A 113,485-nucleotide genomic window follows, 5' to 3' on the forward strand; every position below is an offset into this window, starting at 1 on the left:
TATAATCCCCCGACAATCCTGTTGCCTATGAGTTATAGCACCAGGAGTACAACACAGGAAAAAAGATACATTGTGGATAAACAGCTTCTTCTAAGGTAAGACTGAATGGCCAAAATAGATGAATAAGGACACACAATGGAGGGGGAGAAAAAGAAATGAGTCAGTGGCCATCGAAGAAAAAGGAAAAAGGGAACAGAGGAGAGAAAGGCAGGAGAGAAAAAAAATGTAAATGAGTGAGACAAAACAGCCCAAAGATGGAAAAGAAAAAGAACAAGAGGGGGAAAGAAGTAATATTTTCCTTGATAAAAATGCACAAAAGGGAAGATGAACTTTGTTCTTTTTCTCTTTCTACTCTCCTCTCTTTTTCTGCTTTTCGCCTCGCAGCACGCCAGCCTAGCTGAGAGCTGTAATGTCATTAAATTGCAAATGCTTTTTCATTTCCGACACACACTGTTTACTTATCTGGCAAAAACATATGTTGGAAGGAATCCGTTAAATTCTGCCCATTGCCTTGGGTAAAAGTGCAATGGAAACGGACCCACCGAGCGTCCTCTTTCTTCTTCTTTAGCACTCTCCTTATCTACAAGACGGCTTCGCAGAAAACTGGCTAGTTCAATGAAAAATGAAGATACAGCGGGAGATTAGGGAAGAACACTGAGCACAAAATTCCTGGAGAGAGGGTCACTCCATTGCAAATGATTTCACTCCTCTAGATCTGCATAAATTACTATTTTTAAGGCATCTCCAAAGTCTGTATATTTTTCTCACTCTGTCAAACATTTAATTTCACGCCCCGTGTTCTGAATATGCTAAAATGCATATCTCTGATGCACCTTTAAGCCAGAAAAACGAATGCAAAATTGAAGATAAAATGATGTGATTTGCACTACAAGCCTATTACTTGAGGTATTTACATATAGTTTACCTCTGCAGTTCTGAGGATGATTTATTAAAAAAAATCTGGATTAAGCTCATATAAATATGTATAAATCTTTGTTTAGAAAATAGATTTTGCAGCTGTTGTGTCAAAAAAGTTCTTTAAGATTCTGTGAAGAATTTTCCTTTTAGCATGCTTTTAGAGGGAAAAAAAAGGGGGACAGAATTTGACATTCTGCTTGGTGGGGGGGTGGGAGGTGGCGGCGGGAGGGGAAGCTGATTCCACCAGCCAGCAGTTATAAAGATTCCTTTTATTGCTCTTCTTTGCCCAAAGCAGCTTGGCCCCGCCTTGCTCTTTTATTAGACTTATTTAATTTTCTTCCCCCTACCCTTTTTGCTTGAGCCCAAATAATAGTGCCCTGGATTACAAAGCTCAAATTAAATATCGGTGTTTAATGACTGAAACAATTGGAAGGCTTTTGGATTCATCTTCAGACCCTTTTTCCTCTCTCCTTTTCCAAACATGCTGGCTTCCAAAGCCTCCTCCAAGAGTCTCATCGCTGATACCCCGCCCTGGACCAGGCGGCAGGGACTTCTTGTTACTATTTTGAAAATGATTATTAATACGCTGCAAGCGAGATACCTTATCTGCTGCAAAAGCAATTCTAAAAACACTGGTGTTTCATTTAAACAAACCCCACATATACATTTTAAATTCTCTCTCTCATCGAGTTTTGCCTCTTTGTCTGAAAAATGCTTCATTTAGCTTGCCTCTCGCATGCCCCTCTGATCCCCATCCCTCTGCAATCATTGTGGGGGAATTACTCTTTGCTATTTCTTGTTAGGCTTTGGGTTTAGGAGAATTTAGATAACAACGCTGACTAATTCAGAGCTGAACACACATTGGACTCTGCAAATATACGGCCTGCTACGTGATAAGGGCAGCGCCCAGCTTCTGGGCTGCACCTGCCGGAGAAGCTGTGGGAACAGCTGTTTCTGGAAGCAGGTAGTGGGAACAGCCATTTCTTCAAAGCCTACATTAATCCTTTAGCAATTAAAACAAGAAAGGGATGTTTACAGGCATTTGATCGCTTTTGGTGGAGACTCGAGTTTGCTTACAGAGATTGGATTCCGGTTCTGTTGCTTGCGCTGCTTTAAGTTGACTAATGACAATGTACTAGAATGAAGCTTCAGTCATTTTCAAAAGTTAAGAGTCATTCTTTTTACACAAAATGGCTTAACAATCCCCCCTAGTGGTCTGTTCCCCGTTTCTGTGAGTTATGGATACACTCCTTTTCCAGAACTGTCTGCTGCTTTATAGGTTCATAACAGAGAAACTAACAAAAAAAAAATTGAGATGAGTTTTCACTGAATGCCTCCTTCCCTGGTCCTGGAGAGGCCTAATTTCTCATATACTGATCCGTCTAAACCTAGATAAAGCCAACTTTGATACCTCGAGGGTTTTCTCAACAGTGGTGAATAACCTCTGATTTCTAGTGCACACGTTCATGGCTGAAATCAGTGAATAGATAGATGCAGGGTGTCATGCACTTGATCTTGTCAGTATTTCCAATGGTGGACTTGGGCTTCTGATGGGAAAAAGAATAAATTGTAAATATGGGTTATGCCTCTCTTTCAGGAAATTTTGGCCCAAATTGCATCGTTGCAGATCTTTAGGAGAGAATTAATTTTAATTCTTAATTAATTTTAAGTCTTTAAAAATAAACAAATCCTATGTGTTTTTCAAGTGTAACCATTAAGAAAATGCTTGGTCATTGTTGCCATCTGGTGTTTAATGCTCTTCTTCACTCTGCACACAAAGGGTGGGGAGCCCTGTTTCCCTCCGTGTTTCCAGGTAAGATGACTGACAGTGTCCTTTGCCTCCTCCCGAGCCCCTGTCTGCACTCCATGTTGACTGGGATGGAGCTGGGGCCACCTAAACATCTTGAGCTCTTGACATTGACATGAGGGGCTCTCCCATCCACCTAGAAGCTGGCTTCCTTCACCTGCTGTTGTCATGTTCCTTTTCTGGAATATGTAGTATGGAATCTAGTGCATCCACTTCTCATAGAAGAGCCCGGGGCTGCCCCTGGGTAGCTCAGTGTCAAAATTTCTTGTATTGTTGGATGTCTTGGTTGCTTCTGGCTGCTGTCACAGGATGTCACAGACTGGTGACTTATAAACAGCAGGAACTATTTTTTTTTAAGATTTATTTATCTGTGTGTACAAGAACTGGGGTGTAAGCCAGAGGTGTGTGTGGGGTGAGAGGATTTACCAGAGAGAGTGGGCAGCACTGAAATACACTAACAGCAGAAATTATTGCTTCCTGTTCTGAGGCCGAAAGTCCAAGATCAGCCAGCCAGCATGGTCAGGTTCTGGTGAAACTTCTCTTCAGAACGCCGCTTCCTGACTTCTCCTTGTGTGCTCATGCGGAGGAAGAGGCAAGGGAGCTCTCTGGCGTCTCTTTTCTAAAGGCACCGATCCCATTCATGAGGGCTCCATCCTCATGACCTAATCACCTCCCAAAGTTCCACCTCCAAACACCATGACATTGGCGCTTAGATTTCAACTCATGAATTGGGGCTTAGGGGGACACAAACATGAATTTTGCAGAGACACAGAACATAACCCTGGAATAGGTATTTACAACATGTGCATCTACAAAATAAACAAGGCAAAGTAATGCTAAAACCCTGAATCCTGAACTGCAAGAAAGCTTATGACATTAGGGGGAAAGTGACATGAAAAAGGAATACATGGCCAACCTCCTTGCACTGCCGTCTCGACAGCTGGCACTTTCAAGTCCTGTTTCCTCCATCTGTTCAGACTCCTTCCTTCAAGCATGCTTGGATCTTACTTCATTTCTGGCCATTAAGTTTCAGCAGTCTCCACAATGACCCATGAAATTTTCATTTCTTGCTTAAAATGTCTCTAGGACTCCCAGAGAGCCTCTTTCACTCATTCATTCATTCATTTATTTTAACATGAGTGGCAAGAACTATCCCCTGAGTTATTTTCTAGCCCCCAACTACTGCATTATGAAACTTCACCTCGTTAACTTTGAGCCTGGGACTAGACCAGAGCATTTCTGGGCCGTAGAGAGGAGACTAACTCCCACCACAACTGTGTGGACTGAGAAAACACTCAAAAGTGGTTTCCTAGCAGAAAACTGAGGTGCTGTTACCAGAAGAATGGAAAAAAGAGATGCTGGAAAAAAGAGCATGTCCAAAAATGGACATACTACTTCTGGGCTTTGAGAAGCACTGTAGAAAATGGTTAGGGAGCATCTGGTGAACCTGACCTCATACATTATCTGTGCCTCAGTGGTTCCACTTTGCAGTCTGTCCCAGAGGCATGTCCATGGAAGCACAATTCACATTATCCCCCATGCAACCCAGCAACAACCAATGGTCATTGACAGGAGGTTGGTTAAACGCTGATGTGTTCATACAGTGAAATAATATATAGTGGTGAAAAATGAAAAAACTTTGGAGATTGCAACATCATAAATCTTAACAACCTGAATGAAAAGGGCAAGTCATATCCAAAATAATGGCTGTTTATACAAAACTTAAAACTATGAAAAACTAGACAATGTGATGTGCAGATATTCTTTTGTGTATATAAAATATTGCATGATAAAAGTTTTAAGCATTTCCTGTTATCACTTCAGGAGTCAAAAAAGATAAAAAAGAAATAATACATAAATTCTTATATTTGTGCCTCCCAAAACTGTTTATGAATTATTTTTCTTTGAAAGAAAAGTTTCTTTCAAATATATTTACAATATATTTAAAAATATTTTTTAAAAATGGGAATTTTGAAGAATCTAGAGTAGACAGAATAGTAAAGTCTTCCATCACCCTACTCTAAAAACCATCAATCATGGGCAACCCTCCATCCATGCTCCGTGTGTGTATAAAATCAAAACAAATATCCAGACAACATTATCATTTCACAATTTTATTCACTATGATATTTATAAGACTGATATTATAAAGACACTCATCTATAAATAGTTCACTATGTGTCTCTAGAAATGAATCTTAAGGAACCCATGAGACCATGATTTGAAAGCCACAGCAATTCTTTAATACCATGAAATATCTGGAATTCAAATTTCCCAGTGTGTCTTTCATGGCAAAATTTGCTTTGATAGCTTTTTTAAAAATTAATTAATTTATTTATACATGCACTGGGTACAGTCAGAACACAGGAGGAGGGTGAGAGAAATCACCAGAGCCAGAGTGGGGAACAGAACAAGCAGATGGACGAAGTACACTGCTGAGGGGAGCAGCGGGCTCGGCAGGAGAGGTCTGTCATGCCATGTGGGACCCTCGCCGGTGGCTGGGGATTGAACCAGTGCTGCAGAGGCTCGAACCAGCGCTGTAGAGGCTGTGGGCAGCTTCGCACCCCAGCGCTTAATTGCTGCACCACCAGGAGAGGCCCTGCTTTGATAACTTTTTAAAAGCTGGTCACATATTATTTGTCTGGTTGATTTGTCTATTCATTCTGTTGTTCGTTTTTTCTATAGTCTTCTCCATCTCTTTTGTTTTCTTGGCACTTTTTTGTTGTTGAAGAAACTAGGTTAGCTTTTCCTGTAGAGTTCCCCACACTCTGGCTTTTGCTGAGTGTCTCCTGTGATAAATGGTCCCATCCCTTTGTCCTCTGTTTTTCTAGTAAATTGATCTAGAGGCTTCATCAAATCCAGGTTGTGTTCTTTGGCAGAGCCACTTCGAAGACAGTTGCTTCCTCCCACAAAAGCTTTCAAACGCCTGCTACCGTCCCCAATGTTAGCAGGCATTGGTGCTGGCTGCCTCGGACCATTATCTGTTTGGATATTGAAGACTGTCATCGTCTTTCATTCCAGCCCTTCTTATTTTTGAGCTGTTATCCTTGTATAAAGTGTCCCCTCGTCTACCAGCACAGCTTATATAGGGAAGACACAGCACACATTTTATCCTTTTTTCTTTATCAATTTTCAAAATCATGATTTTGTCCCTTCAATGGCAACCCATTTTTGAGGTATCCTTTTGAACTCACTGACCCATGTCTTCTGTGTTTCAATCCATAGCAGTTTTTGAGTGATGCTCAAAATGTTCCGTTTGCTATTGGGAAACTTTTCAAGTTTGTTCCTAAGTGCATTAGACAAAACCCTAATAATCTCTGATAGTTTCCTTCCTGTCTGGTATGACAAGATACTCTGGCATTTTCTTATACACTCCCTCCCCCAAATGAGGGGCCGAGATTCTTCCAAAGAGCACAAGTTGCTTTTAAGATAAAATAGTGCCTTTTGGGACAAAATGGATAGACATGGAGATGATTACACCATGTGAAATGTTAGAAAATGAAGAGCGCTAATGGTCTCACTCATTTGCAGAATATAAAAAACTAAGACAGCAAGAAGTGTTCGTAGATTCTATGAAAAATATACTGGTTACCTGAGGGAGTGGGTGAGGAGGGAGGAGAGACTCGGGGAGGGAAGTTGACAAGGTTGTGGCACTGGAGTCTTGGTGGTGGGTGAGGGAGGGTGCAAGGATGCACCCCCCAAATTACAGAATTATATACTCTAGTGGCAAATCAATAAAACTAAAAAAATCCTTGCTTTTATAAGGTCATCATTCTTACTCACTGATCAATTTAATTGTCGATAATGTTTCAGTGTTCTCACTGTTCTAATTAAACACTCTCAAAGGAAGTTCTCTTGAAGATATAATTCTTTCCCTAAAGAAAAATTTAAAGTGCTATATTTTACCTTTAACTAACTGAAAACATTCCTGGGCTATTGGACTTATCTTCCAGCAATGTTAGGTGGGTAATATCAGTAATGTTAGTGTTTTATAAATTGGGGCCGGAAGTCAAAAAACTTGACTTTTGACTTTTAGATCGTCAAATGCAGTCATGTAAGTTCACACATGCCAATGTTTCGTCCCTGTAAAACTCATGATACTAAATTGAAGAAGTGATCGTTTAGTCTTGTAGGAAAGACTGTCTCGTGAGAGACAAAGGTGATGGCTTACAATGGCACCAAACATAAAACATTTCATTTTCTCATCAGTAGGATAAAGAGTTTATCAACTCTACCTTACAGGTTCGTGGGGAGGTAAGATTCAGTCCTAATCTGGGATTAAATGCCTGAAAGGTGCCCTCTTAAGCAGACCCTTTGCCCTTCAGAACAGCATAGGAATTTAAATAACTTGCCCAAAGTTCTATTGTTGAATGATAGCACTGGAGTGATTCTTGAACTAGAAGAGGGCAACGTGCTGACATGTTCATTAAGAGGAAGTGCTGTGATTTTAAGATATGTTAACTTTATACATGCCTAGGTATCCATATAGCCAATCTTTGTATTAGGTATACATGTGTGCCCTTGTGTACATGGACATAAACTCATATATACACACATCTATATGTGGGTACACACACATGCACACATGACAATACAATAAAGGGTAAGTGTATTGAGATCTGTCAGGTACATAACTGACAGATCACCCCATGCATAGATATGACTGGCAGAGCTTCTTCAGGTGGCAGCTTCACATATATGGCACACATTGTAGCAACTCGTCTTTGGAGAATATGCCTGATTTACTTCATACATCCAAGGGGCAAGTTCACCAAAGAGTCTTAAATTATGTTTAAGACTCAGCTTGTGTTCAAGAAATATTAAATTGGGACCATAATGTTAAAGAACATAAGGGAACAATTCCAAATCAAAGTCACATTGCGGGGAAGTTAAACTGGTCATTTATGGAAAACAGGAGCAGTTGTTATTCTGGTCTCAACTCTTTTTTAAAATTATTATTATTTTTGCATAGAAGAACAGGGGTGTAGGCCAGAGATGCTGGGGGTGAGAGGATTCACCAGAGACAGAGTGGGGAGCAGACAGGCAGATTTTCTGAAATACATTGCTGAGGGGAGCAGCGGGCGAGACCGGAGAGGTCTGCTGCACCATGTGGGTCAGCTCCTTGGCCGGGATCGAACTCGTGCTGCAGTGGCTGAGGATAGTTTCATAATGCTGCAAATTAATGCCTTGCACCACCAGGGAGATCCTGATCTCAACTCTTCTCATAAAGACAGACTGTAAGAAAAACAGCAGGCACATAACGTGCTGCTGGAGGGCACTGATTTCCCAATCCTTACTGCCATAGATGGCTAGTAGGGTGAAATCTGGTCCCCAGAGTGTACATGGCTGAGGCAGAGCAGGGCAACTTATTTTAGCTTTTCCACCGTACCTTTAAATTTCTTACAATTCAAGTAAGAATGGTAGGACACACTTTAAGGCAAACCCACTTGCCTTGGTAATAACTTAGTTCTCACACCTAGTAAGTGTAAGTACTCATGTGTAGCAATTGGTCAAAAGAAAAGGTGCTAAATTTTTTGTGTCTTGGTAGATGCAGGAGAGTGAACTAAATTGTAATCTCCTAACACACCATTCCTCAAATGTGGGATTCAATGGGAAAACATGAAACAAAATGAAAGGAGGCACATCTGAAAAAGTAACTGCTGTAGTCTTGTGCTAATCACACCTCAAAGCATAACATTATTGTTGTTTTTGTTTTAAATAACAGAAGCAATAAAATCCTAGTATGGTTTAATCTTGTGCCAAATTTTGTTTTTTAATCAAATCTATTTGGCGCTAAAGAAAATACAAAAATGCAAATGAAGGGCCTGCTCCTCCAGATCTTGTGAACATGTAAGGGCTGATACACTTCAAAGATTTGTTTTAACTCATAAATTAAAGTCATCATACAACACTGCAACACTACAAAATATACTTATTTGTAGACCTTTTCATTTTATATTCCTTGTAGAGTTTCAGCCTAATAAAACTCTTTAGGAGGGTGGATCTTAAAATTCCTAACACAAGTTGTTTATTAAATAAATACTGATCTAATATAATTGCTCACGTAGGTACCGTACTCTTAGATGACAAGTGAGAATTCAGTTCCACACGACGAACCAAACCAGACAACAGGGACTGTGTTTAAAGAGTCAGTGTTCTCAAATCCATAGCTCCCTCCTCTCCAGAGAGACACCGCACTTGAACACAAAGGGTGGGTGAGTTCTCGGGAGGGTAGTTTATGCAGCATTCCACCCCAACCCCAGTGCTTTCCCCATCTGGGATGAAATATTCATTAGTAGACCTAAACAAACTCTTCAGAACATTTTTATCTCAAAGTGCGGAAATGCTATTCAAACAAGCTGCTAATGAATCCATCTACCATCTTGTTTGATGTTGTTCTTGCAGTAAAGAGTACTCAAAAAGGCTTCAGGCAATGCCTACTCTCAGTTGGCAAGTGTCTTAACCTTTGTGGGGCAATGGTGTAACCCAGACCCTCCCTACAAAGCACCAACCCACGCACTATAAATATAACATATAACAATATTCATGGACATCAACTATATAATATCAGGTAGCACATAAAGTACATTTTACTGCATGAGATCACACTCTATACGAGGACATAATAGCATCTCATTACAAGGATGCTTCTTAGAATTCAAAGCATAAGAAAGGATGCATTGTAGTTTTCTAGCCTGAAGCCAAAGAACCCAGAAAATATTGGGAAATAAATACATACTGTTGAGGGAATATGCAAAACCAGGAGCTTGTGCACATGTTCTTCATAGGAACATCTCACACTACTTAGGAGAAAATCTATCAAGAGGAAGAATTTATTTCCAAATGTCCAGATGTGTGAGTGCACACACACATACACAAAACCACATGTAAAATGAAAGCATAGATAATGGAAATGTTACATGAAAATTGTAATGATGCAGTGGAAGAAATTTTAAGATGCTCTTGTCACTCATGCAATTACTAGCTTTGTTCATTTGGAGAAGTAGTTGTGCAAAACATGACGTTGCAGTGTTTGTGCTTAAGTTGACGGTGTGACAATGCCCACTGGTGCTGAGCTGAGAACCAACAGTATTGTATTCTACACCCAGGTGATGTACACATTTAAAAAATTTAATATGGTGATGGGGCCTCCTTGGTGGCACAAGGGGTTAAATCTCAGCACTATGAAGCTATCCGCAGCCACTGCAGCACCAGTTCCATCCCTGGCCAGGGAGGTAACCCACATGGCATGGCAGACCTCTTCTGTCTCACCTGCTGCTCTCCTCAGCAGTGTGTTTCAGTAGATCCACCTGTTCTGCTCCCCACTCTGTCTCTGGTGAATCCGCTCATCCCCTGCACCTCTGGCCTACATCCCAGTTCTTGTATGCATAAATAAATAAAATAAATCTAAAAAATTAATATAGTAAACTGAATTCAGTATGTAACCCCAATGAAATGGTCCCTCTTTGAGTATTTCTATTCAGTTCATGACACACTCCCTGTGGTAGGCTGAATGCTAGGGTCCCCAAATGACCCACCCCCTGGAGAGTGTGCTGGGCTAGCGCTCCATGGTCATGGCACAGTAGGTGGCAGAGGTGAAGGGATATCACATGGCAGATGTAATTAATGTCCCTAGCAGTTGACTTTGAGTTTATCGGAGATGGACCAGACCTACTCTGGTGAGCCTTGAAAAAAGAGTCTCAACAGAGAGGTTCTGCCGCAGGCTGTGAAGGGGAAGCTGCGATGCAGGGAGAGGCCCGGGTGGCAAGGAGGTGTGGGCGGCCTCCAGGGACTAAAGGCTGTCACCGGTAAGGGACTGGAAGCCTCACTCTTTCAAGCGCAAGGACTGGATTCTGCCCACAACCACATGAGCTGGGAATATGACCTTGGGCTCCAAAAAGGAACAAGGCCAGCAGACACCTTGGTTTCAGCCTTGTAAGACCCCAGTCAGTGGACTTGGCTAGACCCATAGAAACGATGTAACAAATGTGTGTTGTTTGAAGGCACAAAATTTGTGGCTATTTGTTAAACTGGAATACAAATTAATTTATCTTCTACCCAGTTTGCCCAGGCAAAAATGACCTTGGGCGCCATTCTTACCTGGTCTTTGACCACGACTGTCTATTCATAATCTATCTTACTTCCCAATATATATATTTTATTTCTCTTTCTATTGTGTCTTGTCAGGCCAGCTATATTTCTCACCTGGATTGCTGTAGTAGGTGTTCTCTGATTATAGATTCAAACCTCAACCATCAATACGGAATCTGAGACCGCATTCTCTTATCACTAAACTGATCATGTTCTCCTCTTCCTGAAGAACTTCAGGGTAAAGCTTGTATTCCTCAGCCTGATGCTCAAAATGTTTTCTGATCTGATTCCTACTCATCTTGCTAGCCTCATCTTCTGGCACTTTCTAGCTTCCACCCTGCCTTCTTCCTTATCCAATGACTCTTATTTAAATTGATGTTTTGCTGCTTTCTCGGGCCTTCTGCAAACTTGCTCACTCATTATTCAAGATTCCAATAGCTACACCTCACCCTTGTTCCTACCTACCATTTCTAAACTTGCGGTTGCTTTCTCGTATCCTGTCTATTGAATTTTAGTGGAGATGCATTTCTGTGTTCTACCTTTTCCTTTGATGAAAATGACTGCTCGCCTTCAGAAATCTTTAAGGAAAAATCAAGCATTGTCTATAACGATGAAAAATGAGAGACAATCCAAATGTCTAAACCAATTATCTAGGAATTGGTTAAATAAGTTGCATATACAATGGAAGAATATTCAGATATTTTAATGAATGCTGAAAGTTAATATATCCTGGAGGTGATAATATCTGTTAGTATCCCATTTAGTGTTGTGTGATATATAGATATATTATATTTAACTAGGGGGGATATGTAAGCATATATACAAATAATCACAAAGGCTCTGTCTAGGAGCTTTTAGCCAGTGCTATCTTTCTGGTGGACCTAGAAATTTGCTTATTTGTTTATAATATTATCTTGATTATAGTTTTAATTTTTATTCCATTAATTTCCTCTAATTTTCTTGTGCATTGTTTTGCAATAGAGTATATGAAAAAAGATTTTTTTTAATTAAAAAAATAAATGCTTTTCTCCATAACAGCCAGTCGATCGTTGTTCTGTAGACAAATTTATACAGATGAATGGTCATCATTCAACAAATACTAAGCACTTGTTATGTGTTAGCCCTAATTCTCAATGTTGAGACTATAAAATATAGTTCCTCCCAAACAAATCCTAGAATTCTGACTCCAGAACTCAGGCTGCCAGAGTCCTGGCAGGCTGCCTGGGGTCCAATGGAACTTGATGCAAGATTCTGGGTGCTTGGTGGTGGTCGTAATATAGTAACACACTGAAGAGGTGCCAATTTGTGTCCCTAAATCCTACACACTGTTGTAAACCATCGTTACCTCAATTTAAAAAGTAAAGCCCACAGTGCAGATAGGAGGAAGAAGCTTGGAAAATACAATGCAGCGTAGCAAGGCAAGAAGCCTTAAGAGGAAGCATAAAGGAGGAACAAGTAACCCAGCCCAGAGGATGCTTAATTGGATGCCTGAAGATCAAAAGTCAGGGAATCCTTATTAATAATAATTTTTAGAACACAGTAACAAATTGCATCCTTCCATAGTTCATAAGAGTCAAGATGAGGGCCTCCCTGGTGGCGCAAGGGGTTAAGCCACAACCTATGAAGCTTGCCACAGCTGATGCAGCACGAGTTCTAGTTCTAGCCCCAGCCAGGGAGCTACCCACATGGCGTAGCAGACCTCTCCTGACTCACCTGCTGCTCCCCTCAGCAGTGTACTTTGGTCCATCTGCCTGTTCTGTTCCTCACTCTGTCTCTGGTGAATCTTCTTCCCCCTCCCACCACACCTCTGGCCTGTACCCCAGCTCTTGTATGAATAAATAATATTTAAAAAAAGAGTCAAGATGAGCAGAATCAGCTCTGACTTAGTGCTGTCCTGAGCTGACCCCGCTCACCTGCACTGGCAGGGAGGGCGCTCAGTTCCCCCATTCATGGTGGCAAGTGTCTCTCAGGCAGCCAGCAGTACTTTCTGTGCTTCCAGGCAGCCCCATCACTACATTTTCAGCTGTCCTTCACCTGACCTTTGACAGGTGTCAGCATGCTCAACACTAAGTTTTAAAAGTTGAACCCAAAAAGCTCTTGCTGTAGTTTTGAATTCTTGCATTGAATCCTGTTATCTGTGAAATATAAAAGTTATTCCTTTCACTCACCCTTTTTTCTAACCATGTTATTTTATAATGGTGGTGTTTTTTTAAGACGTCCTCTCTTGGCACCTTTTCTTGAATCCTTATAATATCACTCCTTTCACATTTGCTTATAGGACCTACTCCATATTGTTTTAACTAAGTTTCGTTTTCCCTCTTCAGTATATCCATGGTCCTTTAAAAACTAAATTACAATCAAACCTAACATTTTAAGATGGGGGTTAGCCTGCCTGAACTAAATAAAACAAAATAATGCACTTACCACTCTTCCATGGAATGTGCCTACTAATATATATGCGAGTCTCGTAGAGTGAAGCATGCTCCGTGGCTGAGATATGGCCAATTGCAGGGTCTTGCCTTTATGCTGGTACCTATGTAATTAAGCCCCCAATCTAATGTGACATGCTATCTTCACAGTGCTATCTTCACAGTGCTGCTATCTTCACAGTGAGGAATACAACAGCACCTCTAGAAAATATTTTTAGGTAAAATTTTCAGAGAGTAAAATGTATGGATCTTAAGTGTACAATTTGATGAATTTTGATAAATGTGTACTTCCAAGGGACCAATGTCCTTATCAAGATAAGAATATTTCTAGCACCCCAGAAAGTGTTCTTGTGTCCCCTTCTAAGCAATTCTCACTGTTTGTGTTTCTATAACCATAGAATAGTTTTCCCTGCTCCAAAATTTCCTGTGAATATGGACATACTTTTTCATGCATGGATTCTTTCGCTTAACATAGTATATTTGGGATTCCCCCTTGTGGTTGTTTATATCAATAGTTCTTTCCTTTCTGAGTAAAATTCCATAATATGAATACAGTCATGTGATGCTTAAGGACATTTCTGTCAATGATGGACCACGTGTGTTTTTTTGTTTTGTTTTTTTAAAGATTTATCCATTTATTATACAAGCACTGAGTACAGTCAGAAGCACGGGAGGGTGAGAGAATTCACCAGAGACAGAGTGGGGAGCAGAACAGGCAGACTGACCAAAGACACTGCTGAGGGGAGCAGTGGGCACAGCAGGAGAGGTCTGCACACCACGTGGGACTCTCCCCGGAGGCCGGGGATTGAACCAGTGCTGCAGAGGCTGCGGGCAGCTTCACAGCCCAGCGCTCAACCACTGCTCCACCAGGGGAGGCCCCTGGACCACGTGTTTTAAGGCGATTCCTATATGTAGCCTGAGTATATGGTGGGCTCCCCACCCAGGTTAATGTCAGTCTACTCTGTGATGTCCCCAGAGTGATGAAATTGCACAAGGACACATTTCTCAGAACCTGTCCCCATTGTTAGGGATTGACTGTGTACCATGATTTGTTTATTCATTCCCCCTATGAATGGGTATTTGGATTGTTCCCGGGTTTTGGCTTTTGTGAATAAAGCTGCTGAGCACATTCTTAGTATCATTATGATTTTTCCCTCTAAGACAAAGACCTGGAAGTGGAATTATTTCTAGAATCAATGGATGTTTAACTACATAAGAATCTGCCAGTAAGTTTTCGAACGTGGTTGTCTCAGTTTTTATGTGAATTTCAGCTACTCCAGGTTCTCCCCATTTGGAAATTGTAGATATTATTAATTTAAGCCATTCTGGGGGGTGTGCTATGGCTTTTTGCTTTGATTTGTAATTTCCTGATGCTCAGTGTACCCCATGTACCTATTGGCCCTCCATCTATCTTTTTTGTGTGTAAAGTTCAAGATTTATGCCCACTTTTATAAATTAGGTCTTATTTCTTCTCATTTATTTATAGGAGTTCTTTATTCCCAAGTACTTTCTGGGACCTATGTATTTTGGGAAACAAATGTCTGGGATACAGCAAGTTTGTGGCTTCCTATTCGCTTTCTTCAAGGCGCCTTTTGAAAAGCAAAGTTACAGTGAAACCCACTTTATCAACTTTCTCTGCTGCTTAGTATTATTTGTCTTAAGAAGTTCTTTGCCTACACAAAGCTCACAAGGTTTTCTTCTAGAAGTTTTGTAGGTTTAACTTTTATTGTAAGTCCGTTATGCCTCTCAAATTAATTTTTTGGGTGTGGTAAGAGGTCTGGGGTCAAAGTTCACTATTTCATTATTTTTACACAATTCTATCCAGTCATTTCAGTTTGATTTGTTGCAAAGAGTCCCCTTCCCTCATGTAATTGTCTTGGAATTTTCATTGTAAAGCAAATTGACTACTTAAGTGTGGGTCCATTTCTGGGCTCTATATTTTCTTCCATTAATCTTTTTGTCTATTTTTATACCAAAACCATATTTTTTTTTTTTTTTTATTTATCTATACAAGAGCTGGGGTACAGGCCAGAGGCACAAGAGGGTGAGAGGATTCACCAGAGACAGAGTGGGGAGCAGAACAGGCAGAAGGACTGAAAGAACTACTGAGGGGAGCAGCAGGCAATACAGGAGAGGTCTGCCATGCCATGTGGGTATCTCCCTGGCTGACCGGGAATTGAACCTGCACTGCAGAGGCTGCAGACAGCTTCACAGCACTGCACTCAACCCATTGTGCAACCAGAGAGGCCCGACCATATTTCTTAATAGCAGAAGCATTTGAGCAAGTCTTAAATCCAGTCATGAGAGACCAATTTTGCTCTTCTTTTTTCAAGATTATTTTGGATGTATCATTAAAGTCATAACACTGTTCAATACTAATAAATACAGTATTTGAAAAGGGTTGATTTTGGTAAATGAACAATTTCAAGATGATTCTTTTGACTAAAAAATAATAACCAACAGAATCCCTCTTGGTCCCCAGGGTTTTGCCTCGTCTGTTTAAATACATTATCAGCCTCGTAGCCAATGTTGAGTTTGTACATAAAATCATTCTGAGATTGCGTGAACAGAATACATTTGTTTCAAATTTTACAATTTCATTTTTAAAAATATTAAAGAAAAAGCTGACAAGAGAGCTACATGTTAATGCTACATACTCATCCTGATGAGAGCACTTTTCAGCTGTTAACAATGGCACACCCATTTCAGGGGCCATAGTTAACACACTTTTATGAAATACAAGATTACATATTTGCAAAGTGATAAAAATGATTCAAAATTAAACTTTTTGGTAATGACATGAATAAGCACACAATTTTAAAACATAATAAAATGAAAAACAAGAGATCTTACTTTAATATACCTCAAGAAAAGTATAATATTTAATGAAAATGAGGACAATGTGGTTGATGAGATAGAGGTTAAACTAGCTGTAAACATCAGTCATTTGGTGCCATAGGGGCCTCTTTTTTTCCCAGAGCCCAACGTTATATTCCCAGCTCATGTGGTTGTGGGCAGAATCCAGTTCCTTGCACTTGAGTGAGGCTTCCAGTCCCCTACTGGTGACTGCCTTTAGTCCCTGAAGGCCGCCCACAGCTCCTTGCCACATAGCATTAATGAAAAATTTCTCCCAACAAGGGTTTTCCTTCCTACTCCTCTGCCAATGTAGTTAGAATGTTCTGGTGAGCCTGATAAAGTGTCTTTTTCACACATGAAAGGCCCAGGGTGTCTGTTTTCTCTGTAGTACAAAATACTTCCCTTGAAGTTTGTTATAATCAAAAGAAGGGGGTGGAGTGTAGCAACTAATAAGCTTTAGACTCACTTTTAATTCTGTCACTTAGTTGAGTAACAGTGAGTAAATTACTAAATTTATTTGAATTCATTTCTTTGCAAGGTTGTTGAGAGTATTACATTAAATGATGTATACTTGATCACTGCCTCGGACTCTATAAATGGTGGGTAAGTTATCACTGCTAGTTTCTTTTTCCGATTTTTCTCAAAGGAGTGAAGCAAACACTTACAAAACAAATTTGCCCAAATATCTACAGACTTGACTAGTTCAAAATTACTAAATAGTCATCATCTTCATGATATCCCTGAAGACCAGAGTCTCAAGAAATGCAATGGGCAGTAGGCTGGGACCCAGACACTGGGTTTTTGTCCTGGCTTTGTCTTTATGTCACCATCAGTGTTATTTACCCCCGAACCTGTAGATTTCTTATTCATCAAATGAGGATGGTGTTTTAAGGAATTCTCTAAGACTTCAATTCTATGATTTTAAGATCTCATGATGTAATAAATGTCTACTCTGCTCAGATCTAACCAAATATTTAGGATAGAATGTTGCACATTGCCATTCTCCACTCCAACAAGTGGGGAAGGTGCCTGGGACATTTAACCAATCAAAAATGCTTGCAACAGAACCCCTACTAGCTCTCAGATGCTAGGAGTAATAGGCAGAAACAAATGTCTGCAAACATGCAAACTGAGTGTCACTTGGTTATGGAAGAGGTGGCCTCTGAGAGTGCTCAGCTTGATCATGTCTTTATCATGATGATGAGAAATCAATTTTTTAAATTAAAGTTCTTTTGCAACTAACTTTTTCTCATCATAAAGGGTTATATATACTCTATGCAGAGAATTTGGAAAATGCAAAACGGAATAAATAAGAGAATTTAAATCCCACTACCTTGAAATAGTCAGCATTAAGATTGAATGTAATTTTTTTTGTCTTTCATGTAGATCATATGTAAATTATAGATTATATTTTGTAATTAGGATAAAATACATTATGTTCTATAATTGTATCAATTATGAAGAGATATATCTCAGAGTAAAATTGGAATCAGAGTACTGACATACACATGTATAAATTTATATCAATATTTTTTCAGTTACAGTCATTTTTTCAGGATCATTTCCTTACCAGTAAATGTTCTTTAAAAACATCTTTGGGAAGTGATTTGGAACAATTGGCAAAAATGAAACGCTAGATCCACACACACCTGACTCTTTACACGGTGTTTCTTATCTCTGTTTGCACATTACAAATCACTCACAGAAATTCTGAAACATTACAACGGCCAGACCCGACCTTTAGAGATTCAAAATGATTTAGTCTGGGATGGGATCCTAGCCATGATTTTTTTTCTCATTAATTTTAACTCATAGGCCTGAAGAGAATTATTCTTTTACATCAAGACAAATTCCAAATAGATGTTAAAAACTGTCAAAAAGAAGAATCTTTCAATTTGTGAATAAAAACGTAACTATATCTGTAATCTTAGGTACTCAAGAATGCACAAGGCAGAGACAAAGAAAAGAAGGAAAATCTTCATATATTTAATAACATTCAGAAATATAAATTTCTGAATGTCAAACATCACCACCCAAAAGAAACCAAAAAGTAAATCACTAACTGGTAAAAATATTCCGACATACATTACAGGCCGTGCTCTTAGCATATACAAAGCAAAAGATGAAGAAGTAAATAGCCTCGCTATAGGTAAAGCACCCAGAAAAAAAGTCGCTGTGCAAATGGCAAGAAAAAACACTTCCTTTTTTAAATGATGATGTTTACTTTAGAATATAGACCTAAAGTAAGCTTTAGGTCTATATAAACCTAAAGACTTTAGACCTATATAGACTTTAGACCTAAAGTAAGTAAAAGAGCTTTCCTGGCTCCTCCCCTGCTTCTTATAACTCAGGGGCTATACAGTAATGTTTACATTTATGCCCCAAAGCTTTGCCTCATTAAAAAGAAAACCTAAGCAAATTCATTAAAACTAAAATATGAATGCATAAAGAGCAAAGTCACACGAACACATAAAGGTTCGTGAAATCAGATGCAAAGCCTCGTAGCCCCTCTTCATTACTGTGAGTTCAGCTCTGCACAGTTTCTACTCGTCATAAAAGCAAGTCTTTCCAATCTGCGGCAGTGACTTTCCCTTTATTAGAATGCATACTCGTTATTTTCTGATTACTCCTCTACATAAAACATACCATCTTGCACTGAGGCGTCCACACCCCTTTTACGGTCTTCATATTTTATCTCTACAGATTGTAGTAAGTCACTTCAAGCACAATCACCCATTAAAGAATGGATTTTATAGGCAAAAAAAATAGCATTTTATACACCTTGAGTGATGTGATGGCAATCATCAGATGCTCCAGTTCTCTTCCAGCACATACTATGCAGGCGTGCGCTAGTGATGCAGCCGGACAGGAGAGGTTATTACAGGCAGAATGAGTCAACTCAGCCCAATGTGTACTTCCTGGTTTCAGGATGTATCCATAGGAACCCTTTGAAATGTTTTGTTTTATTAATTTGGCTCCTTTCTATTTTTTCACTAGTGCCAACTCTTCAAGATAATGCAGTTTAGACATGTCACAGCTGTTGAAACTCATAGCATAAACCTGAGCTGACAGTGGCGTATCATCAAGAACCAACAACACCCAAACATTATGATAAAGAGCAGATGCAAGAAAAATAAAAAGACAAAGGGCAGGAAATATTGCCTTCCCAAGTCAAAGCAGAGCCCTGGGGTGAAACAGCTGGTTCAGAGCAAACAGTGATTCTTTCAAAATAGTGGAAGGGGTCTTACAGGAAAGGGCGAGGGAGTAGCCAGACCCAAGAGATTGGTTCCTGGAAGTTGAAGAGCAGGCAGTATGATGTTGCTGTCTGTCGGGGAATTTGTATTTAAGGGGAATTTGTATTTAAAATGATAAGATGACCTTGAATGCTAGCTCGGGACCAAAATTGGCCACTTTTTCTATTGTATTTGAAACCTGACTTTACTATGTCAGAAATGTTTTGCATCTCGAATTCTTGCGTTCATTTTATGAACCACTTTCTATGCTTAGGAGGACAATCGAAGAAAATTTCTAGAGGGTTAAAGGGTTATTCATTTGGAAATATTAAACTTTAACAACTCATGGTCATCATTTATTCTACAAAAACTTTACAAAAGGAAATAGAGTACATTATATTTTACTGATTTGATAAAGACCTTCATAGCAATTGGTACATTTGAGAAGGACTCACTTTCCAATGCCCCTCCCTCCCCAAAAGACCTTTTACAAGCACTCAAACTTTTGGGTAAATCTTAAAAACTAATCTTCTGAAAGATCTGTAAGATGTACAGGCTAGGCAAGAGATTTAAAAGTTTATTTCGTGTGGGCGTAAGTTGGAATGCAGTCGTGAGTGAATTAGATAGAATCTTGAACATATTCCAATCACACCTACTTTCTGTTCTAACCACATATGTATGATTATTTAAAACAAACACTTTCATCTCAGGGACATTTAAATATTATCTCCATGAATGGACTAAGATGAACCTCAGGTTCACTCAAAGTTTTGCACACCACTTCAGGTCTATAAAGAAAATGGCACGGAGTAGGCACAGGTACCATATATAATATATATCATCTTTACAACAGTCCCGTGAGTTAGTATTATTAGAAACTGTCTCTCACATTTGGCCACTCCTCACTCCATTCAGTAATGTATGCTAGAGAATCACTGTCTGCTCCAAAACCAGATTACATATAAAATGATTGAAAAATAGCAGAGCCTGGATTTGAATTTGGTCTGTTGAGCCAAAAGGTCCAGGTTCTTTCCAGTGGAGCATAAGAGCTATATTTGAATTTTATACCCAAATAATTATACTTTAAATTATCTAGTGGCAATCATTCTGCATTCCCACCAGCAATGGAGGAGCTCTCCACTATCTCCACTACCTCAACATCCTTGGCAGGCGATGGTGTGGTGTGTTTTTTTTTTTTTTTTAACCATTCTAATAGGTACACACTGGTATCAGATCATGATTTCAGTTTCTATTTCCCTAATACCCCATTATGCTGAACATTTTTGATGTACTAATTTGTCACCTATAAAGTGTCTTTGGTGAAATGCCTGTTCAAGACTTTGACCCATTTTTATTTTTTTTTAAAGATTTATTTATTTATGCATACAAGAATTGGGGTACAGGCCAGAGGTGTGTGTGTGTGGGGGGGGGTGAGAGGATTCACCAGAGACAGCGTGGGGAGCAGAACAGGCAGACTGACTGAAATACACTGCTGAGGGGAGCAGTGGGCGAGTCAGGAGAGGTCTGCTGCGCCATGTATGTAGGTCCTTGGCCCGGGACTGGCACTCCCAAACTTGTGCTGCAGTGGCTGCGGCAAGCTTCATAGGTTGCGTCTTAACCCCTTGTGCCACCAGGGAGGCCCTGGCCCATTTTTTTTTTTTATTTATTTATGTATTTATACAAGCACTGGGTACAGTCAGAAGCGCGGGAGGGTAAGAGAATTCACCAGAGCCAGAGCGGGGAGCAGAGCAGAAGGACCGAAGTACACTGCTGAGGGGAGCAGCGGGCGGCAGGAGAGGTCTGCGCGCCATGTGGGACCCTCCTCCGGTGGCCGGGGAGCAGCCAGGGATCGAACCGGCGCTGCAGAGGCTGCGGGCAGCTTCGCAACCCAGCGCTCAACCGCTGCGCCACCGGGGAGGCCCCCCTGACCCATTTTTAAATTGAGATCTTTTCACTGTAAGGCTTTCTTGTTCTTTATATAGAGTCCTTTATTGTATATGGGATTTGCAAATAATTTCTCCCTACTATAGCTTTTCTCTTCATTTTCTTTTTTTTTTTTTTTTTTTTTTTAGAGGCATGCTTTATTTATTTGTTTGCTGGTTTGTTTGTTTGTTTTGTTTATACATGCACTGGGTACAGTCAGAAGCGCGGGAGGGTGAGAGAATTCACCAGAGCCAGAGCGGGGAGCAGAGCAGGCAGAAGGACCGAAGTACACTGCTGAGGGGAGCAGCGGGCGGCAGGAGAGGTCTGCACGCCATGTGGGACCCTCCTCTGGTGGCCGGGGAGCAGCCGGGGATCGAACCGGCGCCGCAGAGGCCGCGGGCAGCTTCGCAACCCAGCGCTCAACCACTGCGCCACCGGGGAGGCCCCTCTCTTCATTTTCTTAACAGTGTCTTTGCAAAGTTTAAAACTTAAGCAAAGTCAAATTTATCAATATGTTGTGGGCTGTGATTTTAGTGTCTAAAAATCTCTTTGCCTAATCTTAAGCCATGAAGATTTCATCCTATGCATTCTAAAAGTTTTATAGTTTTGTGTTTTTTACATTTAAATATCTGATTCACGAGTTACTTTTGTCAAAGACTTGAGGTTTCAATTGAGGTTCATTTATTTTATACATAGGCAGCTGATAGTTTAACACTTTGTTGAAAAGACGTTTATTTCTCCACTGAATTTCTTCTGTACTTTGTCTTCCCTTCGATTTTTCTCAGAGATTGTGCAGAATTGATGTGATTTCTTCTTTAGGTATTTGGTAGCATTCACAGTGAAATATCTTGGCCTGGAAATTTGTATTTCAGAAGGTTTTTAAACAATAATTCTTTGATAGGGGCTTTCTTCCACACATTTTAATAAGCTGTATTTTCACTTTCAATCAATTCAAAATATATTTTGGTGAGAAAGCTGGGCGGGGGCTATTGTGGCTTCCGTCGACCAGACCACTTGGGGTATCCAAAGTTCCCTGATGTAGGTCACGGTACCACGAGGCTCCAGCTGTGGCCCTGTTCACTGGCAGGTGCAGCAGGCTGAGTGGGAGGCACTCCCTGGCATAGCTGGGGACAGCTGGAGGAATCCTCTTGTAGCCAGTGATATTTAGACATGAGACTTTGTAACAACTACTTGACTACTCAAGACACACACTTTCAATTCCATCTAATTGAGTAACAAACAGGCAAGGCATGACTGAATCACTGTGGACCGTTCCATTATTTAGGCAGTGCTATCTTGCTAAATACATGTCTGCAACTCCTACTAAATTGTTTTTATGCATTCAAAATTTTTGAGCACCTAATGTGCATGAGGGTATGTTCTAGGTGCTAGGGGTACAGCAATGAATAAAACAGGTAATAGTCAAACTCCCTTAGAATTTGCATTCTAATTTGGGAGTGAGGCAACAGCAGTGTTATAGAGAGCAAAGCAGTACTACAAGGAGAAAAGGAGGTGATGCATTATTGATTAGTATGGGGGAGCAGACTAGACAAACTGGGGTATAAGTCAGGGTCTGATAAGAAAATTACCACTAATATAACACACACACACACACCTTTAATATGTAAAAAGGATGTATTCTAGGGATTGTAGAGGCTGTTCATTTGTGCCTTGAAGTCAAAAAGCAAAGAAGGATGTGAGAAGTAAGGATACAGTGGAATCTGCCAGTATGGAAAGAACTTAAGGGTAACTGAGTAGAACTCATGGGGTTGAACTGGCCCAAGAGTCAGAGAAGCAGAACGAGGGCATTCCTGTGGGTCTGGCTGTTGGCCCATAGGCCAAGAAGATGAGCAGGTAGACAAGCCGCGACGTGGGTGAGCAACAGTACATGTGATCCTTGGGCCTTTCAATGTTAAAAAAAAATCCGGCTATTTTACTTCTACACTTACTGCAAAGATCTCTTGGGACCCACACTATCCTGAAACTATGCAAAGGGAATTGTGAGGAACACATCTCCAGCTTAGCTACATTGGCACTATATCAATCTGCCACAGATGACCCAAGGTCTCAGAGATATTTGCTCTGAGAACCTGAAGGATGATGATTCAGCCATGCAACCAGGCAAAGACTGGAAGAAAATAGTCCAGGCAGAAGTAGCTAGTGCAAAGGTCCTGCAGCAGCAATACATTTTTTGAGGATGAGGCTGGGGTATAGTGAGAGGGTGATATGAATAGAGACAGAGGCAGGACCAGACCAAGGGGGCCTGGAGAACATGGTCACAGCAGGGGGTCACTTGTTTTCTAAGTGTGAGGAGAAAGAAATGGAGAAAATAAAGATTTTTAACAGGGCAGTAGTAGTTTGACCTGATTCACGTTTCTTTCACTCTAAGTATTTTTAAATTTTAAGGAAGGCATGAGGTTAAGCACAATGCAGTCCTTCCTTCCGGTGATTTCCTCTTTGCTTTGTGGAGGCAGCACTCCTGCAGCTGGCTATGTGATGCCCTGGAGTTGAGCAGAGGAGGTGGTGTGGGCAGGCAGCACTATCGCTGCGGGAGCTACTCAGGTGGCTCAGGCGAGCAAATCTTCCAAGCGGATGTTCAGGCCTCATAGGAAGATCAATTTCCATTCGTGAATTCATGTTGGCACCCCAAACTGTTAACCTCTTCAGATCTGGTCACAAAATTGATTGGCTAGCCTATCAATTGTCAATAACAGACAAAAAAACCTCAAAGATTTGGCACCACTGACGCTGTTTAGAGAACGTTTCACCAATTATTCCAGATTTGCAAAGAATTTGCAGGGAACATGCACCTTCCTGAGGGAAACGCGTTGAAGGGACCAAGATTTGTGTTCAAGCGCAGGTTCAGGTCTCAAGCTGTTACAGTTGGTCTTAGACTTACATCCTCTGATTTCAACAGACTCGGCTTGCTTTTTTGAGATCACGAGAAATGTTCCTACTGCAAGCTCTTCTGCTCAGTATGTTTCCCCTTCCTCACAGTAGACTAGCTGGAAGTCAAGGTTCCAACACTGTTGCATGCTGAGGTGCACAGATGTTCAAGCTCAGTCTGATTTCAGAATCTGGACTTAAGGTTCAAGTCAAGAGCCAGAGTTAACTAAGGAGAGCTGGCCATTGGCCCGGGAAGCACACGCACCCCACAAGGGCTCAGCCCATCGGCAGGTGAAGCAGAGAAACGAGAGAGCAGCCAGGTGGCTTCAGCCAGGTGGCTTCTGTGCTGCGCTTGGTTATAGGGGGCCGGTTGTGCGGGAGGGCTCAGTGATGACTTCAAAGGGCCTGAGTCCCAGCAGGCCCTCTGCTAAGTGGGAATTAGCATGATCCTACACATCAATGCAGGTGACCACCTTCCTCTATTGTCCTACAGGGAGAAAATAAATGCTTCTGGTCGAGGGAGGTGGGGAGCTCTGGAGAGACCACTCATCTTCTTGGGGAAGAAAGTATAAAGTTAGATAAGAAGCTTTATCTGACAGAGAAAGAAAAGGAAAAAGCATTGATCTTTAATTAGAGTTGAGAGAGTATACTTTCTTCGATAATGTGGTGACAGATCTGCATGTAAACATTCAGAAAGAGAAAAGGAGAGATGCTGTGTCAGGACTAATGCACTGTGAGTTTTGAACTCTAATTACTAAAACTTATCGACAACTGTTTCATATATTTATTAACAACTGCTTTCCTTCATTTAACATTATTTACTGAATAACAAAATAAATTATCAGTAAAGCAACCATAAATTAAAAAAATAATGAAAGCAAAAAAAACCTGTTAAAGTTTCACAGATGCAAGCACAGTAATATATTTTATAACTGTTGATAACAGTTTCTATGTTAGATTATTTGCTTCCCATTGTTTCAAGTTCACAAAATTTAGGAAAAGGCTTCACCTTTTTCCCCAGCTTAATCAGCTGTACCTCAGTTGAACACAACAGTCACAGGGGTTATTAGAGATGTGGTAAAAGAAAAAGGTCACGACCACACAGCAAATCATGTAAACTTAAAATATACCTCTGGCTTTCCAGTCTCAACCTGTAGCTGCAGTTTATTAAATAATTTACAAAGAACTGTTAGATGCCTTAATAAGCAGGCTGAACTTTGTCACTGTGCCATTTTGCTAGTCACAAACACATATATTTTGCCTTTAAATATTCATTTCCAGTGTGGCTAGGTGTAAGGAAAAACAAAGATGAAAGCCAGATATTTTTAAGTTGTGCCACATTTTTTTTTTAGCTATTTAATTAAAATGTTAACCAGATCAGCACACCATTTCTTGCTTAAAATTGTAATACCCTTGAAAGTAGATAAAAATATTTTTTTTAAGCCAGAGGTAGAAATGAAAAGGCCAGGACAAGCTGACAGACCACAGCAGAATAATAGCTAATCAGTGACCATTAATGGGAATACTCTCTTCACACTGCAGGTCTCCACAACCGTTTAACAACCCTTTAAACAGGCACTTGGTAGAGTATGTTTTAGCTAGAATACACAATCCTGGGGCATCACACAGAGGAAATACGGCTTTATTACAAAGGATTCAAGATGGCAACCACTTAGAATCTAGTGCCAACACGGATTATAACAAATCCAGTGAGTATTTTGTTTTTTCAATTATTCATAGAAAATTTAATCCTGATTAAGTATCCTTGGGCAGGAATTCATGGGTAGTTGATGACTGAAACTAACATTTATGTGAAATGCTTCTGTTAATTTAATCTGTGTATACGGCTTAATTATGATTGGGGATTCAATGTAAGAGAAATGAATTATATCGGGATTAAAATTTTAGTACCCTATCACATGTTACTTTCCTTCTTTCTTTTAAAACATGTAAACCTGCTTGTCCCTTCTCCTAAGTGCTCAGATTTCAAAACCCTTTGTCCTTGCAATGCATGTAATGCATCTACGTTTTATTTTTCATAAATAAATATGTCAGAACTCTTTGCTAATTAAGCTAAAAACCTAAAGTAGAGTCTAAACTGATAGGAAAAAGATGGAGACTCCCTTGGCCACAAATAAAAAGCTTATTCATTTAACTGTGAACATGTTTCATATTCATTTTCTGAAGTAATTTCACTTTCAGTTCCTTTTAAACTTCATTACGAAATGCATTTTCCTTAAAGCATAAAACGAAGCAGCTTTTAATCAGTGTACTACACTGATTTTGTAATTGAACTTGGTTTAGATATGGATAAGCAAGTAATCATTTAACTGATTACTTTGTGTGAGAGTATCAAACCTGAGTTAACTATAGATGATGAGGCTATTATAAGTATTGAATCTCCTACCAAAATATCATATAATACTTTCATCTTTATTTCCAATTGGAAATTGCATAAATCAGCTTATAACAATGTTCTTTCTTAAAAGTTTATTAAGTATATTTCAAACATACCATTTGTTACCTGTTTTCAGTTTTGGTACTGCTTAAATGCAGTTATATAAAATAACATGCTCTGCTTTCTCGGTTCAATTTTTCATACCAAAAGTATGAAAACAAAGTCACTGCACATGGATCCTTATTGCACTCTGTTAAACCAATTCACTCTTCTTTTAGACAAAATCGAGCGTCAGAAGTGAGACCGACTTTTGTGTCCAGACGAGATGGTCAGTGGTAGAGTTACCGAGGAAAGTGAGGAAACCTCCCAGTATAGACTTTGGGATAGAAAGAGTCTGTAGAGAATAACCATGGAAACAGACTGGCAGAGGATAACACCTATTGTGACAATCTGAAAAGAAAAGAAAAGAAAGGAATGCCTTAATACATGTAAGAACAGGGAAATCATCTTCAATTTATCATGAACATACATATGCTTTTTACATATACATGCTACTCCATCCCCCATCTGCACATGGGGACATTCATCAAAAAAACTTTCAATAGGGAAATACATCTAATGTTCAGAACTGTGATTGCTCAAAGGTAAAATTCCTGGGTTGCTGGCCAGGGAGCAACCCACATGGCGAGGCAGATCTCTCCTATCTCATCTGCTGCTCCCCTCAGCAGTGTTATTTCAGTCAGTCTGCCTATTCTGTTTCCCGCTGTCTCTGGTGAATCCTCTCACCCCCCACATCTCTGGCCTGTACCCCAGCTCTTGTATGCATAAATCAATCTTTAAAAAAAAAAAGAAAAATCAGTTCTTGGCTAATTTAGTAACAGGGATAAAGATGAATCTTGAAGATTACTCTAAAAGCCCTTTCAAAAATTCTCAAGTCTCTTCTCTATTCCTGTAGACAAACTTCCTATCCATTTACCCTCTGTAAGTATCTCAGGCTCAGTAAATACCTGTGCGTTTGAGCACGCACCGCACAGCTTGTGAGGGCTCCTGGCAAAATCCACTTGGAAATGATCACCTGAGGGGGTTGCAACACAATGGGTATGGGACCTACTTGAGCAGGCTGCTCCACTCTGCAGTCTATTAAAACAACCAGACTGAGTTTATAAATCTATCTCGTTTTTCATTTGTATATTTATGTAGCAAGAGTTTAACCATTTTTTCTTAAAGACACGTTGTATTTTCTAATTTAATTTATAAAACAATATTATGAAGTAATAGTCTAAAACAGTATTATGAAATAAGCTAAAATGAAAAATAACAAAATCTATTTGCCATCTTTGGCTTATAAGCTAAATTTTCAAATTTTTCTTTTAGATTTTAAATTTCTAATTTATATACTCATCGGTTCAATATTTTGTTTCACAGTTTTACTTTAAGGAACTCAAGAAACCTCTGAAAGGATAAATACACCGTTCTGACTTTAGAAACTTCTCAAACACTAGAAAAAACTGTTATGATGAGGTATGTTACTTACCTTATCTCTTTGGTAGTCACTAAAAACAATAGAAATGCAAGCAAGACCTGGATGGCATAGAAACCACAAGATACAGCCCTGAAATAAATGAAAAACAAGTCAAGTAAGTACATCCGTATTTTTATTTCAGAACATAACTCTATAAAACACATTACTGGCATATTTAGGAGATCCTGACTGATCTCATTGAGCATTTAGAGCACAACTTGCAAGAAAATGTGGACATAAATTCGCTGTGCTGTGACATAATACTTTGCTTCTAGTTAAATGGGTATTTTTGGAGTATTCAAAATCTTAATATTGGTATCACTCTCATACATTCATTTCTGATATACTACAAATACATTAGTGTGAATAATGAATTGATAATTGAGACGAGCACATTAGGATGTATATAATATTGCTGTAAAAACAAGATAAATTAAGACTCCACATTCATATTTGCAGGTAGGGAGCATACACAAAAAATTAATTACCAGTGGTTGCCTATTGAAGGGTTAGTATGGGGAGAGGAGGCTTGGGCAAGTAAACATGATACTTTTCAAGTATTTCTTTTCCATTTTTCTTAGAACCTTGGTAATATTCTCTTTTCCGAAATTCAACTTGCAATAAAAAATAAGTTTAATAAGTAGTACTGATGGAGATGCTTAGTACATTGAAGATGAAAATAAATCATTATGTAGAAAAATGTGCTTTGTATATTATACTTTCTATAAAAATGGAAGAAAACGTACAATGACATGCCAAAAACTCCCTGGCAGGGTCCATTAGGGTTAACAGCTACTAAATGAGGAGGTGGTAACTGGGTCAATGGGAGAGAGGCAAGACACACACTTGGCTACTCTTTTAAATACTTCTCGCTCTTTGAATCTATTGAAAAAGTTGGAACAGAAAAATATTTTTAAGTTTGATTTTGTTTAAAACATAAAACAAAAAAATTTAGTTTCTAATCACTTTAAACATGTACAAATTTTTCAAACAACAGTCACTCGCTACTGTCCCCATGAAAAATTCAAAAGCGAATGGCATTTTCTTGCTGTTTGGTCTCAGAAGCCTGAAGTGGGTTCCTCTGGCTGGAGCAGCGGCTTGAAGATGCTCCACAGCAGGAAGAGAGGAGGCATCTGGACCAGCCCAGGCTGACTAAATGGCTTATCACGGTTGTTAGCTTGTGCTCTGAATTGCCAAGATGAGGGCAAACCGACAGAAAACATCGCCTTCCAGGGAGGTAGGTGCCTGCTCTGTTCCTTTATTAAATGGCAACGAAAAAAAATCAAATTTGCTTTTGGATGCACCTGCACAAGCAGGGTACAGAGAGGGGGACCACGGTGAGTATGGCCTCACAAGGTCGGAGAGAAATGGCTGAAACAGAACTGGCACTGGCCTCATGCTTCATGCGCTGAAGTGGGAGGATAGGTCCTCGCCGTGCGCTACAAAACAGGGCATTATGCCGAGACCAACAGTTCAGAGTCAGTAACTTCATTTTTCAGAAGTGCAAAGCATGTCTAATTTTTTTTAGTCTTACAAATTCTGATACTACGAAAAAAACATGCAATCCCTATTGATAAAGAAATTATGATGCAGTCAAAATGGACCTGTTAAAGATTACATGGAAACTATTATTCTGCAGGTCCTGGAGATTGTGGATAAGAATATCTACATCTCACAGGCTGGGAAGATGAAATGAGTTGAAGCACATAAAGGGCTCAGAGTTGAGCCTGGCACAGAGCAAGTTTAATGAGTGTCAGCATGTCAGCTCTCAATAACTCCGCCGAGAAAGCAGAATGGAGATTACAGTAAAGAGCCACCTTCTGCCCATACTTTGGCGAATGTGGTGTAGAACTCCCTCTTCAGTGTACTCCTCTCCACGGTGATGATCTGGTACAGCCCACAGCCTAATGACAATGCCAGGCAAACTCTTAAAATGATCAGAAGGATCCCCGCCAGGTTGTGGTGTGCATGGTAGCTGTGAGGACTGGTATCTTCAAACTGTTCCCAAAGTAGCAAAATACTCTGCAAAAAACCAGTATTATGTTTAAAGGGAAAAAAAAACCAACATACTCACCTGCAATAAAGAACTTTTTCATCTCTTTTTTTAAAATCCCCTTATATAGCATCTAAACACCCCTAAGAGGTGGTAAATGTTATCACTTTAAGCACAAGCATAGACTTTTCCCGGCTGATACCCTAAACTAGAGAAAAAGGATTTTTATCAAATAAGATCGCATACAAAAGAAAAAAACATGCTATTACTACCAAGCAAGACACTGCTAAGGATAAAAATCAGATGAAGAGACTGAGAATAAGTATAAAGGTTCTTCTATCACGCTCTCTCACTTCAGCTGCATATTAGGAAGGAAACTGTTCTCCACTCAAGCCCACTGTCTTATGATAATATTCAATTATGTCAGGATCTTTATTTTAATGAGTCAGAATTGTTGACTTCAGATTTCACTCTTTTCCCACAGTGACCTCCCTGGGTAAAGGAGACTGGATTTTTAATATTCACTGTAATTTAACCAGGGTGCTGTTATTCACCCTTATTTGTTTGTTGACTTCCCTGCCCCCATTATTGTTACTGTAACAATAAACAGTAAAAAGCTCAACAAGGTCCTCATTAAACTCTTCTGTTTATTGCTATTCAGTAAAGAATCAGTGTCCATGTTCCCTCCGTCTTACCAAACATCAATCACTTAGCTTCTGTAATGATTTTACCATCATATGTCAGTAGCCCCTGTGCTGCCTTCATTTACTAAACTGGCCCTCAGAACTGAGTCCCCAGTGACTTCCAAAGAATTTAGATCAAAACTCAGTTATTAAATCTAATTCTTAGGCTAGGGGGTTTGCAGCAACCTCTCCCTTTCTTCTTCTCAAATCTACCCTAATCTTACTCGTGATACCTGGACGCTGCTGTCATCCTGCCATGTGAGTTTCCCTCCTGGGATGGATACTTGCTATTACAGAAAGTGTTACTCCTACACTCTGCCCAACTACACCTTCCTGATTCCTCAACCTACGCTGATTTCTAAACCTAACTTTATAAAAAAAGAAATGATTATGAAAGGATTATTTCTGGCATGCATGTGAGGAGACGGATATGTTAACTCAATGATTAAGCGATCATTTCAGAATGTAGATGGGTATTGAAACATCAAATTGTACACCTTAAATATATACAATTTTCTATTTGTCAAGTATACCCTAACAAAGTTGGAAAAAGCCCTATTATTCCCTCCTAGTTACATGTTTAGTTGTTCAAACTGCCATGATTTCATGCATGTATGCTAATATGTGACCTGCAGAACGCACACATGTATTTACGCGGCCTCACTGTCTGTCTCATCTGCCTTCTGTTGAAGACTGAGGCCCTGTCTAATGTAGTCTTTATAATGCTCGCATAGGGTGCTGTCACACTCAATTTCTATTTGCCTATGATGTGAGTTAAAGTTACCATGATAAAATTCAATTTTTAAAAAGGCTATTAATTGAAAAATGAGAACTTAACCTGATATTAACCCTATTCTCCATATATCCTGGATCAAAAACATTGTTAGTAGAATCTTGCCCTTATTTGAAACACGTCAATTTCAGTTCTTTCTCATTAGCTCTTCCTTCCTGACATCCTGTCCTTTCTAAATCTGTGTTATGGTCTCTTTCTAATTCAGTCACATAAATCCAGTACACCTACTTCATTCAGCATCTACTGCACTGAAAAAAAACTAGTGAGGTAACAATAAATAAAGCACAGATCTCACCCTTCATTTATGAATTTTTCAACTTATAAATACATTAAAAGTTGGACTGCAGTGTCCTTTACAGAGCCAATGTATATTTTATCTTCATTAACAGCTAATGATGGTTACAAACTCAATATACCTAATTTTATGCTTTTGGTTTTAAATTTTTATAACTCCACTGCACATGGGCACATGGAGATCCTAGAATAATGTCTACAGTATTGTTATAGAAGAAAACAAAAATACAGAGAGGCCCTTTTAAAAAGGGCAAATTTGGTTTTGTATTTATTATCAAAAACAAGATCCTGTTCTTTTTTATCCTACGTTTTCCTTTTTCCATTCAAAAGGCCTAAAGATCCCTGTTAGGAAACGAACTGCAAATCCAGAGTCACTTAATGTTGAGTACTTACTAAGTGTTAGAAAACATAAATGATAACTATTAAGCAGGAAATGAGCATCTAAAATAACATTAAATATACTGTGCTTACATAAGTTACTAAGAAGCTCAAATTCAGTTAAATTACAATTAAATTCTACAATTTACATATGCTAGCACTCAGAAGATTTAACTGGTTGTTTGGACACTCGACACATAGTCTTTAGGATCCCAGGTTTCAGTTTTGAAATGAGGTTATGTTCAGGCCTGCATTTCTGAACACCAGCAGACTGATACGCATCAACACTCACCTGTGTTATGACAATGAACACAGCAATGCCAGTGGATGCAGGAGTAGAATCCCACTGAAGAGGTCTGCTCTGAGACTTCTTCATTCTGACTATTGTCCAACCCATGCACAGACTCAGAAGTAGATATAACATCTGAATTTGAGATGCGATGTCAAAAACTAATGGAAAATGAGAACCAAGTGAAGCAAGTTTTCACGATAAAATGAATCTGATCCTTTTTCCATCAAAAAAATACCATTTTTAACCACAAATAGATAAACATTGTCAAAGAGAAGCACATGAAATTCAGTAAGAAATATTCAGTGAAAAGAATATATGCAAGTCATTAAAAATGGCAATACTTCCATTTAAAATCATTTACAAAGATACAGGGAGATTTATTGTTTGCCTTAATAAAGACATATGCCTGTATGTCTTTATTAAGGCAAACAATAAATCTCCCTGTTTCTTAGTTTTTCCAACTACGTATTTCTACTTATAATTCACTACTCATTTAAGAAAAACACTGTAATTCTGAAATGGGGATAGCACCTTCACTTCACTTCTGGGATTTTTGATGGCTGAACTAAAATGTGAAGGGTATGTTTTGAAACTATTCATAGAAGCAGCAGGACAATGAAAGCACAGCAGCAGGCACAGGCTGAGAGGTGGCTGCAGTGTCAGAGCCCTAAGCTGGCACCTGAGTGCAATGTGCCCCCAGGTGGTCGTCACTCACACTGCAGGGCAGCGGCTACTGCAGAGAGGGAGCAACAAACCTGCCTGCGTCAACCCTGATTCTATAGCTAAGTCAAGTTTGATGAGTATCTTAGAAGTCAATATTTATTGATTTCAAGAAAAGATGATCACATTCTCACTAGTGTCCTTAATGTGAATTTCGGAATGAACTTCTGATCACAATTTAACAAAACAGAACTTTCCTCAAGTTGCTATTCATAACTTTGAAGTCTATAACTTTTGCATTCTTGGAGAAACAGATAAAACTAATTATAGTATAATTGTTATACTATGAATTTAAAAATTTTAAATTGCAAGTCAAAAACCCATTAGTAATATACCCTTTCAGTTATAGTTTGACATGTCTTACCCTTGTTCTGAATTCTGATAATGACCTATCACTACATTTGATGATATGTCATATTCTTTCAGTTCAAGCACAATTTTCTTTCATCACAGATTTTAAATGACTGTGATGTCAATTATTTTTATTAAATATTTATTAAATATTCAGTTACTCAAAGAAGTTGGCCAAAGAATTATTACCATGCATGTGCCATTTAGCAACATTTACCTGGGGGGAAAAAACCGATTTCCTGGCACTTCTTTACATACTAAGCAATGCACGTATTGCCATGATATCATAATTGTGAAGACAGAGGACACCAATAACTGTTGTTGAGAAATAACTAATTCCAGATAAAATTTACAGGTCACACAAAAGTCCCTATCTGTGGGAGATGATTAAAAATCTTAAAATTGCAATCATTTAACTAAGCAAACCTTTTGTCAGAACTACTGAAATTTTGCACATTGATTTATTATAGTTTTATAATCAAAAATCTCTGCTTTTTAACCTTCAGTGAAGATGTTAGGAAGCCTAAAACTGTTTTATTTTTGTATGCAGACAAGCACAAAAATCCAAAAGTCCTTGATTTACTAATACCTTTGCCACTAATGGGTTCCCATGTGCTTTGCCTCTTTGGAGTTCAATCTCTTCATCTAAAGTGCATAAGATAAATTATTTCAAAGGTTCTGTCCAGCTTTAAGATTCTATAATCCTATTAGACATCCAGAATTATCTAAGAGAGAACAGTGGGCAATACCAGGGCTCTATATAACGTTGACGGAAAAGGAAGTCTTGTTCCTCACAGTGTACATCACTTTCACAAGGAAGACGAAAGGTTCTAGAAGTTTCAGAATCTTTTTTTTTTAAAGATTTATTTATTTATACAAGCACTGGATACAGTCAGAAGCGTGGAGGGTGAAAGAATTCACCAGAGCCAGAGCGGAGAGCAGAACAGGCAGACTGATGAAGTACACTGCTGAGGGGAGCAGTGGGCGGCAGGAGAGGTCTGTGTGCCATGTGGGACCCTCGCCCAGCGGCCGGGGATCGAACCGGCGCTGCAGAGGCTGAGGGCAGCCTCGCAACCCAGCGCTCAACTGCTGCGCCACCGGGGAGGCCCGAAGTTTCAGAATCTTAAAGGAGGCAGCAAGATCAGGATAAGCAGATCTGAGATGATTACAGAGTAATCTGTAAGATACTCTTTATAGAGAGTGAGGATACCACAGGAAAAATATGGAGGTAGAAGGGTGTGTAAATTCTAGAATAGTTTTATACTCAGAATCTCCTTTTTTAGAGTAAATCTTAAACAGTTTTTCAGGACTGAGAATGACATGTGATCTGATGTCCCTCTGAAGTTCTCTTGAAAAAGTCACAGCTATGAGAACTTGGAAGTATTTTTCCCATCATACTTTATCAGAAAATTACTTCATACGAGTTCCTCTTATAAATGAAAGAACAGGTTGTGAGGTCAGCTTAACTGTAGGTCTCCTCTATGGACTTCAAAAGATAGAACCTTTGCAATAAATTACTTAGATGAGGATAAAATAGAATAAAACACTTTAGATAAAATAGAATAAACTTTAGATAAAATAGATAAAATTTTAGATAAATTTTAGATATAATAGAATAAAACACTTTAGATAAAATAGAATAAAACACTTTAGATGAGGAAACTGAGCTCTGAAAAGGTAAAGGGCACAGAAATAGAGAAAAAGGGTCAGAAGAAAGGATGACAACAGGGGAAAAAAAAAAACACCATTGCGTCAGAAACCTTGGGTCTCTGTCTTGGCTCCCACTCACTGAGTGACACTGGGAATGTGTCCACATCATCAAGCCCAGAGTCTTTGTCAGCAAAGTGTGGATGAGCTTGTCTACTTCTCTGTGCTTTTACTAAGGATAAAATGAGAACACAAGTCAATGTGTTCTGAAAATAATGACAAGCGACACATAAGAAGGAACTAAGCAGGACATCTAAGAACTAAATCTGTAGCCTGTTTTCAGAGGAGCTGAAATCTAAATAATCCTTGATTTAAAAAAAAAAATTATTATGACAAAAAGCAACTTAAAAGAAAGGCAAACAAAGAAGAAGCAGACAAAGCAAGTTTATGTTTGGAAAAAATGCTCAGAAAGATACTCACATTCTGCCAAACTTCCCATAAAAGGTACCCCTATTCCGTCTTTGGAGTAACTGAGGAATTGAAGAGGAGAGTATTAGTGTAAATTACAAATGTGAAAAAAAAAGTTCATAATCAAAGCAAGCATAATTTTGGTGGACTAATTAGGATTAATTAGACGTAATGATGAACACAGTTTGAGTGGTTTTGAGTTACCTGGAGAAATGAATGTAATTAGCTAAAGCTGAACCAGCTTGTAACAGCAATGCAGTTGTCAGAACCTTTAAAATCATGCGCATGGGTCCTCCTTTCTTAATAGCCTGCCACAATGACTGAGCATAAATGCAAGCAATCACAAAGTACACTAGGACTAGTAGGAAAAAGAACTCATGTAATCCTGTAAGAGAAGAAAGGAGTTTGCTTCAGTAAAACAAGCCAGTTATAGTGTTGGGTTGCTTTCAAATCTTCCTGTCAATATATTTCCAGAACTTGCTTTTTAATTGGAGTAATAGCATTCACTTTTGTAAGAAAAATATGGGGGGGGGGGATAATTCTTGAAATTTCCTACTATGGGATAAAGTTTTAACTCTATGTAGGTAGATTCTGTTAAAGCCAATCTATAAAAAAGCATAGTGGTCAGGGAGTACGCCAGAAGACTACCCATAAGATCACTGTTATGTGCAAGACAGTATGTCAATCAATTACTTCCAGCATTCAATTAGATATACATTGTATTTCCTAAATGAATTTTTTTTACAAGATTAGAAACGGATTTCTTCAATAAACAAGTATAATATACCCTGACAATGGTTCTCAAAGTGTGGTCCCTGGGCCAGGAGCAGCAACATCACCAGGGAACTTGTTAGAAATGAAAATTCTGAGACTTCATTCCAGATCTATTAAATCAAACTATGGGGGTTAAGGCCTGGCAATCTTTATTTTATGAGTCCTTGGGTGATTCTAATGCAGCAAAGTATGAGAAAACACAGCTCTGGAATGTACCATTACCTTAAATTTCTATGTGGACAAAACTTGAAAATACTTGTGAGGACGGAAGCCGCCTACCACAGTCAACTGCCTGCAGCACTTGTCACAGAGGAAGCCCTCAGGGGACCTGGGCTCCCCTCCACAGTTACCTGAACTACTATACGGGCCAAATGGCCACCAATCCCAAGACCAGCCCCTCTACAGCATAACATGGTTCTCAAAAGACAAATTAGGCTAATCGTAGTGTTCTGGGAAATCAACCACAAAACATGGAAAGGATGATGCAATTGATACCGAAGTTGATGCTGGGACAGAGCAGAGGAGTCAAATTAGGCCACGATGAAATCAAAGTTTCAGGTAAGCAGAAATTTCAGATGAACAAAGTAAGCTGGCTGGTAAAGATAAGAACAAAGTAAAAGTGCAGAGTTTATATTAAAAGTGGTGCCTGTCAGTCAGTCATTAAGTACACTCTAGCTCCTCCTAGCAGCTCTGTGTGTCCTTACACAAACACCCCCTTTTCTGTGTTACCTGAACTGTCTTGACTGTGTCTTCATCTTTCAGAAGTTTCAGAAAATTTTCATGTAGTGCAGAAGGCTAGCTCTCAGTTTAATGGCTTAGATTTACTTGGTTACAGCTAAAGTCAGAGCCTCATGTTGGGGCTTTTATATTCTACTGCGAGCCCTGGAGGGTAGTAAGAGTGGCGATGGACAGAGCTGTTGCTCCTGAGTCTGTGGGTGAACAGTCTGAAATGCAATCATTCCACTCCGACTGAGAACACTGAACCAGCTTCAGTTTCCAATTGGGTAAAAATGCCAACTGACAGGCGGAGACGCGAATATTTCCATTACACAGAAAATAATTTTGGAGAAGCAATTTAGAAAATGCAAGGAGTAGGAAAAATAATAAATAGTTCAATCTTAATCATATTTTTGGCATGGTTAGGAGAAAAGAAAGAAGAGGCGAGGAGTGTTTCAGCCACTGGGTGTCTCTCTTGCTCTGTGCACATAAATGTCCACAGTCCGCACTCACGTGCAGGTGAAAAAGCAGCTTTCAACTTCCTAGAAGGAATTATGCTCAGTGAAATCAGCCAGAAGGAGAAAGAAAAATATCAGATGGTTTCACTTATAACAGGAATATAGGGGAACCAAATAAGACATCAGTGTAAAAAAAATGATGACAGTACAAAACACAACAAAGCAAAAACAATTATAAACCAGAGACATCCTGCAAGGAGGAGGCGGGAGAGGGATCAGAGGGAGGGAGGGAGGAGCACAGGGGACTGTGGTGATGGTGCACGGGTGCCTTGGGGCAGGAGATTCTATGGGGACTCAATCTGCGGGGGTGGGGGGGAAGCAATTATTGTCTAAAAAATGTAAAAAATGATAAATGTTAAAATAAAAAAATAATTAAAAAATAAATAAATTAAAAAAAAAACAAACTTTCTGAACAGGAGTGCAAATAACAGAAGTGATATATTTCCTTTTCAAACTCCTTATATAGGAAGTATTTCAGTTTTAGAAAAAATGAGGGCAGAAGAAAAAAACAGCAAGTCTGGAGACATTCTAAATATGTAACTGTGGTCAGTAAAATTCTTTATGTCCTTCGAATCTTAGAATCTTAGTTTTTAATCTGTCCTTCTTGGTACAAAGAATTAATACACGGTATTCTATTTAAAGTTTTGTCTATTTTTAACACTTTACAGACTATACATTACAAGAGAACGTTTCATTCTCTGTTAGATTGTACACATCCACCATTATTTAAAAAAGTCCTCAGGTTATGTACTGGATAATCAGAATGATACTGAAAATAAGACATGTCACCAGGAGAAAAGTGTTTAAATTTAGATTATTCAAAATTAAATGTATCTTCCAGGAAAAAACTAACATTATAACCAACAAATTATTTTGCTGAGATAAGTAACTTCAACAAGGATATTTGTCCAGCACTTTGTTGACTGAATTTGCACAAATAATTATTACCTTGACCCTGTCCACAAGATACTTTAAAGGTAAAGGCTGGTTCTGTGTTCAGTATTCTTTGAAATCAACCACTTCTAGAAACCAGTGTCTCTTTTTCTCTTCCTCTATCAACTTTACTTCTGTTCTGCGACATCAGTCACAGGAGCGCAATCTCTGTTCACTTTGAAATTAAAACCTAATTTTAAACAGATGGGTACTAGGTATAAAACCTTACCTATGCACAAAGAAGAAAAATACTCTTAAATGAGCAAGCAAAAGGTAACAAACATAAATTAACAGGGAAATGCATAGATTTTAAGACAAACTTAATGGAAAGAAAAGTTGGCAAAATTCTGCAGAAGGAAACTTACAGTACAGGTCCAATAATTCAGATGCAGCTAAATGATGGATGATGCAAGTAGAAAGGGTAAGAAAAGGGAAGCAGGTCTTGGGCCCCTGAGCAGCGAGCAGCACCTGGCACGGACACTCTCACCTGCCCACTGTACTTGCATTTCAGAGCCCCAAGGTCAACCCCACTCTCAAGTCTTCAAAATATATGATTAATCTAACTCAGAGAAATTCCAACACATTTGCCATTATGAGGTAAACGTAATCCCTTACTCTGGCACAGCTGTCTACCTTATCTTTCTGACATCTTAACTTACATTTCTCATATGATACTATCTTGCAAGGGTATGTGACCCAGTTCTGGCCAACAACATAGAGCTTCTGGGAAAGGTTTCTCTGCTCTTAAAAAGAGATATTGAATTCTGCCATCATTTAAATAGGAGTCTCAAAACTACAGAAGACCCACCAACATGAGGGACCTGGGCTAAGGACAAAGCCGGCAGCAGAGAGCAGGGGGGAGATATGCAAGATACATCACCCTGAAGAAGCCTCAGAAGTTCTTGCTAAGAAGCATTATCAATTTCCTTATTGTCTGTATCGCTTGCATTAGTTTTCTGTTACTTTAAGGCAAAACATTACAAAATTTGCCAGAGCTACACGGGAGACCCAAGGGAACAAGGGGTAAAAGAATGAATATATCTGGAATCTTCAAAAGTGAGATGTGCTAGGGCCTGTACTATTATTCCAGTGAAAACCAGTCTAGATGATGGTGCTTTAGCTCTCCTGATTCTGGGTGCTTCTCTTTTGATCCCTAACAAGAACATAGATACAGTGAACAGGATCTGATTATTTTTTTAAGCAGCAGTTTTATTTTATTCTACCTTAAAGTATGATATTCCTATGTAGCATACCAAAATTCCTATTTTGTCAAGTGTCATCAAACTTGCCTTAGTTTGTTGTCTGTTTTGTTTTGTTTTTTCAATCTAGACCAAACCTATATAAGATAAACCAAAACCTGGTAGATATAAAACACATCATTGATTTCAAAGAAAACTAACTCATTACACTAACTAGCTATCTGCACCAGATGTATCCTAACTCAAACCTCTCAGATAAATGGTTTAACAATCAAATCTTGGTAAAAAAACATAGTAAATCATTTTTCCTTTCTCAGGGCAAAAGATTAGACAGGAAAGCAAAAGTTTCTAAAGAATAGTTAGGGGTTATCCCCTGGAATTGAATTCTATGCCTGAGACAGAGTAGGAGGGTACCCTGCTAATGTCCTACTTTAAGACTAACACTCTCCAAACCCAGTGGGGTACGGAGCAAGAAGTTTCATACACCAGAATCCACGTAGGCACTTTCACCAGCCAAAGCTTGGTTTCTACTTCAAAACCAAATCTGAGTCTCTAGAGGTGGAAGCTGGATGTTTTTTTAAGGTCTCCAGATGCACAGACAGTGGTGGGTTGAGAACCACTTACACCTCATGATACAATAAATCACATTTTATGACAATGTAATTAGTATGAATCATATCTTAAGGGTTTTTCATTTTAGTCGATACAATGATGTGATTCTTAGGAATTAAGCCATTTATGTAACAAATCTGAATACTTTTGGCATTTTTTAACAATCAGTCTCCACAGATTAGCCTTGCACAAAACCCCATGCTTAAAGAAAATGCACCCTAGGGCCACCCCTGGTGGCTCAGTAATTGAGTGCTGGACTGCAAAGCTGCCTGCAGCCTCTGCAGTGCCGGTTTGATCCCTGACCGCTGGCGAGGGTCCCACATGGAGCTCAGACCTCTCCTGCCACGCCCGCTGCTCCCCGTAGCAGTGTGTTTCGTCAGTCTGCCTGTTCTGTTCCCCACTCTGGCTCTGGTGAATTCTCTCACCCTCCCATGCTTCTGACTGTACCCAGTGCTTGTATAAATAAATAAATAAATCTTAAAAAAAATGCACCCTATATAGTGAAGTTTTCATCCCGTATTTAAATACTGTTGATGGCATGACCAATGTAACTTTCCTATCCCAGTATAAGAAAGACAGGTTAGTTAGATGTAAGTATAAGCATCTAACCAAAATCAATCATAGGAGATGGTGTTTCAAGAATCGGGACAAAATACTATATCAAAATATTTAGTGTGAAGGCTGAAGAAAACACTAACCATAATTCAAGCTGTTGTAAAAGGACTAGAAGACATGGGCAAGGCTCCAGATGAGCTGGTGTGACCATGATTGAGATGCAGTGGCCCAAGCACAGCACAGGGCACAAATTTCATCACTTTATGGCCTTGGTCAATGTTCAAATGTCAAACTGGGAATGAGGAAATATATCTGAGAAATGTAGAAATGGGAGCCTAGAAAAGGAGGCAAGAAGCAACATACCGAGAACCAGCCGAGTCTCACGGGCGCACACAATAAATAAAAGGACCTCTTGAGCTAAAGACCTACTGCCAGGCAGGCAGGAACAGGAGGGCTTTGAGGTCTGGCTCCAAGAGGGCAGGAGGATGTACTACTCAGCGACTGCTGCACAGCGTGCTTCCTACTAAGCCTGGGCCAAATCTAAAAATAATTGTCACATGACAGAATGAAGCCTTACAGTTACAAAGGACCTTAGAAGCGACCATCCATCCCGCCCATCCCATATTATCAACAGTCTTGGGTTTCATCAATGCCTTTACAGGAATGGGAAATAAATATCAACATCTCCTGTAAAGATAAAAGAAAACAGCAGGCTGACTTAATTTCTAATAATGCTCTACACTGATCCAAAGTACCATTTGGGGAAATGTCACCTTTAAGTTCATTTGCACTCCAAAACAACAAGTAGTTTACACTTGCACACTTCCTCCATAAAAAGAACTTTTAGAATTAACGGTTTAGCACTCCATTGTCACAATGTACATATTTTTTCAGACCAAAGGAAATAAGAAGAAAATGTTTATTCCTTCAGATATTAAGTTCCTTGTCACCTACAATCCCTAACATCTGTTCCTCCATTTGCTTTGCTGGCTGTGTCAACTTGCCCTTGGCACTAAATAATCAGATTAGTGGAAAGGAGCCTCAACTCCAGCCCTACCTCCACTTATGCACCTAGACGGCCAGCGAAATGTAATAGAATTTTATTTTTCTCTAATCTGACTGACTCTTCCAACTGGGCAATGAACTCATGAAGCGGTAAACGCCTATTACTTTTCTTTGGCCCACAGATCTCTCTCTTCATTCTGACATGTTAATTTACAAATCTGCTGCGATACTTTAGAGCACATCTATCATGAAATCACAAGAAGTCAATCACTTCTGGTTGGGCTAGGAATCTTCAGTGAGGCAGGACCTAGTCAACCTAAAATTTTGAGGAAATGTTTTATAAGAATAAATCTAATTTCAAAAAGCATTATAAACTCTGATCATTCCTAACTCTGGTAACTTCCTAAACGTTGATCCAATCACCCATGAAAGGAATCCCCAAATTTGTCCAAACAACCACGTGAAAGGGTGGCCATACAAACCAGTGCAGCTTCTAATCTCACTTAACCACTGAGTTTCCAGTTTAGATGGCTCAATTTATTAACACTTTTCTGTTTGTAAAAATAATGCTGGGGTAGCACAGAAACAAGATTCAAGATGTACAGAGAAAACTAAAAACCATCACAACCCTATCACCTACAATATGGAAACAATCACTTAATATTTTTGTACATCTTTCTGTTTTACTCTCTACATTTTTTAACATACTTGAACTCATACAATCTTCAGCATTCTGCTTTATTACCTTAATAGTACAACTGTTATATGTTATATGTGGATTCATTTAACTAGTTCCCTACTCTTGGACATGTTAGCTATATTTAAAAAACACAACATAACATTAATGCATAACTTTGTTTTCTGTATCTAGGACATATATTTAAATACACATATTCTTACCAGATTCTCCAGCACTAAAATGATCAAATGGATTCCCTTCTGCATCTGGATTTAGTAACATCATTTCAAATGGGATATCTTCCACCTGGGAATTCTCACTGTCATCTTTGCAGGTATACTTGTCTGCATAAAACACCTGCCACGTTTGTGGGTACGGGATCTGGGACACTGTCAGATTATGTTCGGTCTGGTTCATGATCACTTTAAAAAGAAAGAAAATAGCACTTCAAAGCTGAATTCTCATGTGTAGTCATTGTTTGAGTCACATAATCCATTTGAAGTTAGAAGTTTTTGTTTAGTTCTGGTGTAGTACTGGAATAAAGTCAGTAAAAGTTAAATCAGATAAAAATACGAGTTAACCAAATCAGATTAAAAAATGTGTCTTAACCAAAGGAATCATCATAAAAGTATTATGACACACCACAAATTAGTAGAATAATTATCACCAAAACTTTGCATTTTAATTTCAAGAATGTTCAAAGTTTTCAAGTGAGTTAGTGACATTTAAACATTTTTTTATGGGCCTCCCTGGTCACGCAGGGTTAAAGACAGCACGATGAAGCTATCACCGTCCACTGAAGCACGAGTTCGATCCCCAGCCAGGGAGAGACCCACATGGCGAAGAAGACCTCTCCTGACTCGCACGCTGCTCCCCTCAGCAGTGTATTTCAGCAGATTTGCCTGTTCTGTTCCCCACTCTGTCTCTGGTAAATCATCTCGGCCCCTACAACTCTGGCCTGTACACCCCAGTTCTTGGATGCATAAATAAATAAATGTTTAAAAAGAAACATTTTTTTTTATTATGGTAAAATGGACCCAACACGCAAGTTACCACTCTAATCATTTTTAAGTGTAAGTCATGTAGCATTAGGTACACTCATAATGCTGTATAACCATCACAAGGGCATTTTTGAAAATTATTCTGAGTTAAATTTAAAATGGAACTTTCAAATTAGGAAATCATTATATCTAAAAATGATGACTGACAAAAATCATCAAAAGAGTTTCCAAAATCTTTTCTGACTGGTTATCCTTTAAAAAGATACTAGAATTAGGAAAAAAAAAAAAAAAACAAACACCAGAAATTACCAAAATGAGAGCTATTTTACTAGGTCTGCAGTATAGTGAGATAGAGAAACTCTTGAATGTCAGCATCAGACAGATCAGAGTTTCCATCACTCACCTTGTATGTGACCTTGGGCAAGATATATAAGCAATGACACTCAGTTTCTTCATCTATAAAATGAAGACGGTACTTCACAGCTGAGGTGAGAGTGAGTTACATGAGTAACTCAGCATGGTATATGTCCTCTAGCAAATGTTGAATAATGGTTAATTGTTTCCTTTCATTAAAATAAGGTGGTTACACAAGTAAGTAGTTGTCAATCCAGGGCAATCCTAGTCCCCTCCAGAGCATCCGAAAGTATGGAGGGTCGTCACAATAGTTGAGAAAATACATGGAAGGCAGCTGTGCTGAGTCTCAAGGTGAAGACTCACACGAGAAAGAACTGCCCCATTCAAAATGTCAGTAGCACCCCCTTTGAGAAACACTGAACCTCTAAGATGCCTTCCAGATCTAAACTGTGATTCTGACCTAAGAGGTACTCACTCACACTATCACAGAGTGGTAGGAGGAAAAAATTCTTAAACAATTCAAATAATAAGAGTAGAAAAGGTAGAAGAGCCACATCTTGGCCCTACTATGTACTAACCTCATGATTCAGCAAAAAAATTGCTTAACCTCTCTAAACGTGTTTCTTCAGTAGCAAACCTATGATACATGCCCTATTAAGCTCAAAGTTCTTGTGAGGAGTAAATGAGAGAGTGCATGAAAAGTCTATGTGGTATGATTCGCTATAGAGTATTCCTAAACTGTAAATTGTGAAGGGTCCAGCTCCCCATCTAGATTGCCCAGCAGGCCTGTTAGTCTTGTTTTCTCACTCTAAGCTGAGGATGTACAGATGTTGGCTTGTATTACACTTCAAACTTTTCTGTGTGATTGAAAATTTTCCTAATAAAACTTTGGAAAATGTTATTTATAGGCTGTCTTTTATAAAGGAGTATGGATATATCTCAGGATAAATTTTGAGGAGTTGGGTTTTTATAGTTGGGAATTTTCATTAATTGGTAGTTAAACAGGACAGGGTGATTTTATTAATAATGTCTAAGCATTGTTTTTTTTTTTTTTTTTTTAAAGATCTATTTATTTATTTATACAAGCACTGGGCACAGTCAGAAGCACGGGAGGGTGAGAGGACTCACCAGAGCCAGAGCGGGGAGCAGAACAGGCAGACTGAGGAAGTACACTGCTGAGGGGAGCAGCGGGCAGCAGGAGAGGCCTGCACGCCATGTGGGACCCTCGCTGATGGCCGGGGATCAAACCGGCGCCGCAGAGGCTGCTAAGCATTGTTTTTTGACTATCTTAAGTTGGCTGACATTGTTTTTTAAACTGTATAGCTTTGGAAAAATATAGCAATATTTGCATCTGTTAAATACTTGAAGTCCTTTAAAAATAACTCAATATATGATAAATAAGTGGCTCAAAAATAAAGCTTTTGAAATGTGCAGCTTACAATTACATAATCTGGACTTCATTATGTAAAGGCTCTGTGCTGTTGCCATTTTATCATTTGTACTTTTCCTCTTAGATAAAACAATATAAAAATTAACCATCTTCACCAATACACTTTTTGATGTTTCCTTTTAAATTAATGTAGATTTACAACAAATAAAAACAAAAGTGTGCTTCATGAAGTGATACTGGTTTTTAGTTTTGTCTCAGTGCTCTTTTCCCTCAGCCTGGAAAACAAGCCTCTTGAAAAAACTGTTATATTCATTATTTTTGAGACAAAAGACTATAGCACAGCCTACATACTCTATGCTGCTGTAATTAGTACCCCAAATATTAGGAAATTTGAATTGCAGAGAATGGTGTCAAATGGATAATTGTTCCATTATATAAAAAGAAATGACTACTGTTAGCCAAAACACACAGAATAAAATATACCTTTAAATTGTTTATGAAATATGCCATAAGTTGTATATAGACTGAAAATTTTTATATACCAAATTATATCTGATAGCAAGTTACTCTAACTTTCCTTGTTAAACTTTTTGACGCAGAAAATTCATTTTCAGCACTTTTAAATGCCTTATTTGCTTATTTTAAAAACCTACAAAAATTTTTATCATAAAACAACTAATGTTTTATGATGGTGCTGAAAGAGAACAAAGGATACTGGAAAACAAGGAAGAATTAAACATTAACTTGAGAGAACAAGTTAAGCAACATTTGACATTGTATTTTTTCAAATCTGTTAGTCTTTGCATAGTTCATAGCAGCAGTAAGGTTTTACACAGTAGTTAGGCATAGTTAATTAACCCATTACTATATATAGATATATATCAATATTTATAAATATATCTATAATATAAATATCCATAGTAGTTCATTTATTTCTATTCTGAAATTTAACAAAACTCAAAAATTCCTATTTCCTGAGATCATTCCATCCCACTAACTCTCCCCCAAAAAATACCCCTACGTTTGAAAGAATAAGGAAGAAGGGAATACAGAAAAAGAACAAAAAAAGGTTTTATAAGTGTTAGCCCTCTATAGAAACAACTCATCCTAAAGAACTAAAATTAGAATTACAGCATTTTAGAACTCTCAGGAACTTTAAAGAAGACAATTTCCAGTTAAGTAGTGTGGCTAAGCGGGAACACCTTATTACAGGTCACTAGCTGTGATTCTCAGTTTTTTGTCTTTCTAATGCAATGGGCTCTCTCCCTGTATATTTAAGTCCTGTGACTTAAGACATTACTTAAAAAATTATGGTTTCACAAGTGTCTACAGTTTATGGTAAAAACTGATCATGTGATGTAAGAAGACAGATTGATTCCTATTGCTCAAAGCTTTACACTGCCTGATCAGTTTTTATTAGAAAAAGATTTTGAGGTGCCAAATACAATGCAAACTTACCAACCAAAAAAGTCCTTCAAGCACTAAGCACTATGTCAATTAATCCTACAAACACTTAGTAAATCTATTTATTTATTTATTTATTTATTTTATACAAGAGCTGGGGTACAGGCCAGAGGCACGGGAGGGTGAGAGGATTCACCAGAGACAGAGTGGAGAACAGAACAGGCAGACAGACCGAATGCACTGATGAGGGGAGCAGCCGGCGAGGCAGGAGAGGTCTGCCCCACCATGTGGGAATCTCCCTGGCCAGCCGGGAATTGAACCGGCGCTGCAGAGGCTGCGGACAGCTTCACAGCGCTGTGCTCAACCCGCTCCGCCACCAGGGAGGCCCACTTACTAAATTCTTAACTCAGTACCTACGGTATTTTAAGTGCTTGTTCTCATGGTACCATGTAATTAGCATTCATAGTACTGATCATGAAAGCAATTTCACATTTATTCCCATTGATCTAATTCATTCCTGTCACTAGCCTTAAGGGCTGAGAAAGTATATTTTTAAATATTTTTTATATCTATATATTTTAATACATTTATATTTTTATAAATTTATTTATTTTCTTACATCGTTGTTCATTCTTGTACAATATTTGATTTCTACCCTCAGGTGTAATCCCCATAATTTTCTCACCACCATGGCACCCATGAACCATCACCTACAGTCCCTTGTGGTCTTCCCTGCCCCGTTTTGATCCCTCCTCCTCCCCTTCCTGCTCTGTGCCTCAGATCTATGGTTTGCCTGCAAGTTTTATCTTTTTCCTGATCCTTTGTTCGGTTTCCCTATATTCCCCCTATAAGTGAGACCATCCAATAATTTTCTCTTTCCTAGAAAGTGTCAGTATTTTATCTCTTGATTTATCACTGTGCCTAGCACAGCACCGGAAACCATATAAGTGCTGAATGAATGAGTGAGTGAAGAGACCGAAAGGGCTCTACTGTTCTATTGATTTTATAATAAACAAATACAGTGGAAAGCAGGGACTATGTTAAGTGCCCTGGAGGAAACAAGTCATAAAAACACATGTAGACTCGGTGAAGGGAGGAGCCAATAAGGGGGAGGAGGAAGCAGCAGAGGAAAAGCCTAGCACAGTGCTGAATAAAATCAAATGAGATGGGATGGGACGGTACTGTGAGGTGAAGCTGGAGGGCAAGGATGGTCAGACTAGGTTGGCTTTGTTGATCTGGGTAAGGAAGTCTTCGTGTCCTAGAAGCAGTAGGAAACCACTTAAATACTAGAGGGCATGGAGAGGAAGCGAAGGGGACAATGCTCAAAGCTACTGTTCAGAGAGGTCTCTGGCTGCAGAGGTGGTTGAGCATGGCTGCAGAATGGCCAGGGAGGGGGCTGTTGCAAAAGAACAAGCAGGAGACATGGTGGCTTCATAACACGGTGGAGACAGAGATGTCAAATGGGGCTATTGAGAGACTCTTTGATCTCTAGTTCATTAGACGGAAGTTCCCGAAATAGGGAGCACTGCAAGAGCACTGGGTTGGGTGGGCAAGATGGCAAGCTCAGTTTAGGATACTGTAAGAACTGGGAAAAGAAGGCTGGAATTTTTTATGCATATGTGGAGCAGTTAAGCTGAGCAAAGTATTGTCGATAGGAAAAAATAAGCAAAAATGGGCATCAATACAAAGCTCCCACTTAAAATGTGAAATGCAGGATAAGGTGACTAGTTACATTTGACTGTCTTTTTGATATCGGAATCCAGTCGTTCAGACTTCCTCAGCCTAGTATCACTGTCTCCTCCCAAATCTAGATGAATGACCCCTCAGTGAGTGGCAAGGATTGGGGACTTTGACTCTTACCCCCTTACTTCTGGGTAGTTGCCTTATGAGGGAAACAGATAACTGCTAAGACAAAGAAGACTACAAGTTTAGAAATGGCAGTGTTTTAATTGACTGGATCAAAGAAAATTCAGAATCATCAGTATACAGAATGTGACAGTGGGGATAAAGGGGAGAGGGAAAATTCCTATTTTTTCCTCATAGATGCTCCTACACGCTATAAACTTCCAAGGGGTGAAATACAGGTGGGAAGGCACATGCTCTTCATTTCTGCGTTAAAAAATTTGTACTCACTCTGGAGGGCCAACACCTAATGCATAGGATTGTACTGATGAGAACAGAAGCACTAGGTTAAGATAAGAAAAGCAAAGTTTCTCTAGAGACAAACCTAGAGGTTTATAAATGACATGCTGCTGGTACATCTCCAAATGACATATTGTGTCACCGTATCTCCTGTGCTAGTATCATACTGGAAAACAACATTACTTGGGCTAACTTACACAATTAACTGAGCTAATAATACATGATCAGTGCTGAGCTCAGTGCTAGCTGATTACAAGCATTCACCCAATGTTATTCTTCACTGCATGCTGCCCCTGGCTCACAATAACTACCGTACTGGTATGAAGTATGGGGAGCTGGGAAAAATATGAATGGTGTCAAAGTGCATCTTTACAGATTATCTGGATAACGATTATCCTTTACATTTAGTTTAAAAACTAGTAGATAAAGGGTCATCAGTGTGATGTAAAGTGTCATCAAGCATCTTGGTATATAATACTTCAATATCCATCTAACATCAAAAAAAAAAAAAGAGATATACTCACTTGTTAACTGAGCTTTGGATAATTTTTCACTACAGCTATAATCATTACTGCTTTCCTGAAGCTTTAGCCACTCCTGGGCTTGGAACAGGTAGAGTTTTGCTTCTTTTCCAACAGCTACTGCTATGTTGTTGATTCTGACACACAGAAGAGCTCGATCCCCTGGACAGTAAAACAAAAGTTATCAACTAGTGTGGGCTTGTGTGGAACTGAGATGGCAGGACAAGCCAGAGCTCTGTTTATCAACTTGAACATTTAAAGAGCTCAGTATCTAGGGCAAATTTCCACTTAACTGGATAGACTACATTAAGCATCCCATTCAAATGGAAGACAAGATTGTGTCATTGACTGAAGAGACTTTACTGTCTGTCAATACTCAAAGTATAGTTATAGACAAGAGCCAGTTGTTTCTGGAATTTCTTCTTCATTCACCCGAGTTCTACTACACATAGGATTTTGGAAAACTGGTGGCATCTGCTTTTCTCAGCTATTTTTAAAACTTCAAGTTGAACATTAATTCATGTTCCCTCTCTTTTGCACCACTGTCCCTTTTATACCATCAACTCTGTTAATTTCCCAAGACTTTAAATTTCTTTCTTATACCAAAATAGCATCTCATTTCTATTAAAAGAATCCTAGGAAACCTCTCTAGGGCAAATTTCTGATCTAGCATCTTCTAATGTTAAAAACTGTATGAATCTAGAATCCTAAACTCGAAGCAAAAAAAAAAAATTGATTATAGTGCTAATCATATCAAGAGTATCAAGAAAAGCAAATGTTGAGGGTACAAATAAAGTAAAAAAAATTGCAAACTCATTCATTGAAGAATTATTGATTTCTGCGGGAGACCAGAAGCTAAGAATCAAATGCAGCTGATTTCAGAAGCTTCCAGGACACAATTACACGGAAGTTAATTCTAGGCCTCTCAGTCCACAGTATATCTACTCCTTCAATAGTGGAGTAACTAGACTGTTCCAGCAAGTGACAACTCGATTATCAGGTGTTTTATTCAGTCTCCAAAATCTCTCTGGTGCGCGAAGGCTTTTATTTAACTGACCTTAAAAGCAAAAAACGAAACCCAGGAGACATAAGCTCTGGGGACTTAAATTCACAGGTAATCACGGTGCCGTGGTGTCTAGAAATACCAGGGCTGAGACAGGAGGGAGCAAACGGTGCTTCTTTGAGGGAAGGATCTGGAAAGCAGCAGCATGGGAGTCCAGCCATCTCGTCTACACGTTTGAACCCGGAGGGTAGGGGGCTCGCTCTCGGAGGTGCAGAATCCAGTCACCAGGCGCCGGGAGGCTGCAGACCAGGGTCTGGGGACAGCAACAGTGGACTTGGCCCTAGGTGCACCCACGTTTCCGGGGGCTGCGGTGGGGGGCAGGCTGCCGGCGGGCTGCAAGTCCAGGGGCGCTGGGGGCAGAGCCGGCCTCCCCACGCGCGGCGAGAAGGGGGTCCCGCAGGCCGGGCCCCCCACTTTCCTCCCCCTCCGAGCCCCGCACCTACCGTGGAACTCGAAGTGGCCGATGCTCTGGCCCTGGGCGTCGCGGGCCGCGGCGCTGCTGAAGCTGCCCCGCAGGGTCTTCCCCTGGCTGCCCGGCGGCCACCAGCAGCAGGTGAGGGCCACCGCCAGCAGCCGCAGCCCCCCCATTCCCGGCCTCCCGCTCGGCACCCACACCCCGGCCCCCAACCGCCCGCGGCCGCCCGCCCCACGTCGGCAGCTGGGGATTGGGAAGGAGGGAGCGGGACTACGTCGTGGGCCCGCCCCCTGGAGACGGACAGCCAATGAGGAGGACGTCTCCGCCACGAGCCGAGGCTCTCCACCAATCAGAGGCTGAGGTGGGCGGGACGTGCACTTGCGCGCATCCCATGACGCTCCGGCCTGGCGCCCAGTTCCCGCCTTTTGGGCGGAGACGCAGGAGGATGCGCCTTCAGGTCACGGAATAGTGATGCCCTCGCGGGCCGAGGCCGTGCCACTGCGCACGCGCGGAGAGCGGGCTGGGCCGGCGAGGGCCTGGGCGGGTGCGGGACGAGGAGATGAGCACGACTTCTGCTGGGGAGGAGAGAGCTGGATGTCCGTGCAGCCTGCTGGACATTTCTGTTGTGCCCAAGGTCAGCAGACTCGGAGAGCACAGCCTCCAAGAACCCAAAGACAGCTGATGCCAACACAAAAGGGAGTTTATTTCAGACTTGAGTCCAGGTTCACGGCACCTACCAACGCAGTGGCAGATACCCAGAGCCCAGAACAAAGGAAGCAGGGGTCTTTTAATAAGGTTAAATTATGCTGGCAGTTACTCATTGGCTACAAGGATGCGTTCTCCAACTTTGCCCGGCTATTGATACCGGAATTGTCAGGCCTAGTTTTTTTTTTTTTTTTTTTTTTTTTTTAAAAATAAAAACAATTCCACAGAATTTATTGCCATCTGGTAATAACATAAGGGTTATCCAAACAATAGGGACAAATGTTTCAGAACTATCGTCCCAATAAAGAACAGGTAAAAAAAGCTAACTGAATTAATGTTCTCAACCATCCCTCACTTCACGTGATTGATCTTTTCTAGTTGAAGACACTTTGGAGCAGAGTAATGTTATCACCTTTCAGCATGATCCGACCCAGTTGTTTTCTTGACTTTGTTTTAGAATGAATCTCTTCTGCATCATCTAATACGAGGTTCATATACTCATCAAAACCAATGATACAGCCCTCTATCCGCATATTCACTTGCTCATAAAGCCACACCTGAATCCAAGATCGATTTTGCAAGTATCTGAAGATGAGGCTGATGGGCTGCACCATCACCTTCTGCACTTTCTGACCCTGGCCGCGGTACGCCATGGTGGAAGCTCACAAAGACCACACTAAGTCGCACGCTAGCTCAGTCCTAGTTTTTTAGCTAGGAACGGATCCCAGGCTGCAGGGCAGCGCTGAGGCCCAGCCACTAGACCCCCATGAGTTGGTGTCTCACAAAGCCGCAGCAGGAACTTTGTAGACGCTCAGGCCAGCAAGCGAGAAGAGGCAGGTTTGTTTAGAGAAAGAAAAAGTTTATTGAGGAGAAAAAAAGCAGAAATAAAGTGGGACTCCCAGGCCAGGAAACCAGGCCTGGGAGGGGCAAGGAAGCCAAAGTGGAGTTGTGTCTCAGGGAATATATATCCTCTTTCCCTCATTATTTTAAAGCTTCACCAGTCTCTTTGTGATTGGTCAGTTTTTGGCTGTCTCACTTAATTTGGGTATTTTTGTATTGAAGTTAAACAGTTGTCCTTCTAAATTGTCCATAAATTAAACCACTCTCCATTTCTCCAATCTTTGCCTCCCTTTACCACCTAAAGAAAAACAGGCCCAGCATTAACAATGTTGTCCTTGGTCCTGAGATGTTTTTTTTTCCCAGTGAAATTGATTACTTTCCCTTGGTTGTCCTTATCTCTAAAGCCTCCCTAAATTCTTCAAAAGTCTCCTCCCGCACTGTCCCTAAAACTGCCTAATAACCCTAGCTTGCCCTGTGTCTCACTATCATTCTAAGCTGACTGGCCAGGCCAAGATGCAGCTCCAACCTACAGCTCCAATTACAGCAAGTTCACCCTCATTGGCGACCAGAGAGTAAGGGTGGAGTTGCAGAGTGAGGGTCCAAACTATCTCTGGAATGCAGTCTTTTCCCAGCAAAACCTAAAATGGCAGTTACACAAAGCAATGGCTAAGAATACTTATCCTTGGTTCCACAATTTCCACTCGAATGTCTCAAAGACACTTAACTCTGCATGGGCGCAGTTTACCACGTAACCTCTCGACCCTTCCAACTGGTTTTTCCCTCCTGGTTTTCTTCTTGAATTCACAAGCTTCAATTGGCATCATCCGGCAGACCAGAAAACTGGGAATAGAAGCCACCCCCACTCCCCAGCCCCTTACACAGCTACAGCCAATCAAATCAGTGAGATTAGGGTCTCTTCTGGGCAGTGATGGCAGGAAACTGCAGCCACTACCCTATCCAGGCCTCCATCCTATCATCACTTACTTGCCCAATGGCAACTGACCTGCCTCCAGTCTTCATTTTCTCCAGTTGGCTACATACAGCCCATTCCTGTGCTAGAGACACAGGAAGTTTTGGGAACTACCATTTGACCACCATTTTCTTTTAGAGGTTCTCATGTGCCTTGGGTCCAAAACCCAAATTCTTCAGAATATGACTTTAAAGTCTCTCAAATTTCCATCTCTTGACTTATCTCCATGGGTACCAAGCCACCATCAGTTTGCTGACCACTCCAAGTTCTCATCTCTTAGCCTCTGGCTAGAATAGCACTTATAGCTCCCTCTGGCTAGAATATTCATTTATTCTATCACACAACCTCCATATCACCTTCTTTTCTGACTTTATTCCTCTTTCCCAGGGCACTTGAAGGAGCCTTTCCCATACACCCAAGTCTATTTTTTTTTTAAGATTTATTTATTTATGTACATGAGCTGGGGTGTAGGCCAGAGGTGCAGGGGGTGAGAGGATTCACCAGAGACAGGGAGCAGAACAGGCAGATTGACTGAAATACACTGATGAGGGGAGCAGAGGGTGAGACAGAAGAGGTCTGCTGCACCATGTGGTTTATTTTAGCTCTCTGGCAGGGGATCGAATGTGCTGCAGTGGCTGTGGATTGCTTCACTGTGCTCAGACTTAACCCCTTGCTCCACTAGGGAGGCCCCTCACCCAAGTCTATTTTAGATGCCCCTGGAACTGGAAGCCCTGACAGCTCTACCAGGGCATTCCATACACTGTATTGTTAATGTCTATTTCTCTGAATTCCCCACTGTATTGTAAGCTGCAGCTGGTCAGAGATTACGTTTGTGCTGATAAGACTAGAAGCTCAAAATTATTTAGTGAATGTATACATAAATTATTTCCATTCGACAAGTTTTTATTGTATATAAGTGAGTTCTCCTCAATAGAACTCACCATTTAGAAAAGCAAACACTGAGGGAACACTTCCTTTTACCCAGACTTTTCTATATTTCTGGCTAACCAGAAATGAGCTGGAGGTAATATTATTGACAGATTTTTTTAAACTGCATTCTTTTTTAAATATAAAAGTAATTTATGTGAATTAGAAGAAAAAATCACAATCAAAAGTGTATGAAGCAAAAGTGGAAGGACTCATCTGTGGAAGTCCTCATTTCCACCTTTCCCTGTCCATACCTGATGTTATCCAAAGGTAGCTCCTGCGAACAGTTTAGGGTGGATCCTTTCAGGCATGCATTTACCAATACTTGGTATTTGCAAACCAAGGACACGAATAAAATCGGTCCTGAAAATAAATCAGAACTTGGGCCTTGAATGTTGTGCCGTCTCTTGTCTTTCTTCTCCATGATCATCTTTGTTTTTCTCTCTCACTGAAGACAGTGGTGTTTTAATAGGTGTCGTCAAGGAAACACTCTCTAACAGGATCAGATTCAAGCTGAAAATTGAAGAAACAGGGTACAAATTAAGCAGACAGCCTGGGAAAGTCATTTCAGGCACAGTGCAAGTAAGCATGCCTGGCAAAATAAAGGAAAAGGCAAGGACAATAGGAAAAGATCTGCAGGTGGCATCTAGGGAACATCTTTACCGTGATATGTAGCTTGAGTTGTCTGTAATAACTCGTTGCAAAACGTTGCAACAGCGAAACGTTGCAATTCCAACTTCCCATCTCCACTTAGCAAGAGGACTCCCCAGGATTTCTTAGCTAACTAGTGAATAATTTATGGAAACTGTTTTGTGCAAAAATGAAAAGAAGGTAAAGCCTACTCCATATACTGGGGACACTGGGGGGAATTCCAGAGCCCATTCCCCCAGCCAGCTGGGCTGGACGGGAAAGAGCTGCGGCTGCGCAGAGGCGCCGGCGGCCCGCGGAACCGGGGGGCCCGCCCCATGTCCCGGCGGGCGGGGCCAGGCCGAGCCCGCAGCGGCTTCCTGTCCCTTCAACCAGTCTTGGGGAGCCTGGCGCGTCGCAAAGAGTCGCGGTGGAGCTTCCCTGCGGTCCTGGCGCTCTGCGGTGCCAGGTCCTGCTGCGCTGGGAGATGTCGGCTGCAGTTCTGGCGGAGCCCTTGGGTCCTCCTAGCAGCTTCGCTAAGCGGGTCCTGGTGACCGGGGGTGCTGGTTTCATGTAGGTAACTGCGGCGCTGGCCGACAGCAGCCCCCAGAGACCCCAACCTGTTCCTGCGGTTCTGCTTGCCCTTGGCGGCTTGGAACCAGCTCTGGGGGTCTGATGCGCGCGCGCGGGGGGGGGTGGTGGTGGGTGTCTTAATGCACGATGGGGATCATCCTGCCTTCTCCAGCCTGCGCAGACGTGATTGCTCTAAACTGCAACTTCTTGGAAACACCTCCCTCCCTCCAGCAAAAGTGCTGAGCTTCTCCCCGCCCTCAGGTCTGGCGCGACAGGGACCTGTCACTCTTCTGAATGCGCTCTCCCTGCGCTCAGCTGCACCCCGAGGGTCCCAAACCCTAGTCTGCACCCTGCCCGCCCCCACCAAAATACACAGGCCTTGTGCTTCCAGGCGCCCATACCCGGTTTTGGATTATAAAGAGGGCATTCATTTGTTCAGCAGACTTAATCCTCTGTTGGAGCGTTGACGTGTCCTACACCCAGGCCTTCCTAACCTCTCACACCCGTAATCAGCAAGTCCTGGCTCACTCTCCGAGGTGACTGCTACTGCTCAGTCTGAGCCCTTGTAACTGTCTTCTTGTGCCCAGACTGCTGCTGTCCACTCCCATTTCGTTCAAGTCTGAGCCTCACCCAGAAGTCAGTGTTTATTCAGTAAATCTGTGAGTGGAGTTTTGCTCCAGTGATCCCTGTGAGACTGGGAATAAATATATAGGAGACTCTCAAGTGCATGGAACCCTTATTTTCCAACTGGTCCTGCTGTCTACCCCTGGCTTTTCTGTGTCAGCCACATAGATCCTGGCGGTTCCTGGAGGCCTTTGCACTTACTTCCCCTTGGCTTAGGCTGTTTGCATCACCGGTTGAGTTGTTTACTACATTGACTATTCCCAGAGGACTTACCTGACCACCCCATCCAAAATAGCCCCTCTTCCCAGGAACACCTTAGCCTGCTCTTAGCACGCACCTAATCGTACATGTGTGTTTTCTTGCTTATTGCCTGCACCCCTCACTCTGGAATGTGAATAGGATGAACCCAGAGACTTCTCTTCCTTCAGTGCCCAGAAGAATGCCAGGTGCATTGTATAAAGGTGCTCAGAAATTGTTAAGTGATTGAATGCAAGAGCAACAAGCTGGAGATTCCCCTAATGTCTAGAGGAAGGAGGAATGGAGAATTTCTTTATGAATGCATTAAATCACCTCTTCTATGGAAACTTTTCACTGAGAAAAGGGAAATGGACTTGAAAAGGTGGTGGTCCTTGAGTGCTGGTCCAGGAAAGGTCTAGAAAATGCTATGAATGGGCTACCAGGTACAAACTGAGTTCATAATATGGCCCTTGTTCCTGGGCACCCTGCTTTTTAGGCGTATATGATAAAAGCTGAGCCGACCCGGAGCTGTGCCTCTCCTTCTGCTTTGGGGTACTCTGAAACCCATAACTGCTTATGGATATCCAGCTCAGGATGGTTAGCCTCAGCAGCCTAACTAAAGCTAAGACTCCTCTGAAGGTTCTGATTGACACCAATTCTCCCACCATGAGAAAGCAATTGCAGCAGTTTACTATGAACACAGACAACTCCTGTTTCACTAACTTTTACATAATTATACTTAGAGTTTCTGAAAAGGCCATTATAGGTTCAGAAGAGTTGCACTGACTACCTGCATTCTATTCATCTGCTTTTTTTGCACACCCAAAGCATCCACAACACCACCATTTGATTCAGCCAATTTTTTTTCTTATACCCATACATTCACACTTCTGCAGAGTAAGATTATTTATGGGCACTGTTGAGAACATTGGTGAAAACTGGGGATGGGCACATATTTGGCTATTTTTTTTTTTTTTTTTTTTTGGAAAATCAAATACGTGACAGTTTAGGAAGACATTCAAGAACTTCAGGCTAAGGTTAAAATTTCCTACTAATAAGGGAACCTTTTCTTACAGTGCATCACATGTGATTGTCTCTTTAGTGGAAGATTATCCAAACTATATGATCATAAATCTAGACAAGGTGAGTTTTATGAAATTGAACTTTATGCATTAAAACTTAATTACATTTTAAAAAAGTATTATAATCTTGTTATGCTGATATTTTAGTTGGTTATTCAGTTTTTTAATTTTTTTTAATAAGTCAGGGGCCTATAGCCATGTGTTCATACTGTATTTAATTTTATATGAAGTGTTTTGAAACTTTTTTCATTTATTATGGTAGCTCATAAAGTAAATATTTTTTAAAAGTGCAGCATTTTCAACAATTTTCACTCTTAATAAATTTAATATTTACTGTAATCTTATAATTATTAAAAAATTTTGGCATTGTGATACTCTGATTATTTATTTGATTATTCAATTTTATAATTGCCACCTCCTGAAAAAATTGCATATTTTTTAAAATTAAAATATGATTTATTTAGTTTTAAGAACTTCTCTGTAATAACTGGTCTCCCGGAGTGTTTTACAGCCATGATTGGTAATTTCTGAATATTTTTTAGTTTAAACACAAAGTGCAAATAGTTATGTTAATTTCATAAAATGTAATAGTAAAAATATAAAGGCAAAGAATAATCCTAAGTCTTATGAATTTTTGTGACTGTCATGGACAGTCCTTTTTCCCCCACCTATGCAACAATTGTTAACTCAGGAACAGATGTGATGAATTATAATATGCTAACATAGTGATTATCTTCAATCACTAGTAAGTTTTCAGTAAGATTATGGTAACCTTCTAGCCACCAGCAGCTGGAGGCAAATCTGGGCAGGAAAACCTTTTAAAGAAGAGGTTTACGGCATTTTTCATTTTTGCACAATGATTGCATTTTCATCTTGGTTCTAGTCCCCATACAATTCCCACCCCCCTAGTTTTGATGGAAAATGATGTAAAAAATATAAAATAAAAATGCTCACCAAAAAAATCACTTCCAAATATATCTAATTTTGCATTGTGGGTCCCCTTCCCACCCCTGCCCTAAAGGTGAAAAAAAAAAAAAAAAAAGAAGTTTACGAAAAGTAATTTTTTGTATTTGGGAAAAGTAACAGTTCCATGTGGTTTTTTTTTTTTTTTTTTTGAAGATGTCAGGAACTAGTTAAACTACAAAAGGTAATCACTTTAAGAAGACAGGTTCTTTTATTACAGGCTCTATTATTATCAAAATATTATTACTTTTTGTGTTGTTTCTCCCAACCCTTCCTTATTTTAAGCTGGATTACTGTGCAAGTTTGAAGAATCTTGAAACTATTTCTGACAAACAAAACTACAAATTTATACAGGTATGAAAGTTTCCTTATAGTTATAAAATTATTATATTGTACCTCACTAGTCAATAAGAGATTGTATCTTTCTATTTCACGAGTTTATGTGACATGAACTTGGAAAGCACACTTAGTAAAGACCCTTTCATTTCTGGGTGTAGCCTGGGCGCTAAGAACCCGGCCTTGTGTAGAGCGCCACATGTGATTTTTGGTACCTTCGCAGATCTGAGTAGCTGATTGAACTTACATGCTTTCTGATGTTTAGATCCTGACTAGTTGTTTTTAAAATGGACTTGCTGGAATTTAAAGAGATTAGTATAAATTGTGCTGTTACTCAGAAAGACCAGCTACTGGCCAAACATTCCACCGCACAGCCCATGGGAAAGTTTCCCTAGGACCGCTGATTGGTGAGCTCTGGCAGGCTGATTCTTCTTAACCAGTCTTTTCTTTTTTTCATAAGCCAAATTTTAATAAAATTAATCTTACTGGAATTTCATATTTAAAGAATCTATTATAAGTAACATTTAATCATTTCTAATTTATTTTATAAATTTAGTCTTTTACATATTATTTGCTTACCGTAGGACAAGCCTTGGCAACACACAGACATTTCATATGGCAAGGGATGAAGTAGAATTTTTTTGTTGCTCCAAAAGTAAAAAGATGTTTTTTAGCATCCTAACCACTCTTAGAGTAGTCCAAAGTATAAAGCAAAGAAGGAGGTCATAATTTGCAAAGGGATGTTTTAATGTCAAATGAAAGTATCCTATGATTTATGGGTTTTTTTAAGTCTATCAACTTTCTTTTTAAACACACATTTTGAAGACTATTTTAAGCAACCACTTCATAATTCTCTTCTCCTTTATGAAGGACTTCTTCCATCACTAAAGAATTGTTCCAAAAACATATTTTTGGAAGAATTAAATGTAATATAGCATCAAAGCTACTCAGAAGTTTGCTTAGTTGTGATGAAGTACAGTTTTAAAAGTGTCATTCCACTTGTTACACTTTAAATATGCTTCAATAATGGTTATCTCAAAATTTTTAAAATATATTTAAATTTTTCCTGTTAATATACTAACCTTCAGTTGGCACAAATATTATAATAAGAAACTAATACCATTCTCAGTAGTTAGTACTCAATAAAACATCATTTTAGCTACTTACTGGCAAAATATATTTTAAATGAAATATCTTATCACCTAAAATGCTAGAGAAAAACACCATGCTTACATACATAGTTGGATTTTTAAGATTTTCTCTATTAAACCAAGGTGATTGGAAGAGGAATTTATTCATTTTTTTCTTGTTCTTTTTTGTTCATATACTAAATGGTGATGATGAATGTGAGTGCTCAATGAAATTTACATTTTTTTCATTTTTAATACAGGGTGACATATGTGATTCTCACTTTGTAAAACTGCTTTTCGAAACAGAGAAAATAGATATAGTCCTACATTTTGCTGCACAAACACATGTAGGTAAGCATTCTTTCATGTTACAGTTTTGATGGGCAGTTTTCCTTCCCAGTCGTTAACTAGTCTAAACCAAATTCTAGTAATGGGTTTGAATGAGGAGGTACTTAACATACATCGTTGGAAGAGCACATTCTACCAGAAAAACAAGACATGGTCACTGTCATTGAGATACTTGGTGCTTTGCAGATCATATTTAGGGAGAGGTAAATTTTAACGTTATTTTAAAACTTTTTATTTTAGCCCAATTCAGGGTAGTGATTACTTCTGGGGAAATAGGCCTTCAACTGTATCTTTTTGGGTTCTTTTGCTTAATCTGGGTTATGTTGGATACACACTTGAATATTATATTATTACCTATACTGTTTTATGCATGGAAGGTATTTTCTAATAATTTTGTCTAACATTTTCTATAGTGAAATGTAGCACATATTCAGAAGAATTTAGAAGTAAAGTCAGAAGTAAAGTGTGAATATCCATGTAGCTATCACCTATACAAAAAATAGAATGTTGCTAAACTCTCTAGTGATAGTGTTCCCACTGCCTTATTGCTTCATTTTAAAGTTAAAATTGCCCTTGATTTTCTCTACAGTTTCACAGTGTATGTATTTATCTCTAAAGACTTTATTACTGGGTTTTAAAGTTTTTGCCAAATTTCCCTTCTTAGGGATTATAAGTGTTTTTGCATTCCCATTACCAATATATAAAGTATCTTTTCCCCAAGATCCTCACCAATAGAACATAATGTCATCTATGAGTTTTTAAAGATTTATTTTTATTTATTTATGCATACAAGAACTGGGGCGTAGACCGGAGGTGTGGGGGTATGTGAGAGGATTCACCAGAGACAGAGTAGGGAGAAGAATTGGTGGATCGACTGAAATACACTGCTGAGGGGAGCAGCAGGCAAACAGGAAAGGTCTGCTGCACCATGTGGGTCAGTTCTCTGGGTAGGAATCAAACTTGTGCTTCAGTGGCTGCTGATAGCTTGATAGTGCTGAAACTTAACCCCTTGTGCCACCAGGGAGGTCCCCATCTATGAGTTTTGAATTTGAATTTCTATATTATAATTTAAGTTCAGCATCTTAAACTTGAGGATCTTTTGTATATTTTCATCTAAATTATGTGTTTATGTCTCCTACCAATTTTAACATCGGCCTGTTCCTTTTATTTTGTATAATTTCTTTATAGATTAAAAAAGATACATTTGTCCCTAACAAATTCAAATATTTTCCTCAGTTTTCCATTTCTCTTTTTACTTTGCCCATATGTATATATGTATGTTGTATATACATACACATATATGTAAACCATGCAAGAATTTTTATGTAGTCGAATTTATCAATTTTTTTCCTTTTGCTTCTGGATTGTGAATCAGTTAGAGAAGTTCCCCCACCCCCAGATTAAGCTGAATCAATTCCTTAAAATGAATTTATTTTTAAATAATTTATCCAGCATTTATTGTTATTTTCAGCAATCATAGTTCAACCTGAAAAGTCTAGCCCTTGTTAGCAGACACAAGCAATTTCCATTTTTAAAAAAACAATTTTAGAACATTTAAAATATAGATGTATCATTTATTCTTTTTTTTTCTTTTCTGAACAAAAAGAAGAGTATTCCTGCACATTCAGCACTGATTGTTCTCTATGGTCTAAGAATGTGTGTTATGTAACCTGGGCTTGAGGAAATCCTAAGCAGCAATGCGTTTGTGTGTTGTTTTAAAAACTCCTGTGTGGTGAGTGGGAGGTGAGCCTCACCCCGAGGCTATCATTTGGTCTTTGTTTTATTCCTGGCTTGAATTGTTCTAGCTTTTCCTTCTTTTTTTCAGATCGTTCATTTGTACGTGCCTTTGAGTTTACCTACGTCAATGTTTACGGCACTCACGTTATGGTAAGTGCTGCGCATGAAGCCAGAGTGGAGAAATTTATATACGTCAGCACAGACGAAGTCTATGGGGGCAGCCTGGATCAGGTAAGCTTAGAAAAATTTCCTTTCACCTGTTCACCACAGGCCATGACGCAAGGGCCACATCCTCTCACTGGATCCCCCCTGGAGCTTTTTCCATCTTATAATTGTTGTCACCAGTGGGACTCTCCAGAGTGTCACGCAGTTGTATCTTCTGTTCAGTAAAATGATGCCACCCCAACTGAGGAAAAGCAGCCTGCTCTGGGTAGAGCTGGACAGGGCGGGACTGACAATATTTTGCAGGAAAGCAGCAGATCTCAGCTTTTTAGCTGAGCCTTACTTGATGACTGTCACTCGTGGGGCCAAAGTACTTCTGAGTTAGGCCACCAGGTCCTCCCCTCACCTTTCTCTTGCACTCAAAAAAAAGTACACTGGTACGTCGAGGACTAAGTGTGAAATGACTGTAGAAACTGGAATCTGTTCTCTCTTTTTAATCATTTTTAAATTTTATACTTTGTGTCCAAAAAGATGGGTCCATTCACCAGTTTCTATTTTTCATAGTGTTTGCAGCAACCTTATTTTGTTTTATCTTTCCTCTGTCCACCCATCCTTCCTTCCATCCATCCATCCATTCATCCATCCATCCATCCATCCATCCATCCATCCATCCATCTATCCATCCATCTAAACCCAAACACCTACATAATGAAAAAAACATTCACACAGAAAGTCCTCACATAACATTATCAGCAGATTCTCAGAAACAGTAGCTTTAAAGGAAACAGCATATAATGAAAGCAGGTCTTTCAACAACCTTGTTTAACTAGACATGGGTTCAGCTGTATTTTTCCTTATCAAAGTTGTAGCAAAATGACAGACATTGAACATAACATTATTCAAGGACCTCCTATAGTTTGAAAGACTTAGAATGAGAACAAGCAGACCCCAAACACTTCTCAGTCCCACCTCTGAGAAGCAACTATTTTCAACTTTCTTTGCAGTTTTTAATCAGGTAAACTTCTTCCTTCTCAGACCCTACATCAGATCTGACACAGCAACAGAATAATTTTAAAAATATAAGTCAGATTATGACCTTACTCTGCTTAAAACTTGATCATGTTTTGACAGTAGACCTTCAAGGGTCTACATGTCCTAGCCTTCCTTCTGCCTCAGGGCCTTTGCACGAGCTCTTCTTTCTGCCCGCCTGGTAGAGTTTGGTGAATTTTAAAGAAGTTAGTTTATATCAAATGCCTAGAAAAATGCCAGTCACATTTTTCAGTATTTCTTACTGTATTTCTTACTGTAAGAATTTCAGTAAGTATTTCTTTAAAATGTAAAGAGATTATAGTGATTAACCTTTCAAATTTGTGACATATTTTCTGATTTTTCTACTTCAGAAGTATGCATAATACTGATTTTAAAAATATATCTTTTTAAAATTAGGAATTTGATGAATCTTCCCCCAAACAGCCTACAAATCCTTATGCATCATCTAAAGCAGCTGCTGAATGTTTTGTACAGTCTTACTGGGAACGATATCAGGTAGGAACTGATTTCAGAAACTCTTGAGTCATTTTTCTTTGGATGTAGGAGTTAGCACTCCAAGTTAGCATTAGCAACATTTCATTTTTAGAGTAGAAGCCATAGATTAAGAAAAGTTATAGGTTAAGAATTAAAACAAACTGATTTCCTATATATGTGGGCAAAGTTAGAGCTGCTGCTTCCTGTTTAGGTTTGTCATTCAAAGAGATGATTTCTTAAGATTTTTTTTCTTCCTACTTTACTCATAGTGGTGTCACAGCTAAAGTGAAAACCCCTGTTAGGATGTCTTGCTTCCCAGACTCCTGTGAGTGAATGAGGGAGGGAGATTCCTTTAGGGTGGTCTTCTCCCCAATATTCAGCTCTCTTAGCTCCTCATGAAGGGGAGGTGGAGTCACCCCAAGTGGCTCTGATATTGTCAGTGGGGGAACTTTACCCACTACGAATCTCCAACTCATATCCCCTACATTTAACTTCCCACCAATCTTTTGACATGTTGTGACAGGATCAGAAAGGTAAGCTGAGGAATCAACAAAAATTCTCTCACCTTCTGTGTCCTGGCAGCACAGTCCTTCCCTTTTTATGGTAACTGTCTTTATTTGTAAGGGTTGGTATAACAGAGAGAGCCCACTCGAAGTATAACACCAGGTCAGACCTAGAATCTTAGAGGGGGTCTCTGAAATTACTAGGTGCAAGAGTCCTCATTCCCTATCAGACTTACAAACCGTCTCCTTCTGTATAGATGCGCCTTTGCCCCACTGAAGAGGCTATTCCTCTTCTTATTTTTGGAAACTCTGTTTTTACCTGAATCACATCCTCACCTGTCTTTTGGAACCTGACATTAGAGAAACAATTCCCTCTGCTACTGTCTTTAACATGTGTGGAATTTTCTTGCTTCTGTCTTTAACATGTGTGGAATTCTCTTGCTTCTGTCTTTAACATGGGTAGAATTCTTTTTTTTCCCCATTATAATTAATTAACTTTTTTTTTTCTTACATGTTTGTAGTCCTCATAGTTCTCCCGCCACCAGGTCACGCGTGAGTCATCACCATAATGCCTTGTGTTCTTCCCGCCTCTGTTTTGACCCCTGCTTCTCCCTCCTTTGTTGGATGCCTCAGATCTATGGTCAGCTTGCTAGTTTTGACTTTTTTCTTGATCTTTTGTTTAGTTTCTTTATATTCCACATATAAATGAGACCATCCAATATTTATCTTCTCCCTTCTGACTTATTTCGACTAGCACAATCCCTTCCAGCTCCATTCATGTTGTTGCAAATGGCATGAATTTGTCTTTTTTTGATTGCTGAGTAATATTCCATTGTATAGATATACCACATCATTTTGATCCATTTGTCTATTTTGGAGCATTTGGGTTGTTTCTTGGCTATTGTAAATAGTGCTGCAATAAACATATGAGTGCAGGTTTCCTTCTGAATTAGTGTTTTTGTGTCCTTTGAATAGATTCCTAGGGGAGGAAATTGTTGGATCATATGTAGATCCATTTTTGGTGTTCTGAGGAACTTCTAACACGTGTGGAGTTCTTTAGCCAAAAAGTGCCCATACCTGATAATTGTCTGTCTCTGGATAAGCATTGTTATTGGGCCTTTCATGATTTTTTTTTTTTTTTTAAATTTTTTTTTTTTTTTTTTAATAGAGGCATGCTTTTATTTATTTATTTGTTTGTTTGTTTTGTTTATACATGCACTGGGTACAGTCAGAAGCACGGGAGGGTGGGAGAATTCACCAGAGCCAGAGCGGGGAGCAGAGCAGGCAGAAGGACCGAAGTACACTGCTGAGGGGAGCAGCGGGCGGCAGGAGAGGTCTGCGCGCCATGTGGGACCCTCCTCTGGTGGCCGGGGAGCAGCCGGGGATCGAACCAGCGCTGCAGAGGCCGTGGGCAGCTTCGCAACCCAGCGCTCAACCGCTGCGCCACCGGGGAGGCCCCCTTTCATGATCTTAATGTCAAATCCTCTTTAAGTTTCCAGTTGTCATCACAAGAAGCAGTAATGTCTATGGACCACATCAGTATCCAGAAAAGGTACATTTTACTTCTGAATCCATAATGTACTTTAGTGATTGTAACTTCTCATCATTGAGAGTAATTGCTCTTCAGTTATTAGTCCAGGATAACCTGTGTCGTAAATATGCATACTTGTATGTGCTCTGTAGCCCACATTCAGGTCTCATCAGGGACAGCGCCAAGACTTGAGTGTAAGCTCCCACTCCATACTCCCAGCTGGCATGACCTTCGACTCTTTGAGTACTCTTTAACTTGGGGGGTAACGATATACTTAGAAAGGAGTTTGAAGGACCCGTGAGATGATACCATGATAATACACACAATGATGCCTTGTACTTGGTGGGATCCTAAAGTGCAGGTAGCGAAAAACAAACATCATTAAAAAGTGGAAAATATTGAGTCCAATTTTAAGAAACTATCACTCTTTCTGCTTAATTCAGAGACTGGATTTTTTACTTCCCGGCTGGCTGCATTGATCTCTTGGCCCACAGGGAAGAGCCTTATGATCCACTGGTTATTAGTAGTTACTTTGCTTAACATCTGGAGTATCTTTAACAGGTCTACTGTACATTTAGATATTTCTTATTTTGCCTTGTTTAACAAATTTCTTTGACTCCAGGGCACTGGAATTGATTTTTTACTGATTTCACAGCAGTGATTGAATAGGTGCTCTGGATAAAGTACTAATAGATGTGATTCCTGCCCTGATAACATGGTCAACACAGAAGTGAGCTTTGTGTTGAGTGCAAACTGTTCGTGGAAACGTATTCTGAATTTTTCCACTATGTTGTTTTATTTTCATATTTGCCTAGCACATCATTTGTTTCTTTTGGAAATAAGAAGCTCTCTTAGAGTTCCTTACTTATCAAAAGTATGGTTGCTTTTTTCTTGAACTCTTGATAAAAATTAGTATTCATAGATCTATATTTCTTACATTGCTTTTGGATTCATATTAATGTGAAATTCCATTAAAAGTGAAATTCCAAAGTCTGAAGTAATATTTACATGTTCTTATAGGTTATTCCAAAATTTATATCTTTACTACAACACAACAGGAAATGGTATGTTATCGTTTACCTTTGTACTCATGTTTTTCTGGCATGTTGATAGTATTTGGTGACAGTCTTTTTTGCAAATCATAAAGTCTTAAAGATGGAAAGCATGAATTGAATGTCCTAACAAATTTTAGAGTGCTTTCTACAATCACTGTAATCGGTTTTTTAAATAGTTATAGCCTCTAGTTCATCTTTATAATTTACTTGCAAAGATAGTTTCAAGTCTCAAACAATCTATCCCAGAACTTTAACTTATGACATTAAAATTTGACATGTATCTTTATAGAATTCTACTTTTTCAAATGATTTATTTAGTTCCTAGGACTGTAGAAGTTTCTTCAAAGTAAATTTAAGATATAAACTTGACAAATATTCTTGGGGTCACTTCTATGTTTGCCACTTCCCTACTGAATGCCCTCAGAAAGTGTGGAGATGGCTTAAAAATTATGGATATGTTTAAGAAAAGTTACAAGAACTTGTGTTTTCACTAAAAGAGTTCTAGGATGCCCTGGGAATTGTCTTCTCTGGATTTGGGAAAGCATTATGATTCCTTTTCATTTGATCTTTTTAGCTGCATTCATGGATCTGGGCTTCAGACAAGAAACTTCCTTTATACTACTGATGTAGTGGAAGCATTTCTCACTGTTCTCAAAAAGGGGAAGCCAGGAGAAATTTATAACATTGGAACCAATTTTGAAATGTCCGTTGTCCAGCTTGCCAAGGAGCTGATACAACTGGTGGGTGTCTCTTGTGAAAGGACAATAGTTTCAAATTGTCACAGAATCAGCAGTGGACAATCCACTCAAATGAAAAGTGCACAAGTGAAAAATGAACTTTGAGAATGTTTATACCATGTTTATGTTAAGATACTTCCTTTTTTGAAGTTATATCGCTACTCACTTAGTAACAACTTTTCAGGGAAAAAAATCCTAATACATTTAAGCATTCAGACCCATCCTAAGACCCTCCTCAGTTTTAGAAATATAAAATGATGTGTCTTAGGCTCAAAGAACAATGATATATAAATGACTATACTTATGAGAGTTTGTAGGTATCAGGAATCGTCAATTATAAATCTCAGGCAGGTTGAAAGGGAGACTGAGTATGTGAAGATGCTTCCTTATACGCTCCTCACGGAACACTGCACTCTCCAAATTGTGGGTTTTCCACGCCAAGCAATTCTCAGATACCAGCAGGGTGTCCTGCAATTTCATGCAATTCTGACATTACCTAGAGAAATTGTTAGATCCTGCAGATTAAGGGGTCTGTCCCACGAGACCATCCTCTCTTCTGGTCCCAATAGTGAGGCCGGGCTGCCACCTGGGATTCTGACCCACTCGATGCAAAAGTCTGTTAGACTCTTTCTGGAAAGCAGATTACTTACTAGAGTGTACCACTTTTTTTTTTTTTAAATAAAGAATATAACTTAGGAATTCCTAAGTGGAGGAGATGCATAGGGCAAGTATTCAGCAGCCTAGAAGCTTCTCCCAGTCCATTCTCTTGGGTTTCCATGGAGGCTTCATTAAGTGGGTATCGTTGATCAAATCATTGACTAAGGGAGGAATTCCTGTATGCTTCCCATTATATATCAAAAGTATGTATTTTCTTACCATAGATCATTATATCACCCTGAGTGATAACCAAAAATCCCCAAATTTTCATTTTCTACCATATTTTATATAGATACTGTGCATTCTGAGCCTTAGGTGGAGCTGAAATGATAAAGTATAGAAAGCATCATTAAAATGCTGTTCAGTAAGCTGTCTCCCCAGCTTTGAGGAGATTGCTTTTGTCTTTTGAATCAGCCACTGGGTGCCATTGCTATTCTCTGTCTCATGTACAGTTTGACTCAAAATCCTTCTCCCTTTTGACAGATCAAAGAGACCAATTCAGATTCTGAAATGGAAAACTGGGTTGATTATGTTCATGACAGGTGTGTCACAAGTTAAAGCATTGGTCGGGGGAGGGGAGTTGTGTAATCTCAGCTACTGATAACATTGTATAAGTTATATAACTTTTGGACTCAACAAGAAACTAATTCCTCTCTTTTGAATTTTCTGCTAAAGTATTTTTTTTATAATTATAAATGTCATAAGAATAATGTATGGTCTTATTACTTACTAGCTATGTGGCTTAAAGAGTGTTGATTCTTTCTTATAGAAATAGTAATCTGGGAATAATATTTTGTTTACAGAAGTATTTTAAGGCTCTGCATTCATACACAGATGGTGGTTGAAATAAAAAAATGATAAGGCACAGAGAGGGCTAGTCATCTGGGATTAATGTATCACAATGTATCATAATAGATTGTGTTAATAACAATATATAAGGTAAATATAGTTTAATATATGCTTTATTTTACAAATTTTCTGTAATAAGCATGTCATCAGGCAGAAACTTTTTACCAAAAAAATTGATTTATGATAAAGATGCATGAACACTCATCATTTCTTAGTATTTAAATCTGTAAATACATATATCCATGATGTCACTTTCAATCTGTTTTGTTTTCCAAGACCTACCAATGACATGAGGTATCCAATGAAGTCAGAAAAAATACATGGCTTAGGGTGGAGACCTAAAGTGCCTTGGAAAGAAGGAATAAAGAAAACAAGTATGTGCTGAATTGATCATTTGGGTGGAGGAGGGATTCAGAAAAATGTAAAAGAAAAGTAAATTATTTTCAGAATTCTACAAATTCAGCAGAATATTATGATTAATCATTTTGACTTTCAAATTGTTACATCAAATGCATTTCTATTAAAAGCAATAGTAGTGGAGGGCCCAAGCATCTTCAGTTTCAAAATTCTGATCACTCTTCCTGTGTTACTAGCATTTATCAGAGTTAAATTTCATTGATTCTTAGCTGCACATTATTTTGCGTCTTTTTACATCCTGGAAAGGTGTGTGTTTTATGATTACCTTTGTCTTATAATTACTATTGCAGCTTTTCTCATTTCTTAGTGCTGTGTTAAGTAATGGCCCATCTTAAGTGGCTAGAGTTGATGAAATAAACAGAATTGAGTCTCTGAGTGTCTTGAGTTTTTTAATATTGAAGCGGGTAGGAAAATCATTTAGTATGTGCCGAAATATAAGTATGTAAAATGTTTTTGTATAAATGTTAATTTAGAACTTCAAGCTCAAACTATAAAGTATTTGTGCTGAATTTTAAAAATTCAATTCAATTATGTTTTAATTGAATTTGTTTTTTAACTAAAAAACTTTATTGATAGTATAGCGACATAAAATAATTCTGTACATTAACAGATAGACGCTCACATCATCTTGTATTCCTATACTGCAGTGTTGCTACGGTTACATCAACAAACTGCTACACTTTTTCTCTATAACTTTAAAATCAGTACAGATGATTTATCTCCTATCTCCCTTCCTCCTGATTTCTTAAAACTAGAATGGCCTAAACACTTAATACCAGCAAATTTCTTATTGAAGGGCCTTTGAATTTAAAAAGAAAAAACAATAGTTGATTTTAATGCTAAGTTTTCTTCTAGATTACTTCATTAGTTAGATCAAAATCAAGTTTTTTTGTCATTAGGCAGCCCTTGCCTACTAATTAACTGATGACAAGCCTTTCTTTACTTAGCAGGAATGTGGTAAAGTGTTGGCAAACTGATGTTTAGTTTTTTGACTTCTGTCTCTTGTTTTTTCCTATCAGTTGAATGGTACAGTGAGAATTTTCACAACTGGAAAAATGCAGAGAAGGCACTAGAACCCTTTCCAGTCTGACCTAGCACCTGTAGTCGGGACAGTTTTCAGAGAAAGAACCTTACCCTACCTCGGCTAGTGAAGCGAAATCAAGGGACTGAATGGCGTGTCCTCTCTTCATTCCGAATCAGAATCATGACTTCTGTAAAATTGAAAAGCAGAATGCCTCAATCCTGAGAAGAGTTTTAATACTGGCATCGGATTTAAGTATTGAAATCTTTCCAGAAGACTTTTCTTTGGAAAATTAGGGCCAGGAGGTAGAGAAAGATCCTCCCTGAGGCTGGGGTTGGGGAAGGAAGGTCTCTCAGCTCCGAGGCCAAGGACACAAGGTCAGTTCAAAGCTGGGCAGATGAAGGATTTCCTTGGGGATCTCACTCAGCTTGCAAACTTCCCACTGCCCAGAAAGTCTCTTTGTAAATAATATAGGATGAGCCCTGTGCCTTAATTCATCTTTTTGTAAGGTCTGATGTTGTTTTGTTTATAAAAATGGAGCAAAGTGGAAGCCTGTCTAAGCACTTTTTAACTTTTGATAATTTCATTAAGTTAATAATTTTTTTAAATGATGCTGTTTTTCATTGTCTCAAAATCAGTCACTGAACTATATATAAAAGTAACTATGTATCAGAGGAGTTTTATCATGTATGTACTGGTTAAAATTATTTATAAAATTATCAGTATTTTAATGTAATTTAATGTAGAATAGGACTTTTTTTTTAAATGTATGTTTTTATTTTGCTTTTGAAAATTTTTTAAATACTCGATCATGTATTTTTTATTCCTCTCTCCCCTAATGACTTGAAGATCATTTGAAGAAGTAATTGACTGCATTGAGAAAGGGAAATACTTGACCTCACAGAAGTCCCCGGTGCTATGGAAGGTGGATACCGTGACATTCTGCAGGGCACTCAGGACATCCTCTCTTTGGAGACCAGAACCAGTTAACATATTCCCGAAGGAAAGTTGTAAGCAGCATTTTTTATTTGATTTTTTTTAAATAACAAGCTCCACTTTGAAGGAAAATCAAAGCGCTGCCTCTAATATTGCCCTTTGGCCTTTTGCTGTGGGGAAGGGGCCTCGGGTTCCTTAGCTCCCTGTATAGACTTTCAACCTTTCAACCAAGCCACTTACTCTCCGTCCAACACCTTACTCTCCCGACCCTCCGTGTTCACCTTCCATAGCGCCTGGACTCCCGTGAGGTCAAGTATCCCAATGTAGAGCTTCCAAGAAGAATTTTCGGAATAACGTGTGACTTATGTCTAAAGGACCAACTAGAGTTAGTAGAGGACATATTCTCTACTGAGGATGATTCTAGACAGAAGGTATAGTAAATGGTATGTTCAGAGAACTTCAGTCACATACCTCTAGACACTCATTCTCAAAAGCTGTCCCCAGTTCATTAGGATTATGTAAATAGAAACTGTAATGAAAGGCCACTTCACCCTTATTAGGATGGCTATTATCTATAAAAGAAAAAATAAGTGTTTGGTAAAGATGTGTAGAAATTGGGTCCCTGTGCGCCATTGGTGGGGATGTAGAATGGTGTACCACTGTGGAAAATGATATGGCAGGGTCTCAAAAATTGAACATAGCATTACCGTGTGATCCAGAAATTCCGCTTCTAGGTATTCACCTAAAGCAGGTGAAAGTGGGCAGTTGCTGTTTGTGCACCCATGTTCATGGCAGCCTTAGTCATAACAGCCAGAAGTGGAAACAACCCAAATGTACTTTTATAGAGGAATGGATAAATAAGGTGGGTATATACAAATAATGGAATATTGTGATTTCTCTTATGTGAGGCAGCTAGAGCAGCAAATTCATAGAGACAGAATGTAGAATAGACGTTTCCCAGGGGCTGTAGGCAGAATTCACAAGGGGAAAGTGGTGAGGAGAGCTGGTTACTATTGAATGGGTACAGAGTTTCTGTTTGGGATCATAAAATAGTTTTGAAAGTAGATAAGACCAACATTGAACAACACTGTGAATGTGTTTAATGTCAGTGAATTTTACACTTGAAAATAGTTCAAATGGTCAGTTTTAGGTTGTGTCTATTTTACAACAATAATTTTTTTTCATTTGAATGTTTTAATTATGTTTAATAAATGCATGTTCGTTCTCAGCTTTATGTTTAGATGCCTATGGATTTGGGCAATGAGGTCTAACTTTATTTTTTTTTCTTTTTATTCATTTGTTTATTTTAACATTTATGATTTTTTTAATTTAAATTTTATTTTTATATTCCCCATACAATTACAACCCCCTTATTTTGACCCCAAGCCCTCCTTTCCCCACCCCCCACCCCCCATAGAGTGTCTCTGGTTCATAGTTACAACAATAATTTTTAATATGTGTCCCCAGACCAGAGTATCCATGTCACTGGTCAGAAATCAGAGAAACTCTGGCTGTGGGCCCAGTAATTCTGATGCACCCTAATGCCTGAGAAACTCTATATTATGATAAGAGATGAGGTGGGTGACATGAGATGAGAGGAGTGAGGTGGTAAGGTCATGGGGGGCCATGTCTGCCCCCCAAAAATGCTTGGACCTCTTCCTGCCGGCAGAGCTAACTTAGGATTTTAAGGAAGAAATTGATATCAGTAGATTTGTGGAATTTTCTATTTCCTGATTTCAAAATTATCTGTGCTCATTGTAGAAAGCTCAGAAAACTGAACCAATAATATAATGAAAATCATCCATGCTCTGCCACTGGAAGATAACCCCATTCATTTATTTCTTAGAGCATATACCCACATTTTTTTAAACCAAATATGGGATCATAATGGACATACTGTTTCAGAGTCTGCTTTTTTTCACTAAGTAATATATCATGAATGTTACGAGATCTTTTGCCATTTTTACTGACTCCAGAATTATGTTTCTGATAGCTTATTCTGGCAACAGCATGAAAGATGAATTTAAGGAAGGCAAGATTGAGCTCCTGCAGGTATCCAAGTTATGAAGCTGTTGCAGTAAATCAAGCTGGTGGTGACAAGGCCTAACACACAGCACTATAAACAGGGTAGTGTTGGGGACAGATGGGCAAATTCTTTAGATTAAAAAACTTGTTGATTGATTATACATGGGAGGTGCACTTTCTTGACTTCATCACTATTGAATTGGAAAGACTAGAGGATAGTAAATTATATTTGCAAAATGTTGAGCTTTAGAGATCTGTGGTATACCTGAGTGGGGGTATCTAACTAAAATGTGGATGGGGGAGTTCACTGTTCAACATGCAGAGATGCATATTTGGGAGTTAAATGGTGATTACCAACTGAGTTTGGATAAAATACTCCCCCCAGGAGAGCACACAAATGCCGGGGTTGATGGTGGATGGCACAATTCACAGACCAGTCACAAGAAGTACCAAGTTCCAAGTTCCAGGCAGATGAGATTAAAAAAAAAAAAAAAAGATCAGGGCAGTGGACTAGAACAGGAGGAAATAATACCGCAGATGTCAAGGGGTAGACATTCAATAACAAGCAGGAGGCCAGCTGAAGTTCAGTAGTAGGGAGACTTAAATAGCCCCTGTTGGCTTTAGCAATGTACAAGCAAATTTTCTAGAGTCATTTAGTGGAATCTAAGAGCTGGTTTTGGTTTTGTTTTGTTTGTCCATTTGTTTTGTCTCATTATCTGCCACATAGAATGAAATCATATGGTATTTGTCTTTCTGTCTAGTTTCCCTTAGCAGCATCCCCTCAAGGGCCATTCATGTTGTCAAGAACATCAGGATTTCATGGTTTTTTTTTTTTAAAGATTTATTTATTTATGCATACAAGAACTGGTGTGCAAGCCAGAGGTGCCGGGTGTGTGTGTGTGTGTGTGTGTGTGTGTGTGTGTGTGTGTGAGAGAGAGAGAGAGAGAGAGAGAAAGAGAGAGAGGATTCACCAGAGAGTGGGGAGCTGAACAGGAGGATTGACTGAAATACACTGCTGAGGGGAGCAGCGGGTGAGTCAGGAGAGGTCTGCTGCTCCATGTGGGTAGCTCCCTCGCCTGGGAGGGAACTCAGGCCATAATGGTGCTAGCACTGAATCTTAACCCTGAGACCACCAGCAGGCCCTTATTCCTCTTCATTTGTCTCTGCCTCTCTTCCTCTCTCCACATGCACATACTCTGTCCATCCCCCCTCCCTTGCTGTTTGACACACCACTGTTTGACTGCATAAGACTCATTCCTAGAAATTCAAACTTGAAGAAAGAAGTAAACCAGGTTTTTTTTGAGGGGGTGGGAAAGTAAACCAGTTTTGCAAGTACTGATTTCCTTTATGTTTTTCTGCTTAGGCGGACTAATCTTTTTTTTAAGATTCATTTATATATGCATACAAGAACTAGGGTACAGGCCACCAGGGAGGTCCCATAGACTGATCTTTAATCCTCACTTCGGTGCTTCTTTGTAGACATTTCTGTGTTTTGAATACTTGTTCCTTGATCTTTTTTGAGTTTTAATAGTCAATATTCCTAATACAGTTGTGTTTACAACTAAACTATGTTTTAATTGACACACTCTTAAAAAGATGAGTTTTACTCAATGGTGGACAATATTCTTTTTTATCAATATAATCTTTATTTCTTAAATTCAGAGAGTGGAAAGCTCCTTTTTCCTGACAATAGGTCAATTTTAAGGGACAAAAGAAGCAACTGTCCTCTAAGGTCTTGATTGTTTATTACTGGGAAGCCCAATTAAATGTATAGTAACAATTCTCTGCTTATTCCCTCATCTATTGACATTGAATGAAACATTGCATTGTTCACATAATGAAGGTAGCCATGAGACTTAACCATAGAACTCTAAGAGGAGTGCACATTTCAGATTTGAATTCTGAATAAAAATTATAGAGACCAGAAATATTAAATAAAATAAGCCAAACAAGCTCTTGAGGAACACTTTCTATTTCCAGCAAATTTTAAAGCTTTGGTTAAATGGTTCTGGAGTCCTGCCCTTCATATTTTTAAAAATAAAATTACCTTAGGAATAACAAAGCGGTTTTTCTTTGAGGAATGAAGCTCAAAGTAATTTGTTATATCATATATCAAATGAAAATTCCACATGCTAATATTTAGAAATACACAGTTCCCTTCAATTAATCTTCTCCTCTGCATATATTCATTTTGTGTTCACAATGTTCTAATATGAAGTATGAACCTTTCTGACTTATTCTGCAAGTATTTCAACTATCATTAAAAAAAGAGCAGTGTAACACATAGCTAAAATTAAATCATTTCAAAATTCTCAGGAGTTGAAATTGTGATTGCCTAAGTTAATGGACTAATCAAACCATAGTTTTAGATGATATTTCTGCAATATTCTAATTACTGCAATCTGATTTTCCTTAGTAATTGTGAAGGTCAAAACTGAAAGCCTGATTCAAAAAGGAAATTAAAAGTTAAGAATAAAAGACAAGAAAGACATTTTTATCCCCAACATATGTCATGATAGATTATTAAATTGACCTTGTAAAATAAAAGAAAGATTTTGCTATAAATCACATTAGCTTTGGCGACAAGGTACTGAAACTGAAATAGCATTTTCCATTTAATTGTCTTAGTTTTCAATAAAGGTGATTCATTATAAAACCCACAAAAGTTATATCTACATATGTTTTGTTATGATTTTGTAAAGTTTTCATATGCATAAAAGCAAAACGTAAGAAAAAATATATTATCAGATTATTTGAGGCTCAAAGTTATGTTCCTGGTATATATAGGAGAAACCAAGGGCTAAGGGACTGCTCAGATTGACTATGGATTTGGGTAAGGGACGCTCTAGCTCAAAAATTACATTCCTAGTCACCTTCTGATGCCTAAAATTCCACTAGTAGGGAAGAAAGATCTTCTATCTTTAGTGAAAAATAGTATTAAAAGCCAGAAATGTTTAGGATCTGTAAGACTAAATTTTTCTTTTTTCACATTTTTATTATGAAAAATTAAAATTGAAAGATATATTTCTCCACTTGTGTCCAAGCATTGCTGTTTTGCTTTATTGATTTTACCCATATATGTGTGTGTTTGTTCAAGATATTTGAAAGTTGACATGATAGCTTTCCCCCAGAATACTTCATCACAAATATCCTAAGAACAACAGCTTTTGCCTGCATTCTACAAAATCATTTTAATACTAAAAAAATAATAATAGTGATTTTCTAATATACATATTCAAATTTGTTCATATTTCCCTGAAGGGCAGCAGAATATGTCACCCCCAAATTTGCTATTTTGCCATAAGGATTATTTTGAGCTGAAGAAGATTGACAACACTCTACCCTTCCTCCATGTGCCTAAAAGACACCTTTGCAAAGGTGTTCCTCCACCCCTCTTTGTCAGGATGGGTAGAAGTTAATCACCTACAGTAACTCTACACCCTTATCAGCCCACAAATGGCACCAGAGAAATCTAAAAAACCTTACTAACTAGCCCTTACCTACCTTTAGTTATATATTTACCTTCCCACAATTTGCCACCCTAAAAATTTATCTTCTTTCTTTATCTTATCTCTTTTCTACAAATATATCGTTCTTTTGTTAAGACCCTACATTAAGGGCCTCCCTGGTGGTGCAAGAGGTTAAGACGCAACCTATGAAGCTGTCAGCAGCCATTGCAATACGAGTTCGATCCCCGGGCAGGGAGCAACCCACATGGCACAGCAGACCCCTCTTGTCTTGCCCACTACTCACCTCAGCAGTGTATTTCAGTAGATCCACCTGTTCTGTTCCCCACTCCGTCTCTGGTGAATCCTCTCACCCCCACCCCCACACTTCCAACCTGTACCCCAGTTCTTATATGCATAAATAAATAAATCTGTACAAAAAAAAAAAAGACCCTACATTAAGCCCGTGGTCTACCCAATGCACATATCCTCCCTAATTTTTCTGTTTAATCTTTTTTTAGTCTGATTTACAGGGTACCAGTGAACTGAAGGGGAGCAGAGGGAAATACACCTCTCCTGAAGTCTTTATGTTTTGTTTTCTCTATACCAAGACCTAGTAAAGGCCCACACCTTACACATTACTTTTGGTCGTCTTTTTAGTCTATTAGGTGTAGATCTGATCTCTCAATCTTTTTGATGTTTTCATTTTTTTTCACGACATTTGTATTTTGAAGACATCAGGTCAAATGTCTTGGAGAATGTCTCGTATCTGTCTGATTATTTCTTCATGGTATCAGCTAACTTATTTCTCCATTTTCTAAATCCTGTTCACACTGGAACTGAGGTCTCTGCCTAGAGACTTTGGTAGTTTCAGGTCATCATTTCTGGCACATAGCTCCACGGGTGATATTGTGTATGGTGTATCCCAGCAAACCGACAAAAACAGGTTGAATGACTTGTTTACTCTGAAGTCTAAATGTTTCCTGTTGGCTCCTTTTCTGAGCCAGATTTTTAATAGGAGGAAGTGAATTGAAAGTGATTCGTCCTCAAGGTTCTCAGAACTACTTTGGCATAACGTTTCCTCAGGCTGTGGGGACGGGCCGGGCTAGGTGGCTGTAAGCAAGACTCAGCACTGGTTAAGGTCAAAAGGTGTGATGGGTTCCTTCCCACCCAGTGGGGAAGAAGCCATTGTAGACCATTGGTAGGAAAAGACATGAAGTGATGGGGCAGAGCTGTAACTACCCCCTTCTGAATCTGTGCAGCCTTCTGTGGTTGGGGGAAAATGGGGTGAGTCAGCTTTTCCAGTCACTAAGATGAGATTGGCACAGAGAGCGCAGATTTGGAATTTGGGGGTCAGAGTCTCTTTTCTGTCTCTCTAATGTTGAAAAGCCCTGGAAATGTGCCAGAAAATCAGAGGCGAGGGAGTCTGAGGGGACTCCTGCCTCACACTTTGGGGTTCCGATCACAGAAAGTAAAGTCATGACTGCAGGAAGCCGCAAAACTCCATTCTCCTTCCTCACACCCCTTCCCATCCATCCACTAAAGTCCCTTGAAAACTCTGGCCTGTGTATGCAAGGACAGGGAGGAGAGGGGGTAGAGAAGAGCTGACTTGTGGCCCAGGCTCCTGAGTGGTGGAGAGGCGGGTCAGTAATAAGGAGGAACCTCCCTGGTGACACTGGGGCTTAAGACTAAGCACTGTGGGGGCCGGCCACAGCCACTGCAGCGGGAGTTCGATCCCAGCCAGGGAGCTGAAACTCATGGCCCAGCAGACCTCTCCTGACTCATCTGCTGTTCCCCACAGCAGTGTATTTCAGTCAATCTGCCTGTTCTGCTCCCCACTCTGTCTCTGGTGGATCCTCTCACCCTCCACACCTCTGGCCTCTACCCCAATTCTTGTGTGCATAAATAAATTTTTTTTAAAAGGAATAGGGAGGTAACCAGGGAAGAGTGTGGAGTTACGGTTTAGGGACAGACACCCTGGCCCCATCCCTACCCCGCAAATAAAACAGTACTAGAGAAGTGGCTGGAAGCAGCAGAATGTCAAGAATGGGAGGTTCTTAGGAGGGGAGTCAGGGTCAAGGGCACAGGTGCTTCTGTGTCCCAACCTTCCCTGAGCCTCTGGTCATTGAACTCCAGCTCCTGCATCTTCATGGGGCAAAGGAAGAGAGTGATTTATTTTTTTGTTTCTGGTATTTTTGTTTTTAATTGTCAAAGGATCGGGGAAACTCCTGTGTTGAGTTTATTTTGTTTTATTTCTTTAGGTGAAAAATCAGAACTTACCCCTTGATAGCTGGATGAGGTGGGGTAGCCTGATGGGGTCTCCACCCCATCATGTGGTTGAGAAATGTCCCTTCATCATCAAAAAGGAGAGGCCAGCAATTAAGCTGACAAGTATTAAAACTGCTACTAAGCCTCTGATATTCAAGCTCTGGAATCCAAGTTTTCTGGCCTTTACGGTATTAGGCAAAATCCACATGGTGAGTTAGGTATTTGCTTGATGGATGTAGGAGGAATGGATTAGAACATATGAAAAACTGGGTAGGTTGTTCTTGAGTACAATTGATTTAATTGTTTTTGGCCGGGTAAGTGTACCCAGAGGCTTTGTATTGATGTATACGATTCAACAAAAACAAAAAACATAAGGCCTTCATTGACTTGTGGTTTAATGGCTTTAAATAAATTAAATTCTTTGGGGTCAATTCAGTACATTGATGATATTTGCCATCTATTAGCTTTTTCACACTTCTCCCCAAGCTACAACTTTGATGTATAACTTGGAGAAGTCGCTTTATAATCCATCCAGCAAAGGTGTTATTTTCGACTCACAGAGAACTTTAAAATGCATAAGACATGCTCATAAAGACATTTACAACAAAAAGCTGAGCCCTCATTCCAGTTTCCAGGCTCAGATTTAGAGTCTCATGCCAATTTGTAATTGAAATAGGATCTTTCTCTTAAAAAATATGAAGAACTTTTGTGGCCAACCAAAGAATTTGCATTATGGGTCAGCAGCCAATTCTCCACCTTATTAACGTGTAATTGCTGTAGACTGATTTGTGTCTTTCCCCAACCTCCATTCATATGTTAAAATACTAAACCCCCACCCGCCCCATTCCCAGCTGTGAGTGCCTTTGGAGCCAGGGCTTTAGGAGGTAATTAAGGTGAAAGGTCGCAAGGGTGGGGCCTAAAGCCTATAGGATTGGAGCATTATAAGCAAGGAAGGGAGAGAAAGACCTCGCTCTCCAAGTAGAGAGGAGAGTTCCAGGAGCTCAAAGAAGACAGCCGCCTGCAATCCGAGAAGACAGTCGCCTGCAATCCGAGAAGACCGAGAAGACAGTCGCCTGCAATCCGAGAAGACGTTTCACCAGGAATCTAATCAAATGCCACCTTGAGCTTGCACTTCCCAACCTCCAAACTATGAGAAAGTAAAAAATGTTCTGTAAACTTTGACATTGATGGTGCTTTATTAGGGCAGCCTAAGCCAGCTAAGAGAATAATCTTAAACCAGTTATTTATTGCATCCACAGTTTCCTGATACGTAAAATTTGTGGATTAGGCTAAATAAATCCTAAATGCTCTTCTATCTTAAGCATTACTATAATTCTAACTGAAATTGTGTGGTTCCAGAAGAGCAGCAATCTTTTGTTTCTAATTCTGAGTTTTCAATTTTCAGAAGTGTTACGAAATATTACAGGAAAGTTGCCTATATTTTTTGCCCAGATTACTAACTTAACGTTTTGCTTCGTATACGTTTTCATATTGTCTTCCTCTCTACATATTTACAAATATACCGTTTATTTTTTTTAACCATTTGGGAATAGATTACAGGTATATCTCTAACCCTTAATATTTCAGTGTGGATTTCTAAAACCAAGGATATCTTCTTACTTAACCATGACTGCCAAGCTCTAGAAATGTACCATCAAAATTTGACACTTTATCTATGGCTTGTGTTCCCAGCACTGCAGCCGTCCCATTAATAACCTTTAAAGCATTTCCTCCTTCCACATAGGAACCAGCCCAACATCACAGGTTGCTGTGGTTGTCACGTCTCTCTTGTCTCCTGTCTGGAACAGTTCCTCAGTTCTTTGCTTTCATGATCTTAACAGTTTTGAAGAATACAGGCCACTCTTTGACTAGAATGACCTTTATTTTGGATTTATTTAATGTGGCCACATGATTAAATTCAGGTTACGTGTCCCTGGTGGACCACTCTATGTGCGACATTGTGTTCTTCCTAGGAAGTCACACGGCAGGGCGGGGTGGGGGTGGGGGGCCTGGATGTCTGAATGGCTTTCACTGGTCATGTTCATCTTCTTCGTGACCTGATGGGACATTGTCCAGCTTCTCCACTCTATCATTTCTATTTCCCCCAGGAACTTTTATGGGATCTATGCAGTGACAGTTGAGACTATGCAGTGGCCTGTTCATCCCAGAACTCTCCTAGACTTAGCAACCATTGAAACTCACACTGAACCAGTCTTTACAATGATGCTTGGAAAATGGTAATTTCCAATGCCACTAATGGGGTTTTTAGGAGTTTGGAATGCAGGGGTCCTTGTGTTCACTCTGAGAAAGTTTCACCAGAGATCCTGTTTCAGCAGCACACAGCGAGTTTCCCAGGCGAGATTCTCTACGAAACAGAGATGGTAGTTATAGTTAAAGGGCAGGTTTATAAGAAAAGGGATAGGGCAGAGGCCTCCCCAGTGGCACAGCGGGTTGAGCGCAGCGTTATGACGCTGTCCGCAGCCTCTGCAGCATAGGTTCGATTCCTGGCGGGCCAGGGAGATACCCACATGGGGCTGCAGACCTCTCCTGTCTTGCCCGCTGCTCCCCTCAACAGTGTTTTCAGTCGTTCTGCTCCCCTCTCTGTCTCTGGTGAATTCTCTCACCGTCCCGTGCCTCTGGCCTGCACCCCAGTTCTTCTATAAATAAATAAACCTTAAAAAATTAAAAAAAAGAAAAGGGATAGGACAGTAAAAGACACTGGCATAGACACATGTGTGCAGGAAGAGCTGCCCGAGAGGGACAGGTTTGCTGCGAGAGACCTGCATGGTTGCAGGTGGGTGGCCTTGAGGAGAGCTGCCTCTGCTGAGGAAGGAGAAGTCCCGGTATGATACAGGTCAGGGGCAGGCCGGAAGGCTGCTGTCCTGCAGAGGGAGAGAGCTGGTGAAAAGAAGCACCTGCATAGGCACAGGTGGGCAGACCTTGTGCCAGTGCAGAGACCGCACAGATATAGTCTTTTTCTCTTTGGGAGGGCTCACTCCTCTGTGGAGTGGCCTGATTTTGGATAACTCCAGAATCTGAAAGAGACCAGAGATTCCTGGATGGCCTCAATCTCCCTATCTTTGCCCTCAGGTCTGTGCTCCACACTCCCTACAGTGTCCCGATACCTGCTTGGGCCTTATGCCTTGTGATAAGGCACTGGCCCTAAGGGTCTTGATTTCTGCAGCTGGGTTAATGTACATGTCAGTCCCCTCCACCCCCACCTCCTTGTGTGAGTCAGGTTTTAGTCTTGTGATGCCCCTTTTAGGTTTTCTATTCCCCTTCCTCCGTTACCACCACTCCTACCATTGCAACAGGGTGGTCCCCAGGAAAGGGGGAGGTTCCCTGCCCCACCCAAGGGAGGGTGGAGCTGAGCAGGAAGGGGAGAAGCTGAAGAAGAGACTGAGGAAGGAAGCAGGATGGAGCCAGGAGACCTGGAGGAGGCGAATGGAGCCTAGAGACACGTAAAGAAACTGTGCTTGTCTTTTGGTCGTGGACTGGGTGACACAGATGTGGGTGAGACCCGTGGGGAGGTGACAATGGCAGTTTTTATCTTGATGTTGATTTTGCTCTTTTCCTTCCGGGCTTGTCTGGTTATTTCTGACCCTTTGCTGTGGGTCCCCACTGGAAGATGCTTTAGACTTGTGGCAGGCTTTGGGGCTTTGCTCTGGGCCGATCCCATATGGATGGACTTTTACCCACGAGGGGACGGGTAACTTTGGGTGCTTCATTTAGAAACTAGACTCTTTGCCTTACCTGTATTGTTTCCTAGTTTTATTAAAGTTCCTTCCCATTAAAGTCTCCTATGTTTTGTGTTGATGCGGCGGATGGCAGAACCCATTTAGAATAGGCAGGTTTGCGGGGTTTGGGCTGCCCCTCTCCCTGTCCTATAACACCACCAGTCAATGCTAGTCACAAGCCAGAACCCTCAATTTCCTCCCCTCAATTATTGTGCTAGTGCATTTTAAATTTATTGAAAGGGTAATAATCTATTTTTCCTCTTTATTTTCAATTTTCCAATTGTCCCAGATTTGGTTAGTGGGATGCTCTTCAAACCACTATGTCCTTTTGTTATATTCCAGTCTTTTTAACACCGCTGAGAACTATCCATTAAAATCAGAGGTAAATAAAAACAAATGGTATGTTTGTGTACGTTGTGGGGTCCCAGGAGCAGAGTTAAAAAGATTATCGATTGGCAGCAGTTGAAAACTTATTAGGGGCCTCCTGGTGGTGCAAGGGGTCAAGTCTTAGCACTATGAAGCTATCTACAGCCACTGTAGCGCGAGTTCCATCCCCAGCCAGGGAGCTACCCACATGGCACAGCAGACCTCTCCTGTCTCCCGGCTGCTCCCCTCAGCAGTGTATTTTAGTAGATCTGCCTGTACTGCTCCCCACTCTGGTGAATCCTCTCACCACCCGCATCTCTGCACTGCACCTCAGCTCTTGTATACATAAATAAATAACTCTTAAGAAAAAAAAAAAACTTATTAGATGCTGTGACTATGTACAGCCTATTCTCTTGTTTCATTATTCTTAGATCTAGTTAGTTCTCATAATTAGTTTTCATAGTTATCATACATAATTAGAGTAGAGTTGGCAAAAAAACTTTGGGCTAATTTGGAAGACAGAACTGCCAGTTATGCAAAACTTATTATCAATGTGGCGTCTTCAACTTCCTTGTCCTCATTTTGTGCCAACTTCTCTATCATCTGTTCGTTCTTATGGTGATTCTTGCATGTGCAGATTTTTGCTTCATTTTAGCCCTAGGCTCTTGGTCCCTGGGCATTCTGCTTGCCTCTGCAATGTTGCTGAGCAAGGTCAGATTTTCTCCCAAACTTAGTAATAATTTTCATTTGTTATCAACAGGAGGCCACTAAGCTAGAGGTTTGGAAACATTCTCTGTTCACAGTGCTCTTGGAAGTCTTTGGCTAGAGCCGAAGACTATTACAGTCGGCGCCCCCTGGAGGATGAATACCCCACAGGCACTATCCAAACAAAGTATCATGGAGGTGGAGGCTGGTAGAATATAAGGGACTGCAGAAGCAGCCCCCTGGATACAGCATTTTTGGGGTGATTCAGCCTTTTCAGAATTTCAATGTTTTTGGATCTTCAGCAATTTGGGGGTTGGCCATTTTTGTCCCCACTATCCTGATCTTCCAGAAGGCTGTCTTGGGCCTGTGAAGGACACGGAGAGGCTTCCAGCAGCCAACCTCAGAGAAAAAAGTTTGGAGGCTTTGCAGGGAGCTGAGGGACTGAAACTGTTCCCAGGTTTGCTGCTGTTATAGCCCCAAGGGGAAGGCAAAGACTCACAGCTGGGCACCACACAAAGAGTCACTGATGGCCATTTACCTCACCTGAAGCAGTATCCAGTGTTTTATTAAAGTCCTAAACACAAAGGCCCTCAAGATGGCGTCTTCCTACCATTGAGGGCCTGAAGCACGCAGCCACCATATTATAGGTTGGGATCCAGCTCATGAAGATAGCAGCAGACAGAACAGGAAATGCTCACTGGAGCTGCCAAAATGCCCCAGCACAGCACCAGACAATCAACACTCAAAACAGCAGCTGCCGCGGCCGAACAACCCCACAAATGACCACACTCAGGCAGCTCAGTGAGGCACCTGGCTCTGGTCTGCGCCTGTTGCTTCCAGGCAGTAACAGCAGCAAAGCTGGAAGCAGTTGCAGTGGCTCAGCTACTTGCAAAGCTTCCAAACCGTTCTTCTCTGAGCTTGGCTGCTGGAAGCCTCTCCACGTCCTTCAGAGAGGCCTGCAGCAGCCTTCTGGAAGATCGGCATGATAGAGACAGAAAATAGCTGACCCTGGAAAAGGTGAAAATCCAAAAATGCTGAAATCCCGAAAGCTGAATCCCAAATGCTGAATCTTGAATGCTGTTTCTGCAGGCCCTTATATTTCTTATCAGAAGCTCCACCTCCACCCTATATTTTGTTCCCATTTTTCTTGGGGCTATCTATCCTCACCAGCACCCCCTCCTAAGGCACCACCTGTACAGTCTTTGGCTTCAGCCACCATTACACTTGCCTCTCCACCTTACTTTGTTCTCAAACAAAACATTTACAATATAACTTGTTCATTTTGTGACACTGTGATGGCCATGGGGCCTTTGGGTATAATCACCTGGACACTAAATTCTCAATTTTGGGTTCTCAAAGCCCGATGAACAGACCCCACACAACCCGAGGCAGGAAAAGCAATGGGAATTCCGTCTTTACTGATCTGACATGGCGTTGGTGGGTGTGCTTTCTACTGTAGTCATGAGATTGTTTAGTCTTCATTTCATCTTGGTCTAAACTGGTTTCGACAGCAAGCAAACACCAACAGCAGTGGAGCAAGGACCAACAAGCAAAGGACAAGGAACTTATGGTCACCAGGGGGCAGTGACAATCCCTGCCTTGTCTGTATCCTGCTCCTTGTTCTTGTGGGGCCAATGGGCAGAGGCCCACCTTCTGGAATTGCTTCCTGCTGAATATGGATGAAGGTCTGGGGGCTTGTGGTGGAGCAGAATCTTTCCTTAGCTAACTTGAAAAACAACAGAGTTGATTACGAAGCACCAGGTTGGGTAGTGTCTCTATCTCACAGATTTCTAGTAGTTCTAGGATAATTTTAGGCGTGCTAGTGTGACAGCATTCTGAGAAAACACATATAATCAAGGACAGCCCTGGGCAAACTGGGCAACGCAGTTAAAGGTGGCCATGCATCACTGACATTCAGAAATTTATTTTTACTCAACAAAAATCACTATTATGATGAAGCTTCTATTATCTCATAATTTGTCAAAGGATCTTATCACATTGATTGTGAAAGTTGGATGCGCGTTGGTTATGCTGTTCCTTCACTGATCATTCTTATCCTTGTTCCCCTCAGTGTTTTCTCCCTGTCCTCATCCCGAATCCCATCAACACTGACTTGCCTTTCCTGGTCACCCAGGCTCTTGATTTCCCAGTGACAACCCACCAAGGAAAGACAAAGAAGGGGGAGCTAACACTGAGTGGGGGAGCTAACACTGAGTGTCCCGGACACCACCAACATGTTACCTCTCACATCTTACATATTTGGGGAGAGTTTGAGAGTTAAGAAGAAATCTGAATCCTAATTTAGATTTCAACCTGGAGACAAACGTTTTGTAAAATTTAAGAAGCTGAGCCATCTCATAGTTCAATCCAGGCAGTTAAGGAACCCCGGGAGAGGCTCTGAAAATCACCCCAGTGTTTCCTCAGAGGATGTAGCTACATTCATAAAGGACGACGAAGTCCCTAGAAGTTCACTTTCCCATTTCCTTACGTTTGGCCCAGACAGGCAGCTGCTCCAACCTCCTCCTTCGTCCATTCATCTCCCCCGACCCCACGGGTCCCCGTCCACCCCAAGCTCTCCTCGGCCTCCCCCTCCTCAGTCACAGGCTGCTTTTACATCGCAGACGCTTCTGTTATCGTGTTCATGGCAATAGAAAGGAAGGGGCTCTCCATTTGAGACATGGGAAACGCTTGCAATATTCAACTTTTGGGGTCACTGCCTTCCACCTTCGCGTCTATCCCCTCTTCCACCCCTCACGCCTCAAAATTGCCCGCGAAGCGTCCAGGGAGATGCAAGTTGGAAGTAGGGACCCCAAAGGGTGGAAGAATCATCATTCTTGCCCTCAGCGGCAATGGACTGGGAGAGAAAACTACAAGCCAGACCACAGGCCGTGTCCGCAGGTGCAGTGGGGGCGGGGGGGGGGGGGGCTGGGCGGGGGCCGAGGGGGCGAGGGGGCCTGGGCAGCAGGGGGGTGTCGGTGGGGGGCTGAGCAGCGGGAGGGGGAAGGGGGGGAAGAGACGGGGTTGGGGGGAGGCCGGAGCGGGGGGGGGGGGGGGGGAGCCTGGGCAGCCAGAGGGGCGGTGGCCGGGGCAGCCAATGGGGGGATGTCAGGGGGCCTGGGCAGGGTGTGTGTGTGTGGGGGGTGCCTGGGCAGCCGGGGTTGGGGGCGGGGGCCGGGGGGGCGGCCTGGGCAGCCAGGGTAGGTGTCTGGGGGCCCGTGCAGCCAGGGGGTGGGTGTCGGGGGGCCTGGGCGGCCGCGGGGGGGGCGGCCCCGCGCTCCCGCCTGAACCCCAGCTGGCGCAGGCGCGCGTCCACGACGCCCGCGGAGCGCGGTTAAGTCGGGGCGCACATCGATGGGGGCGTCTGCAACACACGCGGGGCGCCTCGCCCAGGCGAAGAACCCCGAGATAACCTAGTAAGAAAAGAAACAGAAAGAGAACCAGGAAGGGGCGGCGCCAGCGGGGAGAGCGCGTTTAGTGATAGCTCACTACGGAGGCCACCGAGAGGGCGCCGAAATAGCTCAGTTGGGAGAGCGTTAGACTGAAGATCTAAAGGTCCCTGGTTCGATCCCGGGTTTCGGCAGAGCCTCTCCTTTTTAACCCCAAAAGACCCCTAAATTGCGTGAGCTCCTCTGTGCACAGTAATGCGGGCCCCCCCAAAGCCAGCTCAGGGGGAGCGCGGGACAGCCAGGGTAAGGGGGTACAAACAGCCGTTCCCCGTCGGGCGGGCAGCGCGGGCGCTCAGCCCCGCCACTTCCGGAGCGCCGAGCGGGGGCGGGTGGGAAGCGCTACTGCGCGTGCGCGGCGCTACTGCGCGTGCGCGGCGCAGAGCCGGGCGCCGGGAAACCCGGAAGTAGGCAGCTGCCGCCCCCCTCCCACGTCCCGGGCGCGCCCCCGGGTGGTGTAAAAGGAATGTGCGCGCAGATCTCGGGGTTCCCCCCTGAAATGAGAGCTGAATGTGGGAACGGGCGCCCGCGGAATCCATTTGCCTGGCGACGTAGAAGGACGCCCTCCTTCCAATTCCAGCCCCCCAAAGCCGCCCCATTGGGGGAAAAAAAGCCAAACCCTAATGTTAGTTACGTGTCTCCTTCTGGCCCCGCCCGGGAAGGGCAGCGGGAACCCGGAGACTCGGGACTTTTGATAGGGGCGCAGGCAGGGCTGCCCGGTGGCATAACCAGGGGCCCGGCCCGGTGGGGAAAGGCGCGGCAGCTTTACCCCTTTGTAAAGTCTTGCGCCAAACGGCTTCCTCTGGTGTCTACACCGCGGGCCCCAGACCTGCAGTGCGGGCTCCCCTGGAACCCGCTAGCCCGCGTGCTCTCGCCCTGCCCGACCCACAGCCAGGAATTACCCGGGTGGGCCCAGGCCCGTGGCCTAACAGCCCTCCAGGAGCTGCCCCCTTTGGAGAGCTCATCGGGACATTGTTTCTAAAGGAGCCCTTTGCTAGGGCTTTTTTTTTTTTGTGTGAGACTTTTCCCTTTGGGTGTTTTGTTTTTTGTTTTTGTTTTGGTCCTGCAAGTGTGTAATTAAACTTTGACTCGTGTTCAAAATGAATTTTTCTGAGAATTTTTGCCTTCGTGGTGGGTGTTGGGGAGGGGGCCTGGTAGGGGGACATCAACTTTCCCAGCAAAGCGTGGGAGCCAAGGCCAAGGCTCAAGCAGGTGGTGGGCCATAAAATAGATGGAGGAACCAGGGTTCAGGGGTGGGAATTGTAGGGATGGAGATGGGAATTGAAGAAGGAAGAAATTTCAGTCTACTGGAGCCACTCAAAAATAGAACATGCAGTGCCTTGTGAATTAGCAGTGGTAAAAGAGTTGCTTGTGGGGTCTGTGCATTAGGTTTGCATAGTTTCTGGACCTGTTTGTTTAAGTGGGAAGGTGTCTGTAGGGTAAGTGAAAAAGTATGAGGCTTTTCTGCCTTCCCACCATTAGGATTGATGATGGATCCTTGCAGTCCTAAATGCATGCCTGATGGCCATGTGTGGGCATGTATAAGTGGGTGCACCTGTGCTGAGAGACTGGACTTAATAAGGGCTGCGTTCCGGGGACGCCAGCAGAACCATGAGAAGAGCAGAGAAGCAAAGAGAACAAAAGAACGGAACAGCAGAGAAGCAAGGTCACAAGAGGACTCCAAAGAGCCCAGATAGAGTGAAGACTTGCTGGGGGCTGGGAGGCCTGAAAGCCTGGCACTCCTGCCTGCTGTGTACCCATTAAAATCCCAATAAAAGCCTGAAAAGCCAAACTGAGGGCTCCACCTTTACCCCATCTGCTCAGGTCATAGAGATTCTGCCCTGTGGCCATTCCTGCTGATACAGTACTGTATCACGTTCTCAAGTACTGTGTGCTCTCAGGTTATTCCTTCTTCAATTGGACATTAATTAGGGACCTCCCACTATGTGCCAGGCATTATTTAATCCTCATAACTACCCTATGTATCATTAGCATATTGCCATTATAGGATTGCAAGGATTAAACGTAATGTACATCAGGCAGCAAACACCTGCCACTGCCTGAACTTCATTTGGCATGTGGTTCTTGGCATGACTGGTTAAGATGTGCCCTGATGTCAAGCACCCTGACATCCTAGGAGAGAAGGCTGAGAAACTCTGGGCATGACTTGTCCCCTGGAGTTGTGTGATGAATCCAGGCAGCTCAGGCATAGCTCTTTATAAAGGAGCAGGGTGGAAGTGAGGGTCAGCCTTCATGGGCGCAGGGTGGAAGTGAGGGTCAGCCCTGCTTTCAGAAGAAATGCTCTAAATGGCAAGAACACTGTCAACATTAAACATTTATAAGAGTTAATGCTCTCTTGTCAGCAGAGAGGTTGTGACTCTTCTTACTGCAGGCCATTTTTCCAGGAGGGAGGGGGAAGCCATCTTCTTATATATATATATATACATATATATATATATATACATATATATATATATATATGCTCTGTTATCCTTCTAGTTCCTCAGCTGGGGCCTCTAAATTAAACTGACAGAAGTCAGCTAAATGAGAGAAAAAGAAGATTATTAAAAGATTGTTAATATGTGTATTGTGCATATATATATGTTTGTGTGTATATTGCATGTACTCAGTGATTAGTAACTCAAATGGGTGTTTAGAACTTGAGCTTAATGTAACATTTTAACAAAAGAACAATGCATTTGTAGAGAATTCAAACAGAAAAGGAGGTATACAATGAAAATTACATTCTAGCTCTGTGTCTAGTTTCCATATGCAGAGGCAAGCATTGCTAGAAGCTTCTGGAATGTCCTTCAGGGAATGATTGTGGTATGCACAGCACATATGCCTCTATGTCTCATTTTACAGTGTTGTTAAACACATGATTGTAAAGACTTTTCTAAAGATGTACTTCTTCTCACCCACTATCATATCTCCTTTCTTTCTTTTGTATTTTCTTAACCTATTATAAACCTAAGCTAAACTCTAAACCATATTTATATCCTGTAAAGTATTCAGAGATAACCTCGCTTAACAGCAAGGATATTTACATTCCCTAATTGAATCAAATTCTAAAGTTAAGATTGTCAAGGTCTCTAATTCCTGAATTGTATCTAATTTGAATGCTCTGATTTCTTAGTCTAAGAACAATTATTACAGAAATTTGGTTTTATTCCTTTCACATAATGAAATATGTGAATATTTGTTGAATAGTTTTGTTGAATAGGTTTGCTGCAGGGCAGCAGTGGCTGCTAAAACTGGCTGAGGACAGTGCCCCACGCACTGTCGTTGAGTTCTTCACCCACGCACACAATTGCAAGACTACTCAGGTTCAGAGAACAACAATAATGGGATTTAGTTAACAAATAAGGGAAAACAGTCAATGAGGCCACAAATGGCCGTTTACCTCACCTGAAGCAGTGTCCAATGTTTTAAAGTCCTAAACACAAAGGCCCCCAAGATGGCATCTTCCCGCCACTGAGGACAAGGAGCTCCCATGCTGAACAATAAGCCATGCTCCCAAGATGGCGTCTTCCCACCACTAAAGGCCTGGAATATGTGGCAGCCTGTCGATAGGCCAGGATCTCACTCACGAAGATAGCAGGAGACATGACAGGAGATGCTCACGGGAGCTGCCAAGATGCCCCAGCACAGGACCAGACAATTGACACTCAAAATAGCAGCTGCAGCAGCTGAATGACCCCACAAACAGCCCATACTCACGCAACTCAGCGAGGCGCCCAGCTCCGGGTCCTTCCCTTCCAGGCTGTAACAGTAGCAAAGCTAGGAATAGTTTCAGTCGCTCAGCTACCTGCAAAGCCTCCAAACAGTTTTTCTCTGAGATTGGCTGCTGGAAGACTCTCCACATCCTTCAGAGGCTCACAACAGCCTGCTGGAAGATCAGCATGGTGGGGGTAGAAATGGCTGACCCCTGTACACTGAATCCCTGGGGACTGCTTGTGCAGTCCCTTGTATTTATCAGAGTCTCCACCCCCACTGATACTTGTTTGTATTTCCACCTGGGGCTATGCATCCTCACCAGCACCCTCTCCAGGGGACACCACCTGTAACAGTCTTTGGCTTCAGTCCCCGGTTACAGGTTGAGCTACTGAGAACACAGGAATGCAACGTGGGCATTTAGCAGCATAGAAACATCTCCCCTTTAGCATCTCCTTATGTCAAGCTGGTAAATGGCTCAGAGAAAAATTTAAACAGTCGTTTGTTTAACCTACATGTTGTTTCCTTAGAGTCTCAATTCATACCATCTTTCAAGTTCTCGATCAAGTTTGCCTCCTTATGAATCATTTCCCCCATAGTTTAAATTAAAACCAAGCTCTTCCCATTTTGATCTCCCATAGGGTCATCTCGGTGATGTGTTGGGTGTGTGCTTCTAGCCCATCTTTCATTCTCTGTTCTGAATATGGGCTCATTTCCTTATGATAAAATGCTACTTCTGCAAAAGAAGGTGTCTTTGACTTCAGGAAGAGAGACTTTAGACTTTCCCTGTCCTACCAAACAAGCGGTGGCTGAGTCCTGCAAAATGTCTTAAGGGCCTATTGCAGTCCTTTGATAAAGGAAACATTGTTGACAAGTGGTAAGGCTTGAAGTGGTACAGGTTGTAGGAGTTCCAGCCATCTGCAAGAGCCAAAGGGTACTGATCTCCACTGGAGAGGCAGCCTGATGGGTCCTCAGAACTATGGGAGAAGGGCAAAGTCACCAGGCAGAACTAGTCCCCTGCAGTGGTGGGGGTACAGCAGGGGAGAGTGACAAATGCCCTCACACATGAGTCAGGGAATCTTCAGGAAAGGGCTTGTTCCCAGCAGAGAGAAACTGCTAGAGAGCCTGAATGACCTTTATTCCTTTTCAGTCTGAGTCTTCACTTATGTTTGTGGTGGGCAGGGGGCATGGGTCATCCCCAGCCAAACTGGCAGAGGAATCTGAGTTGGGGCTCACAGCAACAGTCTCTGGCTTACAGCCTTGAGCAATCTCACACCTGTAATAGACAGGGGTGCACCAAAACTTTGTGCTTTTCTGCACTGCAGTGGAAGAAGAGGGGCAATGCAGGTTAGCAGGAGACAGAGTGGCTGTCTGGGAAGCAGTCAAGGGCACAGGCTGCCTGGCCTGAGCTGCACCTGTTGGCTAAGAAACCCCTTTAAGTTCTATAACCCACCTTAGTTCCAGTCTCCCCATCTGTAAAGCAGAGAAAAATGAAAATATTTTTTATAGAAGGCTATGGGGAGAGTGAAATGAGATCATGCATGAAAAGCAGGAAGGACAGCAGGACCTCCAGGCTGCCCAGGAAATTTTGGCACAGCGCCCCCAATGGCCACCTAGCCAGTACTGCATTTCACTGTTTTCCTAACTGGCTACGATGAAATCTTAAAGATCACAGGCCATCTTGCCATTTGCTACAACAGGGATGGAGCCAGAGGGCATGATAAGTCCAAAGGAGAAATATATAACACCTATTTAGATTTGAATTTCTGAATAGCAGTAGGGAATTCTTTAGTATACCAATGTCTCAAATATTGCATGCAATAGACTTACGCTAAAAAATTTATTTGCTATCCATTTGAAATTGAAATTTTACAGAGTAGCTAGATTTTATCGGGCAGCCTATTCTAATGTTCAAAGCCATAAGTGGTTTTCAAACATTAAAAAAGAATAATTATGGATATTTTCAGTGCTTTTGTTTATATGTACTTAAATTCCCCTTCCCTTCCCCCAGCATAATTAAAAAAGAGGGGAGAAAAAAGTCTGTTTACTTTCTTCAACGCAGCAGAAAAGGAGAGGTGGAGTTGGAACTCTTTGTTAGTACTCCAAAAAGAGCATGGGTCTGTCTCAGTCTAACAGAGGCAAGCTGAGGCATTTTGGGGACCAGGATCTGCCAGGGCACTAACCCTGATTAATTTAGACTATAGACACATCAGTTAGGGTCACAGTCACATGTTACACGCGCAGCATTCATAAATGTCTTAACAACAACAACAACAACAACAACAACAACAACAACAGCATTTGCTCCATCTTTCAGGAACCTTAAGAAGTTCTGACAGCTATTTTTAAATGTAAAATTTAAATAACTTCTTAAACAGGTTTCAGAAAACCTTTCAGATATAACTGGGAGATTAAGAGCTAAATAAAGCTCTGTTCTGAGCTATATTATAAAACACACACAAGCAGTCCAACACAAACAGAAAAATGTCTTAATATGGAAACATTTGTCTTAATCCACCATTTATCTGTTCATTTATTCTTACAGGGTATGAAGCTGTGCAGGTGTTGCTTGTCAGGAGGTGTGCTTGGGAGGTCCTCTTTGAAGAGAAGCTCTGGCCATCACAGGTCTCGGCAGCTCCCAGACCATTCTCAATGCTAAATCATCAGGTCCAGGACTTTTAGTATGTGGTTGTCAGGGCCGCAAACCCAGATGTGTCTTTACTGAGCCTTGATCGCTGCCACGTTTCTGAGCACATTTGGTTTCTGGGCCTGACATAAAGAAAGAGCTCACTTTCTATAGATGTAGAAGGGTTTTGTGTGACTTATTAGCTTCTGAGCTGGTTCCTGAGATCTTTTTGGAATCACCGGCCCACTTTTCTCTGGAGTGAAGGGTTGGTCTACAGTTGACCCTTGAACAACAGGAATATGAACTATGCAAGTCCTAACACATGGGTTTTCCTGTAATTATATGATATAAACTTATGAATCAATAAATATAGTCTAGTACTACAAGTGTGGTTTTCTTTCCCTAGCTAACTTTATTGTAAGAATAGAGAATAACACATACAACGTACACCATATGTGTCAATTGTTTATATTATTGCTAAGACTTCCAATCGAGAGCAGGCTATTAGTAATTACTTTGGGGGGAGTTAAAAGCGATGGGTAGATTTTCAACTGGAGTCAGTGCCAGTTCAAGAGTAACTATATTACCAACTAACACATCTTTGGGATTCTTGATAAAGAGCTGGATTTTTCCATAGAGCCTCTATGGAGTGGTAGGAGATGTTTTCCCTTGAAGAAGGCAACATAGGCTTTTATTCACAACTCACCATGCCCTACCAACCTAAGAGTATTGATAGGATGACAGTATTAGTAAGAACACAGATTTTCCTGGGTTTTGCCCCAACTAACTTTTCAAGACCTCAGCAACCAAAAAGAATCTCACCTACACCTGCTCCAGGGACATACTTTCACAAGCAAATCTAAGATAGCCAGTCACCACCACTGGACTTCTAATCTAGCTGGCTTCTGCCATCTCGTACTTGGCTTACTATGTTGTGTTAAATGTGTGTTGACTAAATGAACAGGCACAGAGAGAGTGACCAATTTCATTCTTGACACCACAGTACTCATAGCTGGGACCCAAGTCATGCACCCCATATTTCTGCCACTTTGTGAGTAGATGATCATGGGCCATCAGCCTTGAAGACAGCACGTGTGGCCAAAATTTTCAGCAGAGAATTTGGAGGAGGTAGAACCCTATTACACTGTTAGTGGAATGTAAACTGATAGTAACCACTTTGAAAAGTGATCTGGATCCACTCTAAAAAGCTAAAAATGGAAATATCTTATCTATCTAGCAATTGCATTCCTGGGCATTTATCCAACAATATGAAACCATCAATTCAAACAATGGCATGCTCTACAATATTTAACTGCAGCACTATTTACAGTGGCCAGGACATGGAAACAACCTAAATGGCCATCAATAGAAAATTGTATCAGGAAGATATGGCATATCTCTATTATACCATACTCTCTAGGTATAAGGAAAGATGAAATGTTGCCATTTAGAGCAAAATGAAAAGAATTCAAGGGAATTGTGTGTAGTAAAGCAACTTATAGTAAAGCATGCCGGAATGACAAAGGTAAATTTTGGACATTTATGTAACATAGGATTCAAGTAACTAGTTATAAGAACTAATGGACATTAATAAACAAAGTGAGGATTTTGAGAATAAGAGGGGAATGAGAGGAAGGATCAAAGGGTATAAGGCATGGTGGGGAGAGTAAATAAAAAAAGATTATGTGTAGCTGTTTTTAGAGGGAATAGGAAGGCAGGTCAGGTTGACTAATTCTGGGGAATCAAACTGGACACCTCTGCGGTCCACTATGGCTTCACGGTATAACGTGTCATGAACACAAAAGGCTGTCCCTGAGGAATCTGTAGTTTCCCCAAGCCCTGCAAGCTCGCTTCCTTTTTGAGCAGAGTTGGGGGTGCTCCCCAGCACTGTGGCGGCCCTTGCCACCAGAGTAGATTAATTTTGTCATTACCCTTTCTCAATTTCTGTCTTTGACCAGAAAAAAGAGGTTAATTGTGTGCCATTTCTCTAGAGAATGAGGTATCAGCATTTTAATTCCTGATATTTTATGAATTGTGGGCAGCTAATTAAAACTTAAAGATTAGAGGAGCGATTTTGGCTAAGAGACCATTTGCAGGATTGGGAAATGCAGAGAACAAAGGGTTGTCTTTTCTTTTTATTCCAACAGCTTAAATGAAACTTCACGCTGAAAGAGAGCCTGGAATTGTTTTACATACTGAGTATTCATTGTGTTGACTCTAATGTGAATTTTGCAGTGAGTGGTGTGGTATCTGAAACCTATTGAGGGGTTAACATCGAGATTACTGGGGATGTTAACGAGCTGGGTTTGTGTTTGGAGCCTCCATTTGACCCTTCCTGACTTCTGAGAGACATCTTAAAGTCAGATAGGAGCCGCTTACAGATCCTATTAAATGTCCTTCATTGCCATCCCAGAGCTCAGTATGTATTTAGAGTTTCTCTTTTGTTCTTCCTCCAAGTTAACTGTTTGAATTGTTTCAAAATATGGTGATGGACTTGCCGTAAGCATTGAACTTTTTCTTGCTTTCTTTACTACCTAATTGACTCAGGGTTATTCCATTTCTTTAGACACCACTGATATCTCCAAGGATCCACGTCTTTGGGATGTGATTTAGGGGGGCTCCTAGCCCCTACTACAACTTTGCACAAGTTAGAAAAAATGCACATCTTCAGCAGATGAGCCCTGTAGGCACATAGCTTGGAAAGTCAAGTCTGGATGGACTCAGCCGCTACCTGTCTGCTGGTGCCGTTCCCCTGTGCAGGCCAGAACCCACACGGTGAGTGTGACTCCAACAATGCTTTCCATTATCTCATTATGCTCCCTGAGATAAAGCAATTTCTTCTTTTTGAGAAAGGATTAGGTGAGATGAGATTGAACACATGTCCAAATGCAAGCGCCTTGTGCACAAAACCAGGTCCTGCTCATCTTTTATGCACCCAAGCTTTTAGTTTTTCCTTCCAGTTGAAATTAATTAAGCACCCACTTGGCCATTTTTTTTAGAACCCACTTTTGATATTATTTGTCTTTCCTTATAAGTTGCTTGGCTGGTGAGTATGGATGGCTTTTTAGAGATTTATTCTTTTAAAAAGTTCACCCATCCCCCACCATGGCAAATGTGATAAGCCATGAAATTGATAGCACAAAGAAGCTTTGCTTAGTGCTTTTAGTTTGCATCATGTGGTTTTCATCAGACATTTCTCTTCCGAGCAGGAGTTATAGAAGGACTTAATTCAGGCCCTAATTCTGCCAGTTTCTCTCTCCACCCACCCACATTTGGCCATCACGTCTTCCTACTTTTTGCTAATCCAGGCACACAGTATTTGCTAGTCACATTCAATGAACAGACCCTTTGCCATACACAGGCCTGGCCCATAGTGCACTGGATAAAATGAGCCTGGGAATTGCTGGGACCAACTGTGTCTGGTCCTGTGTCTTGCTTGGAGATGGAATCCCTACAGTTAGGGGGTGGACAGGCAGCATCAGTAAGTTTCATTGCTGCTAAGTGTTGGCTTATATTTTGACCATGCTGTTTTCCTGGGAATGACCAGGATTCACCAGAAAGACATGTTCTTTCAACTTGCACCAGTGGGATGAAAGTAGTCAGAAGAAATGGGGAAAACAGGCATTGGCAGCTTTTAAAGATACGAGTTAAGAACCTGACTTTAGAGGGAGACCAAACCAGTGTTCCCTGAAATGCTCCTGACTTGCTTATGCTGTCCCGCCACCTGGAAAGTGCACCTTGCTCCTTTCTGGGCATTCAGTCTCCACCCCCAACCCCTGCCCCCACTGTTTCCTTCTCACTTCGTAGTTCCCCTGGATCCAATGATTCAATGATCCTCATTAATCTCTCGCTTTTCTGAAGTTGTTATGGGCTTGGGTGCTTTGTTTGCTTTTTGTTGTCTCAAATGATTCATTGTTTCTTTTTTATTTTCTGATTATTTTCACATAGGTGTGTAGAGGTGTGTATACCTATGTGCACAATATGGGAACACAGGTATCTATTTAGGGAGATATAATGGTCATTGGCATGTCATACTGCAAAGAGACATTGATTGCTGAACTGATTAATGTGATTGTTTAAGTTGGATGGAAATAACCCACGGTTATGGTGATCAAAGTCATTTTATGGGATTATGTGTTGGACTTTGGTTTCAACAAATACTTCGTGTTCTTTCATCATTTCTGATTTCTTACCTGCTCATAATATTTAGAATTTGGATTGAGGGCCTCCTTTGTGGCTTAGATGTTAAGTCTCAGCACTATCACCACTACGGCCTGAGTTTGAACCCCTGCCAGGGACTGACCCACATGACACAGCAGACCTCTCCTGACTCGCCCGCTGTTCCCCTCAGCAGTGTATTTCAGTCAGTCTGCCTCTTCTGCTCCCCACTCTGTCTCTGGTGAATCCTCTCACCCCTCACACCTCTGGCCTATACCCCAGTTCTTCTACAAAAAATAATTAGAATTTGGATTGATAGATTTTTGATTTTAGAGGCTAAGAAACCACTCTTCCTATAGTAAACCAGTAGTTATTACAGTGATGTCTATCTTTGGGTGGTGGTTTCATCTGGAAGAATCGTGTACTATTATTGTTGTCAGAAAGAATCATGCACTATTAATGTTGCCTGATTATTTTTTAATTAATTTTGAGGTAACTGGTATATTACATTGCATAAGTCCCAGGTAGACAGCTTTATACCTTGACATCTGCACTCTGGTGTAGATGGGGTGGCAGTTATCTTGAAGTTCAGCTGGAGAAGGACTTACTTCAAGTTCATGTTGTTGGTGGCAAGGCTGGTTCCCTCATAGGCTGCAGGGTTGCAGGACTTTTCTCCCGCTGGCTGGTGGCTGGAGACTGCCTTCAATTTCTTATCACATGGGGCCCTTCAACAGGCAGCGGGCTCCATCAAATTGAGAGTGTGCTAGCCAGATGGGTGCACAGTTTTTTACAATCAAATCACAAAATGACTTCTCATCATTTGCCATATTTTCTTCCCTCCATTTTGGTGCCAAACTCATTCTCTGTCAATTCTGATTACATAGAGTAACTCTTGATTTCCTCTCTTCTTTTTCAAGGATCGACAAGGAAAGTATTCTGTTATGGAAATCAAGCATATCCACATGGCTTGGATGCGAACACGAGCTGTATTTGTTTTTCTGAAATGTAGCTTCTACAAATGGATATTTGGCCAAACCTAGGCCCTGACATTGAATAAGATAATGACTACTGCTAGACTAGTAGAGAATTTCAAAATTGTTTGCACTTGGCAAAGGGGTGATGAAGTCTACTCTTGATATTATTAACCAAGAAGCAGGAGTTTTTTTTTTTTTTTTTTTAAAGTTGATTTTCTTTTTCTTTTTTTTTTTTTTAAGATTTGTTTTCATTTATTTATACAAGCACTGGGTACAGTCAGAGGCGTAGGAGGGTGAGAGAATTCACCAGAGCCAGAGCAGGGAGCAGAGCAGGCAGAAGGACCGAAGTACACTGCTGAGGGGAGCAGCGGGTGGCAGGAGAGGTCTGCGCACCATGTGGGACCCTCCTCCGGTGGCCGGGGAGCAGCCGGGAATCAAACCGGCGCTGCAGAGGCTGCGGGCAGCTTCGCAACCCAACGCTCAACCGCTGCGCCACCGGGGAGGCCCAAGAAGCAGGAGTTTTGAGGGTGAAAAATGTCATAGAGTAATAATGCACACCAAACTCCAATGTTCCTTATCTCCCAGCAGAAGAAACCATGCTACATATCAAGGATCCTTAACTAAGGATTCCATATCCTTTAGTCCCAAGACTAAACAGAGCCCACAGGATAACAAGGGGTATTTGATGTAACCAAAGGAAAATGCATCCTTATAAACATTTCTCTGAATTTTTGGGTTTACTGAACTTTCAACTCATTCAACCTAATTGAGCGCCCGTTCTGTTCCTGATGGAAACAAAGATGAATGATGTGTGGTCTCAATTCTTATTGAACACAGAGACGTGGGGAGATGGACGTGTGAACACACGGCCCCATGAAAATCATAAGGCATCACGCATAAGGCCCAGTGCATGTCACGTTTGATTATTTATCACCCGTCCCAAGAGAAGTGGCATCACTCTGACATGTCGCAAGTGTCAGCAGTGAAAATCCCTCCCAGTAGTTTTCACAGTGGTGCTTCTGGGCATTCTGAGTGGGACAGTGTTGGCTTCTACCTGCTGAATTCCAGTAACACCTGCCCCCTTGGATCAAAATCACACACCCCAGCGCCGCCAAGGCTGTGCACTGTGAGGGCTGAGGACCTCTTTCCGAGAGAAAAGACAAGCATCTACCTGTCGTGCAGCTGCTGAGCTCAGCGTGAGGAGCGAGCACAGATTGGTGTGCTCCATGTCGAGGCACGGAAGAATGCAAATTTGCAATAGATGATTTTGACTGAAGATTAATTACATAAGCATCATGTTCTACAAAAATAAGGAGGGTCACAGTGTTTGCAGTAGCATCTTATTCATTCCACACTTGCACATTTGGCTTGGGATCGGGACAGTCTTATGTTTATGTTGGCTGTGACTTTAATAAATGATGTCACCCAACAAAGACATAAACAAATGAGAGAAAAAAAAGTGCAATCCACACCACTCATGTCACGGAAGATGGAACAGGCGGCTCATCAGTGGCTCTGATGGCCATGAAAGCGGGGTCTCCCTCCACTAGATATCAGGTGAGACATTAAAAAATAAGAGAATAGCCATGTACATCGGGCCACCATAACAGGTGACCATGCACTGGTGGCTTTTACCAACAGCCACTGATTTTCTTTCAGTTGTGGAGGCCAGAGTCCAGAATCACCTGCCTGCCTGCACCTGCCTTGGGTGTGGGCCTGCCTATACCTGCCTCAGGTGTGGGCAGGCTGCACCCCTCTGGAGCTGTAGGGGTGAATGTCTCCTTCTTGAACTCAGCACAGCACCCACATTCCATGACTTATCTCAGGTTCTTTGTCAGGCACTTCCTCTGCTTGGCGCACTCTGCCCTTCTCTACCTGGTTTAGTGTTTCCGCCGTGTTTCCACAACCCTGTGCTTGCTTTTCTTTTCAAAATTTTCTTTTTATTTATTTTTAAAAATTAAAAAAAATTATTTTATTTATTTATGCACACAAGAACTGGGGTGCAGGCCAAAGGTGTGGGAGGGTGAGAGGATTCACCAGAGACAGAGTGGGGGGCAGAACAGGCAGATTGACTGAAGTACACTGCTGAGGGGAGCAGCGGGCAAGACAGGAGAGGTCTGCTGTGCCATGTGGGTAGCTCCCTGCCCGGGGATCGAACTCGTGCTGCAGTGGCTGTGGACAGCATCATAGTGCTGAGACTTAACCCCTTGCGCCACTAGGGAGGCCCTGTTTATTTTTATGGACATGATATTGCATTATGTTATGTAAGTTTCAGGTGTTCATCACTGGGACTCAGCGTGCGTGCACACTACATTAAGTCCACTGCTAGAGTTCATCACATTGTCATTGCTCCTCTCCCCAGAGAGCCCACCCATTCCCCCATCCCTGCTGGGAACCACTCACTGGTCTGCTTTCTCTGTCTCAATGTGTGCAGGTGCCACAAGTGCAGGAAGCCTGGCTCTCACCTGGCTCTCGCCTGTCTCTCGCCTGGCTCTCGCCTGGCTCTCGCCTGGCTCCTTACTGGGTGAGCCTGGTGCCTAGTGCAGTGCCTCCATCCAGCAGGTGCTTAATAAACATCCTTTATCAATGAATCAATCAATAGAGAAGAGAAAGGAGGAAGGAAAAGAAAGGAGGAAAGATGAAAAGAAAGGAAGGAGGGAGGAAGGCCAAGAGGAGGGAAGGTAGGTCCGGCTACATTCTCCATACCAGGGTGTAGCTGGTTTAATTTTCCTAACAGCCCGGTCAGGTAGGTACTATGAACACCATCTTCCTTTTAAAAATGGTGAAAATAAAAGCGTAGAGAGATAAATATGCCCAAAATACTTTAAAACCTCCTTAAAACATTTAGGAAGAAACTAAAAATTACGCGTGCGAGGTTATCCGGTGGCGAGGACTGGACGGAGAACCACCCAGAGCAGGGTCTCCCCGAGCAGTGCCTGTGCTGCTCAGCGTTTGCTCTTCTTGCTTATCTGGTGAGTTTTTAAATGAAAATATATTTTAAAAGCGAAGCCCACTGGGCTCTGGGCTGGAACACAGCGGGCACAGCAGTCACTTGGGGGCAGGTGTGGGTGCAGGACCACGGGCAAGAAGGGATGTTCCTTTCCTGTCCTCCAAGTCCTGGCATTTGAGCATAGACTCTGGAGTTGATGATTTTTAACTTCTTGTTTTGTTTCTGGTGTAAAACTGAATTCTGCTTAGCCGCCGAGGGTGTGCTTTGTTTGTTTTTTTTTCCCAATAAGAATCAGAGATGTTTTGTGTGTTTCCAGTTAGCTAACTCAGGCAGCCAATCTTGCTTTTGAACATCCTGAAGAGAATGCTCCTCTCTCTGTGTCACTGCCAGCAGCAGTTGCTCAGCCTCCCTCAGTGCTCTTGCTGCTTCTGGAATGGGAATAAATATCTTGATGCTTTTCAATTTTTTGATGCTAAATTTTATTCATGAGGATCAGCATACTGCTCCCAAAGGCTCACTGTTCAGCTCTGATTTATCTGTGTTTCTTTGACAGTTTTAACTGTGGGATTGATCTGAAATTAAAGTCCCACCCATTTAGACCTTCAAAAGGTAGTCTAGTTCTTACCATTTGGGAGTCTTTTGCACTAGAAAGTGTAAAGTAGGTATATTAGTTAGGATTCCCCAGACCAACAAAAATAGTGTGTGTGTGGTGGAGGGGAGGTGGAGGGGGGAAGGAAGAGAGAGAGAGAGAGAGAGAGAGAGAGAGAGAGAGAGAGAGAGAGAGAGAGATTTTAAGGGCTTGGCTCACGTTTATTTGGAGTCTGACAAGTCCAAAATCTGCAGGTGAACCAGCTGGCTAGAGACCCAGGGAAGCACTAATATTGCATTTCAAGTCCAAAGGTCATTGCTAGCAGAATTGCTTCCTGCTCAGGGAAGGTCAGTCTGATCATGAAGGTCTTCGACTGATTAGATGAGGCCCACCCACATTTTCCAGTGGGCTTTACTCAAAGCCCACCACTTAAATGTTCATGTCATCTAAAAGATAATCTCTGGGAATATCCAGACTCATGTTTGGTCAAACATTTAGACATCCAGTCAAGTTGACACATAAAATCAGCCATGGAAACAGGTCTTGCAGAGACCAGACTGGAGAGCATTTATGAGGTCTAGTCTGCTACCACACGGATGTGTTGCTTGTGGGTCTTGTAAGTGACCTACGACTTGGCTGGGGGCAGGGAGGGGCTCTGACTTGTGTATTCTCCAGGTTCTCCTCTAAAACCCTCTGGGCCATCTTCCCCAGCCCTTGTGGAAAATGTTGATGCATTTTGCTCTGTAGGTCTGATATCTGGAAGTGCACCAAAGCCTGCAATTCTGGATTTCTTGAGGTGAGCATGGGGTTAGGCCCTCACGGTGACCTTTTCTACCCACACAGTACACAGATCTGCTTCTGAGGCTCACCTGTGTTTACATGAAATGCCAGGTTTCATAGAGCAGGAGTGGGAGGGAGAAAGAGCTGGATGTTGTCTGAAGGAAGCTGCCCTTCCCTCAAGCTGCTGCTCGGAAGCCAGTTGCATCATCTCACCGAATGGAAGGAAGCAAAGACATGGAAAGTAACTGTCAATCCCAGAGGTTAAATTTTTTTCTGGGATACCCAAAAGATTGCTCAGCTCACTGTGGAAAGAGGGATGTACAATCTCCATATCATAAAATCAAAGATTAAAAAGGCTACCCAACCTACTCCAAAAAAACACTTGGCAGAAACAGAATGCCCAAAATATGTGTGGGTGGAGGAGGTGGAAGAGCATTGTTTGTCAAAGACTTGGAGACTTGGCTGCTTCACAAACCTGGGGTATTATCCACTAAACTACCAGCATGTTACCTAATAGACTTAGGACTGTCCTTACAAGGTGTGCATCAAAAGCTAAGACACGCTTAGTCTTCTGCAGAATGCACTATGCTTCCTAAGGACATAACTCAGGGGATTCTGTCCACTGGGCTTGGAAAAGCAAAATAAAGAACTTTGTAAATAATGCTTTAATTCTATCTGAAGTTACCTCAAGATATCTGCTGCAGTTGGGGGGAAAGAATTTCTTCAGAATTAACCTCATTTAATAATCACTCTGGCTACTTCAAGCAAAATGAATATGGCTCTAATAGGATGGGGGGTAGGTTGCCAAATACAAGGAGGCTGTTGCCCCTTTTTGGGCTCCCAGAGCATGTCCAAGTGCCTCAACTTTAGGATCTTGCTAGCACACTCTGGTATGGTCTACATGTTTTTCTTCCATCAGACCCAGTGCATACTGTGTTACTTGAATGAATAAATGACTAAATAGCCAGGAATTAAAGCCAAAGTGCAACCAAGATGGAGGACAAAGTTCTGCTGAGCCCCAAGATGGGATATAGATATTCCCCCTCTTTCTGTGGCTTCTTAGTCAAGGTTGTTTTGATATCTTTCAGCGGGCTGTTGTGAAATTCAGTTTTATTTATGTTAGGGTCTGCTGTTTCTCTTAGCTCATGACCAAGGAGAAGATGGACATAATGGGGAGAAGATGACTCAGGAATCATTTTGTTAGAAGAATATTCAGAAGGAAACCAACACGCAAAAGAAAAATGCAGGGACTATGAAAGTCCACTGGTTCCATTCATGACATGGTCTTGGTTCTGGATGATTTTCTTGAGCTCTGGGCTGGCCTGGGTCTTTTCTTCTCTTGTAAATCAGATAGTCTCACACCTTTGCAAGGATGAATTCTTCCCAGAAGGAAGGGGTATTCTAGATGGAGAACTTGGGGATCTAACTCTAACTGGAATCTATAAGGTCCACCTATATATTTTTTTTTTAATAGAGGCATTTTTTTTTATTTATTTGCTTGTTTGTTTGTTTGTTTGTTTTGTTTATACATGCACTGGGTACAGTCAGAAGCGCGGTAGGGTGAGAGAATTCACCAGAGCCAGAGCGGGGAACAGAGCAGGCAGAAGGACTGAAGTATATTGCTGAGGGGAGCAGCGGGTGGCAGGAGAGGTCTGCGCGCCATGTGGGACCCTCCTCTGGTGGCCGGGGAGCAGCCGGGGACTGAACCGGCACCGCAGAGGTCGCGGGCAGCTTCGCAACCCAGCGCTCTATCGTTGTGCCACCGGGGAGGCACCCACCTATGTTTTGGCAAACAACAGCAAGTCAACTTTTGTCAATACGGTTTTGGATCCTGGCTGCTTGCCCCAGAGCCTTGGGGCTCATGGTAAACTGGGATTATTGGGAAAACTGCCTGGGTATATAAACTGATATATAATCCAGTTATCACATTGAATTAGTGACCTCTGGATGTCTTGTGGAGCAGTAGTAGGTAGCAGGACTTTGATTTTATACGGATAACAGAATGCCAACTACATTTCACACAATGTTGCAATCTTAGTGCTTTAGTTCAGCATGTCAGGTCCAAAACATATTATATGTAAATAGCTTCCCTCCTTCATATCTGTTTCAATTCCTTAGCACATCCAAATTATGTACCTTGCCACCAGCCCATACTTGAAGATGATCAACAAGATCTGTAATTGCCATTGTAAGATTTTTGAGATGTTGGAAATGCTGATAACACAACAGTTTCCATTCCAAAATCAACAAAGGTAGAATACACCTCTTAAACTCCAAGTTGCTTAATCTGCATTGCACTATATAGGGATCAGAATAAGGTCAGTAGGCAGAGCTGGGTAACAGCCACATGTCATTGGAGACAAGTGAATGTTGGTGACAGAAAGAATGGTTTTGAGAAAACCAGACAGAGCAACTGGTAATGCTCAGAGACATATCCTTCTAGGAAGAAGGTTCTTCTGGACTTCTTTTATACAATAGCATTAACGTGCAGCATCACGAGGCCTTGCCAAGTCATCTATGCATGAATTCTGAGCAAGTGCCATAGTAAATTATTTATATCCAGGTTTAAAAGAAATTTATCACAATTGTAATATGAAATGATCCTGTTAAACCTCTTATTACTCCGAAAAGCCTTATCCAGTATCTCTCCCTTTGAGATACTGTCATATCCACTATAATTGGGAAGTGACTAGTATAGTAGAGAGTAACAATGAACGTTTAACAGAAATAAGATAATATTAATGTTGTGACATATTCCATGAAGGCCTCATGCTATATTCTTGTTTTCTCTTCAAATGTTTGCCTCTTCCATTTTGACGAATACTCCAAACCCACTAAAACTGAAGTTCTGACGATAAGTGAAATACATTTTCCTTTACACTTTGGTCTGAAAGATAAAATTATTTCCTGGGCACTGACATGCTCTGCTTATGGAAGTGGAATGGTGTAAGCTTTCTGAAAGACAATTTGGGAACATGTAACAAAAGCATTAAAAATGAAAATGTATTTTAAAACAGTCTGACCGCTAGGAATTTAACCCTTGGAAATGATCAGAGAGGACTACAAAGGTCAATCAACAAGACAGTTTCTTATAGAATTACTAACACATGTAAAAACTGAGCAGCCCTAAATGTTCCAAAATAGGGAAATGGATTAAGTCAATGAAAAATACGTAAGTGTGAATTATACAATGGGTTTTTATGTAGCCCTTAAGTATCGTATGAGAAAAATGTGTGTAATATGTACCATGTTAAGACTGACATTATGAGTCCTCCCTGGTGGCACAGGGGTTAAATTCCCAGCGCCATCAAGCTATCGGCAGCCACTGCAGCGAGAGTTCGATCCCCGGCCAGGGAGCTGACCCACATGTCAGAAACCTCTCCTGTTTCCCTGCTGCTCCCCTCAGCAGTGTATTTCAGTAGATCCACCTGTTCCACTCCCCACTCTGTCTCTGGTGAATCCTCTCACCCCCTGCACCTTTGGCCTGTACCCCAGCTCTTGCACGCATTAAAAAAAAGATTGACATTATGTTGTCACCTTCAAGGTGGTCCCAGAAACTGTAAGAGTCTGGGGCAGATCGTCCCCTTCAGCGGGAGCATGGCAACACCCTGATCTCAAGGCTTCCAGCCTCCAGAACTGACATACATTTCTATTGTTGAAGTGCTGATGGTATTTGTATTAAAGTAATCAAACCAGGAGGCCATTAGGCTGACTTGGCGCTGATGTCTGGGTAGTCTCCATAAATAAACAGAAACCTAGGCCAGAGTCAATGCCTATAAATGCCTCCAGGTGAAGAACAACCAGGCATAAATAGCCTGTGAGGCTTCCCCAGGGAGAGCCACTGCTTAAGCGGCAGCCAATCACACCATTTCCTGGCTGCTTCCAAGCCCTCCCTTCACACACTTAGCCCCGAGCCGAGTTGGTAGCGCTTCTAGTTTTGTGTTATCTGATTTGAATCCGTGTTTACTCCAATAAAATCTTAAATCTTTAAAAGATGCTGCAGTTTATCTTTTAGCAGTTCCTTACAGCAGCCAAAGCAAACTAATATGCCATCTGTGCAATCTTGGAATACTGAGACAAATTCTGTAAGCGCAAATGTCCTCAGTGAAAACCAAAGTTGTGTAGGAAGATTTATTATTATTATTATTATTATTATAATTTTTAAATGAATGCATTATTTAAAAACTATGCTTTATGCTTTAATTCTGTAGTCCCCACTCGGGTGTTCTCAGAAGAGGACTGAGATGTTTCTACCAAGATTACTCACCTGTCACCTGGCTGGCAACTTCAGCTGCATTCCATCTTGCTGGAGGGGAAATCCACTTCTGTGACCTACAAAGGTGGTTGGGGTTTAAAAACTTTAATCAATTTTGCTCCTATAAAAATCTGTGTTACCCTAAGCTTATCTTATAATGAAGCTAAACCAAAACCTCCAAGAAATGATTTTATTTTATGCTACTTTTTACTACTTTTTAGTCTGTGTTTCTTCTTATACTGGAACGCTTTATAGAAATGAAAAATTCATAACAGCAAAATTTGCATTTTGTTGGCAGCTGTCTCCTATCTTTAGTAAGAATATATCTCTTTTCTATAGCATATAAAGTTAAATTGGAAGTTTAGAATGATTCTTTCAGGATGTGTGTGTGTGTGTGTGTGTGTGTGTGCGTGCGTGCGTGTGTGTCCCCACTTGGTCTATTAAAAGTAACTGAATTAGTTTGAATGAGATTAAATGAGAAGGAATTGGTTTCAAAGAGCGTGTAAAATATCATGGTTAGATGCGTTTTGACAGCAGTTATAAAATAAGGAATTTGGTATAAAGCATCAGATTCAGGTCAAGTATTTTCTGAAGATTGGTTTTATTTTAAATCTCTTATTTTAAATGATAGGATTCGTTTTTTGTCAGAACTTGAAATTAATGTGTGGTATCAAATCTAATTCATCCAGTCTCTGTGGCATTATTTAAGTTTTGTCCACACACGTTAATGATGGAGATTCTTAAGATGCAAGACCAAGAGAGTTGCATATCTGTAAACATAACATATCCTCGTTTAATTCATTTGGAGGACTCTAAGAAAGAACAGTTCCTTCATTTCTGGGCAGCAATATTGCAAAGCAGGGAAGTATATTTCCATATGCTGAAGTTGCAAGTACTGATTTTGTTCTCAGAAGGAAAAACACTATAAAAATAGTAATAATTAGATTACTGAATTAGATGTATGTGCATGAGTGAATGCACATATGCAGGAGTGCAAGTGTGTGTGTATTATTGATCAGTCCTGGAATAAAGATTCAATGGGGAGGATTTCTGGTTGTCTATCAAAACAGAGGGAGGATGGGCAATTAAGAGAGTAGTGGTTTTCCAAAAAAAAAAAAAAAGAAAATGATGTCATGGGACAGATCAATGATTTGCCAATACAGACATCCCAAAGACCAACAGGGGCATTAGTGAATTATTTTATGGAAATAATAATTATACCCAGTGTTTGCTGAGCACCTATGTGTCAAGTTCTGCTAGCAGTTCATATATTAATATGCCATATTTAATCTTTACAATTAAACTTAGTTTATACTATCATCTGCATTCAGAAAATTGAGTCTGAGAGAGGACAGGCACAATATCCAAGACCATCGAACTTACAGATCAAATAAGTAGCAGATCAATAAATCAAATCTGTGTAGCACCAATGCCATATTCTTTTCATTTGTTACAGGATCTTATATGGTGTTATCCTCACAAGTATTCATCCTTTTAATTTTTTCTTAATTTTTTTTACTGTAAAAAGGTTTATGATTAAAAGAATAAATACATGCATAGTTCAAAATTCAAAACGTATGAAAGTGTAGAACGAACATAAATCTTTCCTCTCTGGCTCTCAGCTGCTTTAGGCCCTTCCCCAGAGACAGCTGCTCCACCAGTCTCTTGTGTATATTCTGCACATTTACACACGAATAAATAGTCTCTTTCTCTTCCTCTGTCTCTCTCCCCTCCCTCTTCTTCACCCTTACCCTTTAACATGTGGATGTTAATATAATGAGTTCACAATTAGAAACTTTATAATTGTCATAATATAGTTTGGTGATCTTTCTAGACCCTGAAGAGTCCTAATTGCTCATTTATAAACTCTGGTGGCTCTGTACTAAACCTCTCTAGGAAATGTACATTCTGAGTCCATTCAATTTCTTATGATCATATGGGATCATATTTGCTGGGTTTGCTCAGAAGTGGGCAGAAATGCAAGGTGATTCTCACCCTTCCACAGATTGGTACTTGGAAGGAAGAGTAATTATTTTACCCAATTCAGTCACTAAGTTATTGGGGTACACATTAAAACAATCCAAATTGGATACCGGTGTACTGGGATGAAGAAGGAAAAAACCCGATAAAATAAGAATTAGAGGACACAGTGGCATCACAAAGAAGCAAGATGAATATAAGGACGAATAATGCAAAATCTGAAATTAAAAAAGGTGTTTGATGTTTAAACACAGTCTTAAGGACAGACCATCAAGCAATGCCAGTATGGGGTGGGGGGGAAGTATTCAGTGCTAATACCAGAAACCACACAGCCCTGTTCCTAACTCGTGATTCCTGTGAAGAACAATTCACACCGCCAGGAAAAGTAAAGCTTTTAGATGTACAAAGCCAAACCTTTTTCAGGACAGATGCCTGGCATTTAGGAAACAATTTGGACACAGAGACAAAAACAATCTCTTTCCCCCATGATGTGGCAGCAGAGAATAGATCAAAAAGCATCAGACAGAGAAATCCAGCAGGGACTGAAATCGGGAAGGATTTTTACGAAAAAAAAAAAAAAAAAAAGAGTCAGGCAACTCTCTGACAAGCAGAAGGAAGATGCGGATGATTTCTCTGTATTAATCACAACAATTGCTTGAATACCTTTCCCACCCCATTCAATGGCTTACCGGGGGCTATGAGACATCTTTTCCTCCTTTGAATGTAGGGGAGGGGTGCTGACTTCCTTCCTCTAGGTTTTGCATGTTTCCTCACTGTCCACTTGCAAATTCTCTAAAGTATCTTTTTCGATTCACTGCCACGAACACACAGGGAGTCCTTCTCCTGAGTAAGATGGCGGTAGGTGTTGCAGAGCTAACTGAAAACAAGCAGAGCCTCTTTTCATTCTGTCTTGCCTCACCTGTGAAAGGACTGGTTAAATGGCTGGCTTTCTACCAAGGCATTTGCTACTCTGGATTGTTGAGCTCCACGGTACACAGCTGCTTCTCTTTGCTTGATTTCAGAACATTCCTTAGATTAGTCCTTGATTGTATGGCTTTCACTGGCCATGCACGCTGGAGGTATCTCCTCCTAGAGTCTGTTATTCAGTGGCTGGCACAGCTATTGCCTTTTGTAAATAAGACAATGTTTCATTACAGCCCTGCTCATGACGTGAGCTCTCCTAGACATATATATCCTTAGATGTGTGATAACTTACAGCAACTTCTCAGGATTCTTCTGGAATGCCAGTTTACAAACCACAACCCGGCTTAGACCAACACAGAAATACACCTGCATGTGTATGTTTCTCTCTGCTTCCTTTCTCAGGAGAGCTGAGATAGGCTAGAGAGATGCATACATTTGCAAAAGGATAAAATAAAAATCCCAGAATTAGGGCGACAAAAGGAAGGAAACATAAAACCAGACCCAGGTGCATCTGTTTCTTGATATGTGGGCTGCAAGTCCGGCTATGAACCAGTCCTTGGCCAAGGCCAAGAAAGAAATTCGAGGCTAAGATCACATTGTCCAAGTGTTCAGGATAAGCACTTTGCTACAAGGAAGCACAGTTTTTATGGCTACAGAGAGAAATCTTTTCCCTGGATCCTTATAAGAATGACACTGCCGTCTGTTGGACGATATACAAAGTGCCTTACAAATTTCACATGATATTTTTCATAACCTTAATGACACTAAGGTAGTCTTGATGTGGCTCTTCAGTAAGATGAGTGCACTGATTGTGTGCTTGGTGGCTGCGACAACATCAAATGGTTATGCCAGTTTCTGACCTTCGATTTCTCTCCTTGATGCAGGTGATGAACACACATCCCTGCATCTGTCGACCTCACTTGCAGAAGTACATGGAAGGACCAAGGATTTCAGGAAGCATCTGTGGGGCAGGTGGTGGGGAAGAAAAGAATCAGGGATGACTTACAGAATTGTAGTGATGGGCTTTACTAAACTGGAAAAGAAAATGGAGGAACAATTGCTGGGGAGAGAGCAAAAGTTCTGCTTTGAGCATATTAATGGAGAGATGTCTAGACTTACAGGTAGAGGTCAAATAGAAAGAGAGATAGATGAGTCTAGGGCACAGAGGAGGTCAGGCCAGGCTGTCCTGTGGGAGATGGATGATGACAGTCTGCATGCCGGGGCCAGGTAACAGATGGCCAGCTTGGGATCTAGCCAGGGCCGTGAAGGAAGAGACCCAGATCCTCCACCTGGGGCATTCTGACACAAGAGTCATTGACTCCATCAGTGTCAATACCCAAGAACTTTAGATCTAATATTGATGTGACCCCAGGACTTCACAGACTGTGCAACCCCAGAGTGTAATGATGTTGGATCCAGGTCCATAAATACATGTGAAATGAATGAATGAGCTCTGGACCACCCTTCCAGCTCAGAGATAGCACAACCCTCATGTTTTTCAAGCACCCTATCCATGATGTAATGGCTCAAATGTGGCCTCCTAGGCGCTATGTCCATGCCCAGTATCTGTGGATATGACTTTATTTGGTGGAAGACTCTTTGCAGACATAATTAAGAATGTCAAGACAAGAGTTTCCTGAATTATCCAGGCAGGTCCTAAGTCCAATGACAATTGTCCTTACCAGAGACATTCAGAGAGAGCTTCCAGAGGAAGAGGAAACCATGGGAAAGACTGGAGAGAGGCGCAGTTCACCAAAGAAGATGAGGAATGGCAGCCATTCGCCAGAGGCTGGAAGAGGCAAGAAGGATTCCTCCCCTGTCTTCAGGCAGAGCAAAGCCCCAGTGACACTCAGATGTGGGCTTCTACCCTGCAGCACTGAGAGCAGGGTACCCCTTTGTGGTAATGTAGAGGCAGGATAGGGCAATGAAAACATGGAATCTTGGTTGACTCGATTTCAACATTTCCTGAGGACTGTGCTTTATTCTGATGAGTGGTTTTTATTTATTTATTTATTTATTTAAAATATTTATTTATGCATACAAGAGCTGGGGTACAGGCCAGAGGTGTGGGGGTGAGAGGATTCACCAGAGACAGAGCAGGGAACACAACAGGCAGACTGACTGAAATATACTGCTGAGGGGAGCAGCGGACGAGACAGGAGAGGTCTGCTGCGCCATGTGGGTAGCTCCCTTGCAGGCCAAAAATCAAACTCATGTTGCAGAGGCTGCGGGTAGCTTCACAGCACTGTGATCAACCCCTTGTGCCACCAGGGAGGCCCGGATGATAGGCAACTTTTAAGCCCGCACATGAGAATGGCAGAGAACTTAGAAAAATGGTCTTTTGGGTCACACCCTCAAAGATTCTGTTTCAGACGACACTGAGGTCCAGTCATAATTGGGATGCCAATTAATCAGTCACCAACCTATCATTGGGGTGATGCTTAGTAAGGGTGGGAAGATATACAAAACGGTTTTAACCTTAGGAATTTGCTTTAGAGCATAACATTTTGTATCTTTAAGCCCAAATACAAAGTGCTTTTAGAAATTGTCTGACGCGGTCTCCCAGCAGCTGTCTCTACAGACCCCAATGCACTAAGACGGTTCTGTTTCCACCACGAAGGAATCAATGGACCCAGCCATTGTGGCTGATCTGTTTTTCCCTTCTCCACCCCTAGACGGCCAGGGGAGGCACTGCCTTCCAGACGGATGCTTGACAATGCTTAACCTTAACGTGAATCAAAAGCTGTCACGCGGAAGTCCTCGCTCCATATAGTCTCACCGCCTTCCTTACAGAGAATGACAATTTCTGGTGGCATGGCGGGCACTTTACGTCATTAAAAAAAAATCTGCTGCCTGGATGTGCTGAATAGAATAGTAAGTTATTATGCGCAGGGAAGAGGGTCCCTCATTGTGGCACAAAGCAATTCCTTGTACGTCAGCCCCAAATAAATGTTTCTTTATTTCTGAAGTTGCGTGACTCCTGGGGCGGTCTTCCCAGCACGTCAGGAGCAGTCAGGAGTGAGGCGTCCTTAGCAAGCACGCTTGTGTGCAAAGAGCCTTTCAAGCCAGCCATTGACTCCCCAGGAAGTC

General features: G+C 41.1%; 3 protein-coding genes and 1 non-coding gene across 6 annotated transcripts; 2 read left to right on the plus strand and 2 right to left on the minus strand.

The window, feature by feature from the left end:
• Positions 1 to 26,575: 26,575 nt before the first annotated feature.
• On the minus strand, positions 26,576 to 51,430 carry GPR180 (G protein-coupled receptor 180). Of its 3 annotated transcripts, none has more exons than XM_054701465.1 (10): positions 50,993 to 51,030; positions 50,632 to 50,802; positions 49,490 to 49,648; positions 42,896 to 43,096; positions 35,887 to 36,067; positions 35,695 to 35,744; positions 32,497 to 32,654; positions 29,894 to 30,085; positions 28,076 to 28,153; positions 26,576 to 26,991 (listed from the first exon to the last, which is right to left on the minus strand). In XM_054701465.1, the coding sequence occupies exons 2-10, from the start codon at positions 50,708 to 50,710 to the stop codon at positions 26,833 to 26,835; spliced, it is 1,257 nt and encodes a 418-aa protein (XP_054557440.1). In that variant the 5' UTR covers positions 50,711 to 50,802; positions 50,993 to 51,030; the 3' UTR covers positions 26,576 to 26,832. The 3 variants fall into 3 exon arrangements, with proteins under 3 accessions (XP_054557440.1, XP_037384694.1, XP_054557441.1); XM_054701466.1 differs by having other exon boundaries at positions 26,954 to 26,991; positions 29,881 to 30,085; XM_037528797.2 differs by lacking the exon at positions 50,632 to 50,802 and having other exon boundaries at positions 50,993 to 51,430.
• A 465-nt stretch (positions 51,431 to 51,895) lies between these two features.
• LOC119259401 (small nuclear ribonucleoprotein E-like) lies at positions 51,896 to 52,395 on the minus strand. Its single transcript, XM_037528234.2, has one exon. The coding sequence runs from the start codon at positions 52,320 to 52,322 to the stop codon at positions 52,044 to 52,046; it is 279 nt and encodes a 92-aa protein (XP_037384131.1). The 5' UTR covers positions 52,323 to 52,395; the 3' UTR covers positions 51,896 to 52,043.
• A 3,026-nt stretch (positions 52,396 to 55,421) lies between these two features.
• On the plus strand, positions 55,422 to 71,204 carry TGDS (TDP-glucose 4,6-dehydratase). The gene is made up of 12 exons (XM_037528798.2): positions 55,422 to 55,606; positions 57,544 to 57,610; positions 58,798 to 58,866; positions 60,239 to 60,329; positions 62,152 to 62,294; positions 63,672 to 63,770; positions 65,745 to 65,804; positions 66,804 to 66,847; positions 67,413 to 67,578; positions 68,716 to 68,774; positions 69,358 to 69,455; positions 70,518 to 71,204. Exons 1-12 carry the CDS (start codon positions 55,521 to 55,523, stop codon positions 70,586 to 70,588), a joined length of 1,053 nt encoding a protein of 350 aa, XP_037384695.1. The 5' UTR covers positions 55,422 to 55,520; the 3' UTR covers positions 70,589 to 71,204.
• Positions 71,205 to 87,509: 16,305 nt separating this feature from the next.
• Positions 87,510 to 87,582, plus strand: TRNAF-GAA (transfer RNA phenylalanine (anticodon GAA)). The gene has a single exon. It is a non-coding gene; the product is annotated as a tRNA-Phe (tRNA).
• The last annotated feature ends 25,903 nt before the right edge of the window (positions 87,583 to 113,485 follow it).

Source organism: Talpa occidentalis, unplaced genomic scaffold (assembly GCF_014898055.3).
Source record: "Talpa occidentalis isolate TD23 unplaced genomic scaffold, MPIMG_talOcc4v2.1 talOcc4.5, whole genome shotgun sequence".
Lineage (NCBI taxonomy): Eukaryota > Metazoa > Chordata > Mammalia > Eulipotyphla > Talpidae > Talpa > Talpa occidentalis.

Coding starts and splice junctions, on each gene's coding strand:
- TGDS (XM_037528798.2), top strand. CDS start 55,521: ATGTCGGCTGCAGTTCTGGCGGAGCCCTTGGGTCCTCCTAGCAGCTTC. Junction 66,848..67,412: donor CTACAACACAACAGGAAATG/GTATGTTATCGT, acceptor TGATCTTTTTAG/CTGCATTCATGGATCTGGGC. Junction 67,579..68,715: donor CCAAGGAGCTGATACAACTG/GTGGGTGTCTCT, acceptor CCCTTTTGACAG/ATCAAAGAGACCAATTCAGA.
- LOC119259401 (XM_037528234.2), bottom strand. CDS start 52,322: ATGGCGTACCGCGGCCAGGGTCAGAAAGTGCAGAAGGTGATGGTGCAG.
- GPR180 (XM_037528797.2), bottom strand. CDS start 51,137: ATGGGGGGGCTGCGGCTGCTGGCGGTGGCCCTCACCTGCTGCTGGTGG. Junction 49,649..50,992: donor CGGCCACTTCGAGTTCCACG/GTAGGTGCGGGG, acceptor TTTACTGTCCAG/GGGATCGAGCTCTTCTGTGT. Junction 28,154..29,893: donor TCTACACCACATTCGCCAAA/GTATGGGCAGAA, acceptor CATTTATTTCAG/GGCTGTATCTTGTGGTTTCT.